Genomic DNA, 144,179 nt, shown 5'->3' with positions numbered 1-144,179 from the left:
AACATTTTACGTTTTTCCACTGTTGGGCTAATGTTATTTCAATCAATATTTAATGTTGGCCTAAAGTTGGTTAAATTTTATCTCAAACCATATCTTACGTTGGTCCAGCGTTTGGCCTATGTTATTTGAATATATATTTAATTTTGGCCAAAAGTTGGGTCAATGTTATCTTAAACATTATCTTACGTTAGTCCAATGCTATTTCAACTAATATTTAACGTCGGCCCAACTTCGGGTCAATGTTATCTTAAACAATATCTTACGTTGGTCCAACGTTGGGCCAATGCTATTTCAACTAATATTTAACATTGGCTCAACGTTGGCTCAATGTTATCTTAAATAATATCTTACGTTGGGCCAAAGTTTGGCCAATGCTATTTTAACCAGTATTCTACTTTGGCCAAACGTTGGGTCAATTTTATCTTGATCAATTTCTTACGTTGGTCCAAAGTTGGGCCAATGTCATTTCTTACAATATTTAACGTTGGCACAACGTTATACACTCATGTTGGCTCCACGTTGGCCTATTTGTCACTTAGAACGTTTGGCCAACAAAGTTGTATTTGTTGGTCCAATGATGGCCCAACTTTAAATTTCTATCTGGGAAGACTTAGGATTACACAATTATATTCCTCTCCAGTAATAAGCACTGACAAAAATGACAAGGAAATGGTAAGAAATTAAAATGTGTAATGTCATTAAACAATTTTTTTTAGTTATGACATGGATATCTTCGTGTTTTCCTTAATGGTATTTAAAGGCAAATGCTGATAATCTGCACAATGGATCTGGAAAATTGCTAATTCCTCAACTGGGTATACCTACTTAGCAGAATCCATTTTTTTGATATATTGTTCCTTATTTTTTCGTCGTTTAATACATAAAACATTTCCCACTGGAGGTTGAGCAAACAATAGCGCATAAAAAACAGTTTCCGCTGTGACAAAGCTACATAATATGAGCAATCAAATCCTCATTTTATTTAATTTTAGATAAGGTCTACCTTACTTCATTAGGTACCATTATATTTCGTTAAGATACTTTTTACGTTATTGAAAGGAATAAAATTCCTCTATGTTTTCTAACTTACATCTTGCAATAGTAGTCTTTATCGTTGCAAAAATGTAATCAGTGAAATATGTAAAAATGTAAAAGTTTAACACAAGCAAGGAATTACAAATAGGCAATCAAAAACGTAAGTTGGTTGGCTTAAAAAAAAGGACGAAAAGACAAACAACCGTCGACATAACAGTACGCAGAAAACTAAAGACTAAACAGCACAAACCACTATAAAAGTGGAGCGAACTCGGAAAGTTATGATTCTATATCCTACAGTCATGCAAATGGCCAATGTAGTGCTAATTTTTATATGTATGTATTTCAGCGTGTGTTGTTTTTTTCATTTTTTTTTCATTATTAAGCAAAAATGACGAATTAATAAAAAAATATAAATTTATGTATTGATAGAGAGTCTATAGTGCTGAACTGGTGTCTTTTGTTGTATAATCATATAAAAAAGCTTTTTATAACATAGAACAAAAACTGTAAGCAAATACATAACTGGTTCGTAAGAAAAGACCAATACGTCTCTGACTGAAAAAAAACGTACTCTATTGTTTGAAAGGAGGAGGTACGGTAAATGAGTCGTTTTGGACATTGAAATAGGCAACACTGTAAAAGAGGGACGAAAGATACCAGAGGGACAGTCAAACTCATAGATCGAAAAAAAACTGACAACGCCATGGCCAAAAATAAAAAGACAAACAGACAAATAATAGTACAGATGACACAACATAGAAAACCAAAGACTAAGCAACACGAACCCCACCAAAAACTGGGGGTGATCTCAGGTGCTCCGGGAGGGTAAGCAGATCCTGCTCCACATGTGGCACCCGTCGTGTTGCTTATGTTATTACAAATCCGGTAAATAGTCTAATTTGGTAAGTCACATTCGTGAAAAGGGAGGGTATTGTTGTTACGACATAAGGAACATATCCGATATCATCTGTGAAACGGTTATTCCATAACGGTTAACCAACTCGTGATGGCGTCCGTAAAATTAACAAAGGGATGATTTCAACCTCACCATTTAGAACTCTTGGTTTAATAGCTTCCTTGTGAGCAGCAATCCTCTATCAAGGAAATCATGATAGGAAACACAAGCCCGGGAATATCGTATCAATTGGGAGATATATACTCCGTATGCAGGCGCTGCTGGAATGTTGCTACATAGAAATGAAAAGTTCACAATTGGGAAGCTGAAATCATCTCTTTTGTCGTAAAGGTTTGTTTTCAACCGACCCTCATTGTCAATTTCTAGATGTAAGTCAAGATATGAGGCAGACTTAACTGTATCTGTAGTATCCTTTATCTCTAGTTCGATTAGATAGATTCGTTCAACATACTAGTAGTCACCAAATTTTGTATTATTCAGTGAGAGAACATCATTGATATAGCGGAACGTAGAGTAAAAGGATATTGCTAATTTCTTATCTTTCTTCCTAAGAAGTTCCTGTATGAAGTCAGCCTCATAATAATAAAGAAACAAGTCGGCAAGAAGAGGGGCACAATTGGTTCCCATTGGAATTCCGACAGTCTGTTGAAAAACACGTCCTCCAAACGTAACAAATATGTTGTCAATCAAGAAATCAAGCATCTTGATAATGTCAGTTTCAGAGAATTTTTTGTTTGAATCAGAGTGATTCTTTATAAAGTAGGATTTATTTCTCCTCAAGACAAGATACTTGTATCTACGTTCGCCATTCTTTTCTTTTGAAACAAAGTAATACCAACTCTTTCAATTTGTCTTTTAGTTTGGAATGGGGAATACTTGTGTAAAGTGTAGAAAAGTCAAATGTTTTAATACTATTGCAAGATGGGAGAGTCTTAGATTGTATGTACTCTAAAAGATCTTTGGAATTTTTTAGTATCCACATCTGATTCACGCCACCTCTAGAATAGGCAGTTTCACAATAACTTTGGAGCCCGGCTTTGATTGCTGATAAAATATATGTTAATAATTTAGAAAGAGGTTTCATGGAGCACTTGGAAGACCCAGCAATATACCGTTGTTTGTAAGGACACTTATGTAGTTTAGGTATCCAAAACAGTGATGAAATATCCAGTTCTTCATCTTTGGTTGAAATTCCAAAGGAACATAGAACAGACCTATGATTATCCAGGATTTCCTCTTTTGTAGTGTCGTTAGGGTATATGTTGAGTTTCCAAGTGAATTGTCAATACCCAATTCATTTATCAAGCAGTTTATGTAATGATATTTACACACAAAAACGATGTTGTTTTGGGGCTTTATCTGCGAGGACAACAACATATTTGTCATGGAGGTAGGACAAGTGTTCTGCAACATTTGGGTCTTTAAGAATTGACGTAGCGTGGGTATTGATATGCCCATTTAGTTTCTTAATTCGGATTTGTATCAACGACCTCACAGCCTTAATCCATTCGGAAAGAGTATCTACGTCTTCTTTCTCGCGTTTAGCCCATTGCCTTGCATAATCCTCGACTGAATCCATCAGTATTTTGAAGTTGTATTTCCAATTAATGGATTTAGGCTCACAAATAATTGGGATTTGTTTTAATCTTATTCTCTTATTGCTTCGATATAGGAGGGTCTGGATGGGTTCCTTCATTTCTGTATTCTTTAATTGTGTCGGCAGTTTTCCTCTATTCTTTAAAACTTTTGCTCGTTATCTTCTATTCTTTATATTATAGCACCCCATTATTCTCTATTCCTTTTCTCTTTATCTTATTTTTCCCTATTCTTTATTTTTTAGCTTGTCTGCTTTGTAAACCCAATCCGCATTCTCATCTAATTGCCATATGATTTGCTACATGCGATGGATATTTTAACACCCAAATATTAAGATAGTTATATCTTTCCGATAGATGGAATAAAGTGATATGTAGGGTAAATCGCAAACAGACAGTAACCCAACAACTCCATATGACATTTAGAGGTCTACATAATGTATTTGCCTTATTGTTTTTAACATCGATCAAGCTGTTATCTCTCCGTGCACACGGTAATTGGTAAACTAACGGAACACATCCAAAGCGTTCATGATAAAAAAAAAAAGAACGGCATGGTCTATCTATTGTTGAAATTCCTCATTGTAAACGTGACGCTTTAAATTCATCGTTCACTTTTCCTGGTTTTAATTTTATATTACTCACATCCAAGTGTGACCTGAGAAAGATGAAGCTGGATCGGAGAAAATTCAAGTTGAAACTGCGCAATGTTAACATTTAAAATGAGAAATGTCAACTTTTAAATGAGAAATGTCAAGTTGAAACTGTGAAATGTCAACTTGGAACTAGAAAATATCAATTTTCAACTGAGAAGTGTCAAGTTGAATTAAGAAATGTCGAAATGGAAATAAGAAATTATGAAAATAAAATACCCAACGAATTTGACTAATGGATTTGTACTTTCATGAGAAACACGACTGATGCAACATGTGGAGCAGGATCTGCCTACCCTTCAAGACCACCTGGGATCACCCCCAATTTTTTGGCAGGGTTCGTGTTGCTCAGTTTTCTATGTTGTGTTTTGTATACTGTTGTTTGTCTTTTGATGGTTTTTCTTTTTTTGCCATGGCATTTTCAGTTTGTATTCGACTAATGATTTTGAATATCCCTTTGGTATCTTTTGGTTCTCTTTTTCGTATCGAGGCGACTGTATAGTTGCTTATTTGTATACTATAAACACTATAAAGTGTAAACAAAATGCAAAAAGTGTCAATACAATCATACAAAACGATACGTATATGAATCTTCAAAAAGGGATGAAAAATATAAAAACACATTTCCATGCAGCTAGCTTAATCATTTGTACTGAAATTCCATTACAGTTTTTGTGAAGTACAACTTTAACTTTTATCCTGGGACGTATTAAATGACGTCATACATATTTAGGACAAGCACGGTTTTGCCCCTTAAACCGAATGGATATGATTAATTAGAATAAGATGCTTGACCGAACATAATTTGCACGGATCCTTTGAGTTGGTATAAGGTTGAAATACAAACCAAGTCAGGTATAATCTTCAGCTGTACTTTATGTAGCATCTATAAAATCAAATATTTACAATTCATATACAAACTATACATTTATATCTATATACAACATGCCGTAATCATCAAATTTATAGGTCAGGAAGGTTGACTAAAACTACAGATTCGGTAGAAAGTTGAGCTTTTTGAGGTTACCGATATTATACAATATTTATAAGGGCTTATTTAATAAAATGTTCATTTATTTTATTTATTTCTGATTAAAAGAAAGTAGATTTCCCGAAAAAATCTTTTATATCATTAAAACAATAGAATGTGACTGAGCGAAACGAAGGTTGACAAGGTATTTCCAGGTTGAAGGTTGGCTAATGCAAAACATATAACACCTGCGTACCAGACTTAAAGTAGACCTTGTTTCAGACTTTGGAACACAAGTTGCCTAGAATTGTTTTGCGTGCTCAAGTATTGATTAAACTGCTCCTGTAGACAGGAGAATAGATCTATAGTTGTTTTGTAAACCTTCAATATATTCTAGGACAGTAGATCAACCAATCAAAACGTTTGGTATGTAAACAATCAATCACGTGTAATAAACCGCCAAAACACAACTAATTTGACTGCTCGAGTCTATAGGTTATTGCACTGTTGGGATTTAAATGATTACGTTTAAAACAAAAGTTATTATGTTAAAAATGAATTACTTATAAAGGTAAACATATTCCCACATCATTTATCATAAACATACCTGCCAACCAAAAGTAAATGTTCTGTACGAGGTGAAATTCCATCGTAAAAAAGCGATGTGAAAACGTTAACAAAACCACCGTTCATAAAAATTGCTGCAATAAATTACGAACATATGGGGCTCTAAGCACGAGATTCATTAATTAAACCATATGACTGCTAAATCGTAACAAATTTTTAATCGTTATTCATTTATAGTATAAATTATTCTCTGATAATATCTGTAACCATTTTAAATTCATTTTCTTGAAAAATCCAGTTGAGCGATTTACATGTAAACTGTTTGAATGAAGAGTCTATGTAATTTCAATGAAAATAAAACAAAAGATTTTCTTGGAAGGCACTGATAATAGCTGACTTAGTTAAAACACGTTAAAATTATTGCTCAGATTATTCACATGTGTTAGACACATTTACAATCCACCTGAATGTCTAAAATTCTAAGAATTTTATAGAATGATCATATACGTAACAACGAAGGCGTGTACAAAGTTCACCTCGGACGGTGTCGGCTGTTCCGCCGTTTTGGTGTAATTCACTGTATCTTTTTATAGCATACGTTTTTTTTGTTGAGTTGGAATTGGCCAATTGTTAAAAATACGAATACGCAAGGATATACTGGCATTCAAATCATACTCTCTATCCAATTAACTAATGAATTTACAGTTAAATAATTTCAAGTAATAGATTTTTTTTTTGATTGACAAATACTAGTTCAACAACCTTTTTATAATTTTCTTCCTCAAATTTACACCAATTGTTTTTCCTACAGGATTAACAAAATCAATTTTAGGACTATTTCTAAGCAACTATGTACCAACTTTCTTCACTATTTATGCAAAATTAGCAATGAACATGCATTAAATTGGCTTGAATTTGGAAGAGTTACTCCCCTGTGCATAACTCTCTAGCTCGAAGTAAAGTGAAAGTCATTTGTTTATATACACTAAAATGGAAGCAGACGTTTGCTTCAATATTTGCTACTCCTTAACTATTTGTTAAACACATATTATCTACTTTGTTGATATCTTTATACATGTTCCATGATGGTTTGTCAGTTTAATTACAAGACTGAGCATTTACAATGTTCAGAGGACACAGAAAACTCGACAGTACATGTACTATTTGTACAGAATTTGGGCTGGTCCCATCACTTTCACGTAGTTTAAAAATATGTTAAAACCACTTTACGTTGTTTTGGGAAACAAATAATTATTGAAAAGGAAGAAATTTTTGCGAGGTTCCATTGTTAATAAACTCCCATGCACAGTCTGTTGTGAAAAGAAGATCAGGCAGAGCATAATCACTGGTAAACTGGTCCGCCATCCATCTTAATCTCCGCTCCGAAGGAACAAGTTGGAGCCATTGTCACCTTGGCATTAATTGGACGAGTCTCACAAATCCAACAATTTGCTACGAATTGACCAATTATATTGACAAGAACTTTTGACAACTAAACCTCAAATGTTAATACTTCGATGCCGCAAAATAAATATGTATATAGTAATTAACTCCATACGGCAAGCAATCATATCTCTACGTGGAATAAATTGTGTGTATATTTTAAGACATGATAGGTGTGTGTTCAAATATGGGCTTACTACTAATATCAGAGACATATAAAAAAATTAGTATATGTCTCTGCTAGAATAATATATTATATATATATATATATATATATATATATATATATATATTTGTCTATGCTAGGACAAATTATATATATTCAGTATACTACAGTCTGGTCTATGTACAAGATTCAAAATATGACATTATATTTTATGTTAGGTAGATGGTTAAAAAAAAATCAGAACTTATCTGACTGAAAATTCTGAGCGTTAGAATGATGAGTACACAATTTTATTTTTTTATGTTGATCAATCAAATATTCACCGATTTTTTTAACATTCAATTTCATTTATATAGCAGAAACAGATAATAATTGGATTGAAAAGATCCACAATTAACCACAATAATGTGATAAAATTTGCTTCAATTATTGAAAACCTATTCATGGTGGCAGCGCAGATAAATGCCTCACGAGAGTGTTATCACATTCTTGACAAACTGAGTCGGTATCTTTTATTTCCTTGAGAACTCAGTAGGGATAAGGATGAGATAGTTTCTCGTTTAAATTTCTGTTAATATAATACATAGTAAACACACCACATGATGCACTAGTTTCGCTGAAATTATTATATCACGAGGTCAGCAATCTGACCGCGAAATTTAGGCCGTACCTGCTGTTAGTGTAGCAATCAGTGAACACAACAGGGGTCCAGTTTATATCACTGACTTATGTAGAGACTATACATAATGGACACTATGGTGTTGTCCTTCCAGTTGTATCAGGTAAGCATATTTTTAAGTATACATTTTAGCAATTTTGCAAAGAAGTATGTTACTTTAGGTATAAGGGGAGCTGTTCCCCTTCTGTGCATGTTATCTCGTTGTCAAAATTAAAAGGCCTTGGTAAAGATATAGAGAGGTGGACATGATGAACATTTTCTAGACTTGTTTTTATCATTGAATTTTTCAACCCATTTTCATGACCAAATTAGTTTTATTCAAAGTGCATGCCTGCATGTTTATATATAGTTATTTGCAATGATTGTACATTATCTTCCCAATCATATACCCAATAAAAAGAATTTCACCAAGTCTGAACTTTAAATATATAGAAACGATGAATCAATGAGTCAGAGTCTTAAACATATGTATATTGTACATGATATGTGCTTTCTTATTTTGTACATTTAAATCAACACACGTGAGGATCAAGGATTTGAAAAGGGGGTAGACAAGCAAATGTTTGGAGTGATACTATGCATTTGTCATATATATAGATCCATAAAGGGGGCCACCACCCCATTAAATCTACCTCTGGAACATGCTGTTCTCATCTTACGATGTATGATAGTGACAAGCATACCCTTTATTAATCCAATTTAAGGCATAGAAAATTCTGTGCCATATAAAAAGTATGTTTATGTGAAACAGTTATTGCCTCCCCTTTTAATCACTGTAATGAAATTTATTTGTACTGTGTTTGTTTAGTTCAAAGATGAAGACATATAATTGAAGGAATTATTATATATTCTTACCAAATACATTTCACAGAACTAATACAGTATCATATGATTGTTATCAGAAGTCCACCCAGTAATAGACTTTTGTTGTAATGTATACGTTTTGTTGCCCTTTCATAGAAGTATGAGAAAATTCAAAATGCCTTTATAATTTCAGGTATCTGCAGAGACTGTTAAACTCAAAACAATACAGTGAAAACACATGAACATAACCTAGAACAAGGTGTATATTTGATTTCTTGATGACACATAAATAAGCAATCTACTACTCTTGTTTAACATTGGTAACGTGTTTCCAATTGTAATACTTGTATCACCAGTGATATTATGGTTTATCCAAGTAAAACATGAGCTTTTGAAAATACCAAAATGGCTAGGGTTGACATTAGACATCACATGTGAAGTCCTGCTTCCTGTCACGTAATGTCATTTTAGCGGTATTTTTAACGTTGTCATATAAGCGGGAGGCTTGGCTAGCCATAAAGCCAGGTTCAACCCACTATTTTTTCTTAAAATGTCCTGTACCAAGTCAGGAATATGGTAGTTGTTATCAAATATACCCTTTCTATGTATGTTGGGGTTTGTTTTTGTAGCAGTTTACTGTTTTTGTTGTTCCGTTGTTTCCTTTTAAAGTTAATGTGTTTCCCTCGGTTTTGGTTTGTGACCCGGATTTGTTTTCGCTTAATCGATTATGACTATTGAACAGCAGTATACTACTATTGTTTTTATTTACCATGGTAACCAATCCTAAATACAAGATTCTTATTTTAACATGAATGTAAGTCTGCCAAATTTCATTCTTTCTTTCTATATTCTTTTGTAGTTTTTCTTCTTCTTAATTCAAGAATTACAAATTTTCAGAATTTATTTCATGAAATTGCATTTTTTGACAGACCTGTTTCCATAGCAGCATAATTTTTTGTCATTTTGTTGTATTTCTCTAATATAATATAGATAAGAAGAAAATTAAGTCGAAATAAAGAGTCTGTTTTAACTTTCAAATACATTTAACTTGAAAAAAATCAGAGAAAAATTTGAAATTATCAATTTTTGTTTCCATGGTTACCACCCTTGGCAACAAATCCCCAAAGAATTGTATTGCGTATATTGAAACAATGATATGGTTTCTTGATGGTAAGTATTATGTTCTATTCCAATATGGATGCAAAAGTTTGATTTACTTCCTCAGAAATTCTGTAAATTGTGTATTTCTAATAGCTGTTGGTCTCTACCATGATTCCAGTGGTTAGGTAAGGATAACGTGGAATTTAACTTGACTTCAAAGTCTGTCGTTGTGTGCAGTTGTAATGATATTTACATATATCGTTGGTATTTAAACCAAGATAGCGCCATTTTAAAGGATAAAGATGTCTGAAGTTCAACTGTTTCATAGTGAAAAAGGAGCATTTTTTAGGAAAAAATAAAATAATCGATTGCCATGGCAACCGTTGTCCTTAGCAACCATATGATTATTATTTTTCTATTTATTTTTCAAAGTGTGATAACTGACAAAGTTTGAAGCCTTTCTGAGACTAGGCGTGCCAAGCCCTATATCTGACATGGTCGATATTTACAGAGAATCCATGTAAATTGTCGATATGCGCATCTGGTGCATTACAATTTGTACCGTTAATGTTATTTTTATACATCAATCTAATAAAATTTTGTTGAAATTGGTCCAGTGGTATCAAAGATAAAGATGAAAACGTTAAAGCTTTACGAACGGACAAGACGACGTTTCCACAGAGATGGCAATTCCTCGTATGACCTTTCATGAAAAGCAATATATATATATGGCAAGTGCAATAAGTGATGGAGAATCAATTAACGTACTATGTGTATGGTTGTATCAAAATAATTATTCTATTGATTTATAATTTTTTGTTAAAAATGTAGGATGCAGCTATAAATAATAGCAATAAGGTCTATGGAAAATTATCTAAGGTACATCATACAACAATACATAGAAAATGTAAAAACATGTATCACTTGCAACAAATATCATGTATATGGATAAATGGCAATAAATAAAAAGATTTTAAAACTGTAAAACACACTTTGTTGTGTTTTGTGTGCAGTTGTATGACTTTTGGTTTTTTTTTAGCCATGGCGTTGTCATTTTATTTTCTACTTATGAGTTTGAATGTCCCTTTGGTATCTTTCGCCTACTTAGTATCTTGTTTGACCAGGTGGTATATGGCTTAAGATGACTCAAATGCGAAATGTTCAAATATTTTTATAAATATATTCAAAGCAGGCAATGAAAGATCTGAAATATACAGATAATGACAATGACAAATAATTATAACTTTACAAATAAATGCATATAAATATATCATTGTGTAGCAAATAATGTATACTATGTTTAATTACACAATTGCAAATGAATGATAAATGCAAAATACAGTTAAATAAACTCTAAATGTAAACAATTTGTTAATCAATGCAAATGAAATTTGTTCACTAATGTAAGTTGACTATACGACTAGTATATGTAAGAGAATGATAATCCCTTTCTTCATGATTAAGTACGAGCGCTAGCAAGTACTTATCATTTAGAATATAGCAAGGTTCTCTCGACCAATGAAATTGTAGGATTTGGTGTCTCTTAATTGCGAAGAATGAATGTAAAGCATGTTCTTAAAAAGGATTTATCCTATTATTTAGGTCTGTTTACAATTCAAAACAAAGAGTTACTTTAAATGAGTTACAACTGCCCCGAAGCACATTTATCAGATTGAAAAGATTTATCACACAGTGATTGAAACTGACTAAAAGTTGAATTGTGAAACAAACAAAAAATTAAAATAAGTTGAAGTTTACTGGTGCAGTAAAATTGGTACCTTTAGTGTTATTATGAAAATATTAATAACTTCAAACTACTAAAAAATTGAGAAATATTAAAGCAATGCAAAAAAAGAAAAAAAAAATTTAAACAAAAATAACCTAAATCTGTTTTCCCAAATTCAAATTACTGGACCAGCGATGGGAAAAATAGTTATTTCCAATATTCCGATAAAATAAAAAAAAAAAAAAAAAAAACAAACGGGAATTTAATTTAAGTTTTGAATATATTTAAAACTTTTAAAGGCATTTTATTTGAACATTCCCCTGACAGAATGAAATAGTATTTGATTTAAAAAGCCAGACCAAAATATTGGATGTGAAATAAAATTAGTTGTAACTCAAATGTATTTATTGATTTAAACTGTAAATAAAAAAAGGATAATTCCTCACTGAAATATTACATGATTTACAGTCATACTTCCAATCAGGAAACATATACAATTCCTACCTTGTCTTTGTATTGTTGTGTCACCTAATGTCTAAAACGCATTTAAAAAAAAGTATTTCCCAATAATAAGAAAGTCCTTACATCACTAAAACTAATCCATAAATGAAATGCCGAAAAATGAAGTCATGCATCAATTGTAAACATTGCAATGACAATGAAACTAATTCTTAAATACAACCAATCAAGAGATCGTTTGAGCCTTGAGCACTTTACAATATTCTAAGTTTATAAGAGAATGATAATCCCTTACTTCATGCTAAGTACTCGCTAACGCTCGTACTTCATCACGAAGAAAGGGATTATCATTCTCTTACATATACGAAGTAAAGGATTATCATTCTCTTACAAACTTAGAATATTGTAAAGTGCTCAAGGCTCAAATGAACTCTTGATTGGTTGTATTCAAGAATTAGTTTCGTTGTCTATGCAATATTTATAATTGATGCATGACTGCCTTTTTCGGCATTTCATTTATGGATTAGTTTTAGTGATGTAAAGAGTTTCTTATAATTTAGGAAATATTTTTAAAAAAATGCGTTATATATAGACAATAGGTGACACAACAGTACAAGGAAAAGGTAGGAATTGTATATGTTTCCTGATTGTGAGTATAAATGTAAGTCATGTAATATTTTAGTGAGGAATTATCCTTTATTTATCTTACGTTTTAATAAAAAAAAATCATTTGAGTTACAACTAATTTATTTCATAGCCAAATTTTATTCCGGCTTTTTAAATCAAATACTATTTCATTATGTCAGGGAAATGTTCAAATAAAATGTCTTTAAAAGTTTTAAATATATTCAAAACGTAAATTAAATTCCTGGGGTTTTTTTGTTTCATTTTATCAGAATATTGGAAATAACTATTTTTTCCTACCGCTGGTCCAGTAATCAGAGTTTTGGAAAGCTAAAGATTTAGGTTATTTTCTATCTTAAAACATTTTTTCTTTTTTTGCATTGCTTTGATATTGTTTAATTTTTCAGTAATTTGAAGTTATGAATATTTTCATAATAACATTAAAGGTACCAATTTTACAGCACCAGTAAATTTCAACTATTTTAATTCTTTTGATTTTTTTGTTTATTTCACAATTCAAATTTTAGTCAGTTTCAATCACGGTGTGATAATCCTTTCAATCTGATAACTTTGCTTCGGGGCAGTTGTAACTCGTTTATAGAAACGCTTTGTTTTGAACAGTAAATAGGCCTGAACAATAGGATAATTCCTTACTAAGAACATGAATTACATTCATTCTTCGCAATTAAGAGACATCAAATCCTACAATTTCATTGGTCCAGAGCACTTTGCTATATTCTAAAATGAAATACTGTACAACACTGAAAGTTAATTACAGGTAAATAAGAAAATATAAAGTATAAAATACAAATAGCAAAGTAACTGAAACTAAATGAAATATTTAAGACGAAAAGTTTTAACCATAGATTAATTTGAAAAACCTTGAAATGATAAATACCTTATACTGCTGGCTACGGCTTATAATGTTGCTTCTGGTCGAACTTATTCCGCATTGACAATATAGATAAAAATCACAGTATGTATAGTCAGAATACAAGGTCAAATTAGCCAGTACCAGATAAAACAACTATTCAGAAAAGTAGTTTATACAATAGCCTTTAGTGAGTACAAATCAAAGAGCCTACATGGAGTATTTGGATTCACTGAACCATATAATACAAAATGTGTTCAGTATAGTTAGATTATTATAATATAGGGTAAAATAGATATAAATGAAGTACAAAGTTGGGAATATCATCAAATAGGTAAATTGTACATAAATCAACTTGTCCACACGTGTAATGATGTTCTTTCCTGGAATTGCGACGTGTTTGTAAATGCTAAATAGATACATGTATGTGTGCTTGTTTTCTAAAGATATCATCTTGAATATTTGATGAAGTGAATGATAAACTGTATGATAGATATATAAAAGAAATATTAAAATTTGAAACCGCATCGGACGCACAAAATTTATAAAGTGATATTTTCATTTCATATTTTACCTAATATTTATTTAAATTTTTTGGTTTTTCTTATATATTGTGAAATATAAGGGTCGTTGGGAATTTTTAAAGGAGTGACAAAATAGTATCAAATATTTTAAAATTAGAGCAGCAACCAACCTTAAGATTACAGCACATGACTTATATTAAAGCAAATGTTAATATATTTCGTCTTCAGGTCTTTCAACTCATTTCCCTTAAGAAATATTAAATGATATATCATACACAAACTATTTTCATTTTAAAACAAATGTGCTGTTATTTAGTTCCTTTTTATTATCATTTTTGTAGATTTGAGAGAATAGTATCTTCCATGCCATGACCACCAAATAATCCCATTATTGTTGTTATTTGTCTTTCCTCCTAGATATAACCCGTTCAGATTTGAACGCAAACATCTTTTATACCACCACCCACCATCTCCCAATTTAGCACAGTTACCTTCCCATTGGTCATTATCTTTGTCAAAGGTACTGAACTCCATGCCATTATGATACTTTGAAAAACTGTCGTCTACAAAAGATATAACGTAATTTATTTGTTGTTTCAGCAAAAATAATTAAGAAACTGACACGCTAAATCTATGTGATTAACAAAAGTTTTCTAACCTGCACATTTTCCATATGCTTCCTATTCCTTATCGTGATATTTTCACGGAGTCTGGATTCTCAAAGCGGTTCATGCATGCATAGCAGAGGAAATTACACCCCGAGTCTGGATTCTCAAAGCAGAAGAAATTACACACGGAGTCTGGATTCTCAAGGCGGTTCATGCATGCATAGCAGAAGAAATAACACTCCGAGTCTGGATTCTCAAGGCGGTTCATGCATGCATAGCAGAAGAAATTACACTCCGAGTCTGGATTCTCAAGGCGGTTCATGCATGCATAGCAGAAGAAATTACACACGGAGTCTGGATTCTCAAGGCGGTTCATGCATGCATAGCAGAAGAAATTACACATCGAGTCTGGATTCTCAAAGCGGTTCATGCATGCATAGCAGAAGAAATTACACACCGAGTCTGGATTCTCAAGGCGGTTCATGCATGCATAGCAGAAGAAATTACACACGGAGTCTTGATTCTCAAGGCGGTTCATGCATGCATAGCAGAAGAAATTACACTCCGAGTTTGGATTCTCAAAGCGGTTCATGCATGCATAGCAGAAGAAATTACACTCCGAGTCTGGATTCTCAAGGCGGTTCATGCATGCATAGCAGAAAAAATTACACACCGAGTTTGGATTCTCAAAGCGGTTCATGCATGCATAGCAGAAGAAATTACACTCCGAGTCTGGATTCTCAAGGCGGTTCATGCATGCATAGCAGAAGAAATTACACTCCGAGTCTGGATTCTCAAAGCGGTTCATGCATGCATAGCAGAAGAAATTACACTCCGAGTCTGGATTCTCAAAGCGGTTCATGCATGCATAGCAGAAGAAATTACACTCCGAGTCTAGATTCTCAAAGCGGTTCATGCATGCATAGCAGAAGAAATTACACACCGAGTCTGGATTCTCATAGCAGAACAATTTACACACCGAGTCTGGATTCTCAAGCAGAAAAATTTACACCGAGTCTGGATTCTCAAGCAGAAAAATTTACACACCGAGTCTGGATTCTCAAGGCGGTTCATGCAAGCATAGCAGTTATATAACCTTATAGGTTGCATTTCTGTAAATATTGACAATGCAATTTCCCATAGGAACTCCTTTTACGGCTAAAACTGTTCCACTTTTACTATGAAGTTTCGAAAAAAATCATATCCTTGAATGGAAAGTTCATATGCACTACAATTTTCTTCAAAGGTCAAAATATAGGGCTGTGCGGCATATTTTCAACGTTTATATGCCCCGAACTTCTAAGAGTTTAAACTAACACTAAATTTCTTAACTATCCCTACCTTGACTGTAGGATTACCACATATTTCTATATAGACAATATGCATATGTATATTTACTGGTAACATTCCAAAGTTATGTCTATGTGAGATGAAACATAGAGATCATAACTGGGAACCAGTATGTAAACAAAATTAATTATCTATGAATATTCTATATCTCCCCAAAAGAGGCGTGGTTTGAGAAACAGCTGTATTTACAAAGTGCAACCTATAGTAATGAGAACTTTAACACAAGTATTTGCATTAAGACAATTAATGTAATAATGATAGGACGCCATTGAGTATTATAAGAAATAACATATATTAATAAGATTTTTCATATTAGATATTTATGTATAAGACACAATAAAATCATTTTTTGGTTTTTTTAAGATTTCAAGGAAAAGGTTTTCCCACAGTGTAGATTTAAAAGATAACTATGTGATATTAGTGTATGTTATGCTCAAAATTATCAATTTAAGAATTATCATTAAGAATTTTATCAGAAAAAGCTGATTTGTGGTGGTTTTTCCTATGTTTTTAAAAATTTTTCTGGTAACATAGCTCATCATGTATTCCAGTACTTTATATCACAGTTTTGGTTTGTTTAAGGGTTCCAGATGATGGTTAAGGATGTTTGCTACTCTGCTTCAATATAACAACAGTGTATGTAAAGTGCGAATCCAGTTAGTTCATTTTCACTGTTGTATGCGAGTATGTCAATTGTAGAATAAAGGATGATGGGAAAAACTGCGTTTGTTTACTTTTTGAAAATACAAAATAATAGATTTGAATGTATGTTTTAACAGAATTTTATTAGAATTTAACTTTTTAATGTATAATAACAGGATCAAAGTCCAAAAAAGTGTTATTTAAGCAGCAGAATCCATAATATTGATTACTGAATGCGATTCATTTTAACTATAGATGCGATGAATTATCACTGTAAATGCAATCATTTCATTTTTTTTTTGGAAGTGCGATGAATTTACATTGTAGTTTTGTATGATTTTTCGACATATAACAACTGAAAACAGTTTTTAAATGATTTTAATATTGATGATATTTACAATTTGAAATGCAAGCTAGTCGTATATGCTTACTTGAATATATACGGGTATAACTACGTTCATTTCATGAATATTCAAATATTGTTGGTGAGTTTGCTATTAGCTTGTCATAGATTTGAAAATTTACTGGAGCAGAACATCCATGAATATAACGTTTTTCTACGACGAGTTTTCTTTGAAAAGTTTTATAACTCGCTTAAAAAAGCTTTGAACATTTGTCACGCCGTGTCATACATATTTCTACCGTATTGATAGGCTTTTGCACAACGAAAAGTACAAGAATGTACAAAGAACGGTACTAAAGAAAGAAAACAAACTACATAGAGAAAGATTCGTGTCAAAGTTCTGAGGACAGTTTTTTCAAGTAATTATACCCGTGGTATAGAACCATTTAAACATGTAACAATATACTGTTTTCAATATTTCTTTGTATGCTCAAATTGCGTATTGGCTTATTAATAATACCGACTTACAAGAAATTCAAGCATATATAAGGCGACTCGACTGTTGCTAGAACTTTCTTTACTGTATAAGATTTATACACAATGGCATGATAAATATCAATTATCCAGTCATCCAAGCGTCAATTGTTTGTGCAAGATGAAAACGTTGCCACTCATTCGATCCTGAAATGAAGATCGTTTTGTGAATGCTTTTCGTACTTTATTTGGCCTTTTTAATTTTTTTTGATTCGAGCGTCACTGATGAGTCTTTTGTAGACGAAACGCGCGTCTGGCGTAAATATAAAATTTCAATCCTGGTATCTATGATGAGTTTATTTACAACCACTGGGTCGATGCCACTGCTGGTGGAGATTTATTTCCCCGAGGGTATCACCAGCCCAGTAGTCAGCACTTCTGTGTTGACTTGAGTTATCATTGATATGTTCATAATTATAAATTAACTGTTTACAAAACTTTGAATTTTTGAAACACTAAGGCTTTTCTACCTCAGGAATAGATTACCTTAGCTGTATTTGGCAAAACTTTTAGGAATTTTTGGTCCTCAATGCTCTTCAACTTCGTACTTTATTTGGCCTTTTAAATATTTTTTGATTCGAGCGTCACTAATGAGTCTTTTGTAGACGAAACGCACGTCTGGCGTAAATTTAAAATTTCAATCCTGGTATCTATGATGAGTTTATTTACAACCACTGGGTCGATGCCACTGCTGGTGGAGATTTATTTCCCCGAGGGTATCACCAGCCCAGTAGTCAGCACTTCTGTGTTGACTTGAGTTATCATTGATATGTTCATAATTATAAATTAACTGTTAACAAAATTTTGAATTTTTGAAATTCTAAGGCTTTTCTACCTCAGGAATAGATTACCTTAGCTGTATTTGGCAAAACTTTTAGGAAATTTTGGTCCTCATTACTCTTCAACTTCGTACTTTATTTGGCCTTTTTAATATTTTTTGATTCGAGCGTCACTGATGAGTCTTTTGTAGACGAAACGCGCGTCTGGCGTAAATATAAAATTTCAATCCTGGTATCTATGATGAGTTTATTTGTTATCTCAAATGCATCCATTAGAGCTACTTTCATAACGCTTGTAGTTTAAAGGTTTGGTTGGCTTGCTTGCTTTGTTTGTTTGTATAAACGTTTGCTCAATCTTAATTACAATGCTTAGGCAACATTTACACAATCAAGGCCAACCACACCTTTTAACTACACGCATTAGGAAATTAGCTCTAATGACGTTTAATTTATTAGTATGCGATGTAGATTTAGACCGAAACAGAAACTTTGCTTTTCCGGTAACGTGGATTGGCTCAACTGTCCAAGATATATGTATTTAATGATGACGTGTCATAGGAAAAAATAAATTTTATCCTACATATAAATCAGGACAAATTATTTGAGAAAATAGAATTGACTATATTAGCAATAAATACCATGTTTAAGGAATTTATTGATATATTACCTCAGACTTTCACTCACTAAGTATGCATAAATAATCAATCCTTCTGACTTCATAAATTTTGTTAGAGAGTTGGCTGAATTAAGACTTTATATAATGAAAATTAATTAATTTCCTTCTGTGAAAATGCATCGCATATACAATAGAAATGAATCGCCCTACAGTGAAAATGAAATTCTAGTATCATTTTTCGACAATAAACATGAATCGCATAACGAAAACAGCATAATGAAAGTTGATTCAATATCAACAAGCTGAATAATAAAACCTGTTTTAAGTTAAACAACATCAATAATTATGTTAAAAGGTACATTTTTCTGCAAATGAAACTTAACTGCTACTTTTAAATCTCTTGCACGCTCTGTTCGTGAACTATTCTTAATATTTATCTATTTGTGTATCAATTTTGCACCTGGATGGCTGTAAGCGCGATGAAAAAACAGTACACATTATATATTATTTCTTATTTTATTCAAAAATCTTGAATTTGTCGTCTGTTTATTTATCATTCTACATCAGAAATTCATCACGGATACAGACATTTTAGGATTCGCACATTACATACACTGAACAAGCTCTTTCAAAGACTATTATAAATTGAAAGTATATGAAAAAAATAACTAAAAAAGCTGAAAAAGTTGAAGTGTCCGTGTGCTTGTTTTCGAGATATAAGCAATTGAAAATTTGGCGGGAAGTGATTCTCTCTAGATTTTTCATTTATTTAACATTGGCACCTATTTTCTTTCAAAAAGTATGAAAAAATAACAAGGATTATATAAGATTTTGAAATATGATTTTTAAAACTATATGTAATGAAATTATAAAAAGAAAAGGAGGGGTTATCGGGCAAAAATTTTTAATGGCAATACATGGATAAAACCAGAGGATTCCAAAAATCTGGCAAAATTCAAAAACAAGACGAGAAAACATCCTTAAGAGAGAAAAGTGCTTCGGACGCGCCAAATGTGTACAAAGTTATGTACTTATTCAATAAAGGATGAAAAAAGAAACACTTCATAAATTTGGTGCGATCGGAATTTTTACCTTTATCGTGAATCCCCAAAACCAAAAATTTGAAATATGGGGGTCTATAAATATCTTAGGATTATACGATCAAAAGAGTCCGTGAAAGAAAAAGGCCAACCACTTAAGTTCAACTTTTCCGTGTTATTTTTGAAGGCCGTACTATGACCTGTTCTCACCCTTCTCCTGCCATATCGCCTTATTTTCAGATACACCGATAACATTTGTTTTACCCCAAAGATTTTCATGGATATAGAAATATGAGCACACGTTCAAATTCCTTCTGGCAGTAAAACGTATGCTAAGATTTGAATCCCTTTTGCTGTATATTATGTATAGACGCGCAGCTACATCCAGTTGGGAAAGAGATGTAAATTCAAAAACCTGTTGTAATGATAGTATTCTGCTTTCTACGCGTTAAGGAACCAAACAGGCCTTCGGAACCCAACATTTTCTTTTCTCATCAGTCTAATTTCCCATCCTTTCATCCTGGCCAACTAATTTGGCAGAGTTTACCAATGATATTGACTGTTCCGTGTTTCTTGTTTTCAATCTGCATGAAATATTTACCACTGGATGTATAAAAGGAAACCTATCAATGCAATGTACTAGTTCAACGGTAGCAATTAGCATAAAGACGTTTTGAACTTCCTTGACTCTTAATTCAAAGTCAAAGCCGACCACATTTTGCTCTCTAAAATGTAACATTTTCCCCACACCACCGATCGCCAGGTCGAATTGAATAATCTTATCAATAAACGCAATATAAATGAAATTACGCATTAAAACTTGTTTTAATAATGAACAACCCTCAACAGAGCCAATCCTGCTAAAATGAAATTTATCTATTTATTAATACAAATAATATACCTGCAGTACTATTTCCGCTGTATCCACTGACACTTAAAATGTAGTTTGAAGCCGCATCGCCAACGCTAAACAAATCATACTCTGCATACTTTTTATTCCCATCAAAGTCCTCAAGTTCAATGTAAAGCTTGTAATTACCGCTAGATGATATCGCATTGATGTATTTGTTTCCTAAAGGGAAAATAAGCATACAGTTTTTATGAGAATTACAGTACAACTACATGTACCTGCATAATATATAATAATCATACCACTTTAAAATTTTTCCATATTATATTCCATATGAAGTAATAGTCTACGGTATAAACATGTATATATATATTTTTTTCTCATAAGTGTTCAATCCCCTAAACATGTCTATACATGTATGACGTCATTGTCGCCCAAACATGAATATGAATATTTGGTGTAAGAAGCCGAATTGTGTCATTTTCAAGAACGCAAAATCAGGTTCAAATGTAAGAAAAATTCCAAATGTGTCCGCCATAATGAAAAAGTGATTCGTTATCAAACATTTTGTTTGTAAACATATCCAGTCAAGATTATAACAGGACCTTAGACCTGGTCATTAAGTGGTTAATTCGAACATTTTCGATTACGTTATTAAATGTTTTTCATTGACTGTACTTTATCAATAAGATAGTGTTGTATTGTTATAAAGAGGGGATACAGGAGCTCTTCAATTTAAAATAAAAAAGGGACATGGTGTTAAACAAAACTAACTGGTATTATTCCGTTGCGAAACTGCTAGTTAGAACACTGTGTCAGGACTGTTTTTTTTTTTCATGAATCCAAATTTATCCAACTCAATTACACAATATTTGTTATCCACAACACGGCTCTCAACAACCACAAATATGTTGACATTTTAATTATTATTGTCTTTGTTGCTGATTTAAATAAAACTTGAATAATAAAACTCAAAATTGAGAAATTTTAATAAAATATCTTTTGGTTGTTGTTCCTCATTGCCATACTTTCTCAATTCCCCTTCATCTATACGTTTAATGACAGCCAATTATTTTCTATTTGTCATTTAATTTATATTAATGTAAAATTCAAAATAAAGTTTCATATTTAAAAAGTTAAATTTACAGCTATGTAATTTTACCAAGTCCCCATTTTGGATTTTTTGCTTTAAATCCTGTTTTGAATCTTCGTGAATTGTGCAAAAATACCTCTGCATTGCTGTCCTTTGCTATTGTTTTATAAAGACTCCTAAAGGAACCCGACGTCTTCAATAGTGTCCTGATGGTTAAATTTCGTATAGACGATACTGACGTCACAGAGAACATACCAGCGTTAAATGTTTTGAGACGTTTTTTTCATCTTAAAGCGGACACGTTTCGGTGAACAGACAGTGTCTATTGGGAGAGGACACGTTTAGGGAAAATGAAGTTTGACAACTTTGGGTGAATGTGGTTTTGAGGACAGTTTGAGCTAAATGGACACGTTTCGGCGAGACAGACAGGTTTTTGGGATAGACATGTTTGAGAAAAGAGAGGCGATATATACCAAGGGGATAATCAAATTCTTAAGTCGAAAACGAAGACATAATCGTTTAATCAATTTAATTGAGTTCTGGAGCTGGCATGTCAGTAACTGCTAGTAGTCTGTTGTTATTTATGTATTATTGTCGTTTTGTTTATTTTTTTTTTGATTCCTATTCTGACATCGGACTCGGACTTCTCTTATACTGAGTTTTACTGTACGTACTGTTGTGCGTTTATTTTTTCTACATTGGCTAGAGGTATAGGGGGAGGGTTGAGATCTAAAAAAAAACATGTTTAACCCCGCCGCATTTTTGCGCCTGTCCCAAGTCAGGAGCCTCTGGCCTTTGTTAGTGTTGTATCATTTTTAATTTTAGTTTCCTGTGTATAATTTGGAGTTTAGTATGACGTCCATTATCACTGAACTAGTATACATATTTGTTTAGGGGCCAGCTAAAGGACGCCTTCGGGTGCGGGAGTTTCTCGCTACATTGAAGACCCATTGGTGGCCTTCGGCTGTTGTCTGCTCTATGATCGGGTTGTTGTCTCTTTGAAAATGTCGAGGCCAAAAAATAGGAAAACACAAACAAAATACAATACAGAAAGCGTTGAATGAACAACTTGAAGAATAAATTTGTCTTGTTTTATATATCCCCATATTTATGAATAATTAAGGTGGTACCAAACACCTTGACAAAAAATAATTTGGCCCGTTTAATTTTCATAAAATTTTGACAAAATATTAACTTTGACCCTTTGACAAAAATACCAAAAAAAAATGAAAAACTTGAACTACACACATTATCGGAAAAATTCTATTGGATATATAGCACTTTGACAACCAATTATTTTGCTCATTGAGAAGCTTAATATTTCCTTAACAATAGAACATGATTAAAACGTTCAGCTGATTTTTACAGAGTTATCTCCCGGTAGTGTTATGTACCACCTTAATGAAAATATTGTCTAAATATTATCAGATCATGTGTGACAAGTTTATTATCATATAGGATTCCATCTGCAATTTACTTTTACAAACAACACTCTGTATACAGTTTTTAATTAATTTAATTTGACCAATAAGAAATTTCTGTCTTTCAATTTGCAGTTTTAGAATCTTTATGTAAATGATCATTTCATTGTTCTTACACCAACACCAAATGAAAATAATGTCACGTAATTTGTTGAATATTCATCGATTACGTCGTTTTTATCACAACGTTTTTGGGTACGATTTTGAATGTTTTACCAAATTTATTTTAAATTCTAAAATAGCGAATTGTGTTTCCTCAGAGTACATACCTAACCAAAATTCCCGCTGTAGGTTTCCAAATCCCTTTTCATAGGTAGACCATCCCCTATAGAAATTCGTAGAGTTATCCAATCTCCTCTGAAACACCTGTTGTAAATGGAATATTTTACTAGTTTTTGTTTCTTTTTCAAAAACTTGAATAGGTGAGGTATCTTTAATAATATTGATTATTGAAGCAAATTAGAAGAAAAAACTAGATACATCATCATTACCAGACAAGATGGGTTTAATGATAAACAATAATCCTACCTCATCCTATATACCTATGCAAATGTTTCGCTTTAAACTTTCAAATAGTTTTTGATAATATTCCTTTACATATCTCATCTTTATATTCACACGTACATTTTAAACTGAAAGTATCTGCTCAAAACGTACAGCGATAATTGAACAGGGCAAGGATATATTACATTCTGTCGTGAAAGCATGCACTATTTTCATTTCCAACTTTCACATTCGCATTTTGTTAGGGTTAAAGAATTCGCATGTAATGATAGTGTATGAATGATGTCTCAATGTTTGTTACAAATATTTACGAATGTGCTATGGTTTGAAACTTGAATACTGACTGCAACCTGTCGGATTTTAACCCATGCAAAATAGGGGATCTCACTTATGGAAGGGGACAGTTGAGTACCTGAGTCCCTTCCGGTTTTAATAATGTTCTTATTTGTTTAGTCTTTAGTGTTCTGTGTTGTGGTTTCTGGACTGTTGTCTGTATGTCTTTTTGCATCTGCACTTCACATCTTATCTTATCTTTATCATGTATATGGAAACAATGTAAATGTGTGGACCTTACATGTGTCAAACATGTTGAAGGACTTCATTTAACATTACGAGTTACTGCAGAAGTCGTCGTACATAAAATGTATCTACAAAAAGTTAACATAGACATTTCCAAGAATTTTATTTACCATAAATATTAGGCTGATAATTTCATGCAACTGTAGTTTAATTCAATAACTAAGGAAAACCCCTACACAGTAGACAAAATCACAGGAAACAATGTTTCACACCAAAAACTATCAGCAACTATAACACATGGAAGTGATTGGGTTATTTAGTGAATATCAAGAATAAAAATATGCAAGATTTGTAGACTGAAAAGTATATATTAAAAGTAAAGTTCTTATCATGACAATGTGCATATAAATGGATACAACAGATATGTGTCTCGTCTGCAGATCACCTGAAACTGCAAGACTGAATGACCTCATTATTGCTTAGAGATTTTGGATGAAACTTGGACCTGTTTTCCAACTATTGATATCGCTATGCTGACACTTACCGTCCATCCACCACCTGCTGTCTAACTATTGATATGGCTATTCTGACACTTACCGTCCATCACCCCACCTGCTGTCTAACTATTGATACCGCTATGCTGACACTTTCCATCCATCCACCACCTGCTGTTTAACTATTGATATCGCTATGCTGACACTTACCGTCCATCCGCCACCTGCTGTTTCCATATCACAGAACACACTAAACTCACAACCGGTAGGATTTATCTTATAGATCCCAGATATAGAGTCAGAATGTATGTCACTACAGTCATGTGGCACTAAAAATATAAATTCCCTGTCAATTTTCCATTTATTGTGTTACGGGCGTAATAGAAGGGTACTGTTGATTATTTCTACGTAATCGCGTTTAATGGGTTTTTGGTTGGGATCGTGTTTCTCAATTTTATATTGGAGTGTATTGTTTTGTGGTCTGTTGTAGGTTCGTATGACTTTAGCAATTACCATGGCTATGGTATTTTCCTTCGGCTTAAGGTTTTTAATAAACTGTTAACATTGAGATATGTCTCGCCTATTTGTTATTTTGATAATGCAAATGTTGAAATTAAAATAGCAATACTTTACATGTAAATTATGCAAATATTCAAAGTCAATGAACCATGACTGAAGGTTCAGGGCTAAACAATCTCCATGGAAATGAGATGTGCCAATGCTAATACAACTGCATACCAAATACCATTGACTTATCATAAGTCGTTCCATTTCAAAAAACCTAAACACAAACATTACTTGTAAACTATGTAAAAGTTTCAAAGTCAATGAACCATGATGAAGGGGTGGGGCTATATAATCCATGGAAATGAAACTTGCAAATGCCAAAACATTTGCATACCGAATACCATTGACTTAACATTAGTGGTTCATCTTAAACTGACCTAATCACAAACTAATACATGAAAACTAAGCAAAGTTTCAAAGTCAATAGACCTTGACTGAGGGGGCGGGGCCAAATAATCTCCATGGTAATGAGATGTGCCGATGCTAATACAACTGCATACCACATATCATTGACCTACCACTAGTTGTTACCCATAAACTGACCTAATCACAAACTAATACATGTAAACTAAGCAAAGATTCAAAGTCAATAGACCTTGATTGAGGGGGCGGGGGCCAAACAATCTCCATGATAATGAGATGTGCCAATGCTAATACAACTGCAGACCAAATATCACTGACCTACCATTAGTGGTTCACTATGAACTAGACCTAATAACAAACTAATACATTGTTGACGCCGCCGTCGTCGCCGTCGCCGACGCCGGAAACAGCATACCTATGTCTCGCTTTTTGACTCCGTGAAGGCGAGACAAAAATTGATTGTTATAGCCAATTACGACAATAGATATGACTTACGATATCATTGCGCAGCATCTTGCGCAGTAGGCGCGAAAATTTAAACCCGCGAGCCCCCTTTAGGTTTTTGATTGCTCTTTTGTTATCCTATCCCCTCTTTCAAATGTAAGAAATACATATTTGTTTGTGTACAACCACACCATCAAATAAAGTTTATATTAAAACAGACAAGAGATTGCTTGTGATCTAAAATCCGGAATATACACTATTTACCTGCAATATATATACTCATTGATTAATTGCTGTTGATCGTCAAGCGATCACAAGTATTAGTTATATCAGTCATCTCCTTATTTTCGTTTATATTTTAGTAACGAAAATATATTTTGTCTTCTTTTCGGAAGAAGTATCTTCAAATGATTATCAGATATAACTATGATAACAGATTGATAATTAGCTGATATAGTGTTGACCTTCTGTAGACACTGTTCAAAAGACCGTAAAGGGTTGACTCAGGTTAAACGGTGATCAATAGTATTTATATGACAGTCAATATTTAGTTCAGTTTATTATGATATCTGCAAGAAATCCTAAAATGCATATAGTCTGACAATACTTCATTCAAATCTAAAATTCCCATTTAAAGAAAACCTACAATCATAGTGTTAATACTGCCGCTCTCTATTTGTAGTTGTATGAAAATCATGTATATTATTCATTTGTATATTGTTAATTTAATCATTTTTTTCACCAATTCATTTGGTAGGAAATAAAATACAATCTTGTGAAAGCTTGATTTAAAAAAAAATAGGTGTGTGATTTTCATCTTGATAAGATTTACAGTATAATAAGGATTAATGTATGCCGTTCATCTATAATAAACGTCAGACCGATGCCTAGGGTTAAGGTCAAACAAACAAATTAAAGAAAAGTATCAAATTGTTTTTCTGACGGGTTAGTTCAAATAATACATGATGAGTATGTGTTTACTTAATTGAAAAATCGATTAAAGTCCCTTTTTTAATATCAATTTTTCCTTATATTAAATACAAAATTTGTATTGTAAGAAAATTAATTTGACTATTCATAAAAACCATTACATGATAAGGATCAACAATTAAAACTAAAGGTTTTAAAGTTAAAAGCTGATCTAGAAGGTCTTAAAGAAGGCAATTATGGTGAATGATTATCCAATAATTTTGTAAAAAAAAATTTGTCTTGGTATATAGGTATTGTTATATGAAACGTACGTGTTCTCCTTTCAGTAAAGACTTCTAGCAAAGGAACGCATATGTAAGTCGGTTTTTGTGGAATACACACTTCACTGACCTTGCAGTCATGACCTTTGCACGACCCAGCTAGCTCCTGAAAATCAATACAACAAAATTACTTTAATGTTTATATTTTCAATCTTGTATTTTTATAATTTCCCCCAAATTACTATTGTTTCAATGCTGGTGAACTTTATTCATAATTTGGCTCTGTAGTATTATAAATGCACTGATGTTTTAAAGATGCATGTTCTTGAAATTTGTTTTCGCTGAGATGGTTTTTTGAAGACAACATGCCTATATCTTTGACGATAAACAGTAAATTTTATCTGATCGAAAAATTAAAGGTATTTCTTTTACGAGATTATTATAGACAAATATATATGGCAATGTGACATGCATGGATATTAAAATTTAATAATGTCACCATTCTGTTAATATTATTGAAACACAGCTGATATTCCCATTTTCTTTTAAAACTTTTAAATCGACCTTTAAAAGAAATTATCAATAATAACATTGTGTTTACTTTATATTTGAAAAATCTCAGAAGGAATGAGCCTTAGATATTACTTGTTTTCTTCATAATATGACGATATTACTTTATAATTTAATTTTGGATGTAACACGTCTTCTGATTGGCTAAAAGTGATTTGTCTATCAACCCATAGACATAATTTTGTCATGTGACCTTGACGTCATCAACGTTTTTTTCATGATTTACTCTTTAAAAATGGAATTTAGAATTAAATTATAAGGATTGACTGTAATATTTTTTTCTGTCTATTCGAAATAACCTCAAAAATGTGGTGCACACTTTTAAATAAGTCGCTACGCTGGATTTACCTTTCAGCAGACACACTCAAATCTAACATTTAAAGCCAAAAATTATAAATAAAGGAACTCTTGAGGAACTATGTGCTATCTGTCCCTCGCCAACCTTTCATTTTAAATGTAAACTTAAATGTAATCTGTCTGTACAAAAACAATTTATTAAGCGGATGTAGTTTCACACACAATTGTCTCATATTATTCATTGTTAAATTTAGCACTTTCAAACACTTTTGTTTCGCATTATTCAAAATAAAGAACCACTCTGTTTTCCATGAATTCAAATCCACGTAATACCAACTAATATTTCATTGCATACGAGAAAATAAACTGATCGGTAGGAGATTGATTAAAATTTTCAGCATTCTGTTAGATTTTATATCCATTATTAGTCGGTTCACTTCATGTGTTATAAATCATTTTAGTAAACAAGTACAAAAAAAAAAGAATGATATATTTCTTTGAGTAAATATTTGTCGGTTCACTCCATGTGTTATAAATCATTTTAGTAAACAAATGCATGAAAAATGATGTATTTCTTTGATTCAATATTAGTGAGTTCAACTCATGTGTTATAAATCATTTTAGTAAACAAATGCATAGAAAAGAATGATGTATCTCTAGGCGTGCAATGTTATCATTTTACAAATAGAAATTAGTTTTGCAGTGAAATGTAGGATAAATTCTATAATTGGAGTTTATGTATTTCATTTGGTGGTATTAAAATCGACTTTTAGTTGTTAACTTCTAGTTATAGTTTATAACTTAGCGCTATAAAACCAGGTTCAATCCACCATTTTCTGCATAAGAAAATGTCTGTACCAAGTCAGGAATATGACAGTCGTTGTCCATTCGTTTGATGTGTTTGTGCTTTTGATTTTGCCATTTGATTAAGGACTTTCCGTTTTGAATTTTACTCGGAGTTCAGTATTTTTGTGATTTAACTTTTTTCTACGTCATTTGGTCTTTGATGGAGAGTTGTTTCATGAACAATTGTACCACATCTCCTCATTTTTATATTGTGATTTATGACTTAAACAGAAAAAAATTCTGACTGAAAGAACATAAAGTTATCAAGCTTATTCTCAGTTTAGTTATTCTTCTCAGACGTAAAGTTTTAAATCTTAACACAAACTTAGTATGAATTACATATTAAAAAATCAATGGGAAACATAGTAAAATTTGCCTCCTTTTTATTCCTTTTTGATTTGTTGATAGCAAAACAATTAGAAACACACAATTTTAGTGATGAGACATTTACAACTAAGTATTGCTTAATACAATGTATGTGAGGAAATTTTTGATTTGATACAATGAATGAGATTTTAATATTTAGACAGTTTTCATATTAGGCTATGATACTTGTCATGCTTGCCTTCTACAAATAACATGTGCTTAATAACGAGCAAACATCAAATAATTGTTCTTCCCAAGTGGCAAGCAATATTACACTGTTTCTACCAAAGAAACGTGTAAGTGTGCATTGCTTACAAGTACATGCACTTAAATGGCATGAAACAGCTGAAAAATGCAAAAATGTGAGTGCAAAAACGTTGTAGAGATTCATATGTTGAAATATGACTTCTTTATGTAAATATGTAAATTCAGTTTTTATTCACCATTTTCTATACATAGAAATGCCTGTACCAAGTCAGGAATATGACAGTTGTCTTCCATTCGTTTGGTATGTTTGATCAGGGACTTTCCGTTTTGAATTTTCATTGAAGATTGGTATTTTTATTGTTTTATTTTTTTCTTTTATATGTAAGGATTCTTGTGTAGACAAAACGCGCGTCTGGTATCATTTTAAAGTAAGTGGTTTGTAAGGAGCGGGGAATGAATCGAATGCCTTTGTACCTAAAATAGTATATGGTGTTACAGAACATGATTATTCAATGAGAGTACATATTCGATCACACTAAACTAAACTAATAATAACAGCGACTAATTTTAAACACAGACGATTTTTAACGTTGACAGTTGACTGCTATACATAGATAAAAACAAATATAATGCTGTATCCGTTTTAATCCGTATTTTCCTGAAGAATATAAGATTTCCTGTAGTACAACAAAAGCGTGGAGAATAATACAAAGTTAGTTTTGAGAAATATTCATATTTGATAAGAAACATACAAAATACTTTTATAACCATTGGATAGTAGACTTCTGAATAATTGAAAAGTGTTTCTGTTATTACAAATTAAGCGACCATTCGAAACATATCTGGAGTTGTGATGTGTATTACTAAAACTGACAATTATTAATACTGAGTGAATATTTTGACAGTATCATGTTTATCAAATATTTCATTGTATCTACCTTTGGAAGAGTCGAGGCCGCAACAAAGTTATTTCCAACACTCTCAAGGAGTCCATCCTTATTTCCCATGGGTTCACCATCATTTATCTGACAAGTTTTATTCCATGCTATAAAGTTGATAGATTTGCATACTTGCATTCTCGAGCAAAGTTGAGCACATAATGACCACATCGGCATCGATACCTCAAACAACACGTGGCAACTAAATATTTTGTCTTTTTGTTTTTCGATAACAACTATTTCACATAATGTCCACACTAAAAGTAAAACTATTGAAAAGGACAAACGAAACATTTTGTTCCAATTCAAAAACATTGAAAGTAATTATATTTCTCCCTTTCATGAAAAGCTTTGGGTGTGTTCAAGCTTTTAGTATGTTCAAGATTTGAGTCTGTTCAGGCGGACCGTTTCATTACTGTAACATACCACTTACAAAATCTGCTTGTTTATTAATGTGATGAGGCGTAATTGATTCTTTTACAAAGGATGACAACTTTTTCAAATGCTATTTCAAATTCATAGTAATTACAAAAACCACCTAAAGTTTGAACAAACTACTATTATGAAATTCAGGACCAAATGAAGCGACGATTTCAATTTGATATTTGATATTGCAATAACTCGTTACTATTATAATATTAATGTGATTAAATTAATAAAATAAAATTCTTAATTTCAATCAAATCTTTCTTTTTGTAATATTCATAGTTTGTCAACAAACAACCTGTTCAAACAAAACATCCTCATATTTATCTTAATCATCTGTTGGATAGTTGTACGTATATCAAGAAATTATCGTCACCTTGAATTGTATGATAAGATTAGAGTTTCTTATAAAAAATTTAAAGAAAATAAACATGTTGTTTCAAACCCTAGTTAAAAAAGGAAAAGCTTATATGGTTTAAACTTTCGTAACAAATAATATTTAAATGACAAGCTCGAATTGTTCTGTCACCAGTTTCAACCAATTTAGTGTGTTTTTGTTTTTCCTACTTTTCTTCATTTACTATATGCAAGCGGTTCAGGGCTTATGTATAATTCAATTGATACTTTTGGTATATCAACATTAGCTAGCTACTGTCTTCTATATACATGTATGCATTATAACATACTATGAAAGGGTGATGTTTGACATAAGACCCTGCTTAAAGAAGTCACAATATATAGACTTACAGAAGAAACAAAAACAGTTTAAGTTATACATGTTATAGATAATGCACATTTAAAGGGTTTTTTGTCGTATAACACACCGAGGGGTGTCAGGAATGATCTAATCCACGAGGTATATATTTGTTTACATATCGTAAAAAAATATTATTTTTTGCAAATATTTTTAGGAATTGTATCCTATTTTACCAATCACATTGAAGTGGGATATTCTTTTCTTTAGCGTTTAGTATAAACACGCCATACGGCTCATTTTCAATGTGAAATAAAACTCACTAATTAATCTAGATATAAAAGTTAGAAATCGCTGTCCAGTTACAGTATAAATGTTACAGTAATTGCATGAAGTAAGAAGTAAATGAATGGATTTTAAGATGATGCAAAGTACAAGTCACTTTGTAAGTAATTTATCATATAAGCTATATAAAGCGGGTGCTATATTTATTTCTCTTGTTTCATGACATTTTTATTGCGGAAAATCAGATTGTTTTTTCAACAATTTTTACCGAACTTCTCAGAATACTAGTAATTGTTTTCTCTCTTATGCCTGGCAATATATTTTTTTCTTCAAAAATTGAGAATCAGGATCAAATATTATACCCCTTTCTTTTAAAGAACGTGCCTGTTCCCGTATAGAAAATAGGAATATTTTGTCATCTAATAGATTAAGGGTATATATTTCAGCCTAATAAACGGAGGAAAGGATTATTTCTGCCTAAACTTTAAAAAAATGTTTAAGATAAAAAAGTGTACAATAAATTCCCAATTGGCAACAACACACGAATTAAATATTTAACTATTCTGAAGTTTTCAATTAAATCATGGTCAATAATGACCTGTCGCAGGTTATTATTTTATGCCTTGAAGAACATTTCATTGAAACTTGGTATCGTCCAGGTTGTTTCTTCAAAAGGATGACCTGTCGTTCTGGAAGGAAATAACTCCATATAGGTATACAATTGCTAAAAGAAAAATTAAAGTAATATTTACAAAGTAAAGTTTGGCGTAATAATAATCACAAAATGATGATATTCTTAAAGTTGTGGCCTGTTATCAAATTTTTCCATGAAGATATATTTCTCGTATAACACTGCTAAGAGTGTGAAACGAAAAATTGATACGAAAAATGCAATAATTAATTGTTTTACCTAGCATCATGAAACGTTATTGTAACATTTCCATTGGCTATTCGTTATGCCATTGATGATTTTTGAAAGGTTAAGATGATGTACATTACGTCCATGGCAACGGCGATATGTTTTTCTTTAATATTATACAAAACACTTACACCTCTCATCTGAAAATTTTCTTTTTGTTAAATTTTATTATAATTTGAAAAGTACAAAAAGTTTTAAAATATCTGATGTTAAAGCTTGACGGTTCAGGACATATGACGTCATATTGGCATGCCAGTACAAAAGACTAGATCATTGATTCGATGTATTTTTAATTGAACACAATGTGAATATTTAACAGGAGCGAAATAGGTTTAACAACTCGTGAGAATTCGATACCGCTTGATATCAACTCTGGTTATTAAATTTGAATATTAATAATAAACTCCCACAAGGCTCGTTTATCATTATATTAAAATAAAATAACTCTAGATGATATCAAGCAATATCCCACTCTCGCTCGTTATGAAACCTATAAATATTTAAAGATGAATATATTTCATTTGCAATGTAGTAGCTAAAGATTATATTTTGAACTGGAATGAATAAGTTCTCTGAGTTTCCTTATAAGTACTGACAAACACGGAAAGTTCTAGAATTTAAAGTTTAGATAATCTCAACAGTTCTGATATGACGTAAATAAAATACTTCCAGAAAATTCTGCAGATTTTCATTGTTTTAATATAATATCTTTTTAATAGCATTTGGTCAAGCGTCTGATGAACCTTAAAGTTAATAGATTGGCATATTTTTATTCTAGAACAAAATTGGACTTACAACGACCACATTGGCTTAGATAATTCAAACGGCACATGATTACTACATATTTTGTCTTTTTTGTTTGTTTTTTGAAACGACTACCTCACATAAAAACAGAACAAACAGGAACACTAATGATAATGTCAAGAAGAATATTTTGTTTAAGGATGTTTGCTTCTCTGTTTCAAAATAACAAGCTTTTCAAAAGACTGTTATAAATTGATAGTACATAAATAACGGAACTGAAAAAGAAGAAAAAAATTATGGGTCTGTATGATTGTTTTTGCGATATAAGGCATTGAAAATTTGGCGGGAAATGATTCTCTCTAGATTTTTCATACAGTTAACATTGGCACCTTTTTTCTATCAAAAACGATGAAAAAATAACAAGGATTTTATAAGATTTTCAAAGATGACATTTTAAACTATATGTAATCAAATTATGGATAGAAAAGTAGGGGTTAGTGGGCAAAATTTTTAATGGCAAAACATGGATAAAACCAGAGGATTCCGAATATCTGGCAAAAAGTCAAAAACAAGAGGAGCGAACATCCTTAAATTGAATTACCAAGATCAGTTTTTATATTTCTCACTTTTTTTTCAACACAGCTTTAGTGGAGATGCAAAATTACATCAATGTTGTATTTTAGCCTATTAATTTTTTTTTTAAATACAAAAAGAAATTTAAATGATTGTTATACCAGTTAAAGTGTTTCGTTTTATGATATACATCGAATATATCCATTAGGAATATTCGAAGTTCCAATCAGCCAACTTAAAAAAAACTGCTCATTAATAATCAGTGGAATAATCTGTGTTAGTTATTTTTTAATCTCACAAGTTTTATGAGATTCACCAAATTACATTTATTTTTGTAATTACATTTCATAAAACAGATGACAAAACATTCCGATTGCTAACCTATCGGCTTCGGGTGACTCCACTTCCCTACATACGGAATCGGACGAGTTGTGAACCTCCGTTGCAAACTAGTCTACAAAATATGTCCTTTGTAAGGTAGACAATCCCTATGCAGTAAATGGAACTGTGGAATACCGTGAATGAAGTTTCCCCTCTTTTGTTGTAAATATTTAATATATATCAACATTTTGCTTTGTTATACATTGAATATCAAAGATAAGGAGGAGTGGCTTACACGAATAAAAACATATACCTTGAAACTAGCTCATCTATTAAAGAAGCGTATGCAAAATTACACCTTAACATGCATAGTGTATATCTTTATACAATGTCAATTGAATTGAAATATTTTAAATTGTTTGAAATAACTAATCTCGACATTTCTCTTTTTTTCTTTCTCCTGGAAAACTCTCAATTTTGAAACACAAAGTACAAGGTCAGCTTCACAATATATCCTTTCTTATAAATAAAACGACGACAGCGTGGTTACAGGATGCAGTTCAACTTCATCCCGAATTCAATAATTTGCTTGTTGGCATGAGCTTCTAATGATAATCCTTCCATTCTAAAAATGGCAACACAAGGATAATTTTAGAAGTAAACTATGTATGAGAAAGAATCTATTGATCACAGACTATAAACATAAAATATTCTTACTTTAAAAAGTATGTCATTTTTTCTTAGCGACGGAAGATAGTTTTTGATAAACTTGACTCTAACGAGAAATTTAGTGACACAGAAGTGTATTTATTCTACATCTTGATCTTGGCAAAAACAAAAACGGTGTATAATCAATATTGATATATTGTAAACAAAAAATAGCCTAAAATGCAATAATTTGCATCTTGACAAAATTGGAAACAACAATTAATTGAATAGGAACAGGTGCTATTAACCTGTTTTTGGGTTGACAAGATATCATAAGTTACACATTGTGCTAGTGATATACTACGGTATATATGTGGTCAGTAAATCACATTTAAAGCGAGAGCTAGCGAAGCTCAAGTCTCATATGGAATTTGATGACCCCGTATTTATTGTACTAGGTCACTAGCACACTATGTAACGAATGTTATCTTACCGACTATCCAAAAATAAGAAATCTAGAAATAAATGTAAAAACAGTAAGAAATATTGTTCAGTTGTTGTTATAGTGATCAATATGAGTCATTAAAGCAATAGTTGTTGTCTGACAAACTATAACTGTTACAGTAATCAAGTCTTTAATATTAAGAATCTACTTGCATTGGTGTATACAAACAAAAATGCCACTTATAGTGTAATAATGTAATATCAAAGAACTATTACTAACGGTAAAACAAACCACGCGTGATGACCTTGTATTTAAGATACAATGTCTTATATATACCAGTTTCCTCGTGTTTGATTTTAACCAATGATATTCCTAAGAATCAAAAGGAGATAAAAAAGTAGGGCATATAAGAAACGAGGATTCAAATTTTCGCGGGATATGTTTTTATTACATTGAGATGGATATTTGTATTTTCAAGCGATTTTTTTAATTTTCGATCCATTAAATTTGAATTGGAGAGTGTACTAATCAGGGATACTCTATAACCAGATTATCTTTGTTTTGGTCTCCAAAAGGAAACTAAGTCCTTTCCTTTTGCAACAGATGTGCATTTAATGTCTCTTTATTGATTATCAGAACCAAAGTATTGAGAAATCCAAAACAATACAAACATTGAAAATAAAATGTAACCAAAAAGGACAATTAATATAGCCATATACAAACAAAAGATCAGAAATATGCAAGTGAGATACCCATTCCTATTTTTCTTGAGATTTTAAGAAAACAATTTACAGCTAAGAGTATATTTAATCCAAATTGAAGACTCTAATCTAGCTGTAGCCATTTTCTACACTATCGAAAATATAGTTGATCTATTGTTTATTTTGAAAAAAGTAACCAGGGGAAAATACTAATTACATCCGAGTTATAACCATGTTAGACTATTTCCACCTCGTCTATGTTGTAATTGCTTATTTTTTATGTATTCCCTACTGGGAAAAGCTGCATTAAATGATGAAAAAAATATTGTATTTTATTCAAATGACAAACAATTAAATAAAGCGTTCAATAAATTGGTTCAATATTTCATCAAATGTATGAATATAAAAAACTCTCCTGGAAGAAAATAAAAACAATGTATTTTTATAGAATTTTACAATTAAACGATTTGTAGATTTTCATACATATTCAAATTATAAATGCACTACCGGGGGACAATGGTTGGAATTTCATTACTTCATAAACAGTTATAGAGTAATTCATTTATACATTCGTATAACGTTGTCCTGCTATTCCCTTTTTAATTTCAATGCTGACTTTCATTTGCTATATATTATATCCATTGAGTAAGAATAAACAAAAAGAATTAACAATGCACAAAGTTTATATGAAACAACATGAACATAGTGTTACAAGACCATTAAAAAAACAATGCAAGTTCAAAATCTGAATTTATGATCAGAGTGCATGCCATTGGTTGATTATTTTTGACACATTGTTCCCATTGTAAGTTTGATAGTATTTCTACTAAACGTTTAAACTTGAATCAAACCATATGCAAGTCGATTATCAAGACTTAGATCAAATTCACCAAAAATATATGTAGGTCGATTATCAAGATCAAATTCATCAAGAACATATGTAAGTCGATTATCAAGATCAAATTCACCAAAACATATGTAAGTCTATCATCAAGATCAAATTCACCAAGAACATATGTAAGTCGATTATCAAGACCAAATTCACCAAGAACATATGTAAGTCAATTATCAAGATCAAATTCACGAAGAACAGATGTAAGTCGATTATCAAGTCTAAGATCGAATTCATCAAAAATTATATGCAAGTCGATTATCAAGATCAAATTCACCAAGAACATATGTAAGTCGATTATCAAGATCAAATTCACCAAGAACATATGTAAGTCGATTATCAAGATCAAATACACCAAGAACATATGTGAGTCGATTATCAAGATCAAATGACAAAGAACATATGCAAGTCGATTATCAAGATCAAATTCAACAAGAACATATGTAAGTCGATTATCAAGATCAAACTCACCAAGAACATATGTAAGTCGATTATCAAGATTAAATTCACCAAGAACATATGTAAGTCGATTATCAAGATCAAATTCACCAAGAACATATATTAGTCGATTATCAAGATCAAATACACCAAGAACATAAGTAAGTTGATTATAAAGATCAAATTCACAAAAACATATGCAAGTCGATTATCAAGATCAAATTCAACAAGAACATATGTTAGTCGATTATCAAGATCAAATTCACCAAGAACATATGTTAGTTAATTATAAAGATCAAATACACCAAGAAAATATGTTAGTCGATTATCAAGATCAAATTCACCAAAAAGATATGTAAGTCGATTATTAAATTTATAATTAAATCACCAAGAACATATGTTAGTATATAATCAAGATTAAATTCACAAAGAACATATATTAGTCGATTATCAAGATCGAATTCATCAAGAACATATGTAAGTCGATTATCAAGATCGAATTCATCAAGAACATATGTTAGTCGATTATCAAGAACAAATTCAACAAGAACATATGTAAGTCAAATATCAAGATCGAATTCACCACGAACATACGTAAGTTGATTATCAAATTTTTAAATCACCAAGAACATATGTAAGTTGATTTTCAAAAGTAAATTCACCAAGAACGTAAGTAAGTTGATTATCAAGACCAATTAACTGATGCTTTCTATAAATTTGTTTAATTTTTCATCAGATATATGAATATGAAATACTCTCCTGGAGGAAAACAATAACAATGTACTTTTATGAATAATTAACAGTCAAACGGTTTGTAGATGTCCATACATATTCAAATTATAAACGCATTACTTCTTAAGGATGTTCGCTCCTCTTGTTTTTGAATTTTTGTCAGATATTCGGAATCCTCTGGTTTTATCCATCTAGTACCCATTAAAAATTTTGCCCATTAAGCCCTACTTTTCTTTTCATAATTTTATTACATATAGTTTAAAAAGACATATTTGAAAATCTTATAAAAACCTTGTTATTTTTTCATAGTTTTTGAAAGAAAATGCTGCCAATGTTAATTTTATGAAAAATCTAGAGAGAATCATTTCCCGCCAAATTTTCAATGGCTTATATCTCAAAAACAAGCACACGGACCTATCATTTTCTTCTTCTTTTTAAGTTCCCTTATAAATATACTATCAATTCATAACAGTCCTTTAAAAATCTTGTTATTTTGAAACAGAGGAGCAAACATCCTTAAACAGTTATAGAACAAATCATTTATACATCCGTATAACGTGGTTATACCATTCCCTTATTGATTTCAATCTTGACTTTCATTTGCAATATATATATCCATTTTTTTTATAAAAAAAATTGTCTATGAAACAAAGGTAAAATTTTGTTGCAGTACGTTTAAAATTATCATTTAGAGTTCAAAATCTGATTATACGACCAAAGTTCATTGGTTCACATTTTTGACACATTGTTCGCATCGTCATTTCTAACGTACTTCTACTAAACGTATATATTTGACTAATATCCTGTGTTAGTCGATTATCAAGATTGAACTCACCAAGAACATAAGTAATTCGATTATCAAGATCAAATTCACCAAGAATTAACATATGTAAGTCGATTATCAAGATAAATTCACCAAAAACTTATATACTGGTAAGTCGATTATCAAGAGCAAAATGATTAACAACATATGTAAGTCGATTATCAAGATAAATTCACCAAGAACATATGTAAGTCGATTACAAAAATGAAATTTACTAAGAACATTTTAAAAAGTTTATCTTGCAATATGAATGATTTGTCAATAATTCGGTCAAGTTATACTAATCTTTTATAAAAATATAAACCTGATATTTCTTAAATTTATGTACGGTACCATTAAAATGAATCTCTAAATTTATAGATTATTACATGGCATTTTCCATACCGGCCCTAGTATCAGCCCGAGACTCCCATATCGGACCGAGGGCTTTAGCCCAAGGTCCCAATATGAGTTTGGGGATGATACTAGGGAAGGTATGGAAAATACCATGTAATGATCTATTTATCACATATTTCATAGCTAATGAATTGGAACGAGAAAATAGAATAAACAATTTAAAAAAATCAATGTATTTATTTCGTTTGTTTGCTTTTAATTTGTGTTTGTTTGTTCTTTTTTGTTGTTTTTTTTTTCTTTTGCATTTTATAACGATTCGATATCCTCAATAATTCCCGTAACCACATTTCACTTGGGCAAATCAGCGTTTATTACATTTACAAAACTCAATGTATTCGTAACAAGAATGTGATAAATGAGGCTATAACCTCAGCTCAGGTTTTCAATATGGAAATCGAATTCCAAAAGGTGGTACAATACGGTATTATTTAATAGGTGCCCTTCAGATGTCCTGTACCTCTGAATACGTGAATACGACTTGGTCGTATCCAATACTTAATATAGGTCATTATTCTTCTCGGATGTATTCATTTATCAGTTATGTATTTGCATATATTTATTACATGTTATTGTGCTGATGAACAATATTTACTTGAAGTATTAAAAGAATTGAATTGGATTGAATTGTATTACTTGACTTTTTTCCCATATAAAAGAAAACAGAAACGAAAATCAACAATGAAAGGAGCTGGTTCACTAACTTTAATTTTGGCCCTAAAAATCTGAAATTTTTTCACTACGAAAATGTGTTGAAAATTTGATGAAAACATATGCTAAAATGTCCAATAGTTTCGCAGCTAAAAAAGATTTTCACTAATTTCGTCATTAGTGACGTATTTGTGACGGCATAATGTAGGTGAATCACCGTAAAATCTTGATTTTTTGGACAATTCTGCAAAATTTATGACAGTTTTCTGCAAAATTAACAGTGGCGCCACCCTTCGCCCAAAAATATTTTCGCTGAAATATTCTTTATATACTATATTACTATATTCTTTACTTTTCAACAAAAAGTGCAATTGGCGAGGGGTGGCGCCACATATAAAATCATGAAATAAGGTTGAAAAAGTTGAAAATTTCTAAGAAAAGTGATGAAAATGAAATCTTTTCCTGTTTGAGGCTGATATCTATATATCATCTATATAAATATGAAGCATATATATAACTTTTTCTTATTATACTTTCAAATATCATACTTTTAGCAATACATACACATTAGATTTACTTTGATAATTAAAATTTAAATAAAACACCTTTACAGGGCAGTTTACTGGGGTTCCTGACCTTACTCCTTTGATCAAAATAAAAAATAACGAAGAAGCAGGTATATGTGATGTATATTTATTATCTTATATACCAAGCTTAAAAAACACACAAATTCATTACTAAATTTTATGATAATAAGTAGCATAGAGTTAACTTTTTGCTGGGTGGTGATTTTGATTTTTTTCAAAGCTGTGTTGTTAGGTATGATAAAATACTTAATCACGTTATGCCTCGAGCAATAGCTGCTATCTCCCTAATAACCAATCAATAAGAATATACTTTTATCAACAAACTTGTCTGGTTCGGAAAGTTATATAATACTCAAAAACGATCAAATTAGGGACTTTGAATCAAATACCAATGCACTATAAAGAATAAGAGGTCATCTGGTCGTAATAAAGCCTTTATGAAAAATCTAAATGAGATACGAAAGATACTATAGGGGCATTCAAACTCATAAGTCGAAATAAACTGACAACGCCATGGCAAAGAAAAATACCAAAAGAAATACAACAGTACACAAAACACAACATAGTAAACTAAGACTGAGCAAAACGAACCCCACAAAAACCGGGGTGTCTAAATGAGGGAAGTTCGTAGTCTAACTCGCATGTGTATACATATATAGTAACCTCTGTCTCGCTGAAAGGAATTTATTAATATCATGCCACATCCTATTATGCACATTGACAGGTGCCACTTTTTGAGCAGGATATATGTTTACCCTCCGGAGCACCAATGGTTTTTGGTGAAGTTCGCGTAACTCCGTCATTAGTTTTCTATGTTTTGTTTTGTATACTGTTTGTCTTTTGATTATTGTCCTTGTTTTGCCATGGCATTGTCAATTTTTTTTTTACTTATGAGAGGCCGCGTTGGCCGAGTGGTCAAAGTAGTCGAACTACTGTCTCACTAGCATGTCGACACTGAGGTTGTGAGTTCGAATCCCTCACATTGTAAGTGCATTCGAATTTAATCTTAATTGACAAGGATTGTCAGTTTTCCTGCAGAAGGTCGGTTGTTCTCTCCGTGCACTCCGGCTTCCGCCAGCAATAAAAAATGACCGCCACGAAATAGCACAATGGTGTTGCAAGTGGCGTTTAAACACTAATCAATCAATCAATCAATCGACATATACCTTTGGTATCTGTCGCCTCTCATAATGACTCCAGACACAGACTTAATTTGTAACCTTGACTTCGAAAATCAAAAGTGCGCGGTTGTGTGCACTATAAAACCTGGTGAAAACCAGACTTTCTTCCGAAAATGCCTGTTTTAAGTCTTGACATATGATAGTCAATCTCCAATTGGTCCCCGTAGATGCAATAACGAAACCTTCCTCTACTCTCCGTTTATTCAAAGCTCGTAGTTTCTTTTGAAATATTCACAAACTCACGTATAAAATTATCATATGATATCAATTTCTATACTTATCGATAGCTTGATCGCAGTCAAATTTAAACAAGGAATTATTGAAACTTTAAATTTCCAACAATTTTTAAGTCAAAGTCTTATGAATATAATCTTATAAACTTGCAAATAGTATTTTCAATTGATAAATTATTGTTCCACTCCAATTTAACACTAAAATCAACAACTGACTTCTCAAAACTCAGTTCGATTTAATCATTAAATATACAATAGATATTTAAACCCACATGTATTTAAGAGCAATCTTATAAAATTGTTTCCAACTTGAAGATAATAATTACTTTCAACAGTTGATCACTGAAACTGAAACATGACTATATAGTGGAGTGACAAATCAGGAAAAGCCGCTTATTTAAAGAGTTTAATGGATCGAAATATACCTCACGGCTGAAAATTCACATGAAGATAGAGTAAACATTATACTTTCATTTTAGCCCTGTCGTAGAGTTTTCCCACGGTGCAGTTTTTAGTAAAATCGCGTTAAAGTGTGATTTTCGGATTTTTTTCTTTTTCATTTTCAAACACGGGAACACTTATAATAAATTCCCGAATGAAGATATCATCAAAAAATTGGTATCAGATGAAAGACTTATGTATCAGCTTTTTTTTGACATCAAACTTTAATATCATATGAACATATAAATTGAGTGAATTGGACGATTTTCAAATGTATGTAACATTTTTTTCAATCTTACCGTCTGTCAAATTATATTACATTTCTTATATATATCACCAATAGTAAATTTTCACAAAAAAAAGTGGAACAACCAATACTTAAGAAGTTTTGATATATAAAAGTTTGATAGAACATACAAATCAACTTTTACAAGCATTTTTATAAAACTCATCACATAGCAGTATTACTACTCAATTTTCACCTCAATAAGTCATGTAACGTTAATATGCATTTTCTTAAGTTTTATAAAAAAGAATATATATTTGTATCAACAGTTGTGTCTATGCGCTTGAATAAGTACAGATGCTAAGGTTTAATAACCTTTGAGGTGCTTTTATTTTTGTTTTTCGAAAAGACTAATTTTAAACCACATTGGAACACATCCGAAAAATCCCGGAAAATTATTGTCAGTGCTTATTCCATTAAATAAGAACGAGTAAAGTAGCTTGGATCGTGTTATTAAGCCTTTACATGTCCAAGAAGAAAACATTTTCATGCATTTGAATTAGTGAAAAAACCATGCGTGTAACGATGAATCAACTTTCGTTAAAACGCGCTCCATGGCATTACCATGACTGGTAAAAATGTCTATTCTGGAGACAAAAGTCATACAACAAGCTAAGCAATTAAGGCATGTCGAGTCATTTGAGCGTGCCGATATTGTTTTAAATGACGCAAATTATCAGGCAGGCAATCCAGTGGTGAGTTTACTCCTCATAAATAACTTCAAGGACAAGCCGCTTCATCATTCAGCATGCATTGTTTTAAAACTACTTGATGAAATTAAAAATTATTTGCTTCTGATGCTTCGAATTGATCGGGGCATGATGTTGCTTTTCAAATTCTTAAAGAAAGTCTACATGATGATCTGTTTGCGAAAGAAAGAAAAAACCATTTTCGTTGTCGTATAGTTTGCCAGCTACATATGTTTACATATATTGCATTTTGCGAAAAAGAAAATGTGAAAAGCTATTTACGATCGTTCGAAATTTCAAATTATTGCTAACTTTACAATGTATTCCAACCTCTCTGATAAATATTTTGCCTGGTTAGTAGACGACAATTATTTTCAAATGGATAATGATTACAATGCACTCTCATTTGATACTGAACGGAAATGCATACTTTAGCTAAGTGTGTGATATTCCTTTATGAAAAACCAGTACACCCCTGATCAGATAGATGGTATTGGTATTGTCCGAAGTATTTATGTAAAATGGTACAACAGTTATTGAGATTTGTCCAATGACTGCTTTAAAACCAATTAAAAAAAAATATGTGGTATGATTGCCAATTAGACAAATCTCCACAAAGACCAAAAAATACACATACATTTACAACTATAGGTCACCGTACGGCCTTCAACAATAAGCAAAACCCTTACCGCATAGTCAGCAATAAAGGGCCCGAATTGACAAATGTAAAACAATTCAAACGAGAAAAACAACGGCCTAATTAATGTACAAAATAATAAACGAACAACAAAAATGTAACAGCAACAAATGACAACCACTGAATAATAGGCTCCTGACTTGGGGCCGCCACATACAGAATGTGGCGAGGTTAAACATGTCAGCGGGTGCCTAACCCTCTCCTTACATCGGACATTGGTGTACTAGTATATAAAAAGAAGATGTGGTTTGAATGCCTATGGAACAACTCTTCACAAGAGACCAAATGACACAGATATTCACAACTATAGATTACCGCACGACCTTCAACAATGAGCAAATCCCATACCACATAGTCAGCTATTAAAGGCGTCAAAGGGACAATAAGGTTTATTTCAAATGGTGGTAGATCCAAATTGTTCTTCAAGTCATTGAATGCAGATCAATTAGAGATTGTAAGAAATTTCTTTGTGCGCATGAAAATAAACTTGGGTTGATAAGATTTGTAGGTACATTGTAACTATGCACTATCACACTACAATGATTGTGATTTGCAAGAAAATGACGAAATATTTCTAGCGGGATCTTTTCAACATCTATAGACTGTGAAGCAATTTTGTGTAGGATCTGTAAGTGACTGAAGAGGCAGATATAGGAATTATTCTGCCGCCTCTTTTTGCCAATGAACAAATATTGAAAAGTTATTCCAAGGGTTGCATCATATTAAAATCATGACAGTTATGTTTTATTTCTAATAAGGTCTTTTCCTCAGATGTCAAACATGTTGAATTTTGATTTTAGACTGGAGGCGTTTCTTCAACCAAAGCCACAAAACAGTTTTTACCTATTCACGACATATGCAACTTTTTAAAAGTTATTGGACCCCTGATGTCTGGCACACCAACAGCAGCTCGCGCTCTTAGAGGATGCGACACGTCTTCTCTAATCGAAATTGGCAAAGGAAGACAATTACAAGGGGTCGGGGAAAACATGCATGTATTAAAATTTGTCATTCTTGCTGGTTCTTATATTGACACATATGTTGCAGTGAAAATCAATTCACCGCGGATCAAAATGACCCCAGAAGCAATGGTCAATCAGTACATTGTGATCTGAATAAACTCATGAGTTTTGTCGGCGCCATACAATGACATCCACTTTTTTTTCTAGTATTCCGTTACCTTTTCAAATTGATGTGCATGTTGATGTCTAGTGTTAGTGTATTATAATTAAACATAGACAGCAACTTTTGAAGCGTAATATCCCTGTGAATCTTTGTTTGTAGTTCACATATATATCGGGCTTTCAAGTCTGCTATATATTCCATTGTTTATAGATATAAGAAGATGTGGTATGAGTTCCAATGAGACAACTCTCCATCCAGGTCATAATTTGTTAAAGTTGACCATTATAAGTCAAAGTACGGTCTTCAAAACGTAGCCTTGGCTCACACCGAACAGTAAGGGCTCCAAAAAATGACTAGTGTAAAACCATTGCAACGGTCTAATCTATATAAAAAACCAGAAACGAGAAACATTTATGAACCACATCAACAAACGACAACCATGCCTGTCGTTGTTTCATAAAAAAGGGGGACACATCTTCTCAAAGTGCTATTGGTCTACTACGGTACTGATTTATTTATTAACATAAAAACAAACTTCATATACTATAGTGTCATGAACATAAAGACTAATTTTTATAGTTCTAACATCCTTTTAAGTTTAAATAATCAGCCAAGAATTTCATCATTTTTTTTCATAACATCATGGACCGGGTGTTATCTTTACAGTTCTTATTTCTCCTCTGTTCTTTATGGCATTTTAACAAAACTTTCCCAAAAATATCTTCATATGTGGCCATATATTATTGCATAGCTAAATCTTAATTATGAATATTTTTTGTCAATAATTTCCGTACATAAAGATATTTGTTTCATTTTCTAACATGTTGCAAGCGAGAGTATGTATTACTAATCTCTGGTAATCAGACATAAATATGACTAGCTGTATTCGTGTATTATTCCTAGCGCATGCTTCCATGGAAAAAATTTCTCAGTTAACATGAGAGACTACCGAGAAATTGTCCAAAATGTCTAAAATTTGCGATTTTTAAAAATCCCCCCTTTAAACCTTTGACCGCAGTTTTCAAAAATCGGCACCACTTTGGCACTCTACGACACGCCTTAATCAAAGAATATTATATTTATCTACAAAATAAGACCAAAATTAGCCGTGAGGTATTTCGGTCCATTAAATTTTCAAATTTACCTTATTTGTCACCGTACTAATAATCGAGATAAATCGTTTTGCTATAAAAGTGGTATTTAGCATTCAACTTTTTACTGTAATATCCTTTATAAAGCTAACAAGATGAAGAATTGTTCTTCAAATCTTACTTTTTGGCTTTCTTCATAGATTTATTGACTAAAGATTTATTTGGCTTAACAGATTAAAACTGTTATTGGTGTTGTTCTCATCACTGCGTCTGCAACTTTTGGGGATAAACAGAAAATTGATAATTTAAAGTTTGAAGCTTACAGGTTACTTATTGTTGTTTGTTATTTGTTTCGTTTATTTTTTTTTTATCTTTTGCTGTACGGTGTGTTCTTGGTTTTGCAAAAGACCCATTTTGCTTATGTATCCTGACAAAATGAGTCTGTTTATATTTCATTTAAACCTGGATTTTCCTAAACATGGTTTTAAGTATGTATGTATGTCTTGTCTTTACGATTTTCATGTTGTAAGTAACATTTTATTTTCAAGGGTTTTGTGAAAGGTGATGCATTTTTTCTATAAACACTAATGTTATAAACAGGAGCGGATGCAGATATTTTTTGGAGGTTGTCACCTAAAACGAACTTTTAAAATATTTTATTTTCTTATTGATATTAAGTTCATTAAGATGGTGACAAAACAAATGGTTATACATGCTTTACAAGATTCCAATTTTATTTTTCATTGATCGCCTCGGTGGTTTTGTGGTAGCATGCTCGCCCCGAGAGAGAGAGGTCGAGGGTCCAACCCTGGCTGATCAAACCAACGAATTGAAAATTCGTAATTGCTGCTTCTCTCCTCAGCACGCAGCAAATAGGAGTAAGATCAAAGACTAATTGGCTCAGAGTCAGAATAATGTGTCCGGTTAGGACGACATGTCTTCCTGTGGACTGTTTCCTTGTGAACTAGCACGTTCAAAATGCGACTCAACGTGTCGGTCTAGTACAATGCAGGGTTTATACTTATATCATATTACCAGGTTTTCATCCTGAATGTGCATTTAATTTGCTACTGGACGTTAATTGGTTATCCGTCATCATCATCATGCTCCTTAGATGTCTGCGAGGCAAAGTGAATACGATAACATACCAAGGTCACTTTGGTCAAGGTCTAAGTGTAAATTAGAATGTACGTGCATCAGTGCTAATCCATTTAATATCCCACCTATTGTTACACGTATAAATCATTTTCAGAAACATGAGCTCACTATTTAAATAGATATAGGAAGATGTGGTATGAGTGCCAATGAGACAACTCTCCATCCAAGTAACAATTTATAAGAGTAAACCATTATAGGTCAAGGTACGGCCTTCAACACGGAGCATTGGCTCACACCGAACAGCAACCTATAAAGGGCCCCAAAAATTAAATGTTCACTTTCTCAACTGGTTACAAACGTGCAGACAATTTTAAGAATGACAAAGATATTTGAATGGCCAAAACTTGTTGTATTTCCCAATGCCTTGAAATACAACTGTAGTTTTACTTCGGAAGAAAGCCCACTCGTCTAAACAAGTCGAACTTATAAAAGTCTGGAACATTGAGGCTTTTCAGCCATGACAAGCTAGGGCCATACATGTTCGTTGGTGTTTAGATTTTGGCTGATATGTCTAAGTATGTATAGCAAAAGAAAGGGCAATGATTTTTATTATATATAGAAGTACAACAACTTTATTTCAGTGAGTTAGTAAAATTGAGTAAACATCATTTGACAGTTTTTATTTAACTTATGTGATAATTTTTTTTTATTCAAAGTAGTGAACTGGTAAGTTCAATACTTATAATTTAGTATATATACAAAACCTTTCAAGAAGGATTACCCCACCTAACTTACTGTGATAATGAATGATATATAACTTATATATATATATATAAATATATATTAAAATGGAACAGATTTTTTAATCCATCTTTAGTTTTGTATAGGCTACGCCTTTCACGTGTTTGTCAATTTTACGTTTGATTTTTATATAAAATACTTTGAATTGAATGCATAGGAAAAACTTGAATTGTAAGTGCATACTAAAGGTGTGAAAAATAATATAAAAATCACAAATGTAAAACATGTATACTGCGATTTATATATGGTCAATTATATATATCTACTATATTAATTAATTTGCACAAGCTGTCACTTTTAGCTACTGGTTGTGAAGTGTCATTTTAATTAGAGTATTGTTACAAATTAGTCTTTGTATAAACATTGGTTGAAAAATATTACATAACATTCAATTGGATGCAGACAGTTCAATTCAATTCAAAGTATTGTTCAAACATCAAACGTACATTTAAACAAAGGGTTTGACCAAAGCCAAGCCTATACAAATCCCTTCCCGTACAAGAATGATTCAATACTCTGATACTATATAATGTATTTCGAACAATTCATAGACCGTCCATTATATTATATTGCAGTGAGTCAGGGGAGGCAATCCCCACTTCTTGAAATATTTGAAAGTGTTGGATTCATTAGTACGACTGATATGTTTCATTTGTAATTATAAACGTTTGGCAGAGGAAATAAATTATATATCGCGACTTAAAGTTAGATATTTATCAAGTAATACAATTAGTTTCCGTTTCACCACCAATTCAACATCATCAACGACTTTGTTGACATATGACCAGCAACCCAACAACAACACAGAAACTGTAGCTACACGCATATCTTTGATACGGTATACTATGTTTTATTTTTATTTTTGCAACTTGTGTTATAGTTATCTATTTTACCGTTTTTTAGAGTGTCTTTCCAGCAGAAAGGGATTTCAAAAGTCGACACGTTTAAAAGCTGTTTATAGAGCTGATGCAATGCGAAAAGAAAAATATAGGCTTGACCAAAAATATTTTATTAGAAACGACATAATTTTATTGAATTTTATAATCAGAATTTTCGGATTCACGGGAGAGTGACCCTTTTCGTTACCTTCCAGGCCTGTGTGCTTATATTTTGGCATTGCACAAGGTCATGCGTTTATCAGACTGTTTATGACTTTTTTAAATTAAATTCGTTGGATGTGTGATGATTGATACTTTAGTCTGGGAGAACATTATTTATTATTTAGTTGTAATTGGCTTTATATAAAAATAAGGAGATGTGGTATGATTGCCAATGAGACAACTATCCTCCAAAGTTCAAATGGAGTGGATGTAAGCAATTATAGGCAACCATACGGCCTTCGACAATGAGAAAAACCAATACCGTGTAGTCGGCTATAAAAGGCCCCCGCATGAAAAATATGAAACAATTCAATTGAGAAAACTTATGGCCTAATATATAACAAAAACAATTTACGAAAAACAAATATGACAGACAGGAACCAACGACAACCACTAAACTACAGGCTCCTGACTCGGGACAGGCATATAAAGAATGTGGCTGGATTAAACATATATGTAAGCGCTAAACCCTCTCCCTTACCTGGGACAGTGGTGTACATGTAACAGCACAACATAAGAACAAACAATAAATATCATTTGAAAAAGGCTTAACTCATCAGATCGATACAAAGCAGAAAACATCAAACAAAAACACAGACCGGACGTGGCAGTGTATTTGTCCATCCATCCATCATCCCTAACAACAAAAAAGACACTATGTACTGATCTGAGAGTACTCGCAGTAACTGACAGCTAGTTGAAAGCCAATAACAACTAATAAAAAAATCATGTATCTAAGACTAAAATATGTGTACCTTTTAATAGTCCACTAATCAAGATTTCAAAACGTGCTTTCTAAGACTTGTTATTAAGATAGTTTCACGTCGCCACATACTCAAGTGCCTGTGTTCAAGAAAAGAAGCTCGTCAATGAGTTCAGGATTGGGTTTAAGGAGTACAGAATAATGACCCAAAATAAATAATGAATTGAGAAAAATGTGCAAATAAATAAAGAATAGAGAATAATGGGGTGCAATAGTATGAAGAATAACTGTAGAAAAAAAAAGAATTAGGTAATGCAATACTGATTATATAAGAATAAACAAAATCATTAAATTACATGAAAATTTAATACAACAATCATTTTCCTGAGAATTTTACAGATTAAGCGTTAATTTTAAAGTAAACGAAAACTACCAAAAAAATTTTAAAATACAGAAATTAAGAGTCCCCCATGCAGACCCTCGTCAATGGTTGTATTTTATTTCTGGGAATGTGATGGTAATAACAGATTCTTGTTAGTTTCTGTTTTATTTCTGTATTCAAAACTGTTTGGAAACTTTGGACGATTTACGGATTGATTTATTATACAGACAGGTGTCTATAATAGTTGATTGATTGATTAATTGGTGTTTAACGCCACTTTCAACACTATTGTGCTATTTAGTGGCGGTCACTTTTTATTGGTGGAGGAAGCAGGAGTGCCCGGAGAGAACCACAGACCTAGTCAATTAAAATTGTAGTCGAGTGCACCTGCCCCGTGCGGGATTAGAACTCACAACCTCGGTGTTGTTTGGCTAGTGATACAGTAGTTAGACTAATTAGACCACTCGGCCACCGAGCCCCCCCCCCCATAATATTTGATAATATATATATACAGGTATTGATATATTATGACTCCATGACATATTTTGGTTACATGCGTTTATGTCATTTGGTTTCTGTTTCATGGACACAAACCTACGGAAGCCGGTTAGTAAGTCGTTATAACATATACTGACCGACTTTAGAAACGCAACACTAGATTATTCTTTTTAATTTTTTGAATGAATGTGGCACCGTCAAAAGCAATGACTGCCTGAAACAAACGCCAAAATGATTGTCAGAAAGATCAACCAATTCTGTTCCACATGTTTTGGGTTCTCTTTTACACATTCTGAATATGCGTTTGTTCCACCCATTACAATGGGTTTTGGCAATTATGCAGTGGAAACTTCAGGGCTTTAAATGTTTTTCTTCAGTCGATTCTACGGCAGTTCAGAATATGGGAAACGTTTATGGCATGAATCTGTGCGCAATGGCATTCGGCAATTTGATAAGCAGTTGACGTTGCGGCCGTAAACATGTCTCGCAAATGACGTTGCGTAATCAAATTCTATTGACATTGCATAGTCACTACATGTTGATCTGGTCATTGATGGTCAGTAACAAATCCCGTTTACCTGTATCGTTGTCGGAAGGACAGTAAGACGAGTTTCTGAAGTCAAACTGTATGGTTGCAGCACGTTCACGTTTTCCTGTTTGCGGTATTCTTATGGGCTGCTTCAGTTTTTTATTCCTCAGTCTTGGAAATATAGAGATGCAACATTTTTTAACTGATTTAAGTGTGGCCAATGATTGAAAGAACTGTTTCACGAAGCAAAACAAACTGAAAAAATCTTTTATGGGTTCCAAATTTCGCTTTAAGAAATTCGTGCAACTTCAAAAATCCGGTATGTTCAATAACCACAGGTAAGTCAGATGTTGATTTTTTCTTAAGAGAAAGAAGTATGGTAAGCATTAATAGCAAATGTATGAGAATCAAACATGATGTGGAAAAAAAAATCAACAAAATGAGTGTTGCGTTTTTAAAGTCAGTCAGTATATTAGCTAAGTCGTTATAATATGTTAGCTAAGTCGTTATAACAAGTAAACTAAGTCGTTATAACAAGTTAGCTAAGTCGTTATAACTTAGAAATAAAACTACAACCTGACACTAACCGGCTTCCGTGCATACCCACAACTCCATTTATATTACAGGTTATTTTTTTTATTGAAAAATGATCTTTGACAAACTTGGCTTTATCAAGAAAGCGGCATTATTCTGTCTTGTGCTTGATATTAAAAAAAATACATTAGTTATTTCCCCGATTGACCTCGGCGGACAAGGCGCTTCAGTTTCTGCTTAAAAGTGGCAAGAAACTTTGGGAACTGACAGTTTTCAATTCATACCCATGTTAGTTTGTCACTCCTTCATCCCGCCAGACGGAGAAAGCCAGTGTTGACAAAAACATTGTGTTGTATTTTTATACAGTTTACTGGGTCAGTATACTACTTTTCACAATATAGCATGTATAAGACTGAAGTGATATCAACACTACGGATAGCAAGATACCTGAAATGTAGGAATATACATGAACCGTGAGTGTGTGCGTTAAACGGCCCCAGTTAACACATCGATTATACCTCTATATACGAAAGTTTTATTTTGATTCGGTTTACATTTAACCGCACAAACAAAAGTTCTTGGGAATATACATAACATATACATAACATTAATATAGAAACCATGCAGATAAGATATATAAGCAGCATAAAATCTCTACGGAATATCTGTAACTGTTTGAAAATTGAGTTGTTAAAAGAACCCTTCAAAACAGACCAAAATTCATCTTTTATTTCGTATTTGAATGTTTCAAAATCAATCAAAATGGTATACATGTACATACGTGCACTTGCATAAATTCGGTTTCTATCAAACGCATTTCATGTATTAAAATGCATAGATACAACTCAGGCATATTGAAATACATGCAAAGCACTACAAAACTAAACATCTAAACATGCTAAAACTGAAGCGTAACTAAAGTTCTAGAAAACATGTGTTTACGCCTTTAATATTTTTGTCATTTTGGGAATATGATTTTAATGACACATCTTTTATATTCTCAGTTAGATGCATTCCCACCTATATGAAGACCCCCCCCCCCCCAAAAAAAAAAAAAATAAAAAAATAAAAAACCAAAACCCTCAACTATTGTAGTCTTAGGACAATTTAGAACTTTTATATGCTGCCAACTCTTTTCTATTGTTGAGAATCACATGTTGACCTCAGGCTTTTTGTGTTGTTATATATGTTGCTGACTGAAAGACCGTACCCGATTCTGTCTTTTATTCGCCATCATTCTGACATTGAAAATTTCTCAACGAACACTTAATATTTTAATTTGTTATATTCAACATTAAGTTATTCCCTTAATATACATAATGAAAATCAAAACGAAGCATCCACGTTCAGGATCAAGAGAGAGTCTGGATAGGTTTACAGAATAGAGAATAATGGGCACAAAAAAAAAAATAAAGAATAAAGAATATGTGAGTACTTAAATATAAAGAATAGAGAATAATGGGCCAAAAATATAAAGAATAGAGAATAATGGGCCAAAAATATAAAGAATAGAGAATAATGGACCAAAAATATAAAGAATAGAGAATAATGGGCCAAAAATATAAAGAATAGAGAATAATGGGCCAAAAATATAAAGAATAGAGAATAATGGGCCAAAAATATAAAGAATAGAGAATAATGGGCCAAAAATATAAAGAATAGAGAGAAGTGGACAAAAAAAATAGGGAAAACAGAAAGGATCCCATCCACACTCTCATAACACATGTCTCACAGTTGTCATTTGATCTAACCTAGGTGTTATCTATTACAGAGGACTAACAAAATTATTTTTATCGTGAAATTGACAATTTCACTGTACAAATACAGTTTTACAGAAATCTGAAATGGTATAGTCTCATAGTGTCCTGCTTCTGTTGAGAGCGAACGGATATATACATCCAGATAACTGTCAACGTCACAGTTCTGTTCGATGTCCTCTTCGCAGTCCGCGTCTAAGCAATGTCTTTTTCTTTATTAAACGACTGGAAATTTAAAAAAAAAATGAACATTTTAAAGGTCAATGCTAAACTGCACGATAAAAACAATATACAAGCATTGTCGGAAAATATATAATGTATATGTCCTAGCTACGAAACAGGAGAAAAGCTTGGAAAGCCGCGTTTTTTTCAAGTTTCTAAAGCTGGTACGAATAAATTTTATATTTTCTGTCAAGCATGTATGCATATTGTATAAATAACTTATTATTCATATTTCGATAAAAACTAAAACATTCGAACAATCTATACACTCAACTAGAAAGTGAATAATTTCAAAAAACAATTACAGAACCTATTTTGTCGGAAAATTTCAGTTTTTCTTTTTCTTTCATGATCTACTTAAACTAAGCAACACCGTGATTTGATAGTCAAATAAAACGGATATATTCATTTCAAATATGAAATAAAACTCGATAATTTCACCCATCTGATGTCATCCAACAATAGGTTTTGTCACACCCTTTATAGATGCAGATGCTCAAACTTAAAGTTACTGATTGAGGTTGGTAGATGGAGAATATTCCACACCAGAATAGGCATTTTCTTTTATTTAGTACCCATAAAAGTGCGTGTATCCGATAACTACGTCACGTATTGAGGAGTTGGAGTGTTAGGTATAGATGTAGTCTAAGCTGCTATACTGGTAATCCCTCTGTCATTTTTAAATAAAGCAATTATTATTATCAGATTTTTCATTTTTCTTAGAAAGTTAGATGTAATATTGAAATAGAGGTGTTTACAAAATATATAATTTATCAGACAAGTTTATTTCATTATAAAAAAATAAGAAGATGTGGTATGATTGCCAATGAGAAAACTCTCCACCAGAGACTAAATGACGTAGCAGTTAGCAGCTATAGGTCACCGTACGTCCTTCAACAATGAGCAAAACCCATACCGCATAGCAAGCTAAAAACGGCTTTGAAATGACAAACGTAAAACAATTCAAACGAGAAAAACTAACGGCCTGCATTAAATTCCGAAAACTTTTTTATGTAAAGTTTGTAAGACTATTTTTTTTTTTATTTTTGTCTTTTTGTGTATGTGTTTTCTTTTTTTTTACCATGATATTGTCGGTATTTCTTCGTGCTTACTTTTTGGTATAAATATCTTCCGCCTCTTTTTCATTTTGTTTACTGACAAATAAAAATCATGTTTTATATAATTTTTTTAGTTTGAAAATTAAAAAAAGAAGACGAGAAGATGCAGAGAGGCAGTCAAAAACGATAAGTCGAAGGAATCCAAACAGCACCCAAGAGAGAGAAAAAAGGCTAAAAGACGAACTACAAAACCTGAGCCAAGTAATCCACAGTTTGATTATAAATTCCAATTAGATGCAAACATATAATAGCAAAATATAGGCAAAAGAAAAAAAATACATAGATCAGTAAAACTGTGGTACTCAACAATTTATCCAAACCTGTATAGAAGTAGTGTGTTAGAGATATTAAGAGGGTTTTGTGAAGGCCGCAGTAAAAGCCTACATTACCTGCTGACGGTATGATAGAGATAGGTCTATATATGACTTGTAGGCATCGCTACGCCAGTCACCTTGAGCTTGAATGACCTCACTAGGGAGGCCACATTCAAAGGCAAAGTACGCCCCACCCCTGCGAAAACTATGATTATTGATTGCAATCAATGTTTTTTTTTAATTTCTGTCTACTTCTTTTTGTTTTCTTTTGGAGGAGGAAATAAGTGCATTATAATTAAATGAACCATTTGTCGACGAAATTACAATAAAGCTTTGTAAGATAGTATGTTATTTTCAGAAAACAGACATTCTAACATAACAGTTCAATAGTGAGGGAGTTACTACTTTAATTGAACTTGAAGTCAAATAAAAATAGAAAATTAATTTTTTTTCAAAACAAAGCAACCATTGAATTTAAAATACTGAGGTAATTTGATTTTGAACAATGATAAATTGTTAAATGTGCATGTATATGAAAATTGAGTTGGAGGAAGTAAATTGGTCGGTAAGTATGTTGTAAATTAAATTTTAAAAATTTTAGAAGTTAAAGTCAATTTGCATCTACATTGATGATCACTGATATATTGTAGTCGAATTTACAATTAAAAAATGAGACAGTCATACATTTTCAGCCTACTCGCCTCGAGTGCAGGAGGTCATGGATTCGATTCCCAGCCGCGTCAAACCAGACAAACAATGGTATTTGCCGCTTCTCCGCTAAGATTGATTGATTGGTTGTTGGTTGACTAACGTCCAGTGGTCTCCACTAAGAACTTTAAGAGTAAAAGTATAGACTAGTGGACTCGGAGCCAGAATAATGTGTCCTGGTAGGGCGACAAGACTCCATGCGAACTGTTTTTTTTAATTAGCATGTCAAACATCAACCCAGCTGTCATTCTAATACAAATCAGAGTTTATATTTTTAACATTATATCAACACGATCTCGTCTAGATATGATATGAAGGCCGTTCTTTGGCCTATAATTGTTTACTTTTTACACATTGTGACTTGGATGGATAGTTGTCTCATTGGCACTCATACCGCATCTTCTTATTTATAATATATAATTATATTGATTGCAATGGACGTTAAACACCAACCCATCAATACTTGGAATCCTGTATTTTTTTTAATATGTCATACACGAGGGTTTGGGTGAGGGTTCCTCGATTCTATATTTTTCAAATTGTTAAGCCATTTTCTCTATTCTTTATAAATTTGCTCATTATTCTCTATTCTTTATATTTTAGCACCCCATTATTCTCTATTCTTTAATTTTTCCCCCTTATTTTGCACCTTGTGTCCATTATTTTCTAATCTGTAAACCCTATCCAGACCCCCATACATGTGCACATACATGTACGTACATCGCTAAATCTAAAGTCATTATACTTTTAGTGCCATTGTATATTAAGGTTCATTATAACCTTTTGGCTAATATGGCCGTAATACACCACAAATTTTACTGTGAGTACAGACAAACCTGTGCACATGGAAAAGTTTTAAGGCATGACAGGAACAAGATAACCAAATTTAAATGCATTTTATGTTTCAGAACATTATAACCTTTTCGGAATTTTGAGAATCCTTTTTTTTTCCGTTCCAACAGAAGGTGCCAAAATAAACTAAGTTTGGAAAATGTTTAAGATGTTCCCCTTTGTAAATAATTGAAGTGAATTGTATTGATTTACTGGACAATAGATGGACAATAGATATCTGATTTAAACTGTGTAAATGAGTGGACCATATCAAATGAAACTCAGGTGTTTGTTTATTTTATCACCTTCTGTAGGCTTAAAAAAAAGGAATCTCAAATTCCAGGTAAGTGTTTAATTTTCTGAAACATAAAATGCATTCAAATTTCTCTTACCTAGTTCCTGTCATGCTTTAAAACTTTTTCAGGTGCACAGGTTTATCTGTACTCTGAGTAAAATTTGTGGTGTTAACACAGTCATATTTTTCAATTCCTTCTGATGAACCTTAAACTTGGCCTTAGGATCGAATGAATGGACTTTAAATAGTTTTAAATGTTTGTATTATTGCACGCATCATTACACATTAGGGTTAATTTATATACCGTATCTGCACGTATATTTAAATTGTAAATATTTATGACGGGTGTTTAAAGAATATGAATTCGTCTTTCTTGATTGTACTATTGGATTATACTAATTACATCCCTAGATAGATCTATTCCTATTCATATTATTTTTCGGTAAGTTTGCATATCTTTAAGAATAATTAATACAATATTGAAAAACTGATTATATAAAACATTATTTTCTTCTCAAGCATTTAAAGGATATCAATATTTTTTTCGTGGAGAATGTGTTATAAATTTAGAAAAATTAAATAGCAATACGTTTTCTTTTGACAAGTTTGTCTACAAATTATTTAAAAACCGGTTCAAAAAAGAAATGATCCAGATATAAATACAGGTTACATGCAACATACTTGAAAATGGAAATAGACAAAAATGTGCATACATAGATGTTTTTGGATGTGTATTGACTTTATTTGAGTAAATTGGTGGAATTTTCTTAATCTGACCTTTTCCGGACCATATCAAGAACGACAATATGTTTATGTTAATATGAATGGTGCTTTGTATTCGATGGACTATTTGTTTCAAATTTTAAACATGATCGACTCTATTTTTATCATGAACAGTCTTATTTCTGACGTTTTTTTTTATAACATCTGGAAATCCTGCTGAAATAAGGTTATTTTGTGAAAAAAAACATATTTGGTCATTCTTTAATCGGCTTTGTTTTAATACGTTTTTGCTCACTATTGTATACATCCTCGTCCTGTGGTCTCGGTGGGATATAGCTGTCTCATTTACAATTATACCGCAGCTCGTTATTTTTATATTTGTCTCGCTAGAAAATAACAAAATTATTATCAAATAATGATTTTGGATTGCTTCTTCAAAGGTACTGGTTGACCTTTTCGTAAGGTACAAAATGGACACCATAACCTCACACAATTATGTTTAAGAGCTAAGTACATCATGGTCATTCGTGCAGTCAACTGTAGCAGAATGTTTTCCCATAATATTGTCTGCTGAACCCCAATTTTTGACATTTTTACTTATTATGTCTGTGTTGCTCACACATTGCTGTCAATATAATGGAATTTTATGCGACTGTCATACATGTACAAGTGAGAGGTTTAGCTATCTATAAAACCATGTTTAAACCACCATTTTCTACATAAGGAAATGCCTTTACCAAGTCGGGAATATGACAGTTGTTTTCCATTCATTTGATGTGTTTGAGAATTTGATTTTGCCATTTGTTAACGGACTTTCCGTTTTGAATTTTCCTTGGAGTTCGGTATTTTTGTTATTTTACTTTTTGTCGAGCCTGCGACTTTTGTCGCAGAAAGCTCGACATAGGGATAGTGATCCGGCGGCGGCTACGGCGGCGGCGGCGGCGGCTACGGCGGCGGCGTTAGCTTACTTCTTAAAAGCTTTATATTTTAGAAGGTGGAAGGTCTGGATGCTTCATACTTTGTATATGGATGCCTCATGTTACGAAGTTTCCGTCAGTCACATGTCCAATGTCCTTGACCTCATTTTCATGGTTCAGTGACTACTTGAAAAAAAAGTTCAGATTTTTTGTAATGTTAGATTCTCTCTTATTATAAGTAATAGGATAACTATATTTGGTATGTGCTTACCTTACAAGGTCCTCATGCCCGTCAGACAGTTTTCACTTGACCTCAACCTCATTTCATGGATCAGTGAACAAGGTTAAGTTTTGGTGGTCAAGTCCATATCTCAGATACTATAAGCAATAGGTCTTGTATATTCGGTGTATGGAAGGACTGTAAGGTGTACATGTCCAACTGGCAGGTGTCATCTGACCTTGACCTCATTTTCATGGTTCAGTGGTTATAGTTAAGTTTTTGTGTTTTGGTCTGTTTTTCTTATACTGTATGCCATAGGTCTACTTTATTTGGTGTATTGAATGATTGTAAGGTGTACATGTCTAGCGGGCAGGTGTCATCTGACCTTGACCTCATTTTCATGGTTCAGTGGTCAAAGTTAAGTTTTTGAGTTTTGGTCTTTTTTTCTAATACTATATGCAATAGTTCAACTATATTTGGTATGTGCGTACCTTGCAAGGTCCTCATGCCCGTCAGACAGTTTTCACTTGACCTCGACCTCATTTTATGGATCAGTGAACAAGGTTAAGTTTTGGTGGTCAAGTCCATATCTCAGATACTATAAGCAATAGGTCTTGAATATTCGGTGTATGGAAGGACTGTAAGGTGTACATGTCCAACTGGCAGGTGTCATCTGACCTTGACCTCATTTTCATGGTTCAGTGGTTATAGTTAAGATTTTGTGTTTTGGTCTGTTTTTCTTATACTGTATGCCATAGGTCTACTTTATTTGGTGTATGGAATGGTTGTAAGGTGTACATGTCTAGCGGGCAGGTGTCATCTGACCTTGACCTCATTTTCATGGTTCAGTGGTCAAAGTTAAGTTTTTGAGTTTTGGTCTTTTTTTCTAATACTATATGCAATAGTTCAACTATATTTGGTATGTGCGTACCTTGCAAGGTCCTCATGTCCGTCAGACAGTTTTCACTTGACCTCGACCTCATTTTATGGATCAGTGAACAAGGTTAAATTTTGGTGGTCAAGTCCAAATCTCAGATACTATAAGCAATAGGTCTTTATATATTCGGTGTATGGAAGGACTGTAAGGTGTACATGTCCAACTGGCAGGTGTCATCTGACTTTGACCTCATTTTCATGGTTCAGTGGTTATAGTTAAGTTTTTGTGTTTTGGTCTGTTTTTCTTATACTGTATGCCATAGGTCTACTATATTTGGTGTATGGATGATTGTAAGGTGTACATGTCTAGCGGGCAGGTGTCATCTGACCATGACCTCATTTTCATGGTTCAGTGGTCAAAGTTAAGTTTTTTGAGTTTTGGTCTTTTTTTCTAATACTATATGCAATAGTTCAACTATATTTGGTGTATGGAAATATTTTATGATCTATTTGGCAGTCACGCAGGTTTTATTTGACCTTGACCTCATTTTCCAGGTTCATTGCTCAGTGTTAAGTTTTTGTGTTTTAGTCTGTTTTTCTTAAACTATAAGCAATAGGTCAACTATATTTGTTGTATGGAAGAATTGTTAGCTGTACATGCCTGCCTAGCATGGTTCATCTGACCTTGACCTCATTTTCATGGTTCATTGGTCAATGTTTAGTTTACTTGGTTAATGTTAAGTTTATGTGACAGTTGTAATAAAGCTTTATATTTAGGACTATCAACATAATATCAATGATTAGTAAAGAAGGCGAGACATTTCAGCGTGTGCACTCTTGTTCCTATTTGTTTCTACACTGTTTACACAATTAAATGACGAGTAATTTTGGAAAAAGAAGAATCAATAATATATACTTATTATTTCTAATCTCTGGTTTGACTTGGAAAGGTTCTAATCGTGTCACTTATTATACGGACTTTTAAACGGATTAAAAGTCAACAACAAAAAATAAACGAGTACAAACGACCTTTAAACATTTTAGGTCAAATTTGATTTTTTAAGATTACATTAATTTCAGCCGTTTTAAATGTAACTAATATTTAGGGCGTTATCTATTTGTTATTGTTGATATTAAAGGTGTCAAAGAATATAAAAAAGTTATATTGAGAGTATTTAAATGACTATAATTATGAATTTTCTGTTATAAGTGTTTACTTAAGCCCTGCCAAAGTTTTCCAAGACAGGACAAGACAATACATTATTTAAGTCTAACCTCTTTATTTTATGAAACATATGAATAGTTAATAAAATCATAAATCATATCAGAGCCATTCTAAAAAGATTAATTAGAGACTATCTACATTGTATATACACTATCTTCACTGCATATTGATTGACTTCGTTGAGGACAAAAAATTGTAAGAATTGTCTGTCCAAAAGAAAACATGCCTCCTCAAAATGGTAATATACGGAAGAAATAGCGAAAGAGTAATGCAATTATTCTGTGAGACGTTTGTTGGAGGTACTCTACTCTACTCTATGTTAATCTCGAAATCAATCAACTTCCGTAACAAGTTGTCTTTTCTGTTTAACTCGGGTCAATCTCTTTGTTCATAACTTCTTTTCTCGCTGTTGTTTCTATGCCCATCGTTTTTGAAAAACAAAACTGCATCTAAGCCAAACTGGACTCTGATTGGTTAATTCACACCACAGTCCATCTTAGTTTCAAGAAAATTTGACCGTCAAACTTTTTGATCGCTTTCAAAATTCCTTTAAAAACTTTAAGGATGTTTTCTTGATCAAAGAAAAATTTGATATTGACAACGGGACTGTATGGCGGGCAATATGATGTGTACATTATTGTTCTGTTTGAAAATACGAATGATATTTTGGGGCACGTTCGGTCCCTTATTCCGGTCGACCCATCAGATTTATATATATATAACAATGATTATTGGTGAAATACATGTAACTATGGAACATATAGTGTACAACATATAGTTTTCAACAGTAGATGTATAAAACGTGTGTATATCATAGCGCTTGTTTAAATATAAAAACGTTTTTGTAATTCTAATTTAAAAAAGTTTGACCTCGGGAAAAACAACAGTATCAAGATTCAAACAATTTGGTATCAGAAAATAACAAGGCAGATAAAATCTCTAAAATAGTTATCTCTTCTGGTATCAGAAAATACATGATGGATAAAATCTCTAAAATGTTTATTCAAAAAAATATTTTGTACGTGACTGTGTATACAAAAACACGTGATATTTACTTTTGATCTTAGTGGATTTAAAACATATTTAATGTATGCAAAATTTTCTAAAGGCAAAATTTTCAGTTTCTTCTCTAATTCAAAAATACATCGCACGTGTGTATACAAAAACACGTGGTATTTACTTTTGCTCTTAATGGCTTTAAAACATATTTAATGTATGCAAACTTTTCTTAAGGAAACTTTGATAAGAAAGTCCGTTTGTGGTCATACTAATGATTTTAAGAAAACATTCATTCAAGTTGTGATCACGAAAAATTATATATATCCAATATTCCTTTAATTTCTTCCCGACTACTTCAATTTATTTTGAGTTCCGTCTTTTTTCCACATTACAATTTCCCTTTAAAACTTAATTGATTATGTAATGATTATGATAATTTCTGTTTCATATCGTGTATTGTACAAAGCATTTCGTTAGAAATCTGAAGTTTAATTTAAATCTTCAAAATAAACAGAATGAGACTCCTTTTAGTGTACACTATACGTGGTAAAAGTTGGCGACACGTTTTTGGAATGTGAGATATTAGGGATAAAAAGTGGGGATGTGGGATATAGGGGTACGTCGAAAATATTTGGGATGTGGGATTTCGGGGATCAAAAAGACGGATGTTGGAAAAAGACGGAAAAATGTGTGAACAATGGTGAAATAGGAAAATTACCAAAAAATGTGGGTTTTAGAAAAATGAGCACCCCCGTGTCTCCCCTCCTTGAGAGAAGAGTTTAAACGGGTGTTAAGTAGTTTATTATATTATGATTACGATTTAAAGATATAATTCATATTTCTAAATTAAATAAAGATTTAATCTTCAAGATAGATAGAAAATTTCAAAATTCACAGTATCTATATCTGTTTATATTAAAATATCTTAATCACTGTGAAATTTCTCTTATTTTCAAAAATTCGTTCTGTTGAAACGATATTGAAATTTGATGGATATTTACATTATAAAGATATCAAATTCTTTCTTGGCGAACTCATTTAAACTATTCCAATTAATGCGCTGGGTAAGCTTAAATTTTGATCCATCCTTTTTTTATTAGCGTGTGTATATATTTTACACCAGACATAATTCATTTTCTTGTACGCTTTTTTCTTTCTTATATTTTGTGATTATTTTGTACGATGATGCCACTCGAAATGTACACATAGCAAAGTGGAATATAAGAAATAGAAGGTTGTCTTTTGTTCATGTCTGTCATATTTGTTTTTCGTAAATTGTATTGTTTTAATTTAGGCCGCTAGTTTTCTCGTTTGAATTGTTTTACATTTTCATGTCGGGGCCTTTTATGGCTGATTATACGATATAGGTTTTTCTCATTGTTGAAGGCCTATAATTTATTTTATCTACGTCATTTAAAATCTGGTGGATAGTTGTCTCATTGGCAATGATACCAAATCTCCTAATTTTTATATCGAAGTTTCAAAATAGTGTTTTTACCATATGGTTATTATGTTTATACCTATGACCTTAAGTTGCGTACATCTGTAGGACTCTGAACCGCGATGGTACTCCGAACCGCGATGGTCACGCTGAGGTGCGATGGTTTGACGCTGAAGTGAGTTTTTGATTACGTTGAAATGCGATGGTGGCATTGTGACGCTGTCTTGTTTATAGTTTCTGTACGCCGAAGTGCGACGGTGGTAACGCTGAAGTGCGATGGTCTACACAAACTATATCTGCAATACTTTTCATGTTGATGTAGAAGTCAATTTGTATGTTAGGAGCAGTTTTCCAGGTTTATAAGTTGAAAATGGGCTTATGTTTATCCCAATGACCTTAAGTTGCGTACATCTGCGGTATCTGATCTCTTTACATCTACGATATCTGATCTCTTTACATCTACGGTATCTGATCTCTTTACATCTACTGTATCTGATCTCTTTACGTCTACGTTATCTGACCTCTTTACATCTACGGTATCTGACCTCTTTACATCTACGGTATCTGACCTCTTTACATCTACGGTATCTGATCTCTGTGGGATAGTTTTGTACCACATATCCGTATTTTCAAATGATTACGTAGAACCACAAATTACGAGCCTCTTTGTTTTCAGAGAAAATAAACGTATATTAAATTTGCTGTCATTATATACTTAACAACACAAATAACGCACCACATCTTTACATGATATATATAGCAGTGTCACAATTTCTAGTCTCTGCTTCAAATTTGCAAAAATTTATTATATTTTCGCATAACCTGTGAAATAATGAAGACTTTACAGAGACTTTTTCATTGTAGTGGCGAATGTCAAAAATCAAAAGTCTGAGATAAGTCCATTAGACAAAAATCGCATTAAGAAACTGCAAACCAAAGTTATTTCCGTTGTTTTTAGTTTTTAGATGAAAAGTTATAACGCCTCAAATTTTCGGAAAATAGACCACACCTTTTTTTTGTTGTTGTTATTTTTGTTAAAAATGTATTTTGAGATGTCATTAAAATTAAGAAAATGCTCATTTTCACAGAATATGGTGTATATGACTTCAGAAACGTTGTGTCAAAATTTTGACTCATTTCAATCACTTATAAAAAGTAATATGCTGCTTTGCAATAGAAATGTCTACTTCAAATAAATTGATGGAGGTGGTTCGTTTCTTCAGTTGTTGAGGAAATTATATTCACAATTTTCATATATGTATAAACTATGATTACCCAAATTTACCAAAACTTATATTCCAAATAAGGCATGTTAGTTTTGTATTATCGAACGGTTTCATCCTGCTTCCACTTTAAAAACGTTAATAAAATGAGTTATGATTTACTAATGATATTTCCATATCGTCAGAAAGATAACATATGAAAAGTCAGTAGATATCGTACATTTGCCAATGAGAGAGCTATCCACATGAGACCGCAGGACATGTATGTGAAAGTATTGGTTTTCTACTGATAACTTGAATTAAATTAAAAATTGTTACTCTGAATGTGCCTGAAACATTTGCCACTGGACGACATTTAAACGCCAAACAACTGCCGACATTGAGACACCTTATTGGTTGAGTTAAATTATTTCAAATGATCTGATAATTTAAGAATAAATAAATATTTGTAGTCGGAACGATGTAATCTACGAACTTGGCACGCTGTATGCAATCATGTCCGTCACTTTTGACAATGTTATCTATAAATCTTTACATCTTATAATGTTGGATAATTGTCTAAATCACGTTAACACTACATGTTTTGTTTTCATAAATTTCCCCTATATGCAATCGTGTCAAGTTTGAAATTAGTTTAAAATTGTGCAGTTGAAACAGTCATAACAGATGTTATTTGTGATCGTTTTGTCGTGACATAATGCATAATGTACATCCAATTAATACAATCAGTTTAAATTTACCATATAAAGTTCTATGTAGACTCATTCACAATGAAATATTAGATCAGTTTCTAGTATCTGAGAACATTTCACCCTTGTTACCCGTGAAATCAAACCCTAAACTACATCTGTTAATATAATATTGGACAATAGAAACTTTCAATTCAGGTTTGAATTGGGTTTACCGAATAGAGAATAATGGACAATAAAAATGAAGAATGAAGAAAAATTGTCATTAAGATTTAAAACTAAAGACCCCTTCCATGTAGATCCTCGTCAAAATTACCTTTTAACATGAATGGTTAAGCGCACATGTTGATATATAATTCAGTAACACAACTTTCAATGGTTATTTTAAACGCAGTGTATGTTCAGTAAACGGTAACTACGATTTTTAAATCGGTAGAATTAGTCAATAAAATGTTACTTTTGAGTATAAAAGTATAGTGTAAGAATTAAACTAGAATCGTAAAGAAAGAAATAGCGAACTATATTGATATTGTACATTGTTAAGGTAAGTTGCTTATAATCATTTCAAAAATGGTTATAATGGTTATAAAATGGCTACAAAATGGTTATATATTTGTTTTTCGTAAATTGTTTTGTTATAATTTAGGCCGTTAATTTTCCAATTAAATGGAATTGTTTCATATTTTTCATGTGGGGGCCTTTTATATATAGTCGACTTTACGGTATGGGTTTTTTTCATTGCTGGTGACCGTACGGTTGCCTATAATTGCTTACATCCACCTCATTTGAAGTTTGGTGGATAGTTGTCTCATTGCCAATCATACCATATCTCCTTATTTTTATATAAGTATATTACCATAGTCTTGACTAGACACTTGACAGCTACATTGTTATCATAACAACTTTAACGAACTGAAAAGTTACTTAAGATGTGAAGTGATATAAGTATTATTTTAGACTTCAAAATTATTGTTCATATACTAGTTGTTTTGGTACAATATATTTCAAAGCTACTATATTATTACAACAAGCGTATAGTAGCACACGTGTACTTTTATACCAGATTGCAGTATATATATCTCGTATGATCCAATGCTTAAAGGTACTCGAAAGAAATATTGTTTAATTGATAGTTGCTTCCTTTACGTCCAGTGACAAATATTTCACGCATTTTCAGGACTACAACAAATTAACAATTCATACATTTGTATTGGTCTGCTTAGTAGGTCGACCGGGATGAAGTGCGAACTACTTGGACTGCCACTGGAAAATGAGGGCAAGTTGGATATAGGGGAAGATATTTTATCTTGCAGCAGGGATCCCTCAGAACATGACGATTTTGACATAGAATTCGGATTTTTTTTTTACATTTAAAATATTTAGTGACTGTTATATCGACTTTTGTTGGGTTTTTCCAAGACAGCGTAATAATTAAAGAAGAGGATTTTTTTAAATAAGTTCTTTATACTTATGTCAGTTATTTTGATTGTTTTATTGCATATATTATTGTATTTTTTGTTTATTTATCGGTAATAAATTTAATGTCCTTTGGTATATGTTGGGCATTTTGGAAGTTTAATATATATTATATTATATTATTTATGATAATGAGATTTATGGGATAAGTGAAAATGAGATAACATAAGTAAAGTATGTACGTCTATCGAAGTAGCTTAATTTAGTAATAATGGAAAATTTAGAACATGCTCCTTAATATAGTACATGTATTTTAGGGAATCTGTCATGAGTGCGAAATACAGAATAGACGAACCTTATTATTCGGACGCGACAGAAAGTGACCAACGAAAATCAACAGAAGAATCTGGTGCCCTAGCGTATGACAATGCCATGTATCAAAGTGAATCAGAGTTGAAAAACTATCACAAAGTGCAAGAAAATGAAGTACGGATAACTCTAAACGACGGAAGTGACAACATAATTAGTCCCAATAATGGACCGAATAATAATGGCACCAATCATGCAAACAGGGATGGGAAAAGGTAATGCATATAGTATCAAATTAGGAAATACTGCTAAAGTTTTCACCGATAAAGACTGCGTCGATCCTGAAATGGCGGGAAAAGATTACGATTTGTCAATAGAAAAATAAAATGATAAGTGGTAGGAAAATAAACAACACATTAATGGTCAAAAGAAGAATAAAGAAAAGCAAACAATAGGCCTCAAAACCATAACATAAATCTTAATACTGAGCAAGACGAACCCGGTCAAAAAGGGGACGAATTGAGGTGCTCCGGTAGAATAAAGAGTTTCTGTTCCACTAGTGGAACCCGTCGCGTAATGTTTCGAGTGGGAACATGTATTTCGTATTCTTTCAAATAAAGCTTTAATATCTTCTTTTAAAGATTATCATAATGACAATGGCGGTATAATTTCAAAGAAAAATTAAATGCAAAATGCGTGCATTTACACTTTTAACCTTGGACTTTCTTGCAATGACGTCCAAGGGTTTTTCTTATTTCCCTAAAATTTAATTTCTCAATTTTGTTAAAGACATTTTCTCGGTTTTCTTACATCAGAGATAAATAAATCTCTATTACTGCATTTAACATGAGGTTCCGTAGATGACTTCCGTGAAGGAAAAAAAAAGTTTTAATGGATCAAAGATATTCAAAATGAGTAATGGGAAAATCAAAATTAGTGTGAAAATACATGTATATGTAAACATAAATTTTTATGTATCTCGATGAAAGAAACTTTCTATTTCTGTTAATATTTTGGGTGGTTTAATTCAAATACATTTTACAGTAAATCGCTTCAGTGACAATTAGAGCCCTGATGTAAAAATATCTCTTTATATAAAAACCATGGTTGACCAATATTTTTCTTTAGACTAAGTTATGGCAAAAATTGTCAAAAAACATGTCATGGCAAAGAGTTAATTGTGCAATCCCTGTAAGTCTGTGGATCGAAAATAATATACTAATACACAAAATTCAGATTTGCGCCTTTTTTAGACTTGTATTGGATGTTTGGAGTATTGTTTCGCAATAGATTATAAAATGTATTTAAATTTCTTAAAGAATGTGGTTGTAAGTAAGTGGTCATCTTTGAAGCACCAAGTGATTACAATATTTAGTAGATAATCGTATCCAAAATTATTTCATCTTATACATCGATATATTATGATCGATTACTGTAATAATCAATACATCGATATATAATGATCGTTTACTGTAACAATCAATACATCGATATATAATGATCGTTTACTGTAACAATCAATACATAATGATCGTTTACTGTAACAATCAATACATCGATATATAATGATAGTTTACTGTAACAATCGATACAACGATATATAATGATCTTTTACTGTAACAATCGATACATCGATGCATAATGACAATTTACTGTAACAATCGATACATCGATATATAATGATTGTTACTGTAACAATCGATACATCGATATATAATGATCGATTACTGTAACAATTGAACCTTCAATAACAAACACGGATGATTGTAATCAAAATCTGAAAATTCGAAAAGACAACATAACACCAATACAAATTAAAGAGTCTTTGGTTTGACCGGAAGCGGAAGCCCATATTACAGTCGATTACAAGACCACTGAAGTCTTCTCTCCTCTCCCCTAAGCAAAGTCCAGCACACAGGTAACTACAAAGACCTGTGTTCATGTATACAATAGGTAATTCGCCGTTTCATAACCAATCATAATGTTTTGGTGTAGGCTTTTGAAAAAAAAAAAATACTCAAAATGCTTAGGATTTGAAAACGGCGAATTTAATATGAGAGCTTAAAATTTGGCAATCGTAACTGATATGCAAACTAGCAGTCCATGAACCCATTTATTTAACATTATCAAAATAAAAAGGAAAGTACATGTACAAAATCTATTTTAAATAAAGTACATCTTTAATTATGACTTGTCTTTTTTCAGCAAGGACAATCCATGGAAAGAAGTTTATTTCGACAGCGTGTAAGTGTAAATAGTATAACAAGTTAAAGGAATATTTTGTATTTTGTTTATATCTGTTATCAGTATTGTATTGCCTAATTCATTTATTTTCCACAGTTATTTTTTATACTCTTGCATCCTATAATTATGCTCTATTCTTTATTTGTTTGTGTCATTTCTCTCTAAATATTCTATTATTTGACCATTATGCTCTATTCTGTAAACCCCACCCATATCCTCATATATGCCGATAGTTTGAGCTTTGTATTTGGAAATGTATATTCTGATTGTACGTCCATTTTTTTCTTTCTTTGACGAGGGGTTGAGATTTGCTAGCAAGGAATCGGAGAGGGCTCTCAATTTGTAATTTTGCGACATACGATACTATAGATAAACATCGATAGTTTAATTCTGTCAATTTCTTTTGATGGCATATGATACTTAAGTAAAGGTAAACATCGTTGGTTTATTCTTGTCAATTATCTTTATAACTTTCGATACTTAAGGTAAATTAAAACACCGCTAGTTTTTTCCGTCAATTATGTCGGTGGCAAACGACTTTCAGATTAAGTAAACATCGTTGGTTTGTTTCTGTCAATTATCTTGATAACTTTCGATACTTCAGGTAAACACCGCTAGTCTATTTCCGTCAATTATGTTGATGGCATACGACACTTAAGTTAAGGTAAACGTCATAAGTTTATTTTGTCTTTGAACGTTAATTTTGCATGCATGAACATCTAGTAAAAAATAGGATATCAATCTATAGATTTTGCAGACTTTTTTTTAAATTTTAGATGCAATTCACTAGTACGGCGCTCTTTTCAAAGTAGTTGTCCCTTCTAAATTTCTACCAGATTCATACAAAGCGTAATTATTTAATGCTAAACTAAGTTTAGCAAATAAGAGCTGACTATATAGATAAGAAGATGTGGTATGCGTGCCAATGAGACAACTCTCCATTAAGTAATATTGACAGCCAAATAAGTCGATGCTTTAATTTACAGAGAAGAGGAAACAAAATGGTTAACATGGATGGAATCGCAATTAAAGAAAATTGCTGGAAACAAAAGCGAAATCACTTTACAGCAGTTTAAAAATGCTATTGGACTAAAACAGGTAATAATCAAATATAAAATAATCTGCCGCAAGTTAAAAGGGCAAATCTTTAAAACAATTTTTGTTTAGAACTTTTCTATAGTAAAACAACTAGTTTGTAAATAAAGGGCGCGATTTTCCTCTCGAAAGCCACCGTCTAATCACCTACAGCAAAAAAAAAAAGATTTAAAACATAATACAGAAATAGACATACACCGTCCAATATTGTAATTGGGTTGTTTTAAATAATAAATGCACCAAGTAAAGATAAAACTACTAGAATTGTATATGTGCTCAATTTTCAAGACTTAGAAACATTTGACCGCCATGTATTTATATCAAAATAAAAAATAAGATGTGGTATGATTGTTTACGAGACAACTTTGTACCAGAAACCAAAATGACGTAAATAAACTCATCATAGATACCAGGATTAAAATTATGTACGTCAAACACGCGTTTCGTCTACAAAAGACTCATCAGTGACGGTCGAATCAAAAAAGTAAAACAAGTCAAATATACTAAATGTTAGCAAATATAGGCCACCATACAGCCTTCAACAATGAACAAACCCAATACCACATTGCAAGCTATAAAAGGCTCCGACACGACAAATTTAAAACAATCCAAACGAAAAACTAACGGCCTACTTTATATGAAATACAATAAAAGACAAACAAACGTGATATACAACAACAAACGACAACCACTGATTTACAAGCTCATGACGAGACAGACACATGTTCTAATGGTTTGTTTTTGTTTTTGTTTTTTAAGTTATGGTAGTTTATGCTTGTAATTTGTATACCCCCGCTTTAAAAAAGTGGGGTATACTGTTTTACCTCCGTCCGTCCGTCCGTCGTGCAGTCCGTCCGTTTATCCGTCCCATGAATATATTTCGTCGCATCTTTCTCAGGAACTACATCATAAGGATTTCTGTTTCAGGGTTTATATAAGTCAGCTACATGTATACCGTGTGATGCGTTTTCAGATTCATCACTCAACAACTTCCTGCATGTTTACCGAACACTTGCATATTTTTACACTATTAAAATTATCCAGTTGCGGCGGTATCATCAGTGAGCAGTAGCTCGCAGTTTCACTTGTTTGTTTTGTTTTACCTGTAACCAGTTATTCATGTTTTATTAATCTTACAACTTTGCAAAATTTATTCTGTTCATTATTGAACAATTGAATGTTTTCAATATCTTTGTCTATATGTCGTTTTGTTTTTCTTTGTTGACATATTTGTTTGTTTTTATAGTGATTAAGATTATAACATTATGTTGACCGCTGTACCCCTATTTATGAAATTTTTACCTATTATGTCTGTTTGTTTTGTTCACACATTGTTTTCAATATAATGAAATTTTATGCGACTGTCGTTCAAGTGAGAGGTTTGGCTAGCTATAAAACCAGGTTTGATCCGACATTTTCTACATAAAGAAAATACCTGTACCAAGTCAGGAATATAAAAGTTGTTTTCCATTCGTTTGATGTGTTTGAGCTTTTGGTTTTGCCATTTGATAAGGGACTTTCCGATTTGAATTTTCCTTGGAGTTCGGTATTTTTTTTTTATTTTAATTTTATACTCATTTAATATTATATATGAAAAATAAACGAGTAAAAAAACATGTTAGTAATTGTTTGATATGTGTTTCACGAAAGACACATAACTCTTTAAAACACCTTTCAAATATATCATAAATGGAACCAGAAATATCGGACAATCACGTGTGCTGATATCTTATTCAATTATAAAAGAGAGCCGAAAGATACCAAAGGGATATTCAAAGTCAGGAGCCTGTTGTTAAGTGGTTGTCGTTTGTTGGTGTGGTTCATAGGTGTTTCTCGTTTTTTATATAGATTAGGCCGTTGGTTTTCCTGTTTGAATTGTTTTACACTAGTCATTTTGGGGCCCTTTATAGCTTGCTGTTCGGTGTGATCCAAGGCTTCGTGCTGAAGGCCGTACTTTGACCTATAATTGTTATCTTTTTAGACATTGTGACTTGGATGGAAAGTTGTCTCATTGGCACTCATACCACATCTTCTTATTTATATTATAAGTCGAAAACTAACCGACAATGTCATTGCAAAAACCAAACGATTAACGATGAAAAGACAAACAACAGTATACAAAACACAACATAGAAAACTAAAGACTGACCGACACGAATCCCACCAAAAAACCGGGGTGATCTCAGGTGCTCCGGAAGGATAAGCAATGCAATTTAAATTTGTAATGGTTTTTCGAAAGCAGTGTTATATCGATTTAAAAAAATCGAATATCCATGCTTCACTAGCAAGGAATAGAAATACATGACTTTAAATTGGTCTCCACTTCACCAGATCGTAATTGACCTTGACCAAAAGTTTATCAAGGTGTCAACTAAAAGTTTATCAAGGTGTCAATTAAAAGTTTATCGGTGTGTCAATTAAAAGTTTATAAGTGTGTCAAGCATGAGTTTATCAAGGTGTCAATCAAAAGTTTACAAAGGTGTCAATTAAAAGTTTATAAAAGTGTCAATTAAAATTTATCAAGATGTCAATTAAAAGTTTATCAAGGTGTTAATTAAAAGTTTATAAGTGTGTCAAGCAAAAGTTTATCAAGGTGTCAATCAAAAGTTTATAAAGGTGTCAATTAAAAGTTTATCAGTGTGTCAACCAAAAGTTTATCAGTGTGTCAACCAAAAGTTTATCAAGTTGTCAACTAAAAGTTTATCAAGCTGTCAATTAAAAGTTTATCAGTGTGTCAACCAAAAGTTTATCAAGGTGTCAATTAAAAGTTTATCAGTGTGTCAATTAAAAGCTTATCAGTGTGTCAATTAAAAGTTTATCAGTGTGTCAATTAAAAGTTTATTCAATGTGTTTTTCATTTGTAGTGTTTCTTCGCGGAACGTTTTTTTGCTTTATGTGATTCCAACAACAGTGGGACTACAGATATATTGAACCTGACATCACCTCTTATGAAAGTAACAAAAGGGACACCGTCACAGAGGCTGAAGTTCCTGTTTGACTTATACGATGTTGACGGTAATATATTGTACTATGAATTGCTGACTAGACTGTTGCATGGGTGCCGAATATGGAGTTTTCTGTATTATTTAGTTTTCGGCAATTTTTATCTATTTTCTTATTTTTTGACATATCTTCTCTATTCTTAATTTTTTAACACCCCCTTGATCTCTTTCTTTTTATTAGTGACCCATTTTCTCTATTCTTTATTTTTTAACACCCCCTTGGTCCGTATTTCTTTTTATTTGTGACCCATTTTCCTATGTATATTATTATTTTTATTCATTATCCTCTATTCATTAAACTCAATCAATGGTTTTTATGTCCACCTTGCTGAGGCAGTAAGGTACAATGTACAAATGTACTAGTGATTTTTTTGTCTGCTCGTTCGTTTAATCAGTAATCGATTCTCGTGTACGCAGCTCTTTTTAAATCAGGGTCTGGATTGTAACTGATTTTTTTTCTCTCGAAGATCTGTAATAATTTCTATCAAAATTTTTCTTCCTATTTGTTTTTACGTTATTTCTATTGTTTAAAAATGTACCATACATGTAGCAGACATATGGACTTTAACTAGACAAAAACGTATCCGCAGTTACTCTAACAAAACGGACTAGATACCAATGATACGGAATTCGTTTTGTTAAAGAGCTGTTGTGAAGTGAAGTCTATCTTATTTTCCAAATGAATTTGAGGATGTCATTAAGTAAAATAAGGGTTTAAAGTTGATTATATATAAACAAAAGCGTATGACATCTGGTACCACACTCCCCCACAGGTTTTTTTTTTATTATATATACTGAATTTCAGTTAAAAAAAGGGGCCTCGGTGGCCGAGTGGTCTAAGTGGTCAAACTACTGTATCACTAGCCTGTCAACACTGAGGTTGTGAATTCGAATTCTCGCACAGGGCAGGTGCACTCGACTCATATCTTAATTTACTAGGATTGTCAGTTTTCCTACCGAAGGTCGGTAGTTCTCTCTGGCTTCCTCCACCAATAAAAACTGACATCCACGAAATAGCACAATAATGTTGAAAGTGGCATTAAACACCAACCAATCAAATCAAATCAGTAAAAAAAGGTAATTTGTTTCAGAAGTGAAGTGAACAAAATAGTGTGCTTCAATGGTGAAAATAGGGGAAATAAAAAACATTCCAGTATATTAGTAAAGAAATGGATGAGGTCATCTGGAAAACTCAACTGATTAACGTTCACAAGGAAATAAATAGAAAGATTGATTTAAGCATTCCACTCAGAAGAGGTGTCAAAATAATCTTTCAAATATTTTCGTTTTTGTAACTTTTGACAACGATGTACGGAATCATATCAAAATAATTAAAGTATAATATATTTTTTATTTTGTTTAGCAAAACAAGATAGCGTGTGTAGGTGGAGTGTGTGTGTTAATCTCAATCAGTAGTATAAAAAGTAAATCCATAAAATTTGAAAAAATAGAGAGGTTTATGTGAGTAAGTTTGCGAATCTTTTGGACTTTCAAATAGAAGTTTACTTTAAAATGTGCATGTGTCATTTTCTCAATTGAATTGTTTCATACTTTTCATGTCGGTGTCTTTTACAGCCGACTATGCGGTGTTGGTTTTTCTCATTGTTGAAGGCCGTACGGTTGCCTATAATTGGTTACATTCACATCATTTGAACTGTGGATATTTATCTCATTGGCAATGGATCATACCACATCTTCATATTTTTATATACATTATTTATGGAGTTTTGAATGGTAATGAAAATCTTATTAGATGATCTAATCATTCGCTTTTTAACGAATTTGAAATGCGGAAAAATGTTCTTTTTTTTTTAATTATTTAATATATGATTAATTCAGACCTTACAATTTGTTATCAATACAAAAGAATGTGACATCTTTTTTAGTCACGTAATATTTGTATAACTCTGATTTTGTGCTTATAAATATAACTGGCTCGTCATAGTTTTTTAAACTGTATTAAATTCACCTGATCAATGTATTTTTACAGTCATTAAATAGCTGGCATTGTGGACTCATGTCTCAGTCCAGTAGATACAAATGGTATGGATTTACCTTCAGATTAAACATTTATGCCACACCCACAATTTTTCTAATTCATAAAATTAAATGTCATTTGGCAAAAGATTACACTTTGTAATCACGGAAATGAAGTAAAAAAGTCCATTGAAACCGAAACAAAGAATTATGTATTAAAATAATGTCCTTCAGGTTCGTTTTTCACAAAGCCATAATTAATTTTAGACAAAATAAAATTCGATATTTTAAACCCAAATTAGAAAATATTATGTAATAAAATAATGTCCGTCAGGTTCGGTTTTATTTCCAAATGCTTCCTTAATTTTAGACAAAATAGAATTCGTCATTGAAACCCAAATTAAAAATTATGTAATAAATAAAGTCCTTCAGTTTCGTTTTTTCCCAGTGCATACTAAAGTCTTAATTATAGACACAAGGTCCGTGTAACTCTAGTGTAACACTTATTAATTAAAAATTTCGAAAAGGTTTTAAAATTTTAGTTTTTTGGATTTTTGATCAAAGTTTTAAAATATCAATTTTTTTTTTAAATTTGAAAATTTCATCAAATAATTAAAATTTGAAAATTATAAACTTTGTTTTAAAATTTAAAAGTTTAGATATTTAAGCAAACTTTAAAAATACTAAACTGAACGTAAGTAGTTATGATCATTTCGCTTTTTGAAAGTTTGAATGTTTTGATTTTTGATTTTAAGGGGAAAGGACTAAAAAGTGGATACCTGTTACAAGTGCGAAACGGAATAAGAACGGAACGAAACGAAATGATATTTACAAACCCAAATCAAAACGAAAACAATATTTTCTGAAAAACTGAATATAATATAAAACAAGAGTCTAACTTGCTTAATCTACAGGATGAAAATTATAAATATGATTCTTTAAGTCGAAAAATTAATTAGTTAGACCTGATTTTGACACACTTTGATTCTCTAAATAAATGAACAGCAAGCAGAAATTATTTGTCTTTTCTGTATATTTGACTTGGATAGCTCCACGACGGCTTCAATAATGGTACATTTTCAGGCCCGGATCCAGGAATTTGAAAAGGTGGGGCCTAGTTAGCCAAAGTTTGGACTGATGCTTGTAAAAAATATATGCATTGTCAAATATGTAGCTCTATTAAGGGTTGGTGGGCTCCTTGTCTCCCTAAATCCACCTCCGATTCAAATAACGAATAAAAAGAAACGGAATATTTGATTTTTTTATTAAGGGATAGTTCCGTATTTGTTATTTGCGCATTTGAAACTTATCGTACGACAATCAACTTTGAGCAAAGTACAAGTATGCAGCTACGTCCAGTCAGAATGGGGCGTGTAGTGAGAGTGCCACGATCTCTGCACGTTAAGAACCCCTGCAACAACTCGTTGGTTGCCTGTTGCAAGACAAAATTTCTGTCCCTATCCAATATACCCTCATTTTCCAGTGGCGATCTTAAGTATATCGACCTTCGTCCTGAACGGATTCTATTACAGTACTTTCCTATTGTATTTATTGATAATTTGATATTATAGCCTTGAACATGCATGAAATATTTGCAACTGGAAGTTTAGCAACCAGTTATCAATCATTTAGGCCATATATATATAAATTATAAAGAAACTAAGGTTTCAACTCCCTCAGGCAAAGTTGACCTTAGAAGGATTTTGCTATCTTTAATGTCCCTTTTGGCCATACACCTCTTCAATTGTTTCGGTTCTTATATATCCCTGGCTTTCAAATATTAAGCTTTGATCGTTCGGGATGTAGGTAAATATAGAAAAGCGCTTCGGAAGTATGCTGTCAAGTGTTATTTTTTTTTTTTTTTTTATCGGATATTCCATTCACTTCAAATGTTTTTGTCAACGGGAAATAGTACATGTGCGGATTAATGTTTTTGTTACTGTAAATTTATTATTTATTGGGAGTCTAAGTTTCTTTGTAATGTATATATAAACGGCTTATTTTAAATGATTGATTACTGGCTGCTTAACGTCCAGTGGAAAATATTTCATGCACATTCAGGACGATATCAAATTAACAATATATACAAAAGGAAGGTCCTGTATGAGAATCCGTTCAAGATGAAGGTCGACAAACTTTAGATCGTCACTGAAAAATGAGGATATATTGGATAGGGACAGAAATTTTGTCTTGCAACAGGCAACCAACGAGTTGTTGCCGGAATTCTTAACGTGCAGAGAGCGTGGCACTCTCTCTTCACGCCCAATTCGACTGGACGCAGCTGCATACCCGCACCTGCTAAAATTTGATTGTCGTACGATAAGTTTCAAATGCGCAAGTAACAAATACGGAACTACCCCTTGATAATAAAATCAATCAAAGTACTGAAGTACTGAACATCGGATGACCGCAGGTTCTTGTGGATGGTCAAAAGCACATGTCACAGAAACAGATCACATCTCTATACCTGAAACTGAGGTTAATTTACAGAGATATTTATTTCTGATACAAGTTCGTGCTTGGATGATGAATAAATGACAGGTAATTCAACCTCACCGTAATAACTATTATATTGTAGTGATACAAATCAGTATACCTTGGACTATTATACTGATATAATAATAGTCCCAGAGAATACACTGGTTTGTTGTTATATATTATATTAATATTACGTTTGCATGTATATATAATTTTCATCTATTTGTATATCATTCTATTCTACTATTATTATAGTGCAGTGTAAGTGCATGGTGGACACTCTTCTGTAAAAAAATCAAAGCCTTGAAGGCTGTAAAAGCAATTGCTGCCATGTTAATGTTTTGGGGACTTTTATTTTTCATCCACATATATAAGAATTAAACCTGACAGGACAGGAGTGTTGTCTAGTGAGAAGCAAGAAGGTTTTAACTTTATATCAATAAAAGACTTTAGCAGGAAAACATTTTTAATATGTTTTATATTTCACAAGGAGACAACAAGTTTACCAGGTTAAGTTGGGGTTAATTATACATGTGCTGAAACATATAACTCAAAAAGAAATCATTATGGATTATCCCCTGGTAGTGTTTGTAACTGGGCAATAATTTCCTGTATTGATTTAATTTTAACAATTTTCATAATTTTAAAATTTAAATTAACCATTCAGTTAAAACATTTCAACTTTCCAGACGCAAATGTTGAAAAACGGGACAGAAATAAAATATCTTACGAGACATAAACATGTCAAATATAATATATATTTCAGCTTACTAAAAATATTTTCATAATGTTACTTTGACATCATTTCTTAAAACTAAGTCCCGAACATAATTGCTCAGTTGATATGTGTCATCCTCATGCGATACGAGATAACTATAATTCTGATGCAATCCCGAAAAGGGGGTCATCACAGACAAACATGACATTAAATCGTCATTATACGAACAAGAACGAACAGCTCTATGTTGCTTTGATATTTATTAATTTTCAGGAAACATTGCGAAAAATGATCTTGTTTAATGTGTTACCTTCGTTAAATAAAGAATTTTATTATTATTATTATTATTATCTTCAATATTTCGAAAACATGTGAAATAAATTTCAGGTCCATTTCATTAGTAAGAGAAGCAGTTAAGTTTGTCTATTTTTAGATTACAGGTAATCATTTGACACTACGTATAACCTGTGTGACCTGTGTAGTGATTTTGATTTTACGATAAAATTTATGAATGAACGATAATTTTATGAATGAACTAGAGCACCTGACCATTTTCGTAAACACCAATTAAACATATAAAACCGTATTTAATAAGAGATAATTCAGTCAAATTTTCAGTATTATATCAACAACTGAAATGATTCCATATTTTTTTGAAACATCGTACGAACGGAGAACGGAATCGCAGGTATAAAAATGAACTTTTTTCACTTGTAATGACCGCGGATCTATAATTTTTATAGATCGGTTGAAAACCCAAAAATAATTTGCATAATGGAAATTTAGGCGATAGCAATACATCGAAATGACCTTACGGTCATCGCGATGTAAAAATCCCGTTTCCTTTTATTCGCTATTTAAAAACAGAGGTGGGCTTACGGGACAAGGGGGCGCCAACCTCTTATGGTGCTAAATATTTGATAAATGCATATACTTTTTACAAGCATCAGTCCAACCGTTGGCTAACTAGGCCTCCACCTTTTCAAATTCCTGGATCCGCACCTGAAAATGTAACGCATTATTGAAGCCCCTCGTGGAGGTATCCGAGTCAAATATACATACATATACTTTCAATAACCACATTTAGAGCAGTAGTCACAAAGTTGACAAATAATTTTTGCTTGCTGTTCATTTATTTAGAGAATCAAAGTGTTTCAAAATCAGGTCTAACTAATTAATTTTTCGACTTAAAGAATCATATTTATAATTTTCATCCTGTAGATTAAGCAAGTTAGACTCTTGTTTTATATCATATTTAGTTTTTCAGAAAATATTGTTTTCGTTTTGATTTGGTTTTCTGAATATTATTTTGTTTCGTTTCATTCTTATTCCGTTCCGCACTTGTAACAGGTATCCGCTTTTTAGTCCTTTCCCCTTTCCTCTATTTTAATCAAAATCAAAATATTCAAACTTTCAAAAATCGAAATGATCAAAACTGTACGTTCAAGTTAGTATTATTAATATTAAAGTTTGCTTAAATATCTAAACTATTTAATTTTTAAACAAAGTTTATAATTTTAAAATTTTGATTATTTGGTGAAATTTTCAAAATTTCAAAGAAAATAAAAAATTTGGAATTTTGATATTTTAAAACTTTGATCAAAAATAAAAAAAACTAAAATTTGAAAACTTTTTAAAATTTTGAATTGATAAGTGTTACACGGACCACAAAATATAGTGTGAAATCAATTTCAAGTAGGTAAATGAAGATGCTATCTATTCAAATCGATGTGTCGATTTAGTTCGTCTATGGGCTTTTCTAATAGTCACGGTGAACCAATATAGTGTAAATTCAATATAATATGGGTAGAAAGAGATTTTATCAAAGAGATGTGCCGATTTCATTCATCTCAGGGCCATTTGTAAAGTCATGGAGAACTTTCATTCTTTGATCAAGTTATGTGTATAATTGTTATCATTTTACTTGTACCTGTTTTGTTATCCGATTTAATCACTAGTATTATAGATACCTTTTGTAATTTGGCTTTCCTGTACTAATTTTTTTGGAATTTATTAACATTTATAAAAGGTCTGATTTTTATTACGATGGAGTTGGGTCGATATGAAAAACGATACTGTACACAATAAATGGATTAATTCATATATTTCGGTGTTTAGTGTGGCGTTCATTTCGCTGAACTAGTATACATGATTGTTTAGGGGCCAACTGAAGCCCGACTCCGGTTGCGTTTTTACTCGCTGCGTCAAAGACCCATTGGTGGCCATGAGCTGTTTTCTGCTCTTTGTTCGGGTTGTTGTCTCTTTGACACATTCCCCGTTTCAATTTCCAATTCTATTAAAGTTATTGCAAGTATAAACATCTTAAGTGAGTCATTCAATGAATAAGATTGATGATAACGAAAATCAAAAATTTAGTGTGTCCGAACACAGGCGTTTGAGGAATGGCCCATGTGGAAAATACGAGAATCGGATAGAAAGCATGAATAACAGTTATTGTAAAATTGACGATAATAACAAAAGGGGTCCATGCCTCAAGCACCTCTGCGTCTAAAGCACTTTTCTGGATTTCACTTCGTCTGGATTAAGAAGAGAAGCAAATGCTAATTGAGAAAACAATATTTCCAGAGTTCAAATAACTTTCCTGATGCAATAACTCATAAGTTGAAAAGATCGCCAAAAATGATTGTTAAAAACCGAAATATGACGACGAGACAAACAGCAGTCACCAAAACACTACTTAAAAATTAAGACTGTGTATGATCACGTGCTCTGACTGTGTATCACGTGCTCTGAAATTTACTGTGGTGATCTCACATGCTCCGGAAGGATAACAAGATCCTGTACTACACGTGGAACCCGTCGTGATGCTCATGGTACGTTCAAATGAATGTCGATGTAAAGTGTCATTGATAAAAGAGATAACTTGATCTTTGGGTTCAAATTCAACTTCTATACTGGTGTCGGATTTTTTGGCTCTTTTATAGTGTTACTTCACATGTCATTTTTGTTAATATAGCAAATTTTCTTATTCAACCTTTTTTTTATTGTTACCTTGACGTTTAATAAAACACTTTTGTCATGAAACTTTACAGACTAAATAATTTAATTTTGGATGTAACACGTCTTCTGATTGGCTGAAAGTTTTTTGTATATCAGCTAATATACATAATTTTGTTATGTGACCGTGACGTCATCAACGTTTTTTTTTCATGATTTACCCCTCAAAAATAGAATTTAGTATAAAATTATAAGAAATGACTGTAAATGACTGTGATATTTTGTTCTGTCTATTCGAAATAACCTCAAAAATGTGGTGCACACTTTTAAATAACGCGCTACGCGGTTTTATTCAGTATGCACCACATTTTTGATGTTATTTCTTCATAGACAGAACAAATATTACAGTCATTCCTTAGATAATTGTTTAAAGCAGATAACATAGACATTAATACAAAACACTATAATGGCCCAAGGTTAACATATCTTACCTTACATAGGGTATAAATTGTTTTGTACTGTCCTGTATGGGGGTATAGATGAGGTTTACAGATAAATAGCAGGATAAAGAATACAGAAACGAAGGCCTCCCCCAACTTCTCCGGACCCTCCTGTATTTTAAACGACTCCTATTTTGCGTTTTATTGGATTTTCTGTATTTTTTCGAAATCTTTTAATTTCTGTGTAACAGTAGCTTGGATCAACTATAAGATAATAATAAAAGAATAACAAATAACAGTTTCTGAATTTTGTGCGTCCAAAGTGCTTTTCTGGATTAACCAGGAACGCTCAAACCTAACATTGGACAGCCGTAAATACGTAGAAACGTTAGCTTTATGACCAAAAGAGATCTCAAAAGAATAGACAGATTCGTGTAAGGTGAACTTTTCCTCAGGGAGTTGATTGATTGATTGTTGGTTGCTTAACGTCCAGTGGCAAATATGTCATGCATGTTCAGGACGAGAACAAATTAACAATAAGTACAATAGGTAGGTCCCGTATTAGAGGCCATCCGGGATGAAGGTTGGTGAAATTTGGACTGCCACTGGAAAATGAGGGTATATTGGGTAGGGACAGAAATTTTGCCTTGAAACAGGCCACCTACGGACCCCTCAAAGAGTTGTTGCAATGGTTCTTAACGTACAGAGAGCGTGGCACTCTCTCTACACGAGGCATCGGATTTAGCGTCCTCAGGTAGTTGAACATTGTTAGTTAATAATTTCTAACTTTTTAGTAGGGACTTTTAAAAAGGTACAGCAACTAAAATAAAAAAATAACAAACACTCTTCAAAAGTAATACATTTTTGTAGCATCTTGCATCGCCCACATACTCTTTTCCATTAGTCATTCATAAAAAAACCTTTTAATTTTATTTTCAATGTCAGATGTGGCAGTTACATGACATTCTCCAGTATTAAGTGTACAATTTCACTTATGTTGGCTTTAATGTAACGCAACGGGTCATTTGTCTATCTAGATCTTTGATAATTGTCCCAGTTCACACAGAAAAGTCTTAATTTTAAAACGTGCATTAGACCATGATAACTCGATCATGTATCCGTTTAATAACCCACGATCACAATATAAGATTTAGAGATCCTCAGATCAAGTGATCTTAAATGCGACCACGTGATAAGTGTCATTTATTAGGTCCAGTTTGTTAGGTTTCATGTTTCCCGTCAAAACAGATTATTGCTTTAAAAATCTTTTGACATGAACATAAATAAAAACATCAGTCATACAATATGCCCAATGAAGATTAATGTGTTCTCACTAGGAGTTTAAATTTTAAAGTCGTGAAATTGGAACAAAAGAAAATCTCTATATAAATGTGAGAACCAACACGTAATGAGAACAAACAAGACATAATTGTGGTTGTGTTCTAATTTTTAACCCCGACAGCTGTTCACGAGCTAGTACAAAGTCATCTTTGGTTATATCTTAATGCAATATACCTTTAGGATAAATTGTGTTTATTATAGCAAGTCTCCATAAAATTTTACATTTATTATGAAGATTTGTGTCCATTTAGATCTCGACAAATTAAGTTAACATTTATTTGCTGTTAAATACAGCAGTTTGAACTGTAGATGTGTTTTGAATTGATGTTGTCGTATTTGCACTTATATTTTTACAATTCATTTAAATAAAAATTAGAAATATCCTTTCACTTTGTACGATAAGACAATCACTAACACAAGATTAATGAATATGTGACGTAGTTTAAATTACTTCTTCTTCTTCCTCTTCAAAATGTTATCCAATGCTAGGCATTGCTGTTGTTGACATATGCTTTAAAAGGTAGAAAGCGGATATAACTTTGAACCATCACATTTCTAAAAAAAAAAAGGATATAACAACGTTCCAGCGGCGCCTCCATTATTGCTGCAAATGGAATATACATGTATATACCCATATAAAATTGCGGTTTTTATCCAACGCAATCATAGGTTTGAACGTTGTTTTCAATTTAGACTTGTTTATATTTTTTAGTTTGGGCTTGTATTACATGTATATTTGCCTTTGGGTTTATATGATCCGTTCATCCTATTTCGACTCTTCAAAATTCAAGAGTCTATCCTAAATTGAGGTAAATTATATGGCCTTCCAAATACCGTTTCGATTCCTTACATCACTGACATTAATTGTCGAAATCCGGATATGGTGTACTAATTTTTGCAGTGGCGTAGCTTGCCTTCTGTTTTAACCGAGGCAGGGGGTCTGGTGGCGCAGTCCCCCAGAAGCTATCGAGGTTTTTACAAGAAGAATCATTTTAAAATAAGTAATAGTTGTTGTTTAATTTTAAAAGGATTCTTCATAATAATGCTAATATGTCTAACACTAAGTTATACTACCTATTTATAAGGGGATTTCTGGTACCTGTATCATTTTCAATGTTCACATGAATACATCATTCAAAAGCCTTTATCACCTTTTATAATCGAATCCTCTCAGTGAACTTCCCAGATTAAAAATTCCGAATACAGGAGTTGGATCTCTCAAGTTCAAAATTGTCCTGAGTCTATAGAAAGTTATGTAATGGTTTAAACCGACACTATATAATCTACGGTCAACTCAAAGTTATAAAAATAACAAAACACGTGAAGATATCACATAAGACAACCACTGACAAGTCAGTTTCCTGACTTGCTAGCAGTAACTGAAAGCCAGCTCAAAAGCCTAATCTCCCAATATATTTCCAAGCCGTCTTACACTCTAATATGAGGGTTGTAATGGGGGTAGCTTCTTGACGAATAACGGTAAAAATTTTCGCCAAATGACGTTAACGGTAATTTTTGGTGCATGACGATAAAAAGTACACTCTCTTAAAAACGAAAAAAAATCGCCTGATTTTGATGAATCACGTAAAAGTTTTTCCAAAAATAACGGTAACGATAATTATTTGAGACCTCTGACGAATCACAATTAGGATATTTTGACGAATCGCGGTAAAATTTTAACCAATTTGACGCTAACGGTAGCCGAAAATGACCGTTTGACGCCTGACGGTAAAGGGCATTCCTACCTTCTAATATAGGTTGCTGTTCCTCACTGTAACATATGCTTTAACGTCATATCAAAAGAAATCATGTCCTTGTTCGAATACGATGGACAGAGGAAACCTGTACAGAATTTTTAATACAGAAAAACAAACGCAATGATTAAGGTTTATTTGAAATTATTTTTGAGATGATCATTTACACGCTTGGTCGTGGGTCACGAATAAGCGAATTATAGATAAGCATCACAAAACGACGGACGGATTGAACAGCAGAATTTCTTGATATTAAAAGTAGGAGATAAACACATGCTACATGTAAAGTGCATCACGGCACTTGTATTGGTTGTGTTTCGTCCTGGTATTCCTTGGAAGGTCTTCAAATTATTAAATGGTTTTGAACTTTTTACAACCGTCGAAGTACTAACATTTACGTTATTCTGAAGTCTTCGTGATAAATGAAAACAGTAATTGCTTTAAACTTTTATATATAAACTGACATTATGTGTTAACTAACAGACATATAATAAATATTTCTCTGGAATTAGTGACTCCTTTAAATATCTTAAATTCCCAGCTAGTGAAAACTATAAATTTAAAATGGCTAGAATAAAACTTGATAACTGCAACATATAAATTATTTTCTGTGCATGTTGATTGATGCATACATTTTATTTTGATTGGAACCAAAGTCAATGACACTCTGTGTATTTGAAGTTTTACACGTTATAAATGGTGGTTTGAATGTTCAAAATGGGGTTTTCAAATAAAATTGAGAATGGAAATGGGGAATATGTCAAAGAGACAACAACCTGACCAAAGAGCAGACAACAGCCGAAAGCCACCAATGGGTCTTCAACGCAGCGAGAAAACCCCGCAACCGGAGGTGGTCCTCAGATGGCCCCTAAATAAAATGTGTACTAGTTCAGTGAAAATGGACGTCACACTAAACTCCAAAACATATAAATGAACTAAAATTTAAAAAAACATACAAGACTAACAAAGGCCACAGTCTCCTGACTTGGGACAGGCGCAAAAATGCGGCGGGGTTAAACATGTTTTGTGAGATCTCAACCCTCCCCCTATATATATATATATATTTATTTTTAATTATTTTCACCCATTATTTGATTTTCCTTTCTTTTATATTGTAGCACCATATTAATCTCTTTTTTTAAGTTAAGATTAATTTCAGGGCCGATTGTTCTGTTTTCTAATTAAACCTAATCCAGTCTCTCATACACTAGACATTATTCTCACACAAAATTAAATAATTTACCCGATTCAATGGTAAAGTGATTCAATCGTATTCTACTGATTTTACTTGCAATTGAGTAGGACTCAATAAATATGTTGTCGATTTTTGTTTTACTCCGACAAATTTAGATGACAGAAACTACGATAAGGGGGATTTCCAAGTAGAGTAGGGAAATGTTTCCATAAGTCTTGAATTCGCAAGGGTATGAATCAATAGCGACAATAAGACAAAACAAGTCGATACATTAGCGTTTAGTAGCTAGTCTGTTGCATTAGGTGTAAAAAAGGTGGAAATCGTTCAAAAGATTATAAAGGAAAAATGTTTTGGTTTTGTTTTTTTTTTTCTTCTGAGGCAACTGCCTCGGTTGCCTCAACAACGTAAGCTACGCCAATGTTTTGCATCTTTTGTTTGCGGTATACCATCTTTTCCGCAAGTTTATTGTTTTCTGTTTGATATAAAATTAATATTTAAGATCCATTTTGTTACATCTGGTGATCATTTTATTTGCAATCGCCAATGGCAGTCAGGAGGGTTTAAGAACATCCGTTGTTCGACCTGCTATTCAAATGCGTTTTGTTAAAATATACTTTTTTGGACCCCTTTACCAAGAAACTTGTTTTGCATGCACACGTTTAAAAATTGCGGTTTTTATCCAACGCAATCATATAGGTTTGAACGTTGTTTTCAATTTAGACTTGTTTATATCCTATAGTTGATACAATATTCCAGAGCTTGCATTTTCTATAATGATTTACTTGATAGAGGGCTGCTGCTAACAAGGTAGCCAATAAAAACAAGAGTTCTAAGTTGTGATGTTGAAAGTAACCCTTCAAAAAGCTTACGGACGCCATCACGAGTTGGTTGACCGTTACAGAATATCTGTTTTACAGATGACGACAAATTTGCTCCAATTATCGTGCAAATGTAGTAACCACAACCACGTCCTCTTTTCCTCCAAATGTGACCTACTGAATAAGACTTATCACCGGGTTTTTACTTTCATGAGCATTACTACGGGTGCCACATTGTGAGCAGGATCTGCCACCCTTCTGGAGAACCAGAGATCGCCACTGGTTTTTTTGGGTGATTCTTGTTACTCAGTTTTTGATTGTCTATGTATTGTTTTGTATACTGTTGTTTGTCTTTTGATAGTTTTTAGTTTTTGCCATAGCGTTGTCAGTTTGTTTTCGACTAATGAATTTGAATGTCTCTTTGGTATCTTTCGCTTCTCTCTTATATAACTCTGTACATTACTGATTCTGATGATTATATTCCATATTAGGTAATCACTGATTCTGATGATTATATTCCATATTAGGTAATGGCAAGTTGGACATTGAAGAGCTGATGACGGTGTTGAGATGTTGTATGGAAGAAAGTTCGGTAAAACTTAGCGAAGATGATCTAGAAAATCTAACTGCCGTTTTATTTGAATCTGCAGATACAAAAAATACTGGATATATCTCATTTGACGAATTTAGAAACGAACTTGAAAAACACCCCGGTGTTATTGAGAATTTGACTATAAGGTAAGTGCTATAAACAAGTATACACACACAATTCGCCGTATCAGAAGTATACACACACAATTCGCCGTATCAGAAGTATACACACACAATTCGCCGTATCAGAAGTATACACACACAATTCGCCGTTTCAGAAGTATACACACACAATTCGCCGTATCAGAAGTATACACACACAATTCGCCGTTTCAGAAGTATACACACACAATTCGCCGTATCAGAAGTATACACACACAATTCGCCGTTTCAGAATCTAAAGGACTTTGGATAATTTAAGATGGTACCTAACACTACAGGGAGATAACTCTGTAAAAATCAGCTAAACGTTTTAATTACGTTGTATTGTTAAGGAAATATTAAGCTTCTCAATGATCAAAATTAGTGTTTGTCAAACTGCTATATAACCAAAGAAATTTTTCTGATAAAGTGGTTGGTTCAAATTTTTTGAAATTTTTATATTTTTGTCAAAGGGTCAAAGTTAACATTTTGTCAAAATTTTATGAAAATTAAACGAGCCAAATTAGTGTTAGTCAAGGTGTTGGGTACCACCTTAAAAAATGAAAATAACGTCACGTCATTGGTTGAATTACCATTGTTTAGGACTTTTTTTTATCAATCAAAACGATGAGGTATTCGCTTTTGAAAATATTACGCATAATGCATTAGATTTAGAAACAGCAAACTGAATGTATTACGCTATCCACTGGTACATGTTGTTACTATGGTCGCTACACCAAAATGATTCGCATGACATGGACACACAGTACCAGTTGAAGTTAAAAGAAAAACATGGCGGAAGTCTCCTAGCTCACGTGTTTACGCTTGACAATATTTTAGCAGATGAGGAACTCATACTGTTTTTTGGGATTTACGATTTATGTCCCTAGTTACAAAAGTTTGAATCAATACGTCAAATAAATTCGGCGATAATATATCAAGTTGCGAAACAGAGCTTTTCGACAAAAGTGGTAACCAAAAGAAAAAATATAAAATTGTGAAACGCTATACAAAGTCTTGATTTTTCAATTGTCTAAAGAAAAAAAAGAAGAAAAACGTTGCGTTGATGTCATGTCTTTGAGCTTTGGTTCAGTTACGAGGGTCTGGATTGGGTTTACAGAGAAGAGAATAAAGGGCAAAAAGTGCAGAATAAAAGGCAAAAAATATATAGAATAGAGAAAAACAGACCAAAGAAGTAAATAATAGAGAATAATAGGGTGCTAAATCATATAAAATAGATAACAATTGACAAAATTAACAATGCGTAGAAAAATAAAATATATAGAATACAGAATTGAAGGAAGTATGTATACCTGATGTCTATTTTTTTTGTTTACTTTTGTAGTTCCATGTTGTCTCATTGATATTTGTTTAACATAATTTTCTATTATTGATGCATATTTAATTTTTGTTGGTTTATATATAACTCATGATTTTATTTTCAGCGCAGCGCAATGGCTGAAACCACAAGACAACAGTAAAAAGAGAACAAATTCGACTCCAATCTGTTGCTCCAAACTTTGTTCAAAGAATTATTTCGCGAATAACCTTCGAAAAGTTTTATTCTATGTATGGTACGCAGTAGTGAACATAGTACTCATGGGTTATGCTGGATATCTCTATAGAGAATCAAATGGATTTCTCATTACCGCACGCGTTTGTGGACTTCCGCTGAACTTTAACTGTATGTTAATTCTTATACTAATGATGCGGAAATCCCTTACGTACCTCAGACTAACATTTTGGAATAATTTTTTACCATTGGATCATAATATTTTGTTCCATAAGAGAGTGGGCATTATAATTTTTATCCTATCAATAATACATACTGGAGCTCATATTGGAAACGCAGGTATGTATAAATAACAAAATAAAGGTTAAGATATAACAATCTAATAATTAAATTTAAAAATTAAAACAGCCGAAACAGCGATCATTGTTGTTAATGAAGTCAACGTGAATTACCCTGATCAAAATAAATCAGGGTGTGATGTTAAAGACTTTAATGGATTTGAAAAAGCGACAATTTAGCGTCTATCATAAAAAAAAAAAGAACTTGGCTGATGTCAAAATTATTTCGAAAGGATTTTCTTTTTGAAAAAAAATGACTGACAAGATGAGACTTAGAAACTATCACTTGGAGGATTTATGCCCCGCATTAATTTAATTGCTAGACTCAATGCTCTATTATGAACTCCGGGCTTCTTTAAGGAATTTTTGTAGGCTCCTGACTCCACGGGTATGTTTGTTAACAATATCAATAATAATGAGCAAAAAACAAAAGGACAGAGTAGAAAAAATAGATAAAACAATAAATAATTGGATGGTAAAAAATCAAGAATAGAGACAAATTGATTAAAAATACTAAATTATACAGAAATAAAGACCCCCCCCCCCCCCCGCACCCAGACACTCAATTAGGACATCGTAGCTTTGTTCGAAAAATTAAGTGCGTTCTGAATAGGTACTGCCGATAGATTAATCTCTACCAGGAATATATATTTTATACCAATTGAGAGTTAACTCTTATGTAAATCAAATCTTGTTCTAATGGCAAGATAAAACTTTTTTTTGTTAAACACGAAAGTATTTACAGGTATTGCACATGAAAAAAAATCATCCAATCATAATCTTACGCGTGAATAGCAAAACATACAAATCGTGCATCTCTAATTTCGATTATTACCCTTCAATGGTGTTTTACAACGCGTTGCATCATCCCAACTTTAAGCTCTGAGCGTTTCTGGTAAATGGCGATCCATTACTTTGCATGGAACGCATGAAACATGTACGTTATTACATTGATAGCCATGTTTTATTTCTCTCTCCGAATCCTTACACCAGAAGAGGTTGTACTGAAGATCCTTTCAATGATATTTCAATAAAATTGAGAATCGAAATGGGGAAGGTGTCAAAGAGACAACTACCCGACCAAAGAGCAGAAAACAGCCGAAGGCCACCAATGGGTCTTCAACACAGCGAGAAAACCACGCACCTGGAAGCGGGATTCAGCTGGCCCCTAAACAAACATGTGTACTAGTTCAATGAAAATGGACGTCACACTAAACTCCAAAACATATAAATGAAACATACAAGACTAACAAAGGCCAAAACGTTGTACCATACCCAAGTTTAGCTCTGAGTGTTAAAGACCTTTAAGGGTAATGAACTAAGTTGCATGCAACACTTAAAACATATACGTATAGCTTTGATGGTATAAAAATAAGATGTGGTATGATTGCCAATAAGACAACTATCCACCAGAGTTCAAATAAAGTGGGTGTAAGCAATTATAGACAACCATACGGTCTTCAACAATGAGAAAAAACCCATACCGTATAGTCAGCTATAAAAGGCCTCAACAGGAAAAAGGTGAAACAATTCAAACGAAAAAACCAACGTCCTAATTTATAACAAAACAATTTACGAAAAACAAACATGACAGACATGAAACAACAACCATGTTTTTCTCTCTCTCTCCATAGTTGTTGTGGCAGATGAAGGTGTATTGACGGTGGCAGACATCTTGGTTACAGATGCCGCAGAGCTTGGTACAATCATTGGTAGCGCTTATTTCACAGGTTGGGCTCTGGATATCATCCTGATTATAATGATAATATGTTCCATGGAGTTTGTTCGAAGATCAGGACATTTTGAGGTAACCTATAACATAAGACGCCAACGACGCAATGTTTGCTTTAGTTGTCATTTTTTTTTCTCTAAATTTTATTTTATATGCACAAAATATCGCAAACTTCGCGCCTTCGTAATCTCTAGATGTTATAAAAAATTGAGGTACAAATACACAACAAAGACATTTATATTCTTCATCTTTACCAGTATAAGCAATATTTCGCTCGTTCGTCCCCAAGGGTGACTGGGGAATAGAAATATGTCACTACAGGTCTTCTTCCGACCGGCAGTAGAACCCTTGCCAAAGTGGGGCGTCCGTTTGGTTGTGCGGGATGTACAAGTACGCAGCCACGTCCTGTCAGTATGGGGACGATAAATCCGATCCCTCGTGTAGAGAGAGTGCCACGCATCTGCATGTTAATAACACTTGCAACAACTCTTTGAGGGGTCCTTAGGTAACCCGTAGCAAGGCAACATTTCTGTCCCTATCCAAATTACCCTCATTTTCCAGTGGCAGTCTAAATTTCCCCGACCTTCCTCCGGACGGCCTACATTACAGAACCTACCTATAATATTTATTGTTAATTTGTTCTCGTCCTGAATATGCATGAAATATTTGCCACTGGACGTTAAGCAACCAACAATATTTCGCTATGATGATACATTTTTAGTAAGCAATAATCAGATGATAGCAACGTAGTTGCAAAATAAAAGCACTCTCGTAAATTACTATACGCAGTCTAATCGTCTTTGCATATGTAAATTGATGTATGTATTGATCTACACGTCCAAAATAGAGACGTACACATGGTGCATCAACTCATCTGAAAAAGTTCATTTCCTCACGTCTGATATTTTTGTTTTTTATTTACGCATCTACAAATTAATGTACAGTCATGGTTTTGTGTAACGTGTGATTTTTTACGTCACATGGCGGGTGATGCATACATGTACATAGCAGGGGACGCTTACCCGGTCAGGCTCCTTTTGGAGTTCTGGCGATTCAATCAGTTTTTGTTTGTTGAGTTGTATTCTTCATTGAATTATGAAATATAAATATCGGTAAACTACCAATTAAAATTAACCGGTTGTCTTATTATAGAAAAATCTTGAACTTACTCGCTTCACTTTTTATTATATTTATTGAATACTAGTAAATAGTTTTATATACCATAAATGCTTTTTTTCCATTTCAGGTTTTCTATTGGACACATATTTGTTACATACCTTTCTGGATTTTACTAATATTCCATGGGCCAAACTTCTGGAAATGGTTTATTGCCCCTGGATTCATATTCATAGGAGAGAAAATTTCTAGGTCAAAGTTCGTCAAACAAGCGCGATACGGGAAAACTTTTATAGAGGAAGTTTCTTTGTTGCCTTCGTCGGTATGTATAGCCAATATTATTGATAAGTATGGAATATCTTTTGTTTAATTATCTTAATTAATCGCAAGAACATAATGTCATCCGAAACTGAAAAATGGGAGTTACAATTATGGCCCGAAAACAACTGATTGCTGTCCAAGTAGAAAGTTATTATGGAAGTTGTGCACATAAAAATGTGCATTGTCCAATCACATTATATTAAAAAAATATTTAGTTTTTAATTCAGGTATGTGCAATAATGGCAAAACCAACAAACAAACAACACGATAATTGCTTTCATTGTCGAACTGTAGGTAGCTCCGGACCGGTCGGCTTTGTGGTACGCCTTTCTTCTTTTTTCAAAACAATTTGATTCGTATATGTTAACTAAATATAGATACACAAAAATTGGTAAGAAGATCGTTTTTGAAGAGTATTTTTGTTTTTATTTGTTTTTTTCAACTGTTTTGATTTGAGCTCGACAGATGAGACTTATGTAGACCAAACGGGCGACTGGCTCACTAATCGTGCATAATGCACAAAAAAGATAGAATACAATGTTTCCAAATTCTTGTGAAAATCGAAAGTTTCTAACAGCAATGATACATCAGGTTTTTTTTAAAGATCGACAGTATTAATGTTAGGCTATACATACCTTAAGTCGGAAATGAAATATGAAGGTTGGTCACGGAACTATTGTTTTTAAATTTTGCCTTCCTAATTTAGCTGCAATCGATCAAATCCTTTAATTCAGTGATTTTAGCACAAAAATAAAACCTTACAGCACATTCCTCAACTAATTTCTTTCTTAAAAAGTTTAAACACAGAGAACAAATGTATCATTGATTATGAATTAGAATGCAACATGGTTTGTAACGTTCATTTTGATTGAATAACAACGGTACACTTTGTGATAGTCATGAAATCATCGTGAAAGATACAGTTCTTACTTAAACATGTGTATGGTCATGCATTTAGTAATTTGAAGATATTTGCATACATCGAACTATTAAAAGATTTTCTCACTTGATTTTACGGGAATTTTGTTTTTTCATTTCAGGTTACACACTTAGAAATATCTCGTCCTGCTAATTTTGCATACCAGCCAGGAGACTATGTGTTTATTCAGATACCAGTAGTATCCAGACATGAATGGCACCCGTTTACAATTAGCAGTGCACCAGAGCTTGATGGTGGGTAAAAACATCTACTTTGGTATACATGTTAGGTTAAAGGAACGTGTATTTTATATGTCTATTTCTATACTCACTGTGATCAGGGCATCTCTATACTCACTGTGATCGGGGCATCTCTATACTCACTGTGTCACACTGTGATCAGGGTATCTGTATACTCACTGTGCCACACTGTATATACTCAGTGATCAGGGTATCTCTATACTCACTGTGCTACACAGTGATCAAGGTATCTCTATACTCACTACCACACTGTGATCAGGGTATCTCTATACTCACTGTGCCACACTGTGATCAGGGTATCTGTATACTCACTGTGCCACACTGTATATACTCAGTGATCAGGGTATCTCTATACTCACCCTGCCAAATTGTGATCAAGGTATCTCTATACTCACTGCCACACTGTGATCAGGGTATCTCTATACTCACTGTGCCACACTGTGATCAGGGTATCTCTATACTCACCGTGCCACACTGTGATCAGGGTATCTCTACACTCACTGTGCCACACTGATTAGGCTATCTCTATACTCACTGTGCCACACTTCGATCAGGGTATCTCTATACTCATTGTGCCACACTGTGATCAGGGTATCTCTATACTCATTGTGCTACACTGTAATCAGGGTATCTCTATACTCACTGTGCCACACTGTGATCAGGATATCTCTATACTCTATGTGCCACACTGTGATCAGGATATCTCTATACTCACTGTGCCACACTGTGATCAGGGTATCTCTATACTCACTGTGCCACACTGTGATCAGGGTATCTCTATACTCACTGTGTCACACTGTGATCAGAGTATCTCTATACTCATTGTGCCACACTGTGATCAGGGTATCTCTATACTCACTGTGCCACACTATGATCAGGGTAGGTGAAACGTTTCAAGTAAATTGGAATCAAAGGTTATGCGTTGAATACAATAATCAGGAGATGTATGTGGTATGATTGCCAAAAATGTCACTGAGACCAGTTTATCTAAAACATTTCAAGTTCAAATAATGAGATATGGTATGATTGCCAATGAGACAACTCTCTAACAGACAGACGATGATGTTAACAACTATAGGGGACTAATACGGCCTTCCCCAGTAAGCAAAATCCATACTGTAAAGTAAACCCCGGCAGAACAAAATGTAAAACAATTCAAATCAGATAACCAACGACCAGTGCATATTTTACAGTATGTTTATTGTTGTTCCTCATCTTCATCATAGAACTGCAGAGATAATCAATTGAATAATGGCTTCTTAACATCCACCGGCTAATATTGCATACTTATTTTTTAATTTTTTTTTATGGGGAATTAAATATGCTGCTATATGTAGTGCGGTGAGTTTGAATTTTATCGTATTAGCTTAGATCCGTTAAACAGTGTGTGGATGACCTGTTTCTTTATTTGTACACACTATTCAAATTAGAACGTATTACAGCAAGGTCAAATGTCGACTTTTAGCATACATTTCTTGAATGGAAAACTAGTATATATAAAAATAAGAAGATGTGGTATGATTGCCAATGAGACTACTCTCCACAACAGACCAAATGACACAGAAGTTAACAACTATAAGTCACCGTACGGCATTCAACAATCAATGAGTAAAACCCATACCGCATAGTAAGCTATATAAGGCCCCGAATTGACATATGTAAAACAATTCAAACGAGAAAACTAACAAATTATATAACAAAACGATTTATGTACAAAATAATGAACGAAAAACAAATATGATATACAGCAACACACATACAGAATGTGGCTGGGTTAAACGTGTTAGCGGACGCCCAACCGTCCCCTAACCTTGGACAGTACGTACAGTACGTTGTGTAACAGTACAACATATGAACAAACTATAAATTCAGTTGAAAAAGGCTTAACTCATCAGATCGATACAAAGCAGAAAAACAAGTAACAAAAACACAGACCGGACGTGGCAGGGTATTTATACATCCCTACAACAAAAGACACTAAGTACAGATCTGAGAGTACTCGCAATGACTGACAGCTATTTCAAAGCCAATAACAACTATGGTTTTTTCCTAAAAAAATATTCTGATCCCCAATTTGATGAAAAAAAAAATATTGTGGTCAAGCAGATGAGAAAAAAAATATTCTTAATCCAGATTTTCCCAATATCTTATAATGTTAAATTTTGATAAATATAATTTGATTGATAGCGTCAAAAAAATAAAAAAAAAAAGTTTTTTGACTCAGACAAAAAAACTATAACCCCCTCCCCCCTTGAAGTTAAATGGTTGCTCCCTAAGGAACGGAAAGTACCGAATTTAAAATATCAATATATATTCCAGGTAGAATATGGTTACATGTTAGATCTGCGGGAAACTGGACAAAGAGTTTGTACAAATATTTTGACCAGTACGATCCTGGTGAAAAATATGATGAAGAAATAGTTGCCTCCCTTGCTCCTACTAATCCATTAGACCGACGAATGAGGGTTACTCTCAAACATGAGACACTAGGTAAGAAACATAAATATGCCAATAGCTGGAACAAATTACCGTTTAATTGCACATTTTCATTATGTGTCGGCTTTCGATAGATTTCGTGACAAGCGAACCCTTTGAAGTTTGTTCCAGAAAAAAGTGCACACTAAAATTGTCTACATAAGTTTAAGCAAAAGAATAATATATTTTATACATATTTTGTTGCAAAGTACTTTTAAACTACTTGCAGAAAATGTACATTTATATTTATTCAATATATTATATTACCGATTTGACACGGGAGAGATCCGTAACATTCCTGCCAAACAATTAAATATTTTTATTCGTTTTGAGGTTTGCTGCAATGTAAACGAAACATCTTCCTTGTGTGGAATTGAAGATCAGTGGTTATCTGGTTTGGTATCATTAGTAACACATATCTATGGCACGCCGTTTTATTATATATTATAACTTCAAGATATTTAATAAACTTTATAAGAAATCTCATATAATTTATCCGATATCTCATATTATATATAAGATATCTCATTTAATTTATAAGATTTCTCATATAATTTTTTCTATGAGATATCTTATAAGCTATATACATGATATAAGATATCTTATAAGCTATATACTGTAAGATATATTATAAAGTTTATAAGATATCTTATAAAAGCTAGAATATATAAGATATCTTATAAAAGCTAGAATATATAAGATATCTTATAAAAACTCGATCATATAAGATATCTTATAAAAACTAGATCATATAAGATATCTTCTATATTATATGATCTAGTTTGTCTAATGAAGTTAGAATAGTAAAACGGCTTGCCATACATATCGAACAGAACTATAAACAATAAAAGCAATCCAGAATAAAGAGGAAAATCCAGAATGTCCTCTTTGTGGATAGATATAATTATGCAAAGTTTATGAATTTATCTCAAAAAGTGCAAATACAACAACTTATCTCTATTTTTGGTAAACCGTTTCCTTGTATGGAATTGATAGTTAGTGGTTATCGGGTTTGATATCATTTGTAATACATATCGAACAGACCTATCTTTAAACAATAAAGGCAATCTAGAAAAAAAGAGGAACATCCAAAATGTCCTCTTTGCGGACTGAAATATGCCAAATTTATGAAAGAGAGGCGAAAGATACAAAAGGGACATTGAAAATCATAAGTCAATATAAACTGACAACGCCATGGCTAAAAAAGAAACAGACAAACAGACAAACAACAGTATACATAACAACACATAGAAAACTAAAGACTGATCAAAACGAATCCCACCAAAAACTGGGGGTGATTTCAGGTGCTCCAGAAGGGTAAGCAGATCCTTATGAATTTTTCCAAAAAGTGCAAATACATCAACTGATTTCTATTTTTTGTAACTGTTTTTGATAAATTCAAAGCTGTAATTAGCTCGGTGGGAGAAATTGTTCTATCTGACATAGATATAAAATGAATTATGGTAGTTAGTAAGTTGGAAGAAATTTCTTCTATCAAACATTCAATGAAACAGCGGTTAGTTCGTTGGAAGAAATTTCTTCTATCAGACCAAAATTTAGATCTTAAATGAAATACATGTAGTCGCTGGTTCGTTGGCGATTCTACCAGACATAGACCTAAAATGAAATACTTGTGGCAGTTATTTGGTAAGATGGAAGAAATTTCTTTTTTCAAACATTCAATGAAATAAGCAGTTAGTTCATTGGAAGAAATTTCAGATCTTCTATCAGACCAACGTTTTACATTTAGACCTAAAATAATTGTGGCAGTTAGTTGGTTGGAAGAAATTTGTTCTACATGTAACAGACCTATATTTATATATTAAATAAAACAAATGTAGCTGTAATTTATTATAACACATTTTGTCTGTTTAAATACAGAACGAGGCACTGTTGCCATGAGAAGAAGAACTTTATCAAGCAAAAGAAAAAAAACAAGATCATTGGGACCGAAAACTGATCCGGTATGTAACCTCGTTATCGTTCGCATACTCCTCGTTCTATGTTAAATGAACTCAACCATTGATGATTTGATTCCGTTAAATGTGTATCCATTTTAATTTGATTCCGTTAAATGTGTATCCATTTTAATTTGATTCCGTTAAATGTGTATCCATTTTAATTTGATTCAGTTAAATGTGTAACCATTTTAATTTGATTCCGTTAAATGTGTAACCATTTTAATTTGATTCCGTTAAATGTGTAACCATTTTAATTTGATTCCGTTAAATGTCACGGTAACCATTTTAATTTGATTCAGTTAAATATGTAACCATTTTAATTTGATTCCATTAAATGTGTAACCATTTTAATTTGATTCCATCAATGAGTGAAAACAATACTTTGAATTTATTAACTTAATTAAAAGCGGTATTTACAATATCTTTATTTTAATCAAACACCAAAAACAAAGTTGACCGTGAGCACTACATGCTACCGTAAATATGGTCGTCAAACTGGGATGTAAAAGTGCAATGTACTACGCAGTTCGGATCACTCTTCATTCGAATCTTTTCAGAACACCCGTTTCTTTCCAAAACAGTTTATATCAAAATATAGGTGGCGTACGTAACAAAATAAAATGTCTGAAAACCTGATATTATTTTCTGTTTTAGAAAGAAGAAGCACGAGAACGAAGAGTCGCATTACGTAATAAAATAGTCAAAATACAGGTATGAACTACATTTAAGATCGATAGGATGCCTTTATTTCCGTATTCTTCCACTTTTGGGCGATTTTTCTTCCTTTTTGTTTTGGCCTATGTTTCTTTAATCTTTATATTTTAGAACCCATTATGCTTGTTTTTAATAAATTTTTAAGTTAATTTTATTCTTTTCTTGATTTTGATTCTTCCTTATTCTCTACAATGTAAACCTCATCAAGACCCTCATTGAACCCTAGGGACAAACAAAATTCAGCATCGTCATAACAAGACTGTCTCTAAGGTTTTTAATATCAATTACATCACTTTTTTGTAATTTTGCTTAAAAGCAACAGTGTAATTAAATGTAAAGTTTTGACACCAAACTGCATGCGCAATGGAAGCAAGTTATATAGGATTAAACACATTTGTCCGTGAGGTTATTGCTGTGTCACTTCGAACGATTAACTCAAAAACTGAATCAGAACTTAAATTTAATGGCCCCTCTTCACATACACGGATCTTTCTTATAAGTATTTACGGATCGCCAACTCGTAGTCAATCGCACGCAATTATAAATTACTTGCTGGTATCCGTAAATATCTCGTAACAACTGGCAGACACTCTTAAGGATCCGTGAATATGGTGAAAGGAGAGGCCAATATTTTGACATGTCATAATCTCTTTAGTATACGATTGTCCACGGATTGATTTTTTCGTAAATAACTCGCAACAACACGCAGCCATCCGTTAACTGCTCACCATAATCCGTAAAGCTAGGTTCACATTGCCGATCAGATCAACTCGATGATCCCGATTGTCAAATTTCCAAGACCAAGCGTAACCAAATTCGTGATCGGGCCTGTTTACGACTTCTACCCGACCGCTAAGGGGAGGGGGCATTAAGTGTTACCCTTGTTCGTCCGTACGTACGTACGTCCCAACAATTAGTTTCCGTTCTCTAACTTTATTTTGCCTCAACCAAATGTTATGAAACACAGAAAAGTGCGAATTTGGGTGGCGTCACTTTTACCGTTCTTGAGTAATGACCCTTTATAACGTTATATTCAAGCGGGGGCTTTATCAGTGTCCCATGGACAAATTCTCCATTTATTTAGTTAGATTCAGTAGTTCACAGAAGGTCTGAGTAAAATCATACATTTAAAATATCTACATGGAAATAAAGCAGTTGGAATTGTGAGAAAGGTGGTAAAAGCTCCAGAGAGACAGATAAATAGCTTTGACGGAGCTTGAAGTGAGCGTAGAATACGAACAAGAATGCGTAGACAGCAACGGGCGCCGAGAAATGTAGGTGAGGCAGTTGCTGACACGGCGACCACTGTATGGGAAGTATAAGAGACTTGCAGGAGCTCAAGAAATTGGACCCCAATGGTTATAAAACCTTCCTTAGAGTAGACGCTGATATGTTATGGGAGTTTTTACTGCTCTTTTCTTGAAAATGACACCACCAAATGAGATTTGTCACCGGATTGGTACTTATATTAGATAACAATATACATAAATTTGACCATCCCTTTTTCCTTGCTTTCTTACAAATTAAGCTTACTTTGACCTATAATGGTTTACTTTTACAAATTGTGACTTGGATGGAGAGTTGTCTCATTGGCACTCATATCACATCTTCTTATATCTATTTACTGTTTGTGTCATATATGTGCATATGTATGTAAACAGTATTTTCCATAAATTTGATATCCAGTAGTTGGATGGTTAAAGATCATTTTTTTTTGTGTATCCATGGCAACAACCTGCATGTATTTGCTAAAAAAATATTGCAAAAATGGGGTAAAGATGTCGAATATTTCAAATTTGGCCAAAAGTAGACTTTCAATCCCTTGGATTGATACCTTTTCTGAAACTGTTTACATATATCTATCGAGAGATCAATTAAAAAGCATGTGTCTTTCGTCTCATTTTTTGTAAAATTGCGTCAAAAAGTTCGTGTGTAAAAAAAGTGTTTGTAAACACTTGGCCGTACGGTGACCTATAGTTGTTAATTTCTGTGTCATTTGGTGTCTTGTGGAGAGTTGTCTCATTGGGAATTATACCACATCTTCTTATTTTTATACTACAACATTTCTGGACCTGCGGAAAATACGGACAGTAACACAGAAAATAGCCCATAAAACAGGTAAAAAATAATCATGATGTTCTTATAAACTCACTTTGAAGGCTAAATTAGTCATGAGCTGTCTAAAAATGAATTTTATTGCACAATTATTTTCATGTTTGAGAAATCCTCCGAGGCTAAAATGCAGGATCTACTTCCCTTCCGGAACACCTGAGATCATCCCAGTTTTTTGTTGGGTTCTTGTTGCTAAGTTTTTAGTTTTCTATGTTGTGTTATGTGGACTGCTGTTGGCCTTCTCGTCGGTTTTCGTTTTTCGCTATGGCTACATTATGTCGGTTTGTTTTCGACCTTTGAGTTTGATTGTTCCTTTAGTATCTTTTTCCTCTCTTTTAAAATTTAAATCCTCCTTGCAAAAGTACAGACAAGTACTGTACATAGAGGAATTTTTGCGGAGTTAATCTTTTGTACAGTTAAAAATAAACAGTGACAATATATTTTTGCGGAAGCAAAGTTATGAAATTTAATCAGATCTGCACACCCTTTTAGAGAATCGTGTAGCAGTCATGTGTACTTGTGTATGACCGAGTAGAGATAGAAGAGTGGTAGAATATGGTCAGGTATTGGTCGAGTTGGTCTAGGATAAAAAATAATAGAAGTCGCAGTGATCTGGGAGCGATCGGGCATTGCCCGAGTTAATCTGGACCATAGATCAAACAGGTTGGCGTTGATATGGAAATGATCGGATATTAGTCAGCAAAGGTCGAGATGATCGAGTACTGATCGGTTTAATATTTGTATCCGACCAAACTCGATCTCTACACGATCCTTTCCCGATCAATTCGACCGCTACTCGACGGATTCCAGATCTATTCTCGAGTGACTGGCTTCTCGATCCTTACTCGATTTTTTATTTACATGATAAAAATTCTCGGGTAGAAAGTCAGATCGCTGACGATCAAGGTAGACAACCCCGAACATTTTTGTCGATTGAGTCAGACCAGTCTCCCGATCACTTAATCTGTCTTAATCGGGCTTAATCTAGTTGATCTGATCGGCAGTGTGAACCTGGCTTAAATAACTTGTAAAAATTTGTTTTTACGATTTGTACGGTTAGTTTACGATTTGTTAATGTATTATTTCGAGTGCTTACGTGTTGATTACGATTTCATTCGGTTGTGTTAGTACGATGGCTTAACTGGTTGTTACGAGTTATAACGAGTACTTTACATGTAATCATGAGTACTTTACAAATACATGTAGATACGTATACCTCACGTATTCTTGAGTATTGTTTACAATCTATGGAAAGGTTTAAAAGCTGCAAAATCGTAAGGACTCGTTAATATTAACTATTCGTAACTGACACGTAAAAGCTTCGAGGAATAGTAATAATCTTTAACATACTCGTGCTCGTAGTTATACGTGATAACTCGTAACAATATCTTGAAATAATCCGCAATAAACCGTGTATAGCTCGTAATAACTCGTAAAAACTCTTAAACCGGTCGTAAAAGTGACCAAAAAAGGAACCGTGAATTTGTGCGATCCGTAAGGACTCGAAAGAAAAATCCGTGTATGTGAAGGGGGCATAAAGCTGCGAGTCAGCGGCCCAGTTTATACATCAATGACATCTAGAAGAAATGTTTTTAATTCTCATAACTCTCAACCAAGACAGTTTACACATCAATACTAAATTTTTGTTGTGCTTCGACTTAAGTTGTGCTTCAGTTTTGGCATGTTTAGATGTTTAGTTTAGTAGTGCTTTGCATGTTTTTCAATATGCCTGTGTTGTATCTATGCATTGAAATATATGCTGCTTATATATCTTATCTACATGTTCTGTGTTTTCATGTTATGTATATGTTATTTATATTCGATAAAAAGCTCTCAAGAGCTTAATATGTTTGTACTGTTATATATGTGAACCGAATCAAAATAAAACTTTCGTATTCGTATTCGTATACAATAGCCTCCTGGAAAAAATAAGTTTCATCCTATATTTAGATTCCATTGGATTCTGTAAATTCTAAATGTTTGCGTGCATTTTTGTATAGACCTTCGCTATTTGGAAATCTGCGCCGCTTGACCCGAGAATCTGCGCCTGTTGAACAATCACTTTTCCATTGTGGCGTCAGATATTTTCTATTATGACGTCAAAAATTTATGGGAACCTTTGTGATGTTCGGTAATGGCGGACAAATAGCAATAAGGTGTATTGCAATTGTTGAACAATAGACGAAAACAAAATATTGATTTTAGGAATTGCTGCATACACAAATAATGCTTTAAAAATCTTAAATGCTAGTTTTTATTTGTTATTTTTGAGAAAGTTAACCCGTCACCTTTTTTAGCATTACTAAAACATTGCAAAAGTTTCTGAATTTGCAATACTTAATTTTACATTTTCTACTTTTCAACAAGTGTTACATAGATGGCCCTTACGGTACAGCTACAAGAGAAATCTTCACAACAGAACATGCTGTTCTAATAGGCGCCGGAATAGGCGTCACACCAATGGCGTCAATCTTACAAAGTGTCATGTATAAGTTTAAAGCATCAAAAAGGCATTGTCCTAGCTGTAGTCATGAATGGTTGGGAGAATTTACTACAGAGGCAATGAAACTTAAAAAGGTACGTGCTCATTGTTCTTAGTATAGTCATAAATGGCCAGGGGAATTTACTACAGAAGCACTGAAACTTATAAAGGTACGTGCTCATTATTCTTAGTTCAGTCATTAATGTTTAGGAGAATTTACTACAGAAGCTATGAAACTTAAAAAGGCACGTGCTCATTGTCCTTCAAATTGTCATGAGTGGTTGGAGAATTTACCAGAGATCCAAGTAAACTTAAAACGCTACGCAATCATTGTCCCAATAATAGTCATATAGTTGTTTCTGTTCCGTGTTGAAAGCCTCACTGTGACTTTGAGATGAAGAACAGCAATAATAGCGCTGTTCCTTTGCTTTTTGTGTTTTATTTTGCTCTGCAAATACTGATTTTGCGTCATGAATGGATATCATGACCAAATCCTTTCTTTTCTAGTATGAATGGTCTAAAGAATTTACCACTTACGTAATGGAATTTAACATTGGCAGGTACAAGCTTTATATTCCAATCACATATTTAACGAATCAGACTATTAAAAAAAAAAATACAATGTATTAGCCTTGCTATGCAGATCAGGTTTTTCTTTCAAAATATTCCTTTTTACGGAATCATGGGCTTTGTCCTCAGTGCCGTATCAAGCGAGTAGTAAGAATAAACTATCACAGACAAGTATACGAACATCACGTTTAGCTTCGAACCTCCACCCTTATCTCCTTCGTTTATTATTAAACTGTGCTTCATATATAGACGTAATAAATCAAATGTTTACATAATATCTCGTCATTTGTGTTTTGCAATAACTTGTAATACTTAATTTAGGTGGATTTTATTTGGATTAATCGGGATCAGAAGGCCTTCGAATGGTTTATATCATTACTCACAGCGTTAGAAGTCGAACAATCGATTGGACACGGTGAAGATAACCCGGATGAGAAAATTATCGATATGCACATGTACATGACAGCAGCAGTTAAGAAAACGGAAATGAAAGGAATTGGTTTACAGATCGCGCTGGATCTAATGCACGAGAAGTCACAACGAGATTTGATAACTGGATTGCAAGTTAAAACACAACCAGGTCGTCCAGATTGGAATAAGGTGATTTTATAAGCGTCGAAACCCCATTAGTAGTATCATAAATGAAAGCTGTAGGCATTATAGTCATCAAACTAGTACTATATCAAAGCATTCATTTAGATTCGGTGTAGTTACAAACAACAAAACATAAGCTCTAATGTGGAGCTTTTAACTGAATACATACAAACATATACAACTGTTTTCAATATAAAAAGCTTAATCGTGCAAGCTAACTGAAAAAAGAAAAGCACACATAAAAGTAAGCACAACACAAGCATAGAAAAATAAATTATAAATGTTAGCATAGCCATAAAAGACCAAAGTAATGTAAAATAAGCACAGTCAAATAAAATGAAAGCTTATCTACATGCAGAACAGCGACATTCCAAGCCTTTCCAGCTAGAACTGTATAAGACTCTTGAACTGAGTATATTTTTTTAAAGAAGACAGGTAATCGTTGAGAAAGATGTATAAACATAGATATTTGATATACAATAACCATACACATCTATTAGTCAGTATACTGATTTCAACATTTAAAAAAAAATACATAGCCTTAAATAGCCCTGAGCCTAGACCAGGAATGAAAATACTACCAAAAAAGAGGGGAGAAGCAGGAAAAACACACTAAACAAGAAAACTAAAGATTGAGTGACAAGAACAACACTAAACATTGGTGTTGAGTAATGTGCACTTGAACGACAAACAGTTCCGGCTTCACAAAAAAGTGGCACGTGTTATTTGTACCAGGTAAAATCCGTTGATATGTCGCGTTCAATGATGTCACGAGGAAGTACGAAAATGCGGCTACGATAAGGCGAACATATCCTTGGATATCTGTGAGACAGATGCATGTATTTCATAACCTAATTATGATGACTCCGTATAACTTTGAAGAAAATTTCACCCCTACTTGATCATTTAAAACCCTTCAACATTTTACAAAATATTCCCTTGATCAGTACATACGTTTAAAATTTTCTATTTAAAATTTTGCAGGTATACATTCAAGAATTGTCGGCCTTCTATTAATATACATGAAGAGTAAAATTTTAAATTTTGTTTTCAGGTTTTCAGCGAGATATCTTCAAAACAGAAAGGAAAAGTCAAAGTGTTTTTCTGTGGAGCTCCTCAATTAGGGAAAACCATAAAACTAGCATGTGAAAAGTTTTCTTTTGATTTTGCAAAAGAAAATTTTTGAATTTTTAATGGAAGTTATTTTGTTAGTTTAATGCCATTTTATTCATGTTACTTATACATAAATATTTTGTACTTTGTAATAAAAGACTTTATTTATTTTGTTGTTTGGATTTTGGTTATTATTCAAGGCAGTGAACCTGTTCAGATCCTTGTTCTCTATTCTATGGCGAATAGTTTCATCGCAATCACCCATCTCCTTTTTAGCTCACCTTTCCAAAGGAAATGTTAGCTTTTGCCATCACTTGGCGTCCGTCGTCGTCCGTCATCGTCCGTCATCGTCTGTCGTCGTCCGTCGTCGTCGTCGGCCGTCCGGTGTAAACTATTTTAAACATCTTCTCCTCTGAAACTACTAAACTAATTCCAACCAAACTTAAGCGTAATGATCCTTAGGGTATCTTAAATTAAATTTGTGTTTTATTTTCTGTTTCGTCAAAAAACATGGCTGTAATGGCTAAAAAAGAACATAGGGGTAGAATGCAGTTTTTGGCTTATATCTCATAAACTAAAGCATTTAGAGCAAATCTGAAATGGAGTTAAAATGTTCAGTAGGTCAAGTTCTATCAGCCCTGAAATTTTCAGATGAATCTAACAACCCATTGTTGGGTTGATGACACTAAATTGTTAATTTTAAGGAAATTTTGCAGTTTTCGGTTATTATCTTGAATATTATTATAGTTAAAGATGAACTGTAAACAGAAAAATGTTCATCAAAGTAAGATCTACAAACAAGGTTTTAATTATATGACCAAAATTGTCAATTGACCCCTTAAGGAGTTATTGTCCTTTCAAGACAATTTTTCATAATTTGTTCATCTAGTTTGCTTACTTCAAAAAATCTTCTCCGTTGGAACTGCTAAATCAATTTCAGCCAAACTTGGGCTGAATGAGTTTCAGAGTATCTAGTATAAATTTTGTATTTTATTTCCTTGTACGTCAAGAAAAAAGCCACAATAGCTAAAATCGAACATGGGGTAATATGCATTTTTTGCTTTTGAAGAAAATATGACAGATACAAAGAACATTTAAATAGCATTTTTAAGCCACTCATTAATATATATTGAAAAGCAAAAATAATCATTGATAGAAGATTTAAGCAAAACATTACAGGTGAGCGATTCAGGCTCTTGAGAGCCTCTTGTTTATATAGTCGGGCATATGTAGGAGTATTGTTTATGGCAGTTTGGTCGAACATCAAACCGAAGTCCTAATCAATTTGAATATGTTACTGAGGCACAATTCTGTATAAAAGGTCAATGGTTGAACTTTTTTTACATTTTTATTTTATAATTTTAAAGTATAACATAGTAATGAGCAAAAGGAGACAAGGGTTATACACCAATACACCTTATCGTTATTAAGGCCATTCCGACAAAAAAAAAAACCAGTCATTTAGACAACTTCTTGGTTGGATCAAGTTGCGCAAAAAAATCTTAGGTCATCAGTAATGAGCTGAGGGAGGAAAACGTGTTGAAAGTGAACATTTTGAAATTTGTATAGTTTATGATCGAATTTTTTAAACACAGAAATGTTTTGTTTGAACTGTATACAATGGTTTAAACATAACTCTTTGAAATATTTTAACCACAGTACATTGTTTAAACAGGGCCCCGGGTAGTTTCAACTGGATTGAAAGAGTTGTGTAATTTCAGAACTTATCCGCAATGGAATAAATAGCGATAAAGTGTATGAGACAGTAACACAAAGACACAAACAACCAAAAACACATTCAATAGAGGTAAACATGAAGTCCGAAATACCAGACACGTGCTTACAAGACTTCGAATCGTCCCAAGTTTAACGAAAAGTGAACATTGAATTGAATAGTCTCACACCTGGTATCCCGATCCGAAATTCGCGAAGGGATCCGATACCCGCGGAGCAATTACATGATGACAAGGTTTTTTTTTTAACTCCCTTGACTACCTAGGAGGGCATTGCACAGTTGGTAATTATGCAATTACACGAGATCTTTTTGACATATTTGCTTGTTAAGGTTATAACACAATGTTGACTGCTGTATCAAGGTTGACTGCTGTATCCCTTTTTTTTGACATTTTTACCTATTATGTCTATTTGTTTTGTTAACACATCATTGTCAATATAATTGAATTTTATGCGACTGTCATACAAGTGAGAGGTTTAGCAAGCTTTAAAACCAGGTTAAATCCACCATTTTCTACATCAGAAAATGCCTGTACTAAGTAAGGAATATGCCAGTTGTTATCCAATCGTTTGATGTGTTTGAGCTTTTGATTTTGCCATTTGCTTAGGGACTTTCCGTCTAGAATTTTCCTTGGAGTTCGGTATTTTTGTTATTTTTCGCCACACGTTAGGTAAGTTAAATTTGAATCTGATTCCCACGGAGCATAATCCTAGATTACGAATTGCACTAAATAGAGTGTTATTGCTTCTTAAGATTCGGATCCCTCGGCGGATTTCGGAAAAGAAAATCATTGTCGGGGTTCTGGGAGAGAGCATGTGGTGAATTTAAACTATTAATATGACATAGCCGTTCTCCTTCAGTGGACTTACAGTAGATACAAAACACAACAGATAACCTAAATTCGCATAGGAAAGCACTAATCTGAAATAAAAAAATCAAGAACATATTGATTGATTGATGGATTATTGGTGTTTAACGACACTTTATCAATGTTGTCTATATCCTGGAAGGCAATTTTAATTTGGTGGAAGAAGGCAAGCCAGATTACCCAGAGAGAACCATCGACCTCCGACAGGAAAGAGTGAATCCTTGTCAATTTAGATCGGAGTCGAACACACCTTCCGCCGAACCGGATTGGAACTCACAACTTCAGTATTGTTAGGCTAGTGATACCCTTAGAATAACTACTTCGAACACTCGACTACCAACTCCTCTAAATAAAATTTAATCAAAATAATGATAAATAATCAATACTGCATCACAGTTTGCTGATATTTACCGAAAAGACGCTGTTCAGACCCGTTCATTTCATTGGATGAATTTTTATAATTAACTACATTTCATTGGATGAATTTTAATAATTAACTTCATTTCATTGGATGAATTTTTCTAATTAATTTCATTTCATTGGATGAATTTTTATATTTAACTTTATTTCATTGGATTAATTTTTATAATTAAATTCATTTCATTGGATGAATTTTTATAATTAACTTAATTTCAATGAATGAATTTTTATAATTAAATTCATTTCATTGGATGAATTTGTATAATTAACCTCATTTCATTGGATTAATTTCTATAATTAACTTCTTTTCATTAGATGAATTTTTATAATTAACTTCATTTCATTGGATTATGGATGAATTTTTATAGTTACATTCATTTCATTGGATGAATTTCTATAATTAACCTCATTCCATTGGATTAATTTTTATAATTAACTTCATTTCATTGGATGAATTTTTATAATTAACTTCATTTCATTAGATGAATTTTTACAATTAGCTTCATTTCATTGGATTAAATTCTATAATTAACTCCATTTCATTGGATGAATTTTTATAATTAACTTCATTTCATTGGATTAATTTTTATAATTAACTTCATTTCATTGGATGAACTTCATTTCATTGGATAAATTTTTATAATTAATTTTAGGTCGTTGTTATCCAATCACAACGTTTGTGATGAACACTTATGGGGATATTACCGACAAACCTTCGGATTATTAAATGACGTGCTCAATAATGAAAAATTATCTGTAATGTCCTACAGTATCTCCCAGAAGTATAGTAATTACATTTAAAATTCCAAGGATAATTTGTCACATTTATTTTTCTTTTTCTTTTTTTCAAACGTTGCTGTATTTGGTAAGAGCTGTCAGACAATTTCACTTTTGTCAGGGGTGGGGGTGTTTTTAATATTTTGAATGATTTTAAGTAAATTGTTTTCATAGCAAAATCATTCCACTATATTTTCGAGTTCCAACAGAGACCCTTTCACTGAATTAGAGTTTCCAGCTTTTATCTGACCGTCTTTGACTTGATTGACATGTCTGAGTCGTATTTCTAATATTAGAACAAGAAATACAGATACCACTATTGTTATAGACACGATATATATCTTTACATATTCACAAATATAGATGTTGTATATGTAAGCCACGGCCGATCCTAACGCCTGGAACGCTATACAGATCGCAAACGTTGGTTCTGGGTTTTTGTGAAAAGCTGATCCTACCAGTGCTGTAAATGATAAAGAAACGTATCAATGTATGAACACTGTATATGTAACAATCCAAATATAACACGTGACTTTAATATTAAGAATAAACGTTAAATGAAAAATCAGACGGTAATTGTTAGGTGTTTTTCGTTTAATGCCATTTTTAGAGGTCTTGGCAATATCAGAGGGTCTGAATAGGGGGTCCTACATTTTTTTATTTTTTTATACATTTATTTTGCACTTTTTGTTAATTTTTCTCTATTCTGTAAACCCCATTCAGACCTCCCTCTATTGTGAGATTTTTGTTTTCGTTTTGTTTAGTTACTGATATAGGAGACTATGGAAAGAGTTAACAGAATATTGCAACAAATTGGGCCAACAAAAAATAAAGTATAGAGAAAAGTAGACCAAAATAATAAAGAATAGAGAATATTTTGGGGATCTAAAATATAAAGAGTAGAGAAAAATTATCTTAAGAATTAAAGAGTACAGAAATGGACCCCTGATCTAGACCCTCATATAGTTGTCTGTATGCGTTTAACACATTTTTCTATTTTGTTAATATTTAAATGAATCGCTACTTTCGATTTGCCTTTGTTTTTTCTTATAGCGTTAAAAAAACCTTGCGACTTCTTTTGCCTGGAAACATAGTTCGAAAAAAGTTCAAATTCATATTGAGTCACACAGACCCGGCAACAGAGGTATGAAGCAGAAGAATAAAACCTTACCCATACTTTGCGTCATCCATATTGAGTCGCACAGACCCCATAACAGAGGTATAAAGCAGAAGAATAAAACCTTATCCATACTTTGCGTCATCTATATTGAGTCACACAGACCCCATAACAGAGGTATAAAGAAGAAGAATAAAACCTTACCCATACTTTGCGTCATCCATATTGAGTCACACAGACCCCATAACAGAGGTATAAGGAAAAAGAATACAAGCGATGTATCGTTCGTTATGTCCCATAACATCATGAAGGCCAATAGTCCTAATTCTAGCACTGTGCCAAGCAAAAATAGAGATATTCGTCCCGTGTAATTACCAATATATCCAAACAGTAAAGATCCAATGGTGTCTGCTGCACCAAAACATAGCATAGTGTACCCAATCCAGCCTAATCCCAGTCTGCAATCTGTGAAGGACTAAAAAAGAAAAAAAAAATACATACAAATTAACAAACACTGTAAATGTCATTTTTTTTTCTTTTAAAATGAGTTATTTTATAGGTATCAATGGTGTTTGTCGAACCACAACTTATCTTATATTGGGTTTACATAATAGAGAATAATGGGCATAAAGGGCAAAAATACAAAGAAAAGAGAGAAAAAAGGCAAAAAAAAGAAAAGAATAGAGAATGATAGGGTGCTTAAATATAAAATATATAGAAAAATGAATAGAGTATAATGGTCAAAATAGATAAAGAAGAGAAAAATGGTCTTCAAAAATAAATAAATAAAGAAAAGTATGATTCATATCCAGACCCTCATGCAAGCTGTGAATGTTGTTAAATGTACGTGATCTCGTTTCTCGCGATACTCCAAATCGTGAATATTCAACTACCCCAGGCCCATGATATACTAGTATAATGTTTTAATTCGTTCTTGGGGAATGCTGTACTGTTAATCTTTCTTGAATAATTTGGTCGTTCATCTTTTCATACGTTGGTGTCCCGCATACCTTCCTTAATTGACTTATGAGGGTCTGAATTAGGGAGGGGGGTCCTCATTTCTACAATGTTTTAAGCCATTTCTCTCTAGTCTCAATTCTTTATATATTAGCCCCCCCCCCCCCCCCCCCTCCATTATTCTAAATTATATTTGTTGTTGGCCTGTAGTATACATTGTATGTTCATTATTTTCTATTCAGTAAACCCCATACAGACCCTCACTTATGAGGCCCCTCATGGGGATGTCCAAGTATTCACATAATCACAATTTTTTGCCAATAGAATCACATAATCATTAATTATTTTTTAAACAAGATATTCAAATAATCAAAAATACAGTCCTAGATTATCAAATAATCAAATAATCATGAAATATTTTGTCTGGTAATCAAATAATCACTATAAAAAGGCAAAGTAATCACATAATCAAAAACCCCATGAGGAGGCTCACTTATGGTCATTGTTTGCCCTTTTGGTATTTATTTATCTTTAAGAAAAACACTCAGAAGAAGCATTCACGAAGAATCTTTGACACATTTGGCTACTAGGGTATACATGAATATGAGAGGATAAGATACTTTGAACCTGACAACACGCTGTGCATCATTGGTAATGTGCTTGTTTACAGCATTCGTCACAATTCGGCCGATTCCGTACCTCAATAGATGGAGAGAAGCGGAGTCACTCGAGGTTTGCCGATCGTGTTTACAGTAACAGTTCACACGAAGACCAGGCACACTAATCGATCAGTCTTTGCTCTTACTCCCAAATGCTAAGCGGAGAAGCAACACAACAATTTTCAAGTCTTTGGTTTGACCCGGCCGGTGATCGATTCTACGACATCTCGCACTTACTAATAACACGCTTTCATGAGGCCACAGAGGCGGTTGACATACTAAGATATCTTACGAATAAATGTTGCAGTGTTTGGTTGCAATTAGAAACTGGTTTCAGAGGTTTTTCATAACGATTACAGGGGGAACAGATGAAAGGTGATGCAACCTCGCCCTTTTTGAAAAGTGGAATAAAAAGTGTCTATATAAATTACCAATTTTTTTCTTTTAGTGAACACTTTAAACAAAAGTTGTTGCCATTTGTATATTATGGGATGGACAAAATTGGCTACCGTAAGTGCAAAGCATGATAGTTGAAAGTGAAGTACAAGCATTTTAACCATTTTGTATTGAAAAATAACTATATGTTTTGAATATTTTTAGCTAAAGAAAAGATTAAATGTAATTGTTCTAAAAAGAAATTAACTCGCTCTTTAAACTTGCTCTTCCCGAATTCATTGGCAATGCAAATCTATGTCAATTATAAGGGAAACAACTCGTACAAATGGTTCTCTAATCACAGGGTCAATTACGGAATTGACAAATCGACTATTGTAAGTAGGACACTTACCCTTGTAAACTGCACAAACATGACGATTAATTGCATTCCAATATAAAAGTACAACGGCACAACTAACAGGACGTTCAGATCTTTGAAAAATAATCCCCAACTAGAAACAAATCTGTCTTTGAAGGTATCATACTTTTCCGATATACTTGATTCTATAGGACTTAATCCAAAAATACAAATCAAAAGTGAAATGATTGTGCATCCTAGATATATACTAATCAAGATGTTAAGATATACATGGTTCGATGAATCCACGTGTGTATGTACTATGTTTCCATTCTTACTGTAATTCATTGGTACATCAAAGTCCATATCTGACGGGCAAAAGTTAGCTCCACAAAAGCTATTATTTGTGAATTTAAGTGTTGTGTCACCAAACTGGAATACAAGCGATGAGATCAAATTTCCAAATATCTGTGTACTTTGAAATGCCATGTAAAATATTCCACTTAGTGTACTCAAAACGGAACCCAAAGATGTATGGTTGAGATCATAACGAAGATAGTCCACACTTATTGATGTGATGTAGCATCCCTGTACGGTCCACATGAGCCCCGAAGCTATACCTGAGATGGCCCCTCCGGATATCAGTATGTAGGATTTAGGATAGTAGTTAGCGATAACATAGGTAGTTTGAAATAAACAGCCAAGTACAAGACTACGCTTTGGTCCTAATCGTGCAATAATTGTTGGCGCAAAAGTACATGAAATCACTCCGCCGAATGTTATGGCAACTAGAGAGTAAAGTCCCGAGTCGGCATTGAGTGAAGCTGCTAAATTTACTAATCCACTATACGCTGTAAAACTGAACAACCATATCAAACAAAGGGCGGAGAAATTAAACAACAGTTTTCTTTTCATCTGTCGTGGATTCTGCTCTTCTTTGTTCATATTGATTGCGTTGATATATTACAATAAGATATTCTTCGTCTACAGAAAACAATTATTAAAAAAACGTAATTGAATTAACACGAGGTAAAAAAAAGGGTAGTAACATTAATCGATAACTGTAGGAAAGTTGTGCTAGTTTTGTTGTGATGATTGTCTTTTCAGTTTAGTCCATTTTTGGTAATATCCTTTTGGCGTTGCTCGATACTTATACATCCTGCCATTGTGTTAATGTTCTATGGTCTTTTTTTTTGTATTCCTGTCTTTCATAGATATAAGAAGATGTGGTATGAGTGCCAATGAGACAACTCTCCATCCAAGTCACAATTTGTAAAAGTAAACCATTTTAAGTCAAAGTACATCCTTCAATACGGAGCCTTGGCTCACACCGAACAACAAGCTATAAAGGGCCCCAAAATGACTAGTGTAAAACCATTCAAATATGAAAACCAACGGTCTAATCTAAATAAAAAACGAGAAACGAGAAACACTTAAAAACCACACCAACAAGCGACAACCACTGAACATCAGGTTCCTGACTTAGAACAGATGCAAACAAATGCAGCGGATTTAAACGTTTTAATAGGCGCCAACCTTCACCATAGCTGAAAAAATAGTGTAACAACACAACATAGAAAGACACACTATAAAATATCAACTGAAATGACTTAACGCAATCAAAAGACATATTAACCAAGTGAAAATACACTGAACGAATAAATTTGATCTATTACACAATGTAAATACCAAATTAATAAAAATAGAGGGTTGGATGTAAAACAATAACAGAAAGACAACCCTAACCTTGGACAAAATGCCGCCAAATAAGATAACGTACACAAGTAAATAAAAATAAATTTTGTTGTAAGGTATACATGGAGTACGGAAATAATATTTACAAAATAAATAATTTTAATGTTCCTAGTACGAGAACAAAAGTGAAAATTTATCGTCATACTAAACACTTATCAAAGGTGGTATATATCAAAAATAGTGAGACTAGATATAACACCGAATAAGTTAACATTAAATAACAAAAATACATTGTCAATTTAAAACGAAAGTACGATTTGAGAGTACTCGCCGTTACTGAAAGCTAGTTAAAAACCAAAAACAATTAATAATAAAAAATCATGCATCAGAGACTAAAATCAACTAAAACATATCCCAGTGATTGAGTGTTTTAACGTCATGGACAGTCAAAGAAGACATGACTTGTGCAATGCCAAAATAAAAGTATCGACAGGCAGTAAGATAGGAGTTAACCTGTTAACAAATATGTATAATGTAATATATAGATACATGTAGAGTATTTAAACATCCCAAAAAAGAAAGTTTGAAAAGATTACAAATTTAGTTATGTTTCAATTTGCTGATGACAAAATCGATATTTGTGCCAATGTAAACTGTATTCAAAGATCTAATTACAACATTGGTAAGATAACTTTTACTAATAAGCTTGTTTAAAGGTTCGATGAGTTTAAACGGATCACATAGTACAATATTACAGTAAAATTTATGATGTGAAATACCGTTTTTAATAAGTTTCCTACAGGTACAGTCAAATTTACTAATCAAATCGTGAAAAGATTTAGTAAAAGTTTTAAGCAATTTATGGTAACGAAATCCTTGACTTAATAATTTACCAGTGATGCATTGGTTACGTTTGCTTATGTACTTTGCTTATGTGCTTTGTCTATATGCCATTTTGTTTTTCTTTGTTGACATATTTGTTTGTTTTTATGATGATTAAGATTATAACACAATGTTGACTGCTTTATCCCTATTTTTGACATTTTTACCTATTATGTCTCTTTGTTTTGTTCACACATTGTTGTCAATATAAAGGAAAATTATGCGACTGTCATACAAGACTTAGTGAGAGGTTTAGCTAGCTATAAAACCAGGTTTAAGCCACATTTTCTACATAAGGACATGTCTGTACTAAGTCAGTAATACCACAGTTGTTTACTATTCGTTTGATGTGTTTAAGCTTTTGATTTTGCCATTTGATAAGCGACTTTCTGTTTTGAATTTTCCTTGGAGTTCGGTATTTTTGTAATTTCACTTTTGTCATTTAAAGTGTGTATAATCATGTATGTTCATGCATCTGACCGAATTTGAAGTTTTAAATATGTCAATTAAAATGAATAGGTGAACTCATATTTATTAACACATAACAGGTTTCTTTCAGTTTTCGTGGTAGCGAAGGGGCAATATACAGAATGCTTTTATATCTCCGTACAATTTTGTCACCCATCCTCGTAATTATGTATTATAAACTTCTGAATATAAAAACAGAAACAAATGCTTCTGTTTCAGATGAGTTCTTAAAAGGCATTGATGAAACTAACTATTAAAAACGCATTAGTGATCAAAGAGTTTATATAACTTATCTCCCGTAAACCTTTAATTTAAAAAGGGAAACCAATTTAATTCAATCGGACTATTTGATAATGAATACTGGACAATGTGTTATTCGTGGCTATTTGTCTTTGTTTGTACGTCTGGTGTCGGGAGTTGGTAGTTGATGTGGATGTTACAACATGGGTGTCACATGTGGAGCTGGAAGTGTTTACCCTTCCGGAGCACCCGAGTCACCACCGGTTATTTATGGGTTTCGTGTTGTTCAGTCTTTAGTTTTTTATGGTGTGCTTTGGAGACTCTTCAACTTGTTTGTCTTTTGGTCGTTTTACATGGCATTGTCAGTTCGTTTTCGGCTTTTTAATTATGAGTTTGACGATCCCTTTGGTATCTTCTGGCCTCTTGCGTTTTCCAGTTTTTTTGGCGAACCTTGTTATTCCTATTTAATTTTGGATGTAACGCCTCTTCTGATTGGCTGACGTTGTTTTGTTTATCAGCTCATAGACATAATTTTGTCATGTGACCGTGACGTCATCAACGTTTCTTCATGGTTTACTACGGTTTAAAATGGAATTTAGAATGCAGCGGATTTAAACGTTTTAATAGGCGCCAACCTTCGCCATAGCTGACAAATAGTGTAACAACACAACATAGAAAGACACACTATAAAATGTCAACTGAAATGACTTAACGCAATCAAAAGATATATTAACCAAGTGAAAATACACTGAACGAATAAATTTGATCTATTACACAATGTAAATACCAAATTAATAAAAATAGAGGGTTAGATGTAAAACAATAACAGAAAGACAACCCTAACCTTGGACACAATGCCGCCAAATAAGATAACGTACACAAGTAAATAAAAATAATTTTGTTGTAAGGTATACATGGAGTACGGAAATAATATTTACAAAATAAATAATTTTGTTGTTCCTAGTACGAGAACAAAAGTGAAAATTTATCGTCATACTAAACACTTATCAAAGGTGGTATATATCAAAAATAGTGAGACTAGATATAACACCGAATAAGTAAACATTAAATAACAAAAATACATTGTCAATTTAAAACGAAAGTACGATTTGAGAGTACTCGCCGTTACTGAAAGCTAGTTAAAAGCCAAAAACAATTAATAATAAATAAATCATGCATCAGAGACTAAAATCAACTAAAACATATCCCAGGGATTGAGTTTTTTAACGTCATGGACAGTCAAAGAAGACATGACTTGTGCAATGCCAAAATAAAAGTATCGACAGGCAGTAAGATAGGAGTTAACCTGTTAACAAATATGTATAATGTAATATATAGATAGAGTATTTATACATCCCAAAAAAGAAAGTTTGAAAAGATTACAAATTTAGTTATGTTTCAATTTGCTGATGACAAAATCGATATTTGTGCCAATGTAAACTGTATTCAAAGATCTAATTACAACATTGGTAAGATAACTTTTACTAATAAGCTTGTTTAAAGGTTCGATGAGTTTAAACGGATCACATAGTGCAATATTACAGTAAAATTTATGATGTGAAATACCGTTTTTAATAAGTTTTCCACAGGTACAGTCAAATTTACTAATATAATCGTTGTATCTATGAAAGAATTTAGTAAAAGTTTTAAGCAATTTATGGTAACGAAATCCTTGACTTAATAATTTACCAGTGATGCATTGGTTACGTTTGCTTATGTACTTTGCTTATGTGCTTTGTCTATATGCCATTTTGTTTTTCTTTGTTGACATATTTGTTTGTTTTTATGATGATTAAGATTATAACACAATGTTGACTGCTTTATCCCTATTTTTGACATTTTTACCTATTATGTCTCTTTGTTTTGTTCACACATTGTTGTCAATATAAAGGAAAAGTATGCGACTGTCATACAAGACTTAGTGAGAGGTTTAGCTAGCTATAAAACCAGGTTTAATTAAGCCACATTTTCTACATAAGGACATGTCTGTACTAAGTCAGTAATACCACAGTTGTTTTCCATACGTTTGATATGTTTAAGCTTTTGATTTTGCCATTTGATAAGCGACTTTCTGTTTTGAATTTTCCTTGGAGTTCGGTATTTTTGTAATTTCACTTTTGTCATTTAAAGTGTGTATAATCATGTATGTTCATGCATCTGACCGAATTTGAAGTTTTAAATATGTCAATTAAAATGAATAGGTGAACTCATATTTATTAACACATAACAGGTCTCTTTCAGTTTTCGTGGTAGCGAAGGGGCAAGATACAGAATGCTTTTATATCTCCGTACAATTTTGTCACCCATCCTCGTAATTATGTATTATAAACTTCTGAATATAAAAACAGAAACAAATGCTTCTGTTTCAGATGAGTTCTTAAAAGGCATTGATGAAACTAACTATTAAAAACGCATTAGTGATCAAAGAGTTTATATAACTTATCTCCCGTAAACCTTTAATTTAAAAAGGGAAACCAATTTAATTCAATCGGACTATTTGATAATGAATACTGGACAATGTGTTATTCGTGGCTATTTGTCTTTGTTTGTACGTCTGGTGTCGGGAGTTGGTAGTTGATGTGGATGTTACAACATGGGTGTCACATGTGGAGCTGGAAGTGTTTACCCTTCCGGAGCACCCGAGTCACCACCGGTTATTTATGGGTTTCGTGTTGTTCAGTCTTTAGTTTTTTATGGTGTGCTTTGGAGACTCTTCAACTTGTTTGTCTTTTGGTCGTTTTACATGGCATTGTCAGTTCGTTTTCGGCTTTTTAATTATGAGTTTGACGATCCCTTTGGTATCTTCTGGCCTCTTGCGTTTTCCAGTTTTTTTGGCGAACCTTGTTATTCCTATTTAATTTTGGATGTAACGCCTCTTCTGATTGGCTGACGTTGTTTTGTTTATCAGCTCATAGACATAATTTTGTCATGTGACCGTGACGTCATCAACGTTTCTTCATGGTTTACTACGGTTTAAAATGGAATTTAGAATGCAGCGGATTTAAACGTTTTAATAGGCGCCAACCTTCGCCATAGCTGACAAATAGTGTAACAACACAACATAGAAAGACACACTATAAAATGTCAACTGAAATGACTTAACGCAATCAAAAGATATATTAACCAAGTGAAAATACACTGAACGAATAAATTTGATCTATTACACAATGTAAATACCAAATTAATAAAAATAGAGGGTTAGATGTAAAACAATAACAGAAAGACAACCCTAACCTTGGACACAATGCCGCCAAATAAGATAACGTACACAAGTAAATAAAAATAATTTTGTTGTAAGGTATACATGGAGTACGGAAATAATATTTACAAAATAAATAATTTTGTTGTTCCTAGTACGAGAACAAAAGTGAAAATTTATCGTCATACTAAACACTTATCAAAGGTGGTATATATCAAAAATAGTGAGACTAGATATAACACCGAATAAGTAAACATTAAATAACAAAAATACATTGTCAATTTAAAACGAAAGTACGATTTGAGAGTACTCGCCGTTACTGAAAGCTAGTTAAAAGCCAAAAACAATTAATAATAAATAAATCATGCATCAGAGACTAAAATCAACTAAAACATATCCCAGGGATTGAGTTTTTTAACGTCATGGACAGTCAAAGAAGACATGACTTGTGCAATGCCAAAATAAAAGTATCGACAGGCAGTAAGATAGGAGTTAACCTGTTAACAAATATGTATAATGTAATATATAGATAGAGTATTTATACATCCCAAAAAAGAAAGTTTGAAAAGATTACAAATTTAGTTATGTTTCAATTTGCTGATGACAAAATCGATATTTGTGCCAATGTAAACTGTATTCAAAGATCTAATTACAACATTGGTAAGATAACTTTTACTAATAAGCTTGTTTAAAGGTTCGATGAGTTTAAACGGATCACATAGTGCAATATTACAGTAAAATTTATGATGTGAAATACCGTTTTTAATAAGTTTTCCACAGGTACAGTCAAATTTACTAATATAATCGTTGTATCTATGAAAGAATTTAGTAAAAGTTTTAAGCAATTTATGGTAACGAAATCCTTGACTTAATAATTTACCAGTGATGCATTGGTTACGTTTGCTTATGTACTTTGCTTATGTGCTTTGTCTATATGCCATTTTGTTTTTCTTTGTTGACATATTTGTTTGTTTTTATGATGATTAAGATTATAACACAATGTTGACTGCTTTATCCCTATTTTTGACATTTTTACCTATTATGTCTCTTTGTTTTGTTCACACATTGTTGTCAATATAAAGGAAAATTATGCGACTGTCATACAAGACTTAGTGAGAGGTTTAGCTAGCTATAAAACCAGGTTTAATTAAGCCACATTTTCTACATAAGGACATGTCTGTACTAAGTCAGTAATACCACAGTTGTTTTCCATACGTTTGATATGTTTAAGCTTTTGATTTTGCCATTTGATAAGCGACTTTCTGTTTTGAATTTTCCTTGGAGTTCGGTATTTTTGTAATTTCACTTTTGTCATTTAAAGTGTGTATAATCATGTATGTTCATGCATCTGACCGAATTTGAAGTTTTAAATATGTCAATTAAAATGAATAGGTGAACTCATATTTATTAACACATAACAGGTTTCTTTCAGTTTTCGTGGTAGCGAAGGGGCAATATACAGAATGCTTTTATATCTCCGTCGGGAGTTGGTAGTTGATGTGGATGTTACAACATGGGTGTCACATGTGGAGCTGGAAGTGTTTACCCTTCCGGAGCACCCGAGTCACCACCGGTTATTTATGGGTTTCGTGTTGTTCAGTCTTTAGTTTTTTATGGTGTGCTTTGGAGACTCTTCAACTTGTTTGTCTTTTGGTCGTTTTACATGGCATTGTCAGTTCGTTTTCGGCTTTTTAATTATGAGTTTGACGATCCCTTTGGTATCTTCTGGCCTCTTGCGTTTTCCAGTTTTTTTGGCGAACCTTGTTATTCCTATTTAATTTTGGATGTAACGCCTCTTCTGATTGGCTGACGTTGTTTTGTTTATCAGCTCATAGACATAATTTTGTCATGTGACCGTGACGTCATCAACGTTTCTTCATGGTTTACTACGGTTTAAAATGGAATTTAGAATCTAATTACACCTTATATAAGAATGCCGGATTTTGATTGGTTGTTAGCCAGTGTATTTTTCGCATATTCTAACATTTTTTCCTCATTCCAAACGAATTTGCCTGTTTTTCACCACTGCCGGTGAATTTGCCTCAAATTCCCCTCTTTGCCGTGGTATTTGCCATTTTGGATATTCCTTTTTTACCCTCGCGAGCCAGTTCCCGCCAAAATTATTCGGAACCTTTCTCACTTTATCCCGACAACATGGTTAAACACTATTTATTGAGTTAAACCGAAAACTGTCAGAAATATACATATAAAGAGGGGGAAAAAATGTCTATACAAATGAACGATTTAATGATGGAATAACAATGACGTTTACACATATAGATACCATGACGTTACAAAATGACAGCACTAACGCGTATAAGTACATGTATAATATCCGCGATACTACGATTTCCCTTCACATGTACAGACAGTTTCAATCAAAACCTATTCGGTGTAATTAAACAGATAAACCATGTTATGGAGGGGTATTTGCGAAAAATACCAGTCTTGGGACCAAATTTCCCTCGCCTAGCGGCTTGGGAAATTTCACCGTCCCTTGACTGGTATTTTTCGCAAATACCCCTCCATAACATGATATATCTGTTCAAAATTTTAAGAAATGACTGTAATATTTTTTCTGTCTATTCGAAATAACATAAAAAATGTGGTGCACACTTTAAAATAACCCGCAACGCGAGTTATTTAGTGTCCACCACATTTTTGATGTTATTTTTTCATAGACAGAAAAAATATTACAGTCATTCCTTAATTAGTATATTAGATAGCAGATAACCGTATGTGAGGGTCTGGATGGGGGTCCTTCTTTTCTTTATACTTTAATCTTTTAGACCATTTTCTCTAATCCTTTTAGACCATTTTCTCTAATCCTTTTAGACTATTTTCTCTAATCCTTTTAGACCATTTTCTCTAATCCTTTTAGACCATTTTCTCTAATCCTTTTAGACCATTTTCTCTAATCTTTATTTAGTTTTCCCATCATTTTATATCCTTTAAAATTGAGAATGGAAATGAAGAATATGTCAAAGAGACAACAACCCGACCAAAGAACAGACAACAGCCGAAGGCCACCAATGGGTCTTCAACGCAGCGAGAAAATCCCGCACCCGGAGGTGGTCCTCAGCTGGTCCCTAAATATAATTGTGTACTAGTTCAGTGAAAATAGACGTCACACTAAACCCCAAAACATATAAATGAACTAAAATTAAAAAACATACAAGATTAACAAAGGCCAGAGGCTCCTGACTTGGGACAGGCGCAAAAATGCGGCGGGGTTAAACATGTTTTGTGAGATCTCAACCCTCCCCTATACCTCTAGCCAATGTAGAATAAAGAAACACATAGCAATACGCACAGTAAAACTCAGTTTAAAAGAAGTCCGAGTCCGATGTCAGAATAGGTAACAAAAGCAAAATGACAATGATACATAAATGAACAAAGGACTACTAGCAGTTACTGACATGCCAGCTCCAGACCTCAATTAAACTGATTGAAAGATTATGTCTTCATCATATGAAAACTAAGTACAATCCCTCCCGTTAGGGGTTTAGTATCATACCATCATAAAATATATCAGATCCTTATATGTGTGCTTAAGATGAATATGATATACTAGGTACCAAATAGCTTTTGATTTTGTTTTGATATCAATAAAAATATGGGTTTAATTTCTCGTTACTTCAATTATTGAAACTATCAAATGATTTATTAAACCATTTAAAAACAAGAATGTGTCCATAGTACACGGATGCCCCACTCGCACTATCATTTTCTATGTTCAGTGAACTATAAAATTGGGGTCAAAACTCCAATTTCATATCATAGGGAACATGTGTACTAAGTTTCAAGTTGATTGGACTTCAACTTCATCAAAAACTACCTTGACCAAAATATTTAACCTGAAACCTGTAGACCAAAAACTTTAACCTGAAGCAGGACAGACGGATGGACAAACGAACGAACGAACGCACAGACCGAAAAACATAATGCCCATAAATGGGGCATAAACATAAATAGCAGATAGCCACTTGAAATAAAATTCGAAAGTGAAAGCTGCAGATGAAAAATATTCTGCATAAAATAAAATAAAGTTACGCATTTGTCATTTCGGCTCCATGCATATAAGAACATTTTTATTCTCGAATTTATTACTTAGTTGCAGGTAAGTTACAAAAGATAAACACTCGTGATTAAGTGAAAATTTTTATTCTGTGCGTAAATGAAGTCTACCCGAATTGTTTTTACAAAACATTCCGCTCAAACCGGTGCTAGGGGCCGTTTTTTCTTGTTCCGTGTTGAAGGCCTCATTGTGACTTTGAGTTGAAGAACAGTAACAAAAGCGCTGTTCTTTTGCTTTTTTTTTGTCATAGGTGATCACCCCATATCCTTTGTTTTTCAATTTTGTAATTATTTTTTTAAGTAAGTTTCTTCATATAAACGTCAACAACAGATTATAAATTGTATTTTTAGTTGATTTTTTTGCGAATGTATACCATGTTTTTTTGTGTCGTTTGTATGTGTATGAAAGATACCCTCACATCTTCTTTTATTCATATGTTAGAACCTGAAAACCCCATCGGTTTTTGTTGAGGTTCGTCTTGCTCAGTCTTAATTTTCTATATTGTGCTTTGTATGAAAATAAGGAGATGAGGTATGATTGCCAATGAGACAACTATCCACCAAAGATCCAAATAAAGTGGACACTGCATGCTTTTGGTTTTTTGGTCGTTTTTTGTTTATTGCCATGGCGTTTTATGTTTGTCATTGACTAATGAGGATGTGGATGGGGATTTACAGAATAGAGAATAATGGGAAAAAAATATAAAGAATAGAGAAAATGGACCAAAAAAATAAAAGAAAAGAGAATAATGAGGTGCTTAAATATAAAGAAAAGAGAATAATGAGGTGCTAAAATATAAAGAATAGAGAATAATGGTCAATAAGTATAAAGAATACAGAAATAATGGCCTAAAAATTAAAGAGTCCAGACCCTCACCTATGAGTTTTCGTCTATATTTTGGAAATACAAGAACAGAATAACAAAGTTCAAAGTATTGATCATTTATAATTCATTATTGCTGGGATTAATTGAAACGTTTGGGAATTCCATTATAACATATCATAGGAACCAAGATATGATTCTCTTGGCTCGTTGAGTGTGATGGCCGTTACGTTCCTGGGTAAAAGCTAAAAACAACACTTTATGAAATGCATGCTCCCGAAGCGCTTTTCTGGATGTACCTTCATCAGGAGCGTTCAAAGCCGAATATCTGAAAGCCGTGAATGTATAAGAACTGAAACAGTTGAAGACATATATGTCCGAAAAGGACCTAAAATAATAGCCAAATCCATCTAAGACCAACTTTGCCTGAGGGAGTTGAAAACTTAGTGTCAGTACCGACTACCGAAGTACTAAGTATATGTTTTATACTATAGTGTTATGAAATGGTTGTTTTCATATCAATCCTATATTATGTCCAGTCGTATTGGGTCGAGGTTAGCTGTATTGGCTCGAGGCGTAAGTCATTAGTTAATAAATGTACATATTGATACGTATTTAAATCAAATTAAAACTATTCTGATAAAATCTTCAACATTTGTGTTGAAAGTCTTTTACCTTATACTACTACATGTATATTAGGATCTTTCATAAATTTGGTTAAAAGGGGCATTAGCTATGAGATATAAAACAAAATTAAAATATGATTTTTTTTTGTTCAATCATAAATGAAAGTGAAAACAAATAATAATTCGCTTTCAACAGCCAGTTTGGTTCAATTTTGTCAAAATAAGCTACAATGTAGAAACATCGCTGAAGAATTATTCACTTGCAAGTGAAAAATTCGCCTCATTGAATCTGTATTCATGTGACTTTTAATTTAACCCCTTAGCTAGAGATGGGTTACGCCTGCATTAGTCGTGTTCCATTATTAAAAGGAAAAGAATGTCAACATTGAAAGTGAAACAAGGGTAAACCATTTGATTGACTGATTCGATCCATAAAAACTCATTCTTATACAGGTAAAAACGATGATTAACATATATTTTTAACCTATAATATGAAATTAAACAGACCTAAAAAAGTTCAATTGTACGTGTTCGTTATCTATTTATGTCTTTATTTATGTTTTTATCGGGTTAAATGACCGCCGGCAGTCTTCGGAGGTCACCTCGATGGTTAATTAGATGGCGTCTAGACTAAAATACACCCGAAATGCTGATACATATATATTATCGAGCCCATGCATCGTAAATTGTTTATTTTAGACTTTTTATAATTCGGATATACGTTTTAGTATGTTATAAATCAAATATGAGAGTTTGAGTCAAATCTGTGAACATGAATTTAAAAGCTAATTCCCCTTTAAGTCCGTAGCACTTTTCAAATGAGCTTTACTAGTAGTTGAAAGTACTATTACACAGTGTAATAGATACTCTTATTAAATGACTTTCGTATATAACGGAATAAATTCCAGCACTGCACTTAAAGCCTAGAAGAGTGTCGAATAAGATATTGATCTCAATATAGAATACGCGCGTGAAATATTGCTTTAAGCATATCAATATAAGTATATTTGATAACATTTTTTTATTGTGCTTCGCAGCATCATTTAAATGCTTGAAGGTTTTAAATACAAGACGGGTCAAGCATGTCAAAAAGTAATAATAATATAAAAAAAACGAACCAACATTATTCGTTTATTGTTTTGTACATAAATCAGACAGATATTTATTTCGTTTGAATTATTTAACATTTGTCGTTTCGGAGCATTTTATATCTTGCTACGAGGTGAAGGTTTTGCTCATTGTTGAAGTCCGTACAGTGAACTATAGTTGTTGACTTTTACGTCGATTGGTCTCTGTTGGAGAGTTGTCTCATTGGCAATCATACCACATCCTCTTATTTTTATATTTTAAACACAATTCATAAAACGACAGCAACTTAATCACAAACCAAATCGAAATTGTAAAAAAAAGCAGGGGAGATTACTGAAATCAAAATAAAATGCGTTGGTTTTTTTTTTAAATTTTGCTTATTGTTTGTTTTATTGTTTACTGTACTTATATCTACAATACTTACAACGCTATGATGAGAATATCTCTGAATTAGACAAAGAACGACTACTAGCAATATATATATATATATATATATATATCTGTTTATAAGCAAACTAAATAATTTAATCATATGCACATATATAGTGTCGGATTAAACGACAGGATCTATCGCATATATCATAAAGGCGGAGCCAGAATAAAAAAAAAAGATGCAAAACAAAAATAATGTATGACGCAAACAGTAAAATAATAAACACTCTTCCCCGTTTCATTAACTAATTTGTTTGAGTCGTTTTTCTTTCTTTAAATCTGTATCCGCCACTGATATTTAGATTGTTTTAGTTATCATACAGACTACGTACATAGCCTGGAATTATGAACTGAAGAAAGTCGTTAGATGTTAACATTGTTGTGTAAAATTTAATTAAATTTCACTAAATAAAAATAAGGAGATGTGGTATGATTGCCAATGAGACAACTATCCACCAATTTTCAAATGAAGTAGATGTAAGCAGTTATAGGCAACCCTGCGGTCTTCAACAATGAGAAAAAATCCATATCGTATAGTCGGCTATAAAAGGTCCCGATATTTGTTGACTTGACATAGGCTTGAGCTAAGGGACATACTTATTTAAAAGCACTGGTACGTATGTGTCAACCACTGTCATACATACTTCTCTTAAGCGTTAAAGTAACACAGATTTTTATTCAATTCTGTTTCACATAAGTGCTTTACTGATGAGAGAACAAAAAATCCAAAATATCACTTTAGATACATAAACATATAATGTACTTAACAAATTCAACAAGAAAATGACAAGCGCTTGTATTGCTGTTCTACTTCTCAAAGTCGTCATGAAACATTCAACATCAAACGAAAGTTTGCACCTAACTGGGGCTTTTATTGTTAATTACACCTTATGTAAGAATCCTGGGTTTTGATTGGTTGATAGACAGTGTATTTTTCACCAATTTACTGTTATCAAATGAATATCGTTCATTTTTTAACACCGCCGGGGTATATGCAAAAAGGATATGCCTTTTTAAACCCTCTCTGCCATGGTATTTGCCAAAACATACTCTATCCGACTGGACGCTTGTAACGTCACGATCATCAATGCGTTTTTGAACGTTAAATTCGGTGTAATTAAACAGATATAGCATGTTCTTGAGGGGTATTTGCGAAAAATACCAGTCTTGAGAATGAATTTCCCTCGCCTTACGGCTCGCGAAATTTAACATTCTCTCGACTGGTATTTTTCGCAAATACCCCTCCTTAACATGATATATCTGTTCAAAATGCATACATTCGATTTTTTAGGGGTTTATTTTCGACATACAATAAAAAATACAACTGTTCCTCAATCCATCAAAATTGGTATCACCAAAAATAAATGAATCCACATTAAATCACGGTACAACGGATTCATATCAATCTGATTAAAGTTCAGATCCTGTGTCTAAAACACTCCGTTTTTACTTTCTGTGCCGATAATTATAACATCAGCTAATGAAATTTCAGCTTTCAAATTTTTGAAGGCGTGTATTTGTCAGATTTAACTAGAGAATCCCGAAAGTTCTCTAAAAGAGAAAGTAGAATGGAGCGTTTTCAGATCCTTGTAAGCAAAAGTAGGACACAGGTTCTGTATTTTGATCAGATTGATTTTAGGGAGCTACCATTTGATTTTTAGGATGAAAAATTTTGTCCTGCCTATTTATTTTTCCCTCTATTCGGTCCTGCCTTTTTATTTTTCACTCTATTCGGTCCTGCCTTTTTTTTTTAGTTTATCCTGACTTTTATTTTTACATAAATTGTCATCCTGCCTTTTTTTTTTTGCAAATAATCTCATCCTACCTTTTTTTTTCTCAAAACTCCTGTCCTGCCTATTTTTCAAATTTCATCCTAACTCTGGTTCATTTTTGGGGGGACTACTGAAAGCATAAAAGTTACTACACACTTTCCAATCGACATATTTTTCTTTCATAACATATTTCCGGGATAAGAGTTCCTACATAAATAGTAAAATTTCAATCATCAATTGAAAGCTGCTGCACCCCTTCCGAGCGATATACACTTTTCCTTTATTAAATATTACCTGGTAGGCGAGTGACATTTTACAAAAAAGACTCTTAGTTAACAAATGAGAGGCGAAGGATACCAAAGGGACATTCAAATTCATAAGTCGAAAATGAACTGACAACGCCATGGCTAAAAGAGAAAAAGACCAACAGACAAATAATAGTACACATAACACAATAGAAATCCAAAGACAGAGCAACACGAACCCACCAAAAATGGGGGTGCTCCGGAAGGGTACTTTAGTAAGCAGATCCCGTTCCACATGTGGCATCCACTAATGTTTTGCTTTTTGTGCACAATGTTCACTCTGTCAAATCTAATTTCTCTGTGCAGTTATTTAAGCGGAGACTCAGAGAGGCGATTGCCACATGGGTTCTCGCTGAGATCTATGTTCAGCTCATCAATTTTTTTAAGGTTCACACATTTTTGGTCTGGCTTCGCTCAATACATATTTACTTTTTGCTTTTTGCTTGCTACAGACGCTTCCTTTACAATCTAATACTTATGCTTCATTTCTATTTAGTTTTATAATCATCACACACATCTTCAATTTTAGGTTTGTATGTTTAAAGTGGCTCATACTCTTATTTCTAGTGTTAATAAATGATATTGTTTTGTTTAGCCTCTGAAATATTAATTTGTATCACGAATTTTACCCTATATTTTAAATTTTATAAGTGCTTATTCCAATTTTTTATAAGATAAACTTTTACCTTATTTCAAATTTGCATAGGTAAGTTAAACCAAGTCTTTCGCTTATAAATGCCAAACTTTGTGTATGTTATGCATATTGTTATTTAGGCCTTCGTAAAACGTAGATTTTACTGTCGCAAATTGAGTTTACCTAGCGACTTTTTTGTTTATTTTTTGAGAAATCACAAACCATACAAAATAGATTCGAAATTCAAAATGGTGACATACCTTAGTCACGGACTGGAAGAAACCCTTCAAAATATTTGTCAACGTCCAATGAAAACTATCGTTCTAAACGAATTACTCTAGAATATTGTTGTTAGGTTGTCAAATATGAGTTTTTATATTTGGTCAAAAGCTCTTTTATAAATGCTGAATCAAGTTGAAAATAAAATTGTCTTATCTTATCTTATCTTAAAACTTAACGGATATATTATATCATAAATGACTAGACAGCTTATTATATGTACGTATTGTTTTATAGTCAAACATTTAATGATCCGGTATGATATGACGCCTTTGTGAATTAAACGACCGGATAACGGAAATGAAATTACACATGTTAACTAAATCTTAGCTATATTTACATTTATAGTTTATGTTAAACCTGTATTTTTAGTGCAACTTTAATTGGCTTAAGATATACACTAATATAGTAGCTCTTACTCTTTTGACCTATGTACACCGGTTACCAATATGAAAAATGATTATTCATGCATGGTTTCACATGTTTATTATATATTAGTTCTTAATTGTTAATTATATATTATGGTGTTTGGATGTATAAGTGCTCATCCACGCCTGCTATTTTTACTTTTATAAATTTTGACTTGGATGGAGAGTTGTCTCATTGGCACTCATACCACATCTTCTTATATCTATTTACTGCAGGGTTTGTTGCTCGTGCTGTGTGGATGCAGTAGAATGTGTCCCCGTGCTTGTGGTGTATGCCCTTATACTTTTCAATTATGGGTTGTTTGCCTGTGAGAGAGCTTTCACATGTTTATTATATCTTTGTTCTTAATTGTTAATTATATATTATGGTGTTTATATGTATAAATACTCATCCACGCCTGCTATTTTTACTTTTATACATTTTGACTTGGATGGAGAGTTGTCTCATTGGCACTCATACCGCATCTTCTTATATCTATATATGGTATATGTTTGGTACAATCATGCTTTACTCAAGGAATTACATATATATTCGATGCAAATAGAACTTTGGGTGAACTCGCGAAAAGATAACATCTGCCTCGCGATATATTAAATATAAATATGCAAAACTAATTGAATTCGATTTAATATCTCAACATACGCATGTCGATCGGGATTATTTTTTCCTATATGTATATTTTATGGTAATGTTCTACACACGTATAAAACTTCATCAATACCACTCAAGATTTTCAGTGTGATTTGTATTTGCAAGTCACATTGACATACACGTATACAGACGGACGGACCGACTGGGTGATTCCTATATACTTCAACAAAACTTTTAAAATGTCTACCGAATATTTACTCAGTTTGTGTACATGAGACCAGTTTAAACTCAGACTTCTATTCCATTTGTGAGCGCATTCGCAGTTTACACATCAACAACATTTCGGGTCGGCGAGTCCCGGATCAAGCTGGGAGAAGCTGTTTTGAAATACATTTTTTTTATAGTTTATTGTGGTATTCGTCTATTAAACTGATTTGACAATTATTTAGTAGTGTGTTGCTCGTGAGTTTTTTTCTACATTATTCCGCAGAATCTTCATTTTTTTCTCTCGTTTGTTATGTATTCTGCTAGTAGAGTCAAAATGGTGGACTCCGACTGTTTTGATTCTGTTGAAGAAAGCTCTTCAGTGGGCAGAGGCTTATCGTCAGACTACTTAGGAAGAGGTGTGTCTGATAATTCTACGTGTCAAATGGGAGGGGGGGGGACGCAAATTTGCAACCCCAATTCCAAATAAAAGCTACTCATACGAAATCAACTCCCAAGTTACCGTCCGATATAGACCATTACGCAATGCCCCTCGACCCTTTGTCCACGATAACTAGCATACTATTATAAGCTTTAGAGGAGTTTGGCTACCAGAAGAAAACCCATCAACATTCAGAAAAATATTTCAAACGAGTATGGAATAGTTCAAAATATTAGACCAATAAGGTCTGGTAACATTAGGGAACGACCATATTACTTCCAGGACGGGGGTGGGGGAAAGGGGGGAAGGGGTTATGTTTTTTTCCTAAAAAAAATATTCTGATCCCCAATTTGATACAAAAAGATATTCTGGTCAAGCAGATAACAAAAAAAAAGAAAAAAAAATATTCTGTAACCAGATTTTCCCTAAAAATTTCTGACTCAGAAAAAAAAACCATAACGCCCTTGAAGTTTAATGGTTGCTCCCTTATAGTAAACTGCATGGATGGTATGTAGTTATAGCAACTGATGAAGCAACTCAGCTGGGAGAATTGCAAGCCAAGTGTTCTAAACCACAGAGTCTTCTAAGCTCAGAAGGATGAACATATAACTGTATACCTTAGGAATACTATAAGAAATACATTAATTATGCATTAAGGATTACTCAGGTCAGGTTTATGAGTTTTTGTCAGATGTTCGGACTTCTTGGGTTTTTTCCTACGAAGCAGGGTAAAATAGTTTGACCCATATCACCCACTTTTCTTTTCATAGAAAATTTCAATAGCTCATAAAAAGGCCACTACCAAAATTTAAGCAGATTCTAGATATTTGTCTTACGATTTGAGAGACAAATAATGCCATTGCTAAATTTAAGGTCTGACTCTGAGTCTGTCTTTTCCGTCATTAAAAAAAATTCAAATATATCAAAAAGGAGTTACATAACCTATCAATATTTTTAGCTTAATTTGTTCCTTAGTTTACTAATGCTTTTCTGACTTATAGAATCAATTTTATATTCTAGTTTTATTTTCAATTTCACCTAACTACATCCTTAAAACTTGATTATGATTTATAAAAATCATTTTTGAAAATATAATATTTAGTTCGATTATTTATTGACTTCCAGAAAGCATTTGATATAATACACTGCATGGAAGTCTGCACTTTTAAACAAAATGTTTGAAATAGGGATAAAGGAGGTTGTGGATGGGTGTTTACAGAATAGAGAACAATGGGCATCAAATGACGTGAACGTTATTAGATATAGATCACCGTATGGCTTCCAACAATGAGAAACGCCCATACGGCATAACAAGCTAAAAAAAGCCCCGAAATGAAAAATGTAAAAAAACTAACGTGAAAACGAAAAACAAATTCGTTATACAGCAAGAAAAGACATACGCCGATTTCGATCTCCTGGATTCGGTATTGGCACATACAGAATGAACGTGTTTTATTACATTTCATGATGGAATACGATATAGTTACATTATATTAGTGGCGGATCCAGGGGGAGTAGAGGGAGTACGCCGATCCCCCCTTTCTTTTTAGAAATAATCATTTTGTCATGTTTTTCACGATCTGTATATGATTTTTTATTCAGCATAAAATCGTCAAAAAAAAATTTCCCCTTTCTTTGCTCGGCGATATAAAATCTGTTTTATGAATACGCCCCTTTCAAAAATCCTAGGTCCGCCCTTGCATATTGACAATTAAAATTGACCAACGTGCTTAAATTGTAGAACATTTGTCAATGTAAGATAATCATTATACAATGAAGAGATAAACCTATATATAATAGTTGTACTATATAGGGCAGTTGTTAACAACTAGATACTAGTGCAATGAACAATTGCAGTTGTTAACAACTAGATACAAGTGCAATTAAGAATTGGCCTGAGACTATTAAACTAATTTATACTTCGTATTATTGTAACAAGGGGGGATAAAAAGATTTTTACCGCTCTATTATTGTGATCCTTTGCGTCGCATGGAAATTTCTTTTCTAGGGCGAATATGCATGAATATACATTTGTCTTATTCTCTTGCTTTATAATGAACATATAGTTTCAGAATATTTATTTTCAAACGATCATACTGCCTCCCCCTTTAGGTAGAGCGGAACATTTAGATAACCATCTTGTTGTCCCAGAAAAATCACATAACAAAGGTGCGTCCTTCAATTTTCAAGGCCGTACACTATTTAAGTTTGAATACTTAAATTTACATAGTTGATATAAAAATCTAATTGCGTTACAAAACCTTCATTTCTTTTTAATTTCTCCGTTAAAGTATAATTTTTTTTTCATACAAAACAAAATTGAAAGTTAATAGCTTTGTTCTAATATAGCAGGAATTCATGTCTTTACGAATTCAAACAGGTTATACATGTAAGTTATCCTCTGAAAGAAATGTTTTTCCAACGATCCCTCAAACTCCTGTTGAACGCCAGATTTTAATTTTCGTCATGCGATTATGCATTATTTTCTATGACAAAACCGGGTCGTACACCTTGCCAAACCGGGTGCTTCAATTTTGACATGACCCATTTCTTTCATTCCATGCACAGACATGGAAATATTGAGGTGATCATAGTGACTACTCTTGAAATCTCCGTGTTAATATCTTTCTTTCCGTACCTTTCTCTCGTACAATGTACTCAATTTAAAGAGAAATTAAACAAATGCGAGGCAAGGTTCACACAATTCACCATTTTGATGTGCCTTTTTACTTATTTTCCATAAATCTAGAACGGTTGTAGAAAATATTACATCACACAATCGAAAATAGTTATATGTGTATGTAAATTCTTCGGTATCATTAAAACAACAAATAAATAAACAGAAATTCTACCTTTTCTCTGTCTGTTGATTATCCGTCACCGTACCGGACATTAGATACTATTGAGTCCAAACATTTTTCGCCGGGGTAGTTTTACATTAAAAGACATGTTATAGTGTCTTTCTATGTTGTGATGTTACACTTTTGTTTCAGGTAAGGGTGAAGGTTGGTACATATTAAAACTTTTGAACCCGCTGCTTTTGTTTGCACCTGTCCTAAGTCAGGAACCTGATGTTCATGCATTGGTTGTCGTTTGTTGATGCGGTTCATAAGCCTTTCTCGTTTCTTATATTTTATTTAGATTAAACCGTTGGTTTTCCTGTTTGAATGGCTCCGTGTTGAAGACCGTACTTTGACCTATAATGATTTACTTTTTCAAGTTTCGACTAAGATGGAGAGTTGTCTCATTGGCACTCATACCACATCTTCTTATATCTATGTAGAAACAAAAGACAAACTCGTTTGAAACTGTGCAATGACCTTTAAGTTAGTACATGTATGACTAGAACAGTGTAACAAGAAAATGTTTCGCTGTGCAACATATGTGCAACATATTGCAAAGGTACTTATTTTCTGTGAAATAGGTTCCAGCGGAACTTATTCATTGATTTCTATGAAATATGTTCGTTTGGAACTTATATCACAGGAACTTATTTTACTTTTTTAAAACTTTTAATATTGGAACAAAATTCATGGAGCTGTGAGGTTTGTTCCGGAAGTTCTGGAACAAATATTACAGTGCTGGAACATATTTTCTGTGATATTAATTCTTGTGGAACATATTTCCTATGAAATTTGTTCCGGTGGAACAAATATCACGCCGGAACAAATTTTTTGTTACATTTACACCACAAAATCTACTTTGAATAGAGGTCTGTCAATCTAAAACGTATTCAAAGTATCCGATACGTTGACGTATACGCATCAACGGGAATATGCTAAAATAATTATCCCAATCGAATATATTACCCGGTGTACTATTATTGAAGAATAATTGTGATCAATGTCATATGTTGTACTACCCTTCGTAAAACAACATCATCGCCAATCTAGAAAAAAACTGTGTTTAATTGTTGTAGGTCCCCATGAAATGAAGATCTTTGATATGCAGCATAGACGTAAGGCTTTAGTACTCTGTTGTTGTTTCAATGCTAAATATAAATACATTTTATGTTTTAGAAAATTAAAAACTTATCTGGATTTTGCAGTGCCAAAATAAACAAAGTTGAGAAAGAGGTTTGAGAACTTCCCCATAGGTAGTAATTGAAGTGAACTGTATTGATTGATATGGACAATAGAGGGACAATAGATACCTGACAATAATTGATGATTTAAACTGTGTACTTGAGTGGACCATATCAAGTGAAACTCAACAGTTTGTTAATTTTATCATCTTCTGCAGGGACAAAAAACGTGCACAGCAAAATCCAGTTAAGTTTTAAATTTTTAAAACATAAAATACATGTGAATTTTATTTATCTAGGGCATGCTATGCCTTAAATCTTTTCCAGGTGCACAGGTTAATCTGTACTCAGAGTAAATTTTTAGGTGAAAACACAGCCATTTAAGCGGAAGGATCCACATGAACCTTAAGTTGAAGTGAGGCATTCATAAATAAACAGATGTAATTTAATAAGTGCCACAAAGTTTGATCCCCGTTATTCTTTAAAAATGGTACATTGAGTAATACTGTCGATCAGGGTAATTATTTGAGCATATTCCCCCAGATGCGTATACGTCAACGTATCTGATACTTTAGATACGTTTTAAATTGACCGACCTCTAATAGAGCATTTGCATTATTCACGTATCTATATACTTGCACGGATCGACGTATACGTATCGGACAGATTTGTATAAAATAATGATTTAGCCTCGACCTCAATTAAAACTAAATCAAAATTAAATGCATTATAAAATATCTTCATCGGGACCAACTTGACTTAATTTATCCTTTCTTCATATACGTGTTATCCGATACGTCGATACGGATACGCTAGTAAATACATGAATAACGCAAATGCTCTAATATTACAGACAAACCGATGCATCTAGGAAAGTTTTAAGGCCTATCAAGACATGATAAATAAAAGTTGTATGTAGTTTGTTTCAGAAAATAAAAAAAACTCTTGAGTTTTATTTGATACGGTCCGCACAGTTACACAGTTTTAATCACCTATTGTTAGGAGAAGTCTATTGTCCATCTATTGTCCATTTGAATAAATACAGCTCACAACATGTTCATGTTGTGAGCTGTATTTATTCAAATGGACAATATATATGTTAACTTTTACGTCATTTGATGCCCATTGTTCTCTATTCTGTACACTCCTTTATCCCTATTTCAAACATTTTGTTTAAAAGTGCAAACTTCCATGCAATGTATTAAATGAACGGAGCTTCTCAAACCTCTTTCCCAACTAATTTTATTTTTGCACCTTCTGCAAGAATGAAAAAAAAAAAAAAAAAAAAAAAAAATACAACTCACAACCTGTATAATATGTTTCTAAATAACAAGCTCTTTAAAAAACTACTGTTATAAAAAAGACTATAATTATAAATTTTTAGAATAGAGCAAAGTGCTCTCGACCAATGAAATTGTAGGATTTGATGTCTCATAGTTGTGAAGAATGAATGTACACCATACACCCTGTGCCATTACACCATGCACGTTACACCTTTGCACCATACACCTTACTCATTACTCCATAATGCAATTTAATTTCAAAGAAAGCGTGCGACTACAAAATTATTTATTTATTTTAAAAAACGAATTTTGATCATTATATTGTAAATTAATGTTTAAAATTAAAAATCAGTTCTTATCAATATTTTGCATAGTTTTAAATGTCGTACACCATTCATCCACACCATTCCCGATCGCACGTTACACCATTACACCATTCCCCATACACCATACACCATAGCACCATACACCTTCTACCATTGCACCATATGCCATACACCATTACACCATACTCGTTTTTTTTTGAGAAATTTACACCATCCAAGGGCTGTACTTATCATTAAGAGAGGGATAATCATTCTCTAACATATACATTGTATGTAAATATCAGAACTTAGAACATACTCACCTCTTCTCGTCCAATGAAAAATCAGTTTATTTCCTTCTAATTTTCATAGTACAGAAATGCTATACAGGAATGCATTTTCATTGTAGATTAATTATGAAAGTGAACTTTTAATAACTATACTAATGAAGTGTACAATGCCCTGAGGCATTTTCCATAGGAAAACAGCTTACTGATTAAAGATGAAAGAGGATAATATTATAAAAAAAACATTTTGAATATTGCAAACGTTTATAATGGTGCATATATGGAACAACGGCATAAAAAAAAAATTAAATTGGGGCAAACGTGTAGGTAAAATAATCTTTAAATTAATTCTAATACCAGATATTAGAGTCAATGTTCTTTTCTAAAAGAAAACAGTGTCAGACTGCTGATATATAAAGCAAAGGAACTTTTCGACAATAAAAACCAATACATCAATAAAAAGTAAGCATCTGATTTTGAATGATCGTAATTCTTAAATTTATTAAGTAAGTTTTATAATTACCAAAAAAAAAACAAATTCTAAAACGCTGATTTATATAACATTGCTTGCTTTTTATAATCAAGAAATTTAAGGTATATAAGTATGAAAATTTAACTGAAGCAGAAGAAAACTCAATGTTTGAACAAGTTATCCTTTTTGTCCTCATTAAACTATGCAACTGCTATTTCATTCCATCCATTGAAATTACCATTACATATGTTATGCATTCCTTTTGTTAATCAAGTTAACACTTCATTATAAAAAAGTGAATTCTAATTAAGATTTGAATATTACAATGGGAAAGGATAATTTTGTAAGGTCACTCGAAGGTGTGAATATGTTCTAAATTGATCATGTTTTATAAACATTTAAATAAAATTGAGAATGGAAATGGAGAATATGTCAAAGAGACAACAACCCGACCAAAGAGCAGACAACAGCCGAAGGCTACCAATGGGTCTTCAATGCAGCAAGACTATCCCGCACGCGGAGGTGGTCCTCAACTGGCCCCTCAATAAAATTGTGTGTTAGTTCAGTGAAAATGGACGTCACACTAAACTCCAAAACATATAAATGAACTAAAATTAAAAAACATACAAGACTAACAAAGGCCAGAGGCTCCTGTCTTGGGACAGTCGCAAAAATGCGGCGGGGTTAAACATGTTTTGTGAGATCTCAACCCTCGCCCTATACCTCTAGCCAATATAGAATAAAGAAACACATAGCAATACGCACAATAAAACTCAGTTTTGAAAGAAGTCCGAGTCCGATGTCAGAATAGGTAACAAAAGAAACTAAGCAAAATGACAATGATACATAAATGAACAAAGAACTACTAGCAGTTACTACGCCTTGGGCTTTAAATCTTAATAAAACATGACCAAGTATTATCTAACCTATACTTAAAAACTTGCATAAAATGACAGGCTCGTGTACTTGCTTTTGAGATATAATCCATTGAAATTTTGGCGGATAAATGATTCTCTCCAGATTTTTCATGCATAAAACATTCTATCTATCAAAATCTATGAAAAAATAACAAGTACTTTATATTTTCAAAATGGCTTTTCAGACTATTTGCAATAAAACTATGAAAAAATAAAGAAGGGGTAGCGGGCAAAATTTGTAGTGGTGTTACATAGATAAAACTAGAGGATTAAGAATATTTGACATCAAGTAGCGTGCATCCTTGAGGCTAACGTTAACTTTCAATTCATGTGGCATAGATCTATGCATAATTTGCATAAACTACATAAAGGAAGAGAAAGGAGATAGTGCATGACATCAATTTATTGATTAATTGGTGTTTAACGTCACTTTCAGTATAATTGTGCTATTTTGTGTATTCGAGCTTACTCCATCAGAGTTGACAGTCTAGTGATACAGTAGTTCGACTACTTAGACCAATCAGTCACTGAGGCCCCTCTTGACATTAAATCAATGCATGCGCGAACAAACAAAACCCACAGAGGAACAGTATTTTCCTGATTCATCACGTATAATTAGAATGCTTAGGACTGAGCAACACAAACTCAACCAAAACCGAGTTGATCTCAGGAGTTTATAAGGAATAACAGATGCTGCTCCACATGTGACATGTTGCTACGAATTGTAAAAATACGATGAATAGTATTTTTGAACAACAATATGATATGATGATATTTCGTCTGTGGGAAGGATAAATCATAAAACTATAATACTTTACTTTATTTTGTTATAAAATATAAATTCTCAAGGCAACTTATGAATAACAGGCTCCTAACTTGGGAAAATAACATATTGAATGTAGCGGGGTTAAGCATATTTGTGAGCGGTGAATTCCCTCCTTATTTGTGGTGTTTACAAGTTTACAGAAGCTATAGATATAAGAAGATGTGGTATGAGTGCCAATGAGACAACTCTCCATCCAAGTAACAATTTATAAAAGTAAACCATTATAGGTCAAGGTACGGCCTTCAACACGGAGCATTGGCTCACACCGAACAGCAAGCTATAAAGGGTCCCAAAAATTATTAGTGTAAAACCATTCAAACGGGAAAACCAACGGTTTAATCTATATAAAAACGAGAAACGAGAAACACGTATGAACTGCATAAACAGATGACAACTACTGTACATCAGATTCCTGACTTAGGACAGGTGCAAACATTTGTCCATATTTCATTTTATCTATGGTTTTCTTTTACAAAACAGGGGCTCGGTGACCGAGTGTTCTTAGTAGTAGAACTACTGCATCACTAGTCAGTCAACACTGATGTTGTGAGTTAGAATCCAGCACATGGCAGATGCGCTCGACTCCATTCTTATTTGAATAGGACTGTAAGTTTTCCTACCGATGGTCGGTGGTTCTCTCCGAACACTACAGCTTCTTCCACTAATACAAACTGACTGCCACGAAATAGCACAAAAGGGTTGAAAGTTACGTTAAACACCAATGAATGAATCACTCAATCGTTTACAAAAACTCTTTTTTATGTATATCAATGAAACAATGTCAGTTTTCTCGTTTGAATTTATTAACATTTGTCATTTCGGAGCCTTTAATTGCTAACTATGCGGTATGGGTGTTGCGTTTTGTTGAAAGCTATACGGTGACCTATAGTTGTTAACTTTTATGTCATTTTGTCTCTTGTGAATAGTGGTCTCTGACTATCATACCACATCTCCTTATTTCTATAAATATAATCAATGGCAAACCGTTTCTCTCAAATCATCACGTTCAATCTTAAATATAATTTATCATTCTTTTACAATCATATCATTTCATATATTTCCTCTTAATTAATATTCACAGTAATATGAGAGGGTCTGGATGTGGGGTTCTTCATTTCTGCAATCTATAATTTTTTGGCAATTTTTCTCTATACTCGGTAAAATGTGCCTATTATTTTCTATTCTTTATATTTAGGCACCTCATTATTCCATATTCCTTAAATTTTTGCCTACTAATAGTATATCATTCCAAAACAGTTTTGCAACTCTTCCATTGCGATTAATAAGTTTAAACTCCGAGGACTCATATCTGTGTAGAAAATGCTCAAAATTGTCTGAAATTAACAGCATTCCTGTTTCACAGGATTTTGAATCGGTGAAGAAGAAACCTTAAAATTTCTAATATTAATTTGGGGTAAAAAAGATTTCTTGGCTCCCAATTTTGTTTCATTATTTTGGCATGGAAAATGTTTTACATTTTCAAGTCTGGGCTATTATAGCTTACTATATGGTATGGATTCTCTCATTGTAGAAGTCCGTACGGTGACCTATAATTTCTTATCATCACGTCATGGATGATAGTTGTCGCATTGGCAATCATACCACATCTCCTTCTAATTAACAATTTAAAAGGAACCGATTTACTGCGTACGTTCCACATTTCTGTATTAAATTCAATATCATAACTTGCATTAGGAACGTAAGAAGTTCTCAAAGTCACAAAACCTTGGTATACAAATATCGTGAATATTACTTTCTGCCAGCCACAGACAACACGATTCCTATTTGAATATCAGAAACTTAAATGTTTGGATTACTACACTTTTTGACATAACCATTTTATTGAACGATACAAGTTCCAGAAAGATTAGAGCTTTTCATTAACACGAAACAATATCAAATAATTCAAATTAGTAGCCTGTAGCAGTAATAATATCAAATATAGGGCTGTTATTCTCCCAAGGTGAAATTCGGGGATTAATCACATTCGGAGAAGTGGTAATCTTCATATTGAAAAAAGGACTCTGCAAATGTGTTGCTTCCGAAGCGCTTCACAAAGGGTGTTCGAGCATGGTTAGATTAAATTTTCTTCAATTTACCAGTTAAAAAATCTAGACTGAAAATGTAAAAATGTGCATAATTCCCATGGCTAATATAAAAATGCATTACATGCATGTCTGGTAGGTTTTATGAATAAGTAGAGTATAACCTTTGACCCAACTTGTTTGATTGTTATTGCCCAATGAACGTTAACTATGAAATCGGTTTCTATCATTCGCGTGTCTAACATTTCGAGAATTCACGATTAAATTTCGGGTAGCAAATACATGTTTTTCATGATCCTGATCAATATCATTCATTGATTATATTTTATTATTTTTATGATAGTTATAAGATAAATAATGATCGGTTAGACTAATTTTAACGAAATAATCATTTGAACAAGCTTAAAGTATGAGTGCTTGACTACGGTCAAACGTACATAATGATCATAAAGATGAATATATCTGAAAGAAAGGCGAAAGATACCAAAGGGACATTTAACGCATTAGTCGAAATTAAACTAACAACGCCATGGCTTATACAAGAAAAAGACAGTACATAAAATACAATATAGATAAATAAAGACTGAGTAACACGAACCCCTTAAAAACTGGGGATGATCTCAAGCATAGATTTTATTAACTTTCTTTCATACTAGGCATGTGTATTTCCCTTAAAATTTATCATATTAACCATTAGATGATTGGTGCTATTAGTTTATTGATACAGATTTTAACAAATTGTAAATCAAAACGGGAAACAATAGTATTAAGATGGTCATACGTACTTTTATTTGAGTCATAAAATTTAAGATACAGCTCTTTTTGACTGAATGAGAAATTATTTCAAAATGAAGGCATAATTAACCCTACTTACTCGTACCTCATAAACCTTTTATTTTTCTTAAATGATTTTTTGGTCTTGAATGTACGTGTAATTGTAAAATATCCACTAGGTTTTGACATATTATAAAATTTTAGTAAGTAACCGATGCCCAATATATATAAGGTAAGAATGAGTAAACAAAAACCAACGACAACAACTGGATTTTAGACTGATGGTTTAAAACTGACAAAAAAAAAGTGTACCTTATGTTTATCAGGTTTCTCTGCATGTAAGCTTCGGTAAAAATAGGGTCTACTGAAAATAATAAGTAAAGCTACCTCTTCAAACGATATTTATTTGTTTTAATAGAATAAAAACAATGCCGCAGAAGTAAAACAATGAATTCGAATGAATGAAAAAAAGTATGGGTCTCTAAAGTTCAACGTGTTCAGTCAAGGTGTTTTAAAACTTGAGATAATTGCTGAGAACAATTGATATAAGAAGATGTGGTAAGAGTGCCAATGAGACAACTCTCCATCCAAGTCAAAATTTATAAAAGTAAACCATTATAGGTCAAAGTACGGTCTTCAACACGGAGCCTTGGCTTACACCGAACAGCAAGATATAAAGGGCCCCAAAAAATTACTAGTGTAAACCATTCAAACGGGAAAACCAACGGTCTAATCTATATAAAAAACAACATTTGTTGCTTAATTTGTGTGAAAGTATCTTCAGCAATTAGCAAGGACAATTTAGCAAGGTTACCACTCCAGACTCCTAGAGCCTCTAGTTTGTCTTTGCTTGGGATATAGAATTCCAAACTTTTTGTTATAAACGATTGAAGAACACACCTTAATGAGGCTATACCGTAACATGAAATTTATTAGCTAAAGAAAGCATTTATGAGATGCTCACGTCATCTGTTTAAAATGTCTTTGATTATAAAACAGTTAATGGTTTCAGACATTAATATATAAGCCAGTTAAAAATACAATTGTCTGTCAAATGAAAACAAGTAAGCATACATGATAGTACCGTATGTGTTCATTACC

At 32.8% G+C, this 144,179-nt stretch overlaps 2 protein-coding genes across 3 annotated transcripts; one reads left to right on the top strand and one right to left on the bottom strand.

Annotated features, from left to right (window-relative positions):
* Positions 1-14,336: 14,336 nt before the first annotated feature.
* LOC127722405 (fibrinogen-like protein 1) lies at positions 14,337-26,646 on the bottom strand. The gene is made up of 5 exons (XM_052229278.1): positions 26,628-26,646; positions 25,200-25,318; positions 23,742-23,838; positions 20,950-21,120; positions 14,337-14,699 (listed from the first exon to the last, which is right to left on the bottom strand). Exons 1-5 carry the CDS (start codon positions 26,644-26,646, stop codon positions 14,449-14,451), a joined length of 657 nt encoding a protein of 218 aa, XP_052085238.1. The 3' UTR covers positions 14,337-14,448.
* A 29,715-nt stretch (positions 26,647-56,361) lies between these two features.
* Positions 56,362-106,861, top strand: LOC127721731 (NADPH oxidase 5-like). 2 transcript variants are annotated; one of them, XM_052228532.1, is made up of 16 exons: positions 56,362-56,413; positions 67,729-67,995; positions 69,926-69,964; positions 70,951-71,062; positions 73,924-74,074; positions 88,268-88,478; positions 89,918-90,324; positions 91,958-92,130; positions 93,302-93,493; positions 94,533-94,665; positions 96,991-97,161; positions 99,028-99,110; positions 99,762-99,818; positions 104,301-104,510; positions 105,307-105,585; positions 106,634-106,861. In XM_052228532.1, the coding sequence occupies exons 2-16, from the start codon at positions 67,739-67,741 to the stop codon at positions 106,763-106,765; spliced, it is 2,607 nt and encodes an 868-aa protein (XP_052084492.1). In that variant the 5' UTR covers positions 56,362-56,413; positions 67,729-67,738; the 3' UTR covers positions 106,766-106,861. The 2 variants fall into 2 exon arrangements, with proteins under 2 accessions (XP_052084492.1, XP_052084491.1); XM_052228531.1 differs by lacking the exon at positions 56,362-56,413 and adding an exon at positions 57,987-58,124.
* The last annotated feature ends 37,318 nt before the right edge of the window (positions 106,862-144,179 follow it).

Source organism: Mytilus californianus, unplaced genomic scaffold (assembly GCF_021869535.1).
Source record: "Mytilus californianus isolate M0D057914Y unplaced genomic scaffold, xbMytCali1.0.p SCAF_12, whole genome shotgun sequence".
Taxonomy (NCBI): domain Eukaryota; kingdom Metazoa; phylum Mollusca; class Bivalvia; order Mytilida; family Mytilidae; genus Mytilus; species Mytilus californianus.
The sequence above is the reverse complement of the archived record's forward strand: the minus strand, read 5'-3'. Positions and strand labels throughout refer to the sequence as shown.

Coding starts and splice junctions, on each gene's coding strand:
- LOC127721731 (XM_052228532.1), top strand. CDS start 67,739: ATGAGTGCGAAATACAGAATAGACGAACCTTATTATTCGGACGCGACA. Junction 69,965..70,950: donor GAAGTTTATTTCGACAGCGT/GTAAGTGTAAAT, acceptor TTTAATTTACAG/AGAAGAGGAAACAAAATGGT. Junction 90,325..91,957: donor AGCTCATATTGGAAACGCAG/GTATGTATAAAT, acceptor CTCTCTCCATAG/TTGTTGTGGCAGATGAAGGT.
- LOC127722405 (XM_052229278.1), bottom strand. Junction 23,839..25,199: donor CAGCAGGTGGCGGATGGACG/GTAAGTGTCAGC, acceptor CATTTACAACAG/GTGTTTCAGAGGAGATTGGA. Junction 14,700..20,949: donor CAGCGGAAATAGTACTGCAG/GTATATTATTTG, acceptor TATCTTTTGTAG/ACGACAGTTTTTCAAAGTAT.